Source organism: Cebidichthys violaceus, unplaced genomic scaffold, assembly GCF_023349555.1.
Source record: "Cebidichthys violaceus isolate CVI_PGR_0920_01 unplaced genomic scaffold, fCebVio1.0.p SCAF_9, whole genome shotgun sequence".
Taxonomy (NCBI): domain Eukaryota; kingdom Metazoa; phylum Chordata; class Actinopteri; order Perciformes; family Stichaeidae; genus Cebidichthys; species Cebidichthys violaceus.
The window spans coordinates 16,865,378-17,009,556 of NW_027176975.1; the positions used below are offsets into that span (position 1 = coordinate 16,865,378).

At 41.0% G+C, this 144,179-nt stretch overlaps 8 protein-coding genes and 1 long non-coding RNA gene across 14 annotated transcripts in view; 5 read left to right on the forward strand and 4 right to left on the reverse strand.

The window, feature by feature from the left end:
• Window positions 1-3,773: 3,773 nt before the first annotated feature.
• Window positions 3,774-6,669, forward strand: sdf2l1 (stromal cell-derived factor 2-like 1). Its single transcript, XM_068703950.1, has 3 exons — window positions 3,774-4,033; window positions 5,530-5,726; window positions 5,900-6,669. The coding sequence occupies exons 1-3, from the start codon at window positions 3,856-3,858 to the stop codon at window positions 6,176-6,178; spliced, it is 654 nt and encodes a 217-aa protein (XP_068560051.1). The 5' UTR covers window positions 3,774-3,855; the 3' UTR covers window positions 6,179-6,669.
• Window positions 6,670-13,559: 6,890 nt separating this feature from the next.
• On the reverse strand, window positions 13,560-22,605 carry LOC137867603 (uncharacterized). 2 transcript variants are annotated; one of them, XR_011102185.1, is made up of 2 exons: window positions 22,206-22,605; window positions 13,560-15,274 (listed from the first exon to the last, which is right to left on the reverse strand). It is a non-coding gene; the product is annotated as an uncharacterized lncRNA (long non-coding RNA). The 2 variants fall into 2 exon arrangements; XR_011102184.1 differs by having other exon boundaries at window positions 22,154-22,605.
• Window positions 22,606-43,822: 21,217 nt separating this feature from the next.
• Window positions 43,823-77,224, forward strand: top3b (DNA topoisomerase III beta). The gene is made up of 18 exons (XM_068703862.1): window positions 43,823-44,107; window positions 60,234-60,365; window positions 60,868-60,974; window positions 61,081-61,155; window positions 62,707-62,903; window positions 64,010-64,166; window positions 64,255-64,368; window positions 67,782-67,872; window positions 68,986-69,140; window positions 69,323-69,428; window positions 69,619-69,765; window positions 70,107-70,280; window positions 70,695-70,823; window positions 71,062-71,211; window positions 71,990-72,090; window positions 75,370-75,571; window positions 76,076-76,263; window positions 76,869-77,224. Exons 1-18 carry the CDS (start codon window positions 44,038-44,040, stop codon window positions 77,139-77,141), a joined length of 2,568 nt encoding a protein of 855 aa, XP_068559963.1. The 5' UTR covers window positions 43,823-44,037; the 3' UTR covers window positions 77,142-77,224.
• LOC137867199 (uncharacterized) lies at window positions 53,873-58,706 on the reverse strand. Its single transcript, XM_068703673.1, has 3 exons — window positions 58,654-58,706; window positions 57,267-57,442; window positions 53,873-56,813 (listed from the first exon to the last, which is right to left on the reverse strand). Exons 1-3 carry the CDS (start codon window positions 58,666-58,668, stop codon window positions 56,585-56,587), a joined length of 420 nt encoding a protein of 139 aa, XP_068559774.1. The 5' UTR covers window positions 58,669-58,706; the 3' UTR covers window positions 53,873-56,584.
• A 6,596-nt stretch (window positions 77,225-83,820) lies between the features above and the next one.
• ppm1f (protein phosphatase, Mg2+/Mn2+ dependent, 1F) lies at window positions 83,821-94,094 on the forward strand. Its single transcript, XM_068704018.1, has 8 exons — window positions 83,821-83,916; window positions 85,042-85,278; window positions 86,603-86,733; window positions 88,857-89,059; window positions 89,155-89,355; window positions 90,808-90,951; window positions 91,078-91,171; window positions 92,421-94,094. Exons 2-8 carry the CDS (start codon window positions 85,112-85,114, stop codon window positions 92,786-92,788), a joined length of 1,308 nt encoding a protein of 435 aa, XP_068560119.1. The 5' UTR covers window positions 83,821-83,916; window positions 85,042-85,111; the 3' UTR covers window positions 92,789-94,094.
• A 768-nt stretch (window positions 94,095-94,862) lies between these two features.
• Window positions 94,863-105,651, forward strand: LOC137867142 (phosphatidylinositol 4-phosphate 5-kinase-like protein 1). 2 transcript variants are annotated; one of them, XM_068703580.1, is made up of 10 exons: window positions 94,863-95,424; window positions 98,502-98,684; window positions 98,780-98,806; window positions 98,969-99,123; window positions 100,919-101,043; window positions 102,194-102,228; window positions 102,325-102,380; window positions 102,472-102,584; window positions 102,694-102,856; window positions 104,565-105,651. In XM_068703580.1, exons 2-10 carry the CDS (start codon window positions 98,502-98,504, stop codon window positions 104,995-104,997), a joined length of 1,290 nt encoding a protein of 429 aa, XP_068559681.1. In that variant the 5' UTR covers window positions 94,863-95,424; the 3' UTR covers window positions 104,998-105,651. The 2 variants fall into 2 exon arrangements, with proteins under 2 accessions (XP_068559681.1, XP_068559679.1); XM_068703578.1 differs by having other exon boundaries at window positions 94,864-95,424; window positions 98,780-98,824.
• Window positions 105,652-110,218: 4,567 nt separating this feature from the next.
• On the reverse strand, window positions 110,219-117,906 carry imp4 (IMP U3 small nucleolar ribonucleoprotein 4). The gene is made up of 9 exons (XM_068704129.1): window positions 117,752-117,906; window positions 116,988-117,096; window positions 116,815-116,898; window positions 116,593-116,702; window positions 115,645-115,777; window positions 112,972-113,126; window positions 112,782-112,876; window positions 112,602-112,675; window positions 110,219-110,575 (listed from the first exon to the last, which is right to left on the reverse strand). The coding sequence occupies exons 1-9, from the start codon at window positions 117,752-117,754 to the stop codon at window positions 110,463-110,465; spliced, it is 876 nt and encodes a 291-aa protein (XP_068560230.1). The 5' UTR covers window positions 117,755-117,906; the 3' UTR covers window positions 110,219-110,462.
• Window positions 117,907-122,947: 5,041 nt separating this feature from the next.
• On the reverse strand, window positions 122,948-138,538 carry rabl6b (RAB, member RAS oncogene family-like 6b). 3 transcript variants are annotated; one of them, XM_068703255.1, is made up of 17 exons: window positions 138,421-138,538; window positions 135,955-136,345; window positions 135,703-135,837; window positions 135,312-135,359; window positions 135,043-135,072; window positions 133,447-133,499; window positions 133,201-133,289; window positions 130,947-131,087; window positions 129,912-130,017; window positions 129,572-129,675; window positions 128,134-128,519; window positions 127,778-127,925; window positions 126,782-126,979; window positions 125,140-125,401; window positions 124,669-124,855; window positions 123,350-123,414; window positions 122,948-123,255 (listed from the first exon to the last, which is right to left on the reverse strand). In XM_068703255.1, the coding sequence occupies exons 2-17, from the start codon at window positions 136,082-136,084 to the stop codon at window positions 123,064-123,066; spliced, it is 2,274 nt and encodes a 757-aa protein (XP_068559356.1). In that variant the 5' UTR covers window positions 136,085-136,345; window positions 138,421-138,538; the 3' UTR covers window positions 122,948-123,063. The 3 variants fall into 3 exon arrangements, with proteins under 3 accessions (XP_068559356.1, XP_068559355.1, XP_068559357.1); XM_068703254.1 differs by having other exon boundaries at window positions 126,782-126,985; XM_068703256.1 differs by lacking the exon at window positions 135,043-135,072 and having other exon boundaries at window positions 126,782-126,985.
• Window positions 138,539-139,334: 796 nt separating this feature from the next.
• Window positions 139,335-144,179, forward strand: part of traf2a (Tnf receptor-associated factor 2a) — a 19,932-nt gene continuing 15,087 nt past the window's right edge. For both annotated transcript variants that reach the window (XM_068703641.1, XM_068703643.1), the window contains exons 1-2: window positions 139,335-139,742; window positions 143,019-143,097. In XM_068703641.1, coding sequence (XP_068559742.1) covers window positions 139,555-139,742; window positions 143,019-143,097 — 267 coding nt within the window. In that variant the 5' untranslated portion in view covers window positions 139,335-139,554. The remainder of the gene's footprint in view (window positions 139,743-143,018; window positions 143,098-144,179) is intronic.

Sequence of the window (144,179 nt, forward strand, 5' to 3'; positions counted from 1 at the left end):
GGGGCTGGCTGTTGAATGTATAATGCGTTTTACCTACATTGGCAGCGCAGTGGTCCGTACATTTAACAGTAACCAATTGTATTTTTTAAAAGTAATAAATGCAAAAATTATGATATAGATTTTTTTTCATATAGCGGTGTATTTCCGTTATCAGTACAATGTTCAGTACATTTAACAGTGACAGACTGAATTTTCTACGACTAATAAATGCAAAACATGCAAGGCTGGCTGTTAAATATATAATGCGTTATATTTCCATTGGTAGTACAGTGGTCCGTACATTTAACAGTAACCAAATGTATTTTTTAGAAGTAATGAATGCAAAAATCACGGTATCGATTTTTTTTCATATAACGGTGTATTTCCGTTATCAGTCCAATTTTTAATGCATTTAACAGTGACAAAATGTATTTTTTACAAGAAATACATGCACAAATTATTGTTTCGGCTGATATATATATTTACGGTGTTTCACTGTCAGATAAACTGAATATAACCTATTTACAATTTACGGTCTCTTACTGTTGTGATTTAACAGTTTTTCACTGTAAAATTCACTGACTTTTTTTACAGTGTGGTCTATTGTTGTTGTCACACCAGATTGATTTGGTGTGCCATTCCCCGACACCACTTTCCTCGTAGCCTGATTCACTGTTTACCATGCCCCTGTAAGAAACATGGGCCGAATCCCAATGTCCCCCCTAAAGCCTAAGCCCTGAACCCTCAAGGACTTAATTGACGTCACTTGGTAAGTGGTTGAGTGTGAGAGACTGTGAGTGCTTGAAATGGTGTAAATATGAATGGGACAGCACAGTGCTGCAACTTATCACGTTACCATGAAAACGACAATAAATAAGATGTATAATTGTGAGTATTTATTTTATACTTTGTACTCCCTGATTTGAACGTCTTCCAGGCTCTTTCCTCACAAGACGAGAGGTCATTTCAGATAATCTATTTACTCGTTTTTGTCAAAACATTTTCGATGACAAAATCAAATATTTGATGAATAAATAAATAAATATCCTCTGATTTCAAGTTCATTTTTTGTTCCATCTTTAACCCTTAATGTTTCTGAGTAAATATAATACGACAGGCGGAACACACGTGAGCCGTCCTCTTTGTTCACCTTTTTCTTTTAACGTCTCCATGCGTCCACTGGTTACCCCGTGTTTAACGTCACGTTGCTATGACTTGTGGGTAATTCCCTTAGGCCAAGTCAGCATCCTATGCTGACTTACGGAAAGGGTTCATAAAGGGCTCAAAATGTCTGCCAGAGAACCCTCAAACACTTGACGATTTGACAGTGGGACAGCCCTAAACCCTCACGGACTTCTTGGGAGCGCGCCTCAAAGTCCGTGAGTTCGTAAGGGGGGACATTGGGATTTGGCCCTAGACTGTAAAGAAGAAATGGACGTCACCCATCAGTTTGTAAAACGTGTTTTGAATCCTCGAGTTCTGCGTTATCTTAGCTTTTTGCAACCAGTGAGTGGAAGTGACCATATTTGTTTGTGGAGGAGTGACGTAGAGATGGCGTATATAGCTGTAGCGCCTGTCAATCACAAGGTGGCCCCCACTTTTTGCAACCAGAGGAGTTGCCCCCTGCTGGCCAGTAAAGAGAATGCAAGATTAAGGCACCTTTGCATTGGAAATGTGTGTGAGTGTAACTGGCTAATCATGACATGCCTACCCGTTTTACATGCAGACCCCACAGTATATAAGGCAGCCTGACTATGCTATGCACCCTCTGCAGGGCTCACCATAGGAGCAACAGGCCTGTGCTTATAAAACGGGGGTCACGGTATCTCTACTGGACTCTATGGGTACAGTGGGTGGAGCCCGAGGAATGCACACCCTGCCACGATAGAACATTGACCCAACAACACAGATCCTGACTTATTTAAGGTTAGTTGCCGCAGCCTACTTCTGTATAACCTAAGCCACCACAGCAGTGAAGTACGGGGCCCCTGCCGTAACTGAACTGGAAATGTAGAGCTGCATGTAGAGTATGCATGGGCCACAGTGGGAGGATGTCTTCCCGCCTGCACATAGGCTTGGGAGATGCACTCACAAAGTGTGTTTCTTGGATAGAGCTTTACCGGCCACACCATCCCCAAAGCACACAAACAGATGTTCAGTGTGTCTGATAGGGGCTGTGCCAGGGAGAGCCATTGCGGGCAATGGATGCCGATTGGCCTCTGCTGTCCCGAACCATCCCACCATTAAAGTGAAAAAGGCCGAGCCACCTAGGAGGTGCGTGATCGCATTATCGGCCCCTCACGGACAAATGTGTTATGTCACCATACTGAGTGAGGTGGGATTTCTGACAATATCACGCCGTGTATAGGGTTCATGAATGGACACAGCAATGTGCCACCCGCTCTTACCGCTCATAGTAGCGTTATCATCCCTGCCCACTTCCTCAAGAGGTGGGGTGAAAACAGCTGCTGTGTTTGAGTGCTTTGACACTGAGCAGAATTCAACGAGACGTCATGGGAAGTCGGGAAGAGGAATGTGCTCTTTGAGAAATGAGGAACAGTAATGAGGCAGCCATCTTGTCGTAGGGGGGCCCAGAGAACATGGCCGTCCTTGAGGAGGGTCTTAGACATTTCTGCGCCGTCGGTCCGCTAGCAGGACCCTTCTGGTGATGCAGAGCCCTCTTTGTGCATGCCGGGATAAGATTTCTCCCTGAAACCCTGCAACCTCAGAAAATTCACCAGACTTGCAAACCACCACAAACACACACACAGTTGGTTTAGAGACCTTAACGGTCTGTTATGTCACACTAACACTTATTCAATTTTTGTTGATCTTCACAGATTTATATTTAAAATTATGTTCGGGGCTACACTCAAAACATTATGGGCTTAAGCCCCAGCAAGTAACTGGGCGACGCCACCGGAAGGCACGACAGATTAATAAAACGCTGATTTAAATAATATCTTTTTAAATAAAAGCCTGGATTGTATCTACTTTTTACTCAAAACTTGCACAAAAGCTAATGCTTGTTTAAGCCAAAAATAAATTAATTTCTGGTTTACTTCTGAGACCTTTACTAAATCCTTTAAATTCCTGACTGTTTGCTATTAAATTCCATTGAAGAATAATCATGCAGTCCTTTTATGCATGGCCATGCTGGTGTCATCATCTTTACCAACCCGGTTGCTCACCTCTCAACCAGCTACACTGAACTGGTCTACCAGTTTATCACCAGTTAACCAGTTTGAGCAAGCTGGCCCACCAGGTAAATCCAGCAAGACCAGCTAGGATCTTGTTGGATTTTACAGTGGGGCGTGACGCTTCAGAGGAAAGAACATCTCATCTCTCTAAAAACATATTCCTCTCTCCTTGCATGGTTTCTGGTGTCTCTCAGGTCTCTCCATCATATATACATATGTATATACATACGTACGTATATATATACATATAAAAAGAGGATCCATCCCAGGTGGGAGAGACCTAGAGCAAAGAAAACATTACATTACAGTCATTTAGCAGACGCTTTTATCCAAAGCGACTTACAATAAGTGTATTCAACATGCAAGTAAGTATGTATATGTATATACATACATATACATATACATATACATAATTATAAAGAGTGGAAGGGACCTAGATGCAAAGAAAACACGCAAGTGACGGAAGCGGATGTAATTTAAGAGTTGGGATGCGCCCAATGAAAAGAGCCCCATGGCCGCATGTGCACGTACTACGGCCTATCACGTGTCGACATGTACTTCCGTGTTTTAGGACTTGTCAAACTGTGATTGGTCGCCATCAGCAGTAACGTTTAAAGTGACTGTCACTGCTGTTCCTGTAACCGTCTGTCGGTAAGGAGAAAGGAGAGGCACGAAGATGGAGGTCCTTCATACTGTCCACGTCCTGGTCCGGTCCCTACTGTTTCTGCTGCTGTGGTCCAGAGGGGACGGGAGAGAGTCGGAGCTCAGCCACGTGACCTGCGGCTCACTGGTCAAGCTGCTCAACACCAGACACAACGTCCGCCTGCACTCCCACGACGTCAAGTATGGCTCAGGTAACTTCACTCAAACAGACCACATATCAATAAGTACTTAAAACGAATAGTCTTTGTCGCGTGTGTCTTACGCCGAAATGAAGACGGGTGGTTTTCATCTGTGAAATGTGTTAAATTCATCTCTGAAGGTGTTTGATTTTGCCAGCAAAGAAAGAAAATATGAAATCGTCTTTGTAGTTCGTCTTTGTAGTTTGTCTTTGTAGTTTCCTGTTCGCGCTGTGGCAGCATGTAGAGCAGGTGCTATGGTGGATTAGGTCCAGAGAATCCAATCCATCAAGCAAATGTCGTCGGATCATTTGTATTTCTTGGAATATCAAGAATATTTCAGGAATGAAGAGTTGAAGTACAACTATTTGACTGTCTTCGTACAAATCACTACATATTCTTGGAAGAAATCTTCTGTTCACATGCAAGTCCCCCATGCCGTGATGATGATGATGATGATGATGATAAAATGATAGTCTATTCACATAATCATGTGTTGTATTATCCTCATTTGCTTCACTTGACCTCCCTCTTCTCCTTTCCCCATATACTGTCACAAGTCTCTCCACTGCTGGATGCTGGTGTATCTATCTCACTAGCACAGCTCTAACCAGCTGTGTACACACACACACACACACACACACACACACACACACACACGGCTCTGTAAAGAGTTTCCCCTCTTCAAACAGAGCCTGAAAGTGACACCTGACAATTCAACCGTTCAACACTGGCCTGTGAGAGTAATGCTGCAATAAGAACACACATAAGCTAAATGCATATTGACAAAACTGTCACATTACGTTCACGTAAATGTAATAATACATGAGGTATAACTAGAAGCTGATGTACAGTACTGTATCGTACTCATCTGCTACGTCTTCATTCTATCTCTTCTATCACATGTTGTGTGATAGTACCTTACATATGGGGCCTTTGGATGGGTGTGCTAGGCTAATGTTAGCATTTAGCAGAGACCTGGAACACTAGCAGGGGCATAGCCAACCAGAAGAAGAGTAGGGCCGGATGTCGGGCTCATACGCTGTGGCTCAGTGGGGAGAGTGGTCCTTTTTCATGCCTAGGATGGGTTTAATGCAGAGCTCAGACTTCATGTTTGTATATGAATGGACCATCTGTTGTAGCGTCAACCTTCAACCTTCCTGTAGTATCTGTGCTTCTTCTCTCCATTCATAGCAGATTGCAACCATTGCTCTTTAATGTTTCCCCTACTTTACAAGAGGTATTGTTGTGTCTAGTATAGTTGTTGTGTTTAATTTAGCAGTTATCCAAAATAAAAGTTCTCTGCTTTAATGTTTTTATTGGGTCTTTTTCTTCGTCCATGTTTTCATCACTTACAGAAGCTAAAGTTCCATTAAGAGTTCTACTGTGTGACGTGTTCAATAGAGTGTGTGTGTGTGTGTGTGTGTGTGTGTGTGTGTGTGTGTGTGTGTGTGTGTGTGTGTGTGTGTGTGTGTGTGTGTGTGTGTGTGTGTGTGTGTGTGTGTGTGTAGGCAGTGGACAGCAGTCTGTAACTGGAGTGGAGAACGCAGACGATGCCAACAGTTACTGGCAGATACGTGGGAAGCCCAACCGTCCGTGTCAGCGCGGAGCATCCATCAGGTGTGGTCAGGTCATCCGCATCACACACATGAAGACCAGTCGGAACCTCCACACACACCGCTTCAGCTCCCCCCTGTCTAACAACCAGGTCAGACACTGACACCCTCCAGGTTCTACTTGTATTTGTTGGTAACAGTTTTTGGTCAACAATGGAGCTCTGTGGCACAGAAGAATATTTATCGGGCTTTGGATACACACATGATTTTATTTTAGTAGAACACATTCATTGTGGGTCTGCTGTCCTGTCTGTGTGGCCTGCAGGAGGTCAGCGCCTTCGGAGAGAACGGCGAGGGTGACGACCTGGACACGTGGACGGTGCAGTGTGACGGCGATCACTGGGAGCGCGATGAGGCCGTGCGCTTCAAACACGTGGGCACCGACGTCTTCCTGAGCGTGACGGGAGAGCAGTACGGCCACCCCATCCGCGGCCAGCGAGAGGTGCACGGCATGAGCTCTCCGAACCAGCACAACTGGTGGCGCTCCATGGAGGGCGTCTTCCTCCAGCCCAGCCAGGTGCCGCTGCGCCACGATGAGCTCTGACATTATCACTGGGCGACACGAAGAGGGGAATCCCTGTTCATGGGGGGTTGGCTCTCTTGGACCAAACCACGTCAAGTGTGAATGATGTAGAATATTAGACGGAGTCACCTCTGTACATGTGAAACACTCAGGGGGGTCTGACACCAGAGGGATTTAGTTATTTTATATAAAGATCAACACCAGTGCTACTATATGAAGTTATGTCATGTGGTCCTTTCATAAGGAGAAAATATTTATTCTGAAAAAAACACAACACGTGAAATACCCAAATCGCTGTTGTAATTTCTAGTTTCACTTTTGAAATATTGATAATTTTTCAATTGACATGAAATTAATCTGCATCATTTTCCAACATCTAGTAAATGTCAGTCATCATAGTTCTAAACATTATGTTGCTTTTCTTTGTTTTTATGAAATCTGAAGTTTGGACTGTTCCTCTGATGATGTATAGTAAAAGGTTTTGGCTACTAAAACTCTACTTTCAAAAGTAATGCCATGAATATTTTTTTTTATCGATTAATGACATACAAAGTCGGGTCAATAGAAAGGCACTCATCTTTGCATCGCTCTCCAGCCTTTCAGAGGCAGACATGTAGACGTTGACTCCTCAGTCCAGAGCACCTGCTGCGGAGGTGAGTCGCTTGCCTTAGATTTCAGATGGATGTTCTTTTGGACTGTGAGTCTTCTGACCCGACGTCTTCGGGCTGTAGTTTGATGTACCACACTCCAACTGGTTTGTGCCAGTTCAACAGTTCCAATAGGATTTACCAAAGTCTCCGTAGCAGTTGGTCTGCTTCTCCTAAACACATGTCTGTGCTCCAAACAACAGTCACATGTCCCTAAAAGTCCTCTGAACTCTGTGTAACGTCCAACTGTGAAATAAAAGCTAATGAGTGAAAGTAGAACTAAGTGAAGTGGCCCAGACTGCGGAGAGCTTTGACCACCATCAGCAACTTAGAACTTACCTCCTCCTACAAAGTTCCCCCTGAGCTACGGGAGCAAAACAAGTTTTAAAGTTACAATAGTGCCATACTTTGATGTGGAGTGTGGAGCTCTGTCTGAATCCTCTCTGTGGAGTTTTCTTGTAAACAAACAAAAGTTTATCCTTGAGCTCTACTTAGGTCTTTGTACACTAGATCCACACATCAGCTGATCAAAATAAGGAGAACTTTTAGTGTGAGCCAGTCAGGTGTCACATCTATAATTGAGAACCAATCTTTCTGGGGTCAAGCGGTGTTGCCAGATTGGGTTAGTTTGGATTAAGTTGGGTTGGGATAAAGAGACACATTCTGGTGTCTTTTGTCAACATTTATGACCCAGAAGTGTTCAGCTGGAAAGCTGTCATCAGCCATAAATCAGACACGGCAACTTCAACCAGTTCATTGCTCAAAGTGTTGGCTGAGCTTCTTGTTTATTAGCTCATATTTTAGATTAATAAAAACAGTCAGGCACCAACTATGGCATGGGCTCAATGAAAACCATGACTCAACAGTTTCAAGGTTTATTAATATTACATATAAGATCATTTTGCTACATTCCAAATAGTGTACTGGAAGGAACTACATCATTACAGGAAATGGTCAGTGTTCATTTGGTACACTCCTAATAAATAAATGTTACTTAATGCGTGTGTTCTACAGAGACTATTTTAGTCAGGGCACAATAGGCCATGCAGACATGTTTTCTTACCAATTAAATAAAGTTGATAATTATGTGACAACATAATCAGATACATGTAGATGAACCTGACAGCAGGGAGACTTTGTTTTTTAGTTGAGATGATAAAGCATATTTGAGTGGTGTTAGTGGTCAGATATGATTGTTTTCTGAAGTTGTTACCAAGCAGTGAACAGCTGGATTCATGCTGATGTGACTTATTTAAAGTCATCACGTCAACAGCCTCCACTAACACTTCATGTTGACTGTGGTGACGTGTTCCCTCTTTAACACTCATTGTTCTGGACATGACCCCTCATGTGTTACTTTATGTCGCCCATGTGAAGGGAATAGAATCCAGACGGGTTTACAGTTTTTTTCCATAATGTATGTTGGGTGATTTTAAAAAGATGTGGCTGCTGAACTATTATCAGTTTGTTATTAGATGTGATCCCTTGCTAATATGACACACCTCTGATTTCATTCAGTTCAGAGGACACAGGACCGCTGGAGAAGAATTTGAAAATGCACATTACGTCTGTCTTGCATCTACACAAAATAGAAAATAGAAAATGTTGGGTGTCTGAATTCAATAATAAAATGAGTCTGAAGACAATGTGTCGTGTACTTGATGCTGTGGTTTACAAGCTGCCATTGTTTTTAGAAAGGTTTGAACTTGAGGTGTGCGCTTGATTAATCTGCTGCATGTTGTCTAAGACACACGTGACGCGTTAACATGACTGTCTTAGGTAACATGCAGCACAGATTCGTCTTCTCAAATCTTTCAAAAACAAGCAATAATATAATCTTCCACATCTGAAGTGACTCCTTCAGCATTCATACATATTTACAACAGAACAGCCCTGAAATACAATGTGTTTGTGAAGCTGCTCATTATCTCACAGTCGGTCCAGACATCTTGGAATGTGGCCTCACTGTTTTCATTATAGGACTATGATAGTTATGGTGAGATAATGATGATATAGGAACAGATATTAATGCTCACATGTCAGTTCTCTAGTTCCTTCTTATACAGTTTTTAATAACACCAGCACATTGCATTGTTTTCATCTATGTCTATATTTTCTTCAAAAGATATTTTCTCATGAAAACACCTAGTAGCTCCACATTTACATAACGTTTGTGCAGACACATCTTATTTAAATAGATTCCCCACTCTCTTTTTATAGTCTTGTGGATCTTTAATTATCAGTTAAACGAACGAACTAATTAAAAGCACCAAACAAAAACATTTGATGTCCCCAGCAGGTGGCGACAAATATCCAAAGAAACAAATGGATTTGTTCCAACAGCTTGGGTCAAACGTGTGTCTGTTTATCTGTAGTACTGAGAGGATTGTGCTGCTGAGAACGAGGGAACAAACCAACAGATCTCAGTAAAATACACGGAGATGATGGTGGAACATCTAGCCATGATAATTCAGTCTAGTGAACTCTACAAGGTAGGATTTGATCCTGAGAGGGGAAATTCACATGTTACACCCATACCACAGATAATTGGAATCCAATACAGATCTTATGAAATGACATAGCTCTAACAGAATAAGATATTAAATAGATTACATGAATACCATACCATCTGTGCAAATACATGTGCACAATGGGCAATATGGCCATCATCTTCTATTACGATATAGGTAATTTCATATCTCCATAACCACATATATCATGATAGAGCATGTATGTTCTCTATTTACAAGAACCTGAGTGGAAAATTAACATAATAGTTTAAAATGAAATTACGGAGAAAAAGAAGAAATAAATATAGGCCAAGTATAATTCGAGATAGAACGACAATAACAATGATATTAATAAAATGTTTCATACTAAGGTATTTTCTGCAGCACCAGGTCCAGCACAAGATATGGGGTTTTGTTTCGTTCATGTAAAACAATGCAAATACTACTGTGTGGACTACATTTCCCCAAAGCTTCCAAAGCTACTGTTACTAACATGAAACCGTCTTTTTCATCCAGCAGATGGCGACAAATTACCATAAAAGACAAACAGCGTGGCAAAGAGCAGGGAGGCCGTTAATTACAATAATCATCAGCATCATCCTATTCTTTATCATCAGCAGCATCATTTCCTCCAGCATCCCTGAACTCAGTGGATATAGAAGCCGTCAACAGAGTCTCCGTTGTGGACGGAAACACAGTGAGACTGTAGGAAACCTGTACGGATGTTTGACACCATCAGAATGTGAGGCTGCCTGCTGCTGCTTCATTCTGCGTCAAATAACGGCTCCTGTTCCTTACAACCATATTATCCATTTAATAACGACGTTATAAACATCAGCATTTTCAGATCAGGCGCTTACATTTTAACAGGCCAAATAAGGTTTTGTTCCTATTTTTTCTTTTATTTCAATGTTCAATTAAATGTTAAACGAATGAAAACACATTTCATCATGTTACATAAGGAGCTGAATATAATTTGTATTGCTTTATATAACCACGAAGCCTATTTTCTATTACTTACCCAGAAGCCTTTTACTTTAGCGTCGGTAAACCTTACAACTACTCTGTCATGTGGAAAGTCCATTTCATTTAGGAGATATCCGATGATCCAAACTTTGTATTCACTGTCCTAACAACCATTCATTTTAATCTCTTGAATGTACTCTGAAATCTAAGAGATCGAGGACGTTTAGGTCTTGAGTTCTTAATGGGCCAATTCTTGAATGTTGTTATGGATGATTAAAGCTTGACAGGTAACATAAAGGTAACATACAGGAAGCATACAGGTAACATAAAGGTAACATACAGGTAACATACAGGTAACATACAGGTAGCATACAGATAACAGGTAACATAAAGGTAACAGGTAACATACAGGTAACAGGTAACATACAGGTAACATACAGATAACAGGTAACATACATGTAACAGGTAACATATAGGCAGCATACAGATAACAGGTAACATACAGGTAACATACAGATAACAGGTAACATACATGTAACAGGTAACATACATGTAGCATACAGGTAACAGGTAACATACAGATAACAGATAACATACAGATAACAGGTAACATACATGTAACAGGTAACATACAGGTAGCATACAGATAACAGGTAACATACAGGTAATATACATGTAACAGGTAACATACATGTAACAGGTAACATACAGGTAGCATACCGGTAGTATACAGATAACAGGTAACATAAAGGTAACATACTCAGAGGTTAGTTCTTTGAGCTCAGTAAGAAAATGGGTGTAGATTGAAAACAACTCAATTTCAACTCAATGTTTTTTGACGGAATCTTAGCCACAAACACATGTAATCTAAAATAAATCAATTTAATTTTGAAGAATAAATTTGATATGATATTGTCTTATTTATGTGATTTTTCTTACAAGCAATGTCATTGAGTACATCATAAAACAGTATTGAACTAGTCCCCAGAGGAAATATATATATATATATATATATATATATATATATATATATATATATATATATATATATATATATATATAAAACATTATATGTTTTTATATAATTTAAAAACATATTATGATCTCAGAGAGACAGAAACAGACCATATATATGGTCTGTTTCTGTCTCTCTGAGATAATATGTTTTTAAATTAAAGCTGGGGTTTTGTTTTCCCTTCGTTTTACCCCGTGAAAGGTGCACTGGTGCTGACCTTTAGTACTTTAGGGTGGGGGTGGGGGTGGAGTTGTAGGGGGATGGGGGTGCAGAGGGAGGACCCAGGCTCTCCAGGCCTGTTCAGTCCCAGCAGGCAGAGCAGAGGAAATGTAAATGTGACCACCCACCTCTGAGGAGGAAATGTTGTGTTGGTCTATACGTGGCCTCTGTTCCTCTGTTTCTATGTTCCTATGCTTCTATGTTCCTATCCCTACACAGTCTCTATGTTCCTATGTTTCTCTATGTTCCTATCCCCACACAGTCTCTATGTTCCTATGTTTCTCTATGTTCCCATCCCCACACAGTCTCTATGTTCCTATGTTTCTCTATGTTCCTATCCCTACACAGTCTCTATGTTCCTATGTTTCTCTATGTTCCTATCCCCACACAGTCTCTATGTTCCTATGTTTCTCTATGTTCCCATCCCCACACAGTCTCTATGTTCCTATGTTTCTCTATGTTCCTATCCCTACACAGTCTCTATGTTCCTATGTTTCTCTATGTTCCTATCCCCACACAGTCTCTATGTTCCTATGTTTCTCTATGTTCCTATGTTTCTCTATGTTCCTATCCCCACACAGTCTCTATGTTCCTATGTTTCTCTATGTTCCTATGTTTCTCTATGTTCCTATCCCTACACAGTCTCTATGTTCCTGTTTCTCTATGTTCCTATCCCTACACAGTCTCTATGTTCCTATGTTTCTCTATGTTCCTATCCCTACACAGTCTCTATGTTCCTATGTTTCTCTATGTTCCTATCCCTACACAGTCTCTATGTTCCTATGTTTCTCTATGTTCCTATCCCTACACAGTCTCTATGTTCCTATGTTTCTCTATGTTCCTATCCCTACACAGTCTCTATGTTTCTATGTTCCTATCCCTACACAGTCTCTATGTTTCTCTATGTTCCTATCCCTACAGTCTCTATGTTTCTATGTTCCTAACCCCACAGTGTCTATGTTTCTATGTTCCTATCCCTACACAGTCTCTATGTTTCTATGTTCCTATCCCTACACAGTCTCTATGTTTCTATGTTCCTAACCCTACAGTGTCTATGTTTCTATGTTCCTATACCTACACAGTCTCTGCTTCAATGATACTTCTGCTACTGACTGAGGCTCACAGTCCTTACAGCCTCACACTGAACCTGCACAATGTGTTCTTTTTATTTCATGTCTGAGGATGAAACAGGGCAGTGAGAAATAGAAACCATAGAAAAGAAACAAAATTAATTATATTTAAATCCATTTTCTATTATTTCTACAGGTTAAAGATTTGGATGCATTTATGTAGAGTGCTAAACTAAGTGTCACTCTCTATTATTCATAAGTGAATCATGTTTTTCAGCATATTTAAGATCATGTTTAAGTCAGTCAGATATTAAAACGCCTTGTAGAACCAGTTTGGTGCACTTTGAAGCTACTTGGCAGAAAATATCAGTGTAAAAAAACGATTTAGATACAATATCTAAATGGTTTTTTTTACACTGATATCAAAATTTAGAGTATGTTTAAGTGTTTTAAATAGTATGGTTTGAGGGAAGACGTATGTGTTTGTGAAGTATTGAGAAGAGACTGAGAAGTGAGACTTATATTATATATATATATATATATATATATATATATATATATATATATATATATATATATATATATATACACACACACACACACAAATAGTCATTTTGTGATTTGAACTATTTCACTTAACCCAAATTACAAAAACATATTGTTCACTTAGTTGAAGATTTGTCCAGTTTGGGATATTTGTTAGTCAGCTACTGTACTAATGTCTGCCTCCACTCTAACACAATGGATGTGACTGGAAATGTGTTTGTGGTGATAGTTGTCACATTACTGTTGATAATCCACAGAACACACTGTGTTTTCATTAGAACTCCACAGAACCCTATGAGAACAGAAGGGAGAGAGAAGTTTAACATTTCTTCCTTTCTTTTCATCTATTCTGTGTTGTCTATATTGTCACTTTTAAACTGTAACTCCTTCTTTTCCTCTGTTTTTCCCCAGGGATCAAGAGAATGTTACTTTATGTTATCAGGAGTGTTTATTATTGTCTCGGACATACAGTATAGGAGGCGTTACATTCTTACTGGCAGCAGTCCCACATCACATCACATCAACACACAAACACCACTTCCTCATCGTCTTTATTGAAGTCATCTTCCTGATGAACGTGTGAGTTAGCGCAGGTTGCGGTGCCTTGCTCAGAGGCAGGTCGAAGGAGGAAGAGGCTTGGCCCAGCTGACCGATGCCCTTTCATTATTGCACTGCTTGCTGCAGCTCCCACAGTAGTGCAACAGGGAAAGAGTGTGGAGCAGAGAGCGTCCTGCAGACATGCAACCTGAAATCATCTTTACATTCAACACTGAATCACCACACATGTTCACTAGTATACAGTATACAGAATACTGCAACTGTCCAAACCTTTGCTCTACATGTGGAGTAAATACAGGTTTAAGAGGCAGGAAAACTACTAATGAGACTAAGCTGGTACATGAACAGAGTATAACAAGCTTTCATGGTTCTGTTCTGTGGCTAAATGTTAAATGAAAACATTCACAACGATCACACTATGAGCACACTGAGCTAAGAAAACAGGTCAAACATGTTCATATTGTATAAATCATTTTTAGTCAAATTAAACGTGTGATGATTAACAAACAAAACGTGAACGTTTCCAGCCTTTATAATCGCTTTATAAAAGTGCTGCAGACATTGTTTCATTTTTAGTCAGAAACAATGAAAAGTACTCTCAACTTCAATGAACAGTTAAATCACTTTAAATTTAAATAAACCTATAATACCTATAGAATTCCTTCATAACATTGGGAGTATTTAAAGGTCCAGTTCACCCAAATGTTAAAAAAAGCAAACATGTTTTCCTCCTTCCTTGTAATGCAAATACACGCCAACACAATGGAGGTCAATGGAATTTCATTTTTGCTGCTACTAGCATTGACAAATTACATTGAAAAAAATAAACTTCTATTCACTGGAGCTTATTTCTATTGAATGAATATTCATAAAGTGTGCTGTATGGATTATTATGATGTTACACAGACAGTGTTTTAACGTCTTCATTCCATTCACCGCTGCTCTATTGGGGCGACAGACAGAGATAAACACAGAGCCGTGAACATCTACACCATGGACAGAGAGAATGGTTCGTATAATGTCGCTGAACCAATTCTCAATTTAAGAGTTTTCACTGAAGGAATCTAGCAGCACTGTTCTCTTGTGTGAATCACAGCAGGTGGTTCCTAAAGTAGAGAATGACAGATTATTTCACTATTCATCTCTTCAGCTTAAGAGGGTTCAAACTAGCTAGCTACTACTTCGTGCCGATCCAGGGCATATCCCTCGTTGGGTTGTTTTGAGAAGATATCTCCCTTTTTCTTTCTTTTTCTGTGATCTTTTTCCTATTGTGCACTCAAGCGAATATCAATCAAACTGTTATAAACTCACAGCAAAGCTACATGGTTGAAAGTCGTCACACAGCTGGTATAACACGGCGTACGAGCGGCAGCGTGAGGCTGAACACGATGTAATGGAGTGAGCAGAAGGCCCGCGCGACGTCGGCTGCATAGCACGGCACAGGGCGGAGATCAGCCCTCAGAGTCAAGACCCTATAAGCAATATTGCACTACTCTGTTAGCTCTAGTGAAAGCAGAGGCAACATTGATAGGGTCTCGTCTGCAAGGCGACACTGACGAGGTGCTCAGAGAGGGGCCGTCTCAGACCTGAGGAGACACAAGAGGGAGGAGGTCAACGAGCAGAAACAGAGGGAGCTAGATATCTGTGAGGTGGTCAAAATCATTACAAACCACTCCTACTTTATCATATTAGCTAAAGAACTTGTCTAAATGTAAATTGTCATCTTGAATTCCCTCTAGTTGGTATTTTTAACTTCCAACAACCCACGTCACTGATGAGGAACCAGAAGAAGTGAACAGAGTGAGCGTGAGCACAGAGACGGAGGAGACGTGAGTACATACCACGGGAGGCCATCGTCCTTCTCATGCTGACATGGTAAGAATAAAGTCAAATAAAGCTCAGACCCACATGTAGAAATATCGAAAACCCTCTGAAACAGAAGACTAATGATTCATCACCTCCATCCAGCAGAAGGTTTACCTCTAACCTCTTCACAGGCTGGGCTGATGGTTGGCTCTGACTCCTACTCACAAGCACAGTGAAGCTCTCCACCACTCTTCTATTCATTGAACACATTCAGAGAGAGCTGAAGAATCCAGAGTAGTGGCTCCATGGTACCTGCAGTACCAATCATATATTTGTACCATTCAGTACTTTGAGCTACTACTTCATTTGAACATTTCAATACTATGATTGTATGTTTTCTTCTATAACAATAGAACTGATTAAATCCTCCTTGTTACATAATGTGTCATCTATCGGCAGCACCATTTATTGTCCTTATAAAACTATATGCTATTTAGATAAAGACACGTAAAATAAGATGTAAGGATTATTCTCTTTTCAATATGGCAGATGTATGGTACATCCTTGCTTCTGATTGGCTATCAATCATGTGATCGGATGAGTATGAGCGGGCCGTGGTCATTTTGACTGGATGTGCTGTGAGATCAGACACACATAGACAATAGTTTATACAATACAGGCAATTTAGAGGGCCATAGGCATGTCTTCAAAGTTCATAGAAATGTAAAATATTCATTTCTATTCTGACAAATACTTTCAGGGACCTTTCCTCACATTAGTAACAGTCAGACTTAACTCTCTCTCTATGATCTCCATTATCAGGATGGAGGAAACAGTGATACGTCATATTCAACAGAAAGAGCTTCTATTACTTCCAGTGGCAGGAACGCTGAACTCTGACCCTCATTAAAACCAAAGGCTTCAGAGACAACAGGCGTAATAAACCCCACTCTAATGTTAGAGACGCTCGGGTCTTTGATCTGCTCACCACACACACACACACACACACACACACACACACACACACACACACACACACACACACACACACACACACACACACACACACACACACACACACACACACACACACACACACAAGCTCACTTCAGGGAAAAGGGTTCTTTACAGCTTACGCTGCAAGTTAATAATAGTCAATAATACATTCATCTTTCATGCAATGTTATGTCAAATCCTAGCATGACACTAACTATGAAATAGAATTTGAGTTTTGATGAACCAACATAAAGATTTCCGCCATCAACGCTCTGAGCCTTCTGTCTTCTGACACTCGTCATGACTGACTCTCACTTGGTGGAATTTTAATGTTTAATACAGTCGAGACCTTAAATATACGCACCTCAGCGTCCGGTACCAACAGTGTGAATGTTCTTTGTTCCAGCTGTTGATTAGGGCTGCAATCATCCGCTATTTTCCTTATTGATTAATCCGCCAATTATGTTATTGATTCATTCGTTTAAAAGAATCAAAGAAAATAACAAAAAAAAGTCGAGCACAACTCAAGCAAAAATAATTCTTAAATAATGAATTGATTATAAAAATACTCATTCATTTAGCTCTAATTCAGATCAACGGCAGCCTCATATTTTACACTACATTTACAATATTCATTAGCAATAACAAACCACCGGAGTGTCTTTTTTCTCTGAAAATGCACCAAACTCGTCTTGCTATAATTGTTTATCATGGGACGTTCTTCATCATTTGTCATTTATATTTGCAGCTGATGCAGACGACACATGCACTGTGCACAGTAGTATTAACGTAAACAGGATGTTGTTATTGTGGCCTGTGGATCACTGTGGGCCTTAATGTGGGCCTGGAACTTCATGTTGCTGAGCAGGATGGGTTGCTGTAGCCGGTCCTTCAGGAGACATGTTATTGGCTGTAACTGCACTATAGTCCCGCCTCCATGGACCGTCCCCATCGACTACACTTCATATAGACCCGGTCTGCTCTGGTATTTGCCTGCCAGCACAATGACAAAGGCAAGCTTCCACATGCTGCCGATCCAAACGCTCCCATCCGCTCCATACTTCAGCATTTTTTAGTCCTTCTCATTTGATAACATGCCACAGTCAGCTGATGGAGGCTGTTTACATGTGGACTAACAGGGCCTGCTGCTCCAGCACAGCTATAAAGAAATCTGCTTTCAGAAACACATTCATTCACGTGGTGTTTGTACTTAAATGCCTTAATCTAGTGTCATGACTTATGATTTATCTACAGCGTTAGACTTTGTATTAACATAGAAAGGGAGTTGAATCTAATACTTCAAATAAGAAAAGTGAAGCTCCACTAACACGACACAAACCAGCAGTACAATAAAAACTAGATACATTTAAGAAACTATAAACTATATATTTACTATAATTGTTTTAATAGCACTATCTTCATATAACATGGTTAAATGTACGTGAGCATATGTTGGTAAATAAAACAGACCTTCTATCCCTCACTACACTTTCCCCCTGAAGACACACAACAAACAGCAAATTCCACGGTCGCTTGCTAAACAGTGGCTAAATATGACGCTCCAGACTCCAGTGCTCCAAGGCGTGCGCACACACACACACACACACACACACACACACACACACACACACACACACACACACACACACACACACACAGAGCAGAGGCAGTAACCCCCAGAGCGGCCCTGCCCTCCACATTCCTCACAAGGAGCCCCATCCCCCCTACGACCTGCCCCAAATAGGAAACTTACCCAATTTTTCCCACCCACACCGTGACTTCTTCAAGACTGCACACTCAAATTATGCTTTCAAAAGCCGACTGGAACAGAGAAAAAAAAAAGAGTCCTGTGCTCCACGCGCACGCGCACGCGCACACACACACACACACACACACACACACACGTCTGTAGTGTTAACCTATAGGCTCACACGTTCCTTTACAGGGAAGTCTCGTACACTTTTTATCCTGGAAAATAACGTACGGTCACCAATAAAATATTCATATGCAATAAAGCAGAGGGTTTTACACAGTTGTATTCTAAAGTGGAGCTTTAATAGACGCTTGTGTGTTTTTGATTGTAGTTTATATCTTTAACAGCCTGGTTCATATCTTCTGATAATTAATCAGCAGATCAAAAAGTGCTGCACATCATTTCAGTCATACATACAAAAATACTAAATTAGGAATAAATGATTTATTTTTACAGGTCACTTCTTTTATTCCTCTCTATTTCCATGTTACCTGAAGCTGTCTGGCTGCTTTCCACAAACTGATTTATACTCAAAATGTTCAGTACATTAAAATGTAAATTTAAAAAAATCACTTTCATAAACATTTTTTTATTACAGTTAAATTGTGGTTCCACTTAATCTCTGGTCGTGATGAAATCAGATGAGTTAAAAAGCCTTGTTGAGCTAAACCTGATCCAGCATTTAAAGAGCAGCGTGAACAACACATTACACTGGTCAACACAACGCGTGAAGAGTTAGGAAAGTTGACCTCAAAGCATGTTACTTCATCTGACGTGGTCCGCAACGCAAACCAAGACCGCCTCTGATCTGAACTTTGTCTGTGAACAAAATGTTCTTTTTTAGGAGGCGTGGTCTATGAGGCCTATATCTCCCAGCGTCAAACGCAGCCTAATAATGCAGCTTGTTTGAATAGAAAAGCCACAGACTCTTCCTGTCACAAGGACCTCCGGGCTTAGGCACCGGTGGTTCCCAAATTGCGGACTGGGGACCTCCAGCGGTCCTTGAGGGAGTTTCCAAAATAAACGATACTTTTTTTATTTCACACGATTAAAATGAACACTTTAAATCCATTCTTTGTGTCAGAACTTTTGCTAAGAAAAGAAAGAAAGATATATATATATATATATATATATATATATATATATATATATATATATATATATATATATATATATATATAAATATATGAGTAACCTGAACATCACTTTGGATCGCCTTCAAAATAAAGGTCTGTGATCTATGAAATGAAGAACATATTATATGTGAGTTTAATTATTTTTAGGACTTTCCTCATAATGATAAAGAGCAAATATCGGCTGAAATTGTTAGTGTGCCAATAATTGATTAGAGTGACTAAATAAAATGATACATATCTTCTGATAACACTATAAAATCACTGTACTCATGACATGTTAACCGAATATTTGAATGGGATAAAAAAAAGGATACTTTCCCAAGAATTACCATGAACTAACACTGAGCCAGCAAAGAGCTGCTGTGGTAATGGTTCCGCTCTAGTCTAAACCTATGGCCTGTGTCATATGATTGCTGCTGGGAATGTGTGTGTGAATGTGGAGGTAGTGTGTGGGGGTTGGGAGGGAGAACCTACAGAGGCTCCTTCATGCTTAGCATCGTCTACTTCTCTCCAGTTAACGGCCTCCGTCTTTCCGGCGCGCTGCTGCCGTAGTGTAGGCAAAGGCCGAATGCTATGACAATACTATTGCACTGCTTTAGTGGATGGTACAGTAGTGCAACATCGTCAAAGCAGCTGACCTCTGCAAGCTGGGACACACAGACACACTCACGGTGAAGAGCGCTTCTACGGCAGCCATACCACAGCCACGCACGCTAGAGACACACCACGACGACAAACTGACTTCAATCAAAGAGCTCTCCACACTGGGGCCAGGCGTCCCTTCAACTTAGGGCCATCACAGTAGCTATTCTATTTTCTTGTCACGTTTAAATAAGATTTGTAAGTAGAGGAAGTGGGAGGCGAGGAGGGGTGGGTGGATGTAGGGAGGGGAGGGGGGGGGGGGGGGGGGGGGGGGGGGGGGGGGGGGGGGGGGGGGGGGGGGGGGGGTGGGGGGGGGGGGGGGGGGGGGGGGGGGGGGGGGGGGCGGTGTTGTCAGCCAATGCCCTTTTAATATTGCACTGCTCATCTGATTTCACAGTAGTACAACAGAAAAAGGGCTTTGGACAACACGGCTGCTCTTCAAATCTGTTCGGTTTCTATTGAGAAGCCAGCAGGCACGCAGTCAGCTCCAGCGTTACCCAGTGATACAGACAGTATGGGGCCTATAGAAGGGAGTCGGCCACCACACGACGACCAGTGGCCGTGAAATGAGCCAATAGGCTTATTACGTTAACAACACAATGCAGCCTATGTGGTGTAAATTGCTTAAATAGAAAAGCATATCATTTATGCAAACTGGAAAGGAATTGTTCCGATGTGCAACCCTTGACTGGTGGAAATAAAACAATACTGTTGAAATCAAAGTGTAATGTTTGTTGACAGTGGTTTCATATGGTGGTAGTGTGACTCTGTAGGTCCATAGCCTGTCATGTGGTTTGTTCCGGTCAGCATTAGGTTCTAAGACCGGAGGAGAACATATTTACTGAAATCAGAACCAAAGCTGCTCACATGGGCTGCGCCTGGCCTCGCTGAAAACAGGCAGTGAGCAAGACTTCGCCTGGAGGAAATGAGGGTGGAGGAACATATATAGGGCAAAGAGCACATTCCGCGATACAATACCAGAAACCCTCATTTAATACCGTACTATTCCTGTCCCTTCAGCCAAAGTGGCAATTTGAAACCCTCCTTGTTTAAAAATCAGAGGGGTGGGGGGGCCCGTGAGGGGCTTTTGTTATTTCCAGTGTTCAGAGAAGTTTATGATCAACCAAAGTGCTCATTCTCCCTGTCAAAACGGATAAAACACACATGTAGGCCACGCGGATCAAAAGGAAAACCGCCGTAACTTATACCGAACAAATGCCACAAGACCACCAGCGAGCAGGACGACTTTTGGTTCGTTTAAAATGAAAACAGGCTGAATTAGTCCTAAAGAAACAGACTATGTGCTTTTCTCTCCATAACAGAAGAACACATAAGTTTAAACATCAACGCGTTAAATAAAGTAATTTTATCCATATGGTTCTGTTAAAGCACAGTGTCAAATAATATGCAGTACTTTGAAAACGCTGCAGCTACAGCACACATTCCTCCAGTGAGGTGAGCAGCTCCACCAGCAACTCTCAGCAACAACGCCGTGTGGATAGGAGGACAAAATGCTACACAGCTGCTTAATTCTACGTGAAGCCGTGAGTCAGTTGAAAGAAGGCTCCCCACCACATAAAAGCACAGGTTTCACACATTACCGCTGGGCCTGCTGCATTGCCCCTGTAGCTCACACACTACTTTTATGCTAAATGAAAACCACAGCTCAATAATGCACACACTCATTTGAAAAGATGTTCGGGCAATTGGTGATTAAAAGGTCTTGTGTAACAAAAAGAGGACAGGAATAAAAAGCCTATTGAAAAAGAAACCTGCGATTCCAGATCTAAAACATGAACCAAAAGGCGTATTAACGAGGTTATTATATTAGTGTGTTTATTAATGGCTCATTTGTCGTTTTGCAGGGACCAACTGAAAGCCCCGGTACACCCGTGGGTGTCCCTGGACCCCACTTAGGAGCATGTGGATTAGCTCATATGATAGGAGCCCAATGACTTTTGATATCTCAGTTTGCGGTCAGGAAAAATCACTTGCATGGACACTCAACTGTCAATCACTCTCTTAATCATGCGTGCCCTCGCGTGTACGCGCGCTCGCTCGTGCTCGTTCTCTCTCTCTCACACAAACACACACGCACACACACACACACACACACACACTAGCTGCAATACCGTTTTAAGCTACGAGAGCTCGCGGAACCTCTCCGCGGCCAATCAGACCCACCGACATCCATGTCCAGCCCGCGAGCTCCACGCCATCTCCGCCCCGTAGCAGTCGGCCCCTCTCCTCGCAGGTTTTGATGAACGGTACCTGGCGGAGGCAGGAGGGCCGGTCTGAACAGCTCCACACACAAGAAGAAGCACAACGGGCCAGTTGCCCACTTTTAGCCAGGAAAAACGTGCTGGCCTTTCCCATCTCTCTCCCACACGGTACGTCCGTTTCAACTGCAGTTGCGGTGCTCGAGGCGTAACGGCTCCTCGGTTACAAAACGGTGTTTCGTCCATTGGCAACCTCACGGCCTCCCAGCTCTGGACTCCATCTTTGACTAGTTGACATTCAGCTCTTGCCGAGACAAATTCCTTATTTGCATGCCAGCCTGCCATTGGTCCGTTCCCCCGCTTGTCTCTGCCCTCATTGGTGGAAAATGTATCTCATCACCTTCGGGATTGGTCACATACCGAGGGGACGTCATTGTACGGTTTAATTTTAACAATGAACACAAATGTTCTCTTCCATTCACAAATTCCTCATTATCCGCCTTTGAGGTGCTTTATCGTGTTGTTGTGCTTGAAAGAGAAAATAGAAGCAGCAACGTTCTCCGCTACAGGAGTCCATTCAGCACCTACTAACCTCCACACTGGAGACCACCCACACGTTCAACAGTAGGCTACACGTGGCTGCAATCCACTGCTACTTTCTGTAAAATCTCAAAAATAATCTCCAAAATGCAGGAACGTTTTCGAGGGCCACTCCTGATGCACGTGGAGGCGTTAGTTCCATTTGGAGGAGACGGGGCTCCGGGGCGGTGTGGTGGCCCGGGCCGGGGGTGGGAAAAAGGTTAAAGGCGACGGGGGGCTCTCTGGAGGTGCTGCGGTCGAAGGCTCGGAGGAGGGCAGCGGCCTGTGAAATCTGGCATTCCTGACCAATGGAGCTGAAATAATTGTATTGTCCGGGCGGAAAAGAGCCGCTTCCACAGCAGCAGCCCTTTCTTCGTCCTCTCTCTCCGCCGGTACGGGGACCGAGGACCGAGGGTGTGGCGCTGCTCGTTTGGTGTCACTTAGATAGAATGAGTTCTGAGGAGAGATACACAATAGATCTCGGCTAGTTGCAGTGATTTAATTTATTTCAGTTGAAGCCCCATAGCCCGTGTCTTAGGCTGCGGAGCACACGAAGATGCGTACGAAACACGGGCCTTCTTTTCATTCATGTCAACAAAGCCTGCTGGGTGTTAAGGGGGAGAAAGAGGGGGAGAAAGGCCTCCTCCCTCTTCTCCGCCACTTCAGTCCAGGGCAGCGGACTTACGTTGTATTGACCGCCGGTCACCGAGGCTGTAAACATATTGAAACGAACGAACCGGGAGGAGTCGTTAATGAACACGGATCATGTCGTTCTGTTTCGCGGGCTCTCGCGCTTCCCGCCACTCCGCTTCTCTCCACTCACTTTGAGAATAAACCTGTCTGCCATGACGTACGTTAGCAACTATGTAAGGAATGCGTGTTCACGCTCCCCACTGCTTATGTATGTAGTTGCGGGCGCACGCGCGCGCGCGCTCGTGCGTGAGGTAGCGCTGCCGAGTGAAGTATGTGGGGCCGAAAGGAAGCGCTCTGCCCATATTTAGCCTGACATGCTGTCCACATACAGAGCTCAGCGCTACACTGTTAAAACACACTGTTTGTAAAATACGACATGTTTACACACACTGAAAAACATATTCACACAACTCTATGGTGACGTGTTTTAAATATATGTCAAGAAGGGAAATATATAGCCTCAGAATCAAATGTCAAAATAATGTCTTTTCTTATTCAACATTTGTATAAAGGCCTCTATGTGCATTTAAGCAGCTTCACAAGCAGGAACCCATATAGATAGATTTAATTGATTGTTGATGGTGTGAAATAATCATTTTAACTAGGATACTTTCTACTGAATATCGAGTAAATCTTTCAGTGAAATTGAAACCCCACGTCAACCCCAACTGAATTCAATTTTAGATTATTATGCAGATCCCAAAGTTGACTAAACTTACAAATGTCAGGCTGAATTTTACAAAAATGTGAAATGATATACAGATATTATAATATGATATTTCAGATTTGATGGAATGCTGCAACAATTAAAAACATATTGTTTTGAACTTTGAATGTGCCACTTGATCTAGTTGCTTCAGTGAAGTGTTGTGGCAGGATATACAGAATACAATGAGAAGTTTACACAATAAATAAATTATACGAGTAGAAATGTTATAACTCTTAAGGTTTAAAAAGAGTTAAACCTCATCAAAGACACCTATAATGTGTTAAGCAGCTCTGCACAGGAACGGAGTCCGAAAATACATAACCATTAAGAGATAGCTCCTCCCACACCCTTTTTTCATTATGTTTATAATCTATTCATAATGTTGTCATGCTGATTATCCTTACTGTCATTTTATTGTACTTATACATGCCTGTCCATCCCAGGACGAGCAACAGAGGAGGGGTTTTGTAAGGAGGGCAGAGGGTGTTGTTTGCTCGACAGATTGTAAAGCCCCTTGAGGTAAACTTGTGATCTGTGAAGTTGGGATATGTTAAAATAACTGACTTGACTTAGAGGTGATATAGTAATTAAGATGGCCTGATGGCACCCTACTAATTGTTTACAAGAATATGTATCTTAAAAATGGCAGCATGCTTATGATAATTACTTTAAATTTAAAGTGTCAGTTGATCCTCAATGGAAATAAGTGAAACACATTTGGATGGTGGTGTGGTATGGTTTTAAAGACAGCTCAGAAAACAAAAACAAACTAATTATACATCGTTTTAAATATTTTGTAAGCATCTAGTGAGTTCACTTGTTCTTTGTGCATTGGACATTGGGTAGTGTAATTCCCTCTTAGTACAAAATATACTGCAGTAGGCCCACACAACATTCCTTGTATTGCACCAGCAGCACTGTCAACATGTTAGTCTATACAGTGATAGTTTTTGATGAGAGGTTTATAACTGTGGAGATGGCCGAGGACTGAAAGAGGAGCCCCCCTACACTGCCCCCCGTCACCATATTGAACAGCACTGTATCCGCTGTTGAAGCCTTCAGGTTTCTGGGATCCACCGTCTCCCGGGACGTCAAGTGGGCCTTCCAACATCGACACCATCAGGAAAAAAAGGCCCAGCAGAGGATGTAGTACTTGCTGTGCCGCCTCAGGAAGTTCAACCTGCCTCAGGAGCTGCTGATCCACTTTGGATCAGACACCAAACAGGACAGGAGCAGAATACTGCAGGCCAAATCCCTGGTGCGGCCAGCCTGCCCTACATTCAGGACTTAAACATCTCCAGAGTCAGAAAAGGGGCCCTCGCTGCAGACCCTTCACACCCTGGACCTTTTTGAACTTCTCCCCTTTGGGAGGCACCACTGAAAACTGTGACTGTGATAAACAGTTACCAGCAGTCATACACTGTCAATACCCCTCTGACACCAAGATATCCACTGCTGCCATGTAGATTATAATCCACCATCTCTAATGCATATTTTTTAAATATGTACATATCATCTGTCACTGTCAATACAAGTCCTACACACAGTATATACAGTAGACATCTTTACATATGCATACTGTACATAATCACCCAGTGAATATACTGTATACCCACTCAATGTATTTATTTACTCATATATAGAGGTTTTATTTGTATTCTATTGCTGGTCATTGGTGCCTTTTATATATGTGTATATAGTATTCATACAAACAGCTGATTCTTTCTTCACTATTTGTGTACATAACAGTCTTGTCTATCCGTTTACATTTATTTGTCCAGCTTTGTTGTCCTTGTTCTGGTAATTCTGATAATCTTCTAACATTTGATCAGGCTCCCCTGTCTGCTTCAACATCTAAGATATGTTTAAAAATGTCAGCAATCAGATATCATCACCGTGCTGTGAAAATCATTCATCTCCAAATGTGATGATTTTCATGTTTATGATTATCTAAATGATGTGTGTCTGCTATAGTTCATAAAACATAATGCTTTGTTGATATTTCCCTTAAATTGACCCGTAAATAGGAAGTTCTTAGACATTGTTCAGCATTGTGTAACACTATCACACATTGTTGCAACACTTAACCTTCATAACAAATATACAATTTTGGCTGCAGTATTACAATAAATGAAAATAGACAAAGCTCAGCAACATAATGCGTTAAGTATTGAAAGACACAAGACACACACGATGTCATGCATGGCCAGGGTCCAAACTTGTTTGTCAGTGCAGGCAGCTGCAGGTTAATCTTTACTGAACATTGTGCAACAGATAGCACAGAGCAGAAGTCAACATGGGTAGCAGCATTGTAAGCGCTCCCTCTTTACACATGTAGCTGCATCATTTGTTTGATTTATTTTAGACACATTTATTGACAATATCCATTTCCCAGACGTGTTGACCACAGAGAGTAAGATCTCAGCATTTTGCACATGAAATGAAAAGAGTTGGACAGTTTGCTGTGTGAGAGAGTGTTCAGGATTAGTTGAAATCTTTGTGAACAGCAGAGCTTCGCTCCAGGAGAGTGGGCCTTCATATCAGCAGACAGCCCTCTGTGGAGAGAAGGTGCTACAGCTTCTGGACGATGGAGCACATGCTTGAAATAACCACGATGATTTTCAAGGAGGCTTGTGTGTCTAAAAGATCTGTAGCACTATAACAGGTAATTTACAAAAATCATTAGCCAATCATAAAAGTATGTTTGAACTGTCGACTAATGAGAGTTAGCCACACAAATACAGACTGATCCGTTCACGGACAGTTTGTGTCCGCCCCTTGTTCCTGGTGCAGGTCATGTGACTCTGGTTCTCACAGGACGCCATGTTGCCTTTCATCCGCTGGAAAGTTGACCTGCTGCAGCTGGAGGTTCTACTTTACAACATCAGCATTGGAAGAGATTGTAAATCTACAGATGCTTGAAAAGAAGATCACAGTAGGTGTGACAGGATGGCCTGGATAAACCACACAGCATCTCTCTGCTACCAAAGTGTCTCTGAGCAATGCACTAGAGCCCAAGAGTTCACCTTCCAGGTTGGATAGGTTAGATAACAAAAGTACTGGGTTAGGCTTATAGGAAACAACTCTATGTACGCCTCTGTAATCTTTCTGACTGACTCCAGCTTCATGTGTTTTTCTTTATTAACATGTCAGGAATGGTATATGAAGGGATGAAAGCAGCTAAATGACTTGTGAATTATTTTAGATTTTTTAAAATCCAACTGAATGTATTCAAATATCACTCTACAGCCATAATCCGTTCATTTTTTTAGCTTACCAAATGGCTCTGTGGTCCACTACAGTGGACATGCTGTAAAATGAAAATATAAATTAATATTACATTTAAAAAGCATAAATTGTTAGATGTTTAAAACAGGTACAGGAAAACACAAAAAAGAAAAGAAATTGGATCAAATGGACCAAGTACAAGTATAAGTACTTTTTGGTACTTGCCAATACCGAGGAACGATATAAGTACATATAATACCATTACAGTTCTAACAATGACTTTAAAAAACACATTTTATCTTCATATCTATAAACTCGTGATAGAATGCAATCTTTTAATCTGTAAGTAAATATAGCTGTCAAATAAATGTAATGGAGTAAAAGATTACAGCATACTTCTGAAATGTAGTGAGGTAGAAGTAGCGTAAATTTAACTTCAATTAAATGCTTCCACAGGCGTCGCTATGCTGGGAATTATATGAGGTCATAATCAGAATAATACAGGTTTATGTTGTATCACCTCTACAGGTGGGAAACATGGTTGGATTATATTTAGTGGCAACATTATGATCTATTTCTTTGTGTAGCTCACACTCATCATAGGTGATATCTTGTCTCGTGCTAAAGAGTTAACTCTTCCCTTCTGTGTTAAAAAGGCTTTTCCTGGAGGCTGATCCCAAAACAGGTGGTCCACACCTGAGGACATCCTCAAGGAAACTCAACCTCAAAACTCTTGTTTCACTTTCAAACCTCTAATTAACTTGATTGTCATGGCTACAGTGTAACTAGCAATATATGGTAGTAGCTACAAATACATGTTGTATTGTATCAATACAACTGGCCACACAATAAGTTGTGTTTTGTAACATTTTCTGTGAAGGGCTGCATATATTTTAATTTGATTTATGCACAGTAGTAATACCAGTAGCATTAGCCTAACGTTAACATTAACAGTTACAGTAGCAGTAGCAGTAACACTGTAGAAACAGTAGTAGTAGTAGTAGTAGTAGTACCAGAAGTTGGAGTAGCAGTAGTAGGCCTATAGCAGTTGCAGTATTAACAGCAATGGTAGTTGTAGCAGTAGCAGAGGCAGTAGGAGTAGTAGTCGTGGTAACAGTAGCACTAGAGGTAGCAGCGACTGCAGTAGAATTACCAGTAGCAGTTGCAGTAGCATAGAGGTGGCAGTACTTATACATTCATTGATGGTAGTATTGATTTTATTAAATGCATATTATAAACATTGACGTTGGTGGTCAGGAAAAACAGAAGAGCGAACATTATAAAGAACAAATATATTTATAATCTGCTTACCACTTTAAGAAGCCTCTCACTGGCACTGAAAGAGAAACTGCCTGCTATACCCTCCCTCCCCCACCCACCTGACCTGTGACCTCCAGAGGTCAGCAGCCATAGAGAAGCCAGATGTCAGGATGAGGGAGAGGAGACTTGAGTAGGCGCTCGGCGGCTCAAGTTACTCTGGGCAGCATGGCGCCAGCCCCAGAGGGGGGGGGGGGGGGGGGGGGGCTTGATGAAAACACTGCAGGAGGAGTACCCAATATTTAGCCCCCTCCTTCCCTGTTCTAGGACCCAAGAGAGGACAATATAAACCATCTTGTAACAGGACATCTCAAGTCTACCAGAGAAGGGTTTAAAGGAAGAACTGGCATGATTTGCAATGAATCAAATGAGCGTTTACTGTAGATGGTGCCATTTGTCCATTAAATGTTGTTTGTGTGCAGAGCCAACATAACGGATGGGGTAAACCACAAGGCCTTCCATAAAATGTAAACAGATAATCCATTCAAACAGAAATGACCTGTGTATTATGTGTTATTATTACTGCTTCCCTTTTAAAATGCAACTGCCAGTGGAGCAGGTTTACGACCATGAACTCACACAATGATTTGAATGAATGTAGCCGGACTCTGCATGTAATATAATTATAATTCTCAGCCTTTCAGCACTAATTAGGTAACTAACTTTATCTTTGTCACTCAAACCACTAAACTCTGAACCAGTCCTGTCATCACTTCCTCTCAGCTGGCTGAGTCAAACTGATCTGTGACTCTTCTGACTCTGCTTTCTGAAACACACAACATGACAGCAGTTGTTGTTAATGAAAGCAGCAGCAGTGGTGAAAGAAATATTCACAACACTGTAAAGATAGTTAATGTACTTTAAGTATTTAAGTAAAATAACTCATTTGCTCCCTGTGAGATGGTTAGTTGGTATAAAAACAGTGTTACATTGATTTCTATGATTTCTTGGATTTCTCTCTAATATTTGACTTTTGAGAAATACTCAATGTGCTGGGATTTATCATTCAATTTAATTCAGTTTATTTGTATAGCCCAAAATCACAAATGTGACTCAGAGGGCATTAAAATCTGTATATCATCTGACATCGTCTTTCCTTGGACCCTCGTTTTGGAAAAGGAAAAACTCCCCCCAAAAAACCTTTTAAAAACATTAATCACATATTCATTAACATAACTTGTTCTCTGAATCTGAAATGTAACTTGTAACTAAGGCTATCAAATAAATATAGTGGAAAAACAATATTTCCCTCTGATATGTAGAGGTAAAGTATGACAAAATGTAAATGCTCACGTAATGTACAAATACTTCTTCTTAAGTAAAGTATTTCAGTTGCTCTCCAACACTGAGCAGCAGCAAGAGGGTTAGCAGTTAACCTGCTATCACGCTTCATTATGGAGATGAATGAAGAGTTTTCATCAGGACTGTTAGATCATCAAAACCCTCATCCGGTCTTGATCAACTATAGTCTGTGACTCTGCTATTTTTTACATTTTAGTCGTCTATTAATTAGTCATTTTGACTTCAAATAAATGTTAATTCTTTACGTTTAACTTACCATTACAATTACAATGACATTTTATCTTCAATGATTTTGATTTTGCAGTGTTCATGATGCAAAGCTGCCTAACCAACACAATATTTAAACGTAAACTAATGGAACATAAAGCATGTGAAAAAATATTTAGTGAGGGGAAACAACAAAATGAATTGTTAAAATACAATGTTATTGATTAAGACCACAGTTTTATAGAGATCATGGTAAACTGATTTTAATCTAACAATGAATTAAAGAAAACACTGTTGGACAAAAGGATTTGATCAAATATCTTCAACATTCTTCCTCTGGTTATGAGCTGTGTGATTCAGGACAAAGTCAGATATTTTTCTACCGTACATTCTGTAATAATTTGTCCATAATCATTTTTACAAAACCAATATTCACAATAGTCAGGTGTACAAATGATGTAAATTTAGAAGCGCTGTTTGTTGTTGATGTGTCTCACTTTGCTGACTGTCTCAAGATGCTGATGGAGCAGTTCATTCTCCTTCATGTTGTGTCAGTGATGTTTGTTGTTGATATGAGAAAATCTGATCAAATTTGGTTTTCTTTATGTTTGGACTAGGTTTAATCCTGAATGATATTGTTGTGTTAATGAAACTTCATTGATTCTTTCATCTTTAATGTATTTATTTGAAGACTCGTTTTATTGGGTTTTTGATCACCTTTTGATCACCTGCTGTAGATTATAATTTGACTTTTAATTTAACACTAAATCTGTGTGTAAAATAATACATGCAATCTGTGACAGGACTGTTTAAGAGCAATAACCTGCATCAGATATGTAATGCATGCTGTTGGCCTGCCTCCCTCTGTGCTCCCTCCTGCCGCATATCACTGTGTTTTTGAATGGCGCTCCTGCAGAAGGGGGTGGGGTTAGGCTTTCTGGCATTCCACAGGGCGGGGCCTAACGTTTGGAGTTCCGTGCTGCATTCATGTGATATCGGATAGGTAGGAAATCCAGAAGATTGGAGACAATAGCCGACTTCTCAGCTCAGTTTCAACATGCTACCATAAAGGAATACACTGCGCCTCTCAGCTTTCATCTGGTGATTCAGCAATAGGCTTCACTTGTATTCAGTAGAGGCAATAGAGAAATTATAACATTTATTATTAATAAATGGTATGTGTAAAAACGCTAATCAGCTTTCTAAGTCACACCTTTATTGTAAAACACATCCACTCTTATTCATTTCAGACGTTCATTTCAAATTGTCCACGATTAATCCAATGTTCGGTGAATGCAGCCCGTGAAGGCTTAAGTATAAGGCCGTGTTGTTTACATTTCAGCACAATTATAGACATAGAATAACTCGTAACCATAGCAACATGCCAAAATGGCCTATCTCCATACCTCCAAGGGACTGCATTCCTCGGCGGAGTGATAAACCAAAGCATAGCTCTTTGCGTCACAGTCTGTTGTAACCCTCAGCCAACATTGTGACGTGTCGTCATCTCTCGCGTGGTGCCCGTGTCTGTGACGATGGAACAAAACAAACGTCCGTTCGGAGCCGCGGTACCAGCCGCCAGTGAAAGGGTTAAAGCGAGGCGCTACCGGACCACACATGAGCACTGACTAAACCAGTTTAGATCAACCAGAGCTGCGTTTAAGCTCGAGACAGGCCAGACTAATGGACCTGACGGGATTAACACAGAGAATAAAACAATAAAAGGTCAGAAAATAATTCCTATACAGCCTTCACAGCAGGTGATTTTAGTGTCAATATGTCTAATTAAATTATTATTAACGAATTTCAAAAGGCCAAGTGCCTGGTTCAAATGATTTAGCCAAAATAATTGTCTAATATTAGGTCTGCTGTGTTTAACCTCTGTGGGTGAATAAAGCAAATACAATAAAATGTCTTTTGGGATTATTTTATAGTTTATTTATTAAAAAGGGTTAACATATTACAGATGTTTCTGTTATTGTTTTATCTATTTTTTGATAAGTCAAAGTAAAAGAATAATTGTTTTATGGAAATAATCTTTTTCTATAGGCCTGTATGCCTAACACAATTTATTAAAGGCCTAACAGGAGCAAATGGCATTTAAATGATGTCAGGAATTTTCCTTATACTTACTATATATACTCATATTTTAAAAAAGAAAAACTAAATGAGTAAATTCATGAAAAATGACTAATAGGCCCATCATCATCAATGCAGTCTGTATCAAAGAAATTAATTTAAAAAAGTGCAAATTCATCACAAGTTAAACAAACCATAGCATACATGGCTGTGAATTTAAACATGAAGAAAGAAGAGAGAAACATTGGAAATAAATGACTGATGCTCCTCTAATAGAGTTAGTGATTTAGTCACCCTGGGACTCATTCATTCTCCGTGACATTACAAATACGGGTTATTAAAGGTTATTATTTGCCTAAACTGTGTTGTGTTTTATCAGATTTCATCTGATGGATAATTCTGATATCTGATTACACACTCCTGAGCCTAAACATAATTTAGACTCAACTCGGTCCTTGTTTTCAATAAAAACAGTTACTTCTATTTACTCAAACACAAAATCTGAATTAAATATAAATGATAGGATATTACTGATGGCTGTAATGATGGATTTTTATTCTTAAAAAGACATAAACACACTGCCAGTAGAGCAAGAAAATAGTTTAAAGGATGAGATACAAGAAAAGGTTTGTCATTCATTTGGTCAGTTTTTCATTCCTGTAATCTCAATTTATATATTAATATTATATTTAGTTCACGGTCAGTATAAAAAGTTAACTGTACTAATTACATTTGAGAGAGTTCATTTTGTGAAAATGTATTGATGCATTAACACGTAAACAACAGCATTTTAATGAGGCTGACGACTGCGTTTACTGTTGAACACATTTATGTGCGAAAAGAAGTCAAAGTAGGAATACCTCCATTTACAAATATTCCATTACAAGTAAAACTCATGCAGTCAAATTTGTATTTTTTAAAAGTACTGATGTATTTTGAGCAGCATGTGCTTAAAATATTTAAAGTTAGAATGCTTATTTTGCTGGCAGGGGGGTCAGGGTTATCATTATTATTATTATTACTGACAAATTAACATGCAAGCATGTTTTAATTTTTCAAGTGGAGCTCATTTAAGTAGTTTTCACAGTGTCAGTTTCATTCATAACAATGGGTCATATTTCATAAACTGATATGTTTTCTATGTAAAATATGAATAATAATCAGCCATAGCTCCCAAATACATGTAGTGGAGTGAAATTACAACTATTCCCACTGAAATGTAATGCAGAAGAAGTGAAAAGCAGCATAAACATGTATGTGCTTCAGTAAAATACAGGTACCTGAAATAGCTCTGAAATAGTTTACATGCATTTCAAACCACTACATAGAACACCATAGCTTTACATATGATATCCTCCCTATATTCAGTCAAATAATGGAAAAGTTCAGTTACGTCATCTCCATAATATTCTCAGATTAGTAATGACCACGCTCCTGTTGTTTGTTTGTGATTGTAACGCTTTAAAGAAGAGAATGGTGAATGTGTAGAGACCTCCAGTACTCAGCCGTCACACTGCAGAGCAGACCTCACTCACCCTGGACCAAGAGGTCAGAGGTCCTCTGTTGCAAGAGGAAGGCCTCTGTTCAAACAACCCTGGACTTACAGGTTGGGAGGAGGAATGCAGGGAAGAAAGAGGAACTGGAACACAGCAATAAGAGGAGGAGGGCTGAGAGGGTTGATGGGTAATGAGGTGCAATCCCACCACATACACATACATACATACACAGACACACGCACACACACACACACACACACACACACACACACGCACACACACACACACACACACACACACACACACACACACACACACACACACACACACACACACACACACACACACACACACATGTCACAATCCCAAAGCTACATCAATACTCCAGTGAGTGAGAGGGATGGAACTGCTCTCTGATGCCTAATGTGACACTCCTCCCACTGATACAAATTTGATTTTATAAATATCATATAAGAAAACACGTACTCTCTGGAGAGGTAAAACACAGAAAAGTAAAAGTCTGATTGATCACTGCGGTTCTCAAGGGTTGGTGACTGATGGATGACAACATACAATCAACAGAATCCCGTTTATAAAGCCACTGAAGGTAAAGTTTTGGTCCTACATGCCTTTCTAATATTTATATCATTTTTGAAAATAAGAAAAAGTGCTGTGCAAAAGCCTGGTGTCAGCTCTTAATGAAGAGATCCAGAGGTCTTCTAAATCAGTCAGGAGGGACAACAACATTCCACAGAGCATGTTTCCTAACCTGCTTCCAACAACAAAATCCAGTTGCATCTTTGGACGAAATGGATGAAGAATATCTCAATGGTGACATGGTGGCATGAAGCTGTGATGCCTCATTTGAGCTCTGACACGTCACCTGTGGAGTCCCACTGTTGACTGATTCATTTTGGGTAGACATAGTTACTGTCTTTGTTGAAATAAAACTTTGATAAAGATGATCTTTTCCCTTTCACTTTCCCATTTCCTCCCTAAAATGTACACTTCCTCTTTACCACACTGTCAAAATCACTTTGATTCACAATTCTGACAGCCATATAATATTAATATTAATATTAATATTAATAATAATAATACATTTTATTTGTCTAGCACTTTAAAAGGTACTCAAAGGTGCTTTGATATCTGGAAAATTATCCTACTGACAATTTTTCTGGAGCCAATCAGTCCTCGGATGAAGTTCTTTAAATATAGTTGCAACCTACAACATACAACATGCAACACGCAACATACAACATACAACATGCAACATACCACCACCATGTCCCTCTGAAGGATCTGTGAGGTTATATTTTCCATCTGCTGGAATTACTCCACCAGTATCTCCTATCTACATGGGTCTATGCTTAATGAAGGTGAAGAAAAGACAGAGCCTGAATCTAGAACATATGGATATTTGCATCCCTGAGAAATTAAACTTGAATCTAGAAAATCTGCAGTAAATGAAGCGATAGAAGCCCGAGTCCAGAAGAAAAACTCTGCATGAGAAATGACAAGACAAATATGTCCTGATAAAGAGGGCGAACACCTTACTGACAACAGGATAAAAGATGGCAGCCATGGCTGTTTTCCCCTGTTGAAAATTGAAAATTGATGAGCTAATTATTTGAGAGAAAGTATTTCTTTGAGCTTACTTCACCTCATAGCTTAGAAAACATAGCAGTTCAACACAACTTTTAAAATGCTTTGCTCCAACAGAGTCAGAATCAAACCCTGAATAAGCAGACACATAAAGGTCCTTTTGAATGAGGAGAAGAGGGCCTTGAGAGACAGGTTAAGAGAGAACTTAAAGTGAAGATGCATCGTTGTATGAGGAGAGCTAAGTGGAAGCTGGAACCAAACTTCCAGCATAACAGGACGCATGGAGATGCACGAGTATCACTAGCAACAAGCAGACTGGTAGCCAGACAACAGGGGGACCTGGACAGTCCAAGATTGAATCATCAGCTCTTTGAACTCTGAGAGAGTAATGATCTTTGATTTTTCCAGTACGTTCAACACCGTCCGGCCTATCGTGCTGGGGCGCAAGCTGACAGCGATAAAGGTGGGCCTCGCCTGGTGTCCTGGATAGGGTTGGTTGAAGACTGCAATTGTTGGCTGCATCAACAAGGAGAAGGACGCTGAGCACAGCAGTGTACTGAAGTCTTTCTTTGTGTTGGGTAGGCTGAACCACACAGAAATAGACAGAACTGACCAAAGGTAAACATAAACATTTGACTACTGTGTACATACATATATAAAAAACGGTATTTAACATGTTAATATCATCTATATATATACATATATACTGTATAACCATTGACATACATACATAATGACTTTAACACGTTAAAGAACAGTGAGAATTTAAACTATGAAGTATATCATTTACAGGTGAAGTTCTTTGTGAATGATTGGTGTTAGAGTTCCTAGCAGTATAATGGACTGATGTTGACTGTGAATCAGAGTGATGGTCTTCAGCAGAAAATAGTTTTTGTGTCTGATCAGTTTTGAGTACAGTGTTGTGTAGCGCCTACAAAAGGGAAGAGTTTGGAATGGTTTGGGTCCAGGGTGTGAAGGTTCTGCGGTGATGTTTCCTGCTGGTTTTGTGTAGTGTAGACTTGTGTCAGCAGTTCCTGAGCTGGCCCAGGAAGTACATCCTTGGCTGGCCTTTTTCCTGATTTTTCTATGTTGGAAATTGGGACTTAAGGTCCTGGCAGATTTTGGATCCCAAAAATGGGTCTTGGGTGTATTCACACCTGCACTTAAAAGAGCTGTCCACTTATGATTCGACTGGTTTCGTGACATTGTGGCATCTTGCAGGATTGCGAAATCAATCATTGACCAAATCTGTCCTATAAACAGACATGTAAACACCTAGCAACACACACACACAGACTCACAAGAGAGAAACAATGCTGCTGTCGCAACTGGTAAAACATGAGAATCCTTAGTCACTTGACTGAGGTCAACTAAATGCTAAATGCTAAATGGACTTGCATTAGTACATTGCCTTTCTAGTCTTCCAACCACTCAAAGAGCTTTACGCTTCAACATGTCAACATTTTCCTATTCACTCACAAATTCATGCACTGAATTTGGCTGCCAACCTGCCCAGCAGGATCTAATCTAAATGCTCATTAACACCCACTCACACACCGATGATACAGCCTTCAGGAGAAATGTAGGGTTCAGTATCTTTTCCAAGAACACTTGCGACAGGTGGACTGGAGGAGCTGTGGATTGGACCGCCAATCTTACCATTAGTGGAGAACCTGCTCAGCCGCTCTGGCTGTCCTTGATCGGGCAGACAGCCAGTCCTCTGCTTCCATCTTCAGTCGGAACATGATGAGGAAAAGAGGGAAAGTACCTTTACCACCTCATCACCACATGGACAACCAAACTACACCCAACCGACTAAAATCAATACCGCAAAAATTATTCAGTGCAAAACTCTAATTAAAAACAAACTCAACACACTCCCACACTTAATGAACAGATTGTGTTATTGTGAACTCCCGTTGCAAGTTCTTATGTGCTTGTTTAACATGCATTTCCAGTAAAGCCAATTAGGTATTAGAGCTCGATCACATGGCGATTACAAAATACACACCTTGTATCACTGTATGAAACCAGTGTGTTTAAACATTTAGGAAAATGTCGGACAACACCAAGAAAGTGTTTTGGGCCAGCTGAGGGCAATAGAACAAGCTGAAGATGCAATAGCTATGCTTTGAATATCGTAGAGATTACCTTGGAGTAAAGGTAGCAATACCACAGTGAAGAAATGCTCTGTTACATGTAAAAGTGCTGCATTTCAAATCTTACTTGAGTTAAAGTACAAATGTATTAGAATCAATATATAGTTAAAGCACCAAAAGTAATTTTAACCCTGCAGAACCAAAACACTTCCTTGCTGGACCAACTGGAGGACCTAGAAAATAGATCAGGCAGGTCTGATTTATGCAAACTAAATACACCCGAAGGATGCCACCACCTGTATGGCCACTGAAAAACATTATGGGTCTGGACGTCTTCAATTCACTGCCCTTACTGGACAGAGCGCACTGTACTCTGGGATCTAAACCTGCAACTGGTAACCCGGCAAGGCCTTTTGTCTTGTGTTTGAACCAATTCTCTGACACTGAGCTGGTATTGAGATAGGCCAGACAACACCAGATGAAGAACCAAAGACTCAACCTGTGAGTCTACCCCCATCTGAGCGCCACGCTTGCCAGAAGACAGAATGCGTTCCACTCTGTTAAGGCAACCCTCAACATGAAAAGTGTGCAGTTCCGTCTGCAGTATCCAGCTTGTCTGAAGATTATGTTTAAAGGAGAGAACCACATGTGAAGACACTATGGCCTTCTGAGAGAAACAGGTTGCTGCCTAACATGACCCGCTGCTCTACAGGTTAGACGTATTAAAAACATCCATGATGCTGACCTACACATGATATGCATCCTATGAAATGTAAGAACATTCTCAGCTATCTGAAACAAAACAGATCTGATATTGCCATAGTACAGGAGACTCACTTGAGTAAGTAACATGTTTTAAGAAGGGATGGATTGGTTGAGTGTATTCAAGTTCCTATAACAGCAGATGTAGAGGTATACGCATTCTTGTATGAAATAATCCAGCCATGCTGACCAGGATGGTACAAGATGCACAACTGAATGATAAAAAGGTCACCTTCATCAGTATATATCCTCCTAATGTGTTATCTCCCGACTTCTCCAATGAAATTTGTATCTAGAGATGTATTCCCTCGTCCAGTATGGACCTACTGGAAATAGAAATTTCACTACGGGAGGTCCAAGATAATAAGAAGCCTTAGATCAGGTCAGGCCCCTGCAGACAATGGCTGCCCATTGGATGTTTATAAAAGATTCCATGATGTACTTGCCTCTAGACTATTCACTGTATTTCGTAGGCCACTGGAAAAGGGCCTACTCCTGCAAGTATGATAAAAGGCTTTATCACAATAATTCCCAACAAAGTGAGAAATCCCCAGCAGTGGGGTTGCGATAGATCCATTTCATTAGGAAAAGTAGATGGCAAAATACTCAAGATACTGTCTAACATGCCGAACAACACCCAAAAAAATACACCCAGACCAAGTAGGTTTTGTCAAGGATTGATCATCTCGACCAACTCATTTATACAGGGGCACAAAGCAGGGATGCCCACCCTCATCTTTCAACTGTCCTGGAACATCTACTGTAATACAAATTACGTTAAAAAAAACTAAAAACGTTAAAAGGAACTTCTGTTTGCTATTGAAAGAGAGCTGGAGACAACATATTGACTATATTTAGTAAAGTTAAGTCAATAGCAATACTGTATAAATCTAGAGATGTATTAACTTTTCAGGCTTTGCATATCATTTATTGCTCACTTATACTTCCTTGCATATCTTATTGTGTGGAGGTGTTGGGGTCAACCTATAAACCATTTATAAATTCATTGTTACAAAAACAAGCTATACGTATTATCAATAAGGTTGGTTACTGTGATCACACAAATCCATTGTTTTTAAAATCTCATGTTATGAAATGTAATGATTTGGTATACAGTGTTATAAAATAATGCAAGCAATGATCAGAGCTAAATCAAAGTCACTGCCAGACTGTGTACAAAGGTTTTTTCAATACACAAATGTAAATATATTTGCCGTACAAAAGGCTAAAAGAGGGATTAAAAGGAGATGTATTTCTATTGTTGGGGTTAAATTATGGAACAATGCTAACATAAATGTAAAAATGTGCAATTGTCTTTTGTTTTTCAAAAGGATTGTTTATAAAGTTATTTTTGAGAGTTTTGGTAATATTTTCTTTTCTTGAGGGTAGCTGAATTGATGATATATAAGAATATAGGAAAGGCACATATATACTGTATGCATTGTGCTTCTGCCTATGCCTTCTCAGTTGTATTTTGTACTAGGTTGTATGTAGGCTGTATCTATTCATTTATTGTATTGTGTGTGATAGCTGGATAAAAAAACACTACACTACTGTAATACGAAACAACTCACGTATTAAAGGTGTCGTAGCAGGTCACCAGGATCTAGTCTATTGGTCTCACGCAATCCGTGGACCAGTGGCCCAACAATGCAAGCTAATCTACAACCTATCATACCAAACATTGAGTCCCTTACATTTTGATTTCATTTATTCAAAACAACAAATAGCTGTGCATCACAAATACATTTGTGAACCTTATTTTCTTATATGTGGATTTATTTAACATTATTTACAACTTTTGTTTGCAATGAAACACATTTTCGGGGAGAGTCATTCATATATAAATCACAAAACACATTTATGAATCCCTCCGAGTGCATTCATTAATATTGAGAGAGATCTGACTCCATACTCCCTCACACACAGCTCTCCCCATCGCTTCCAGCTCTCAGCCTCTTGCCCTCAGTGACCTAGCCTGGGCCCAGACGGGTGCATGGAGTAGAGGGATGCCTCCACAGCTGCGATCTCAGTGACTGTAAATGGTGAATCCCAGAACTGATAGCATGGCATTACTGTTCAAGATCGAACAGGCACTCTGGTAATTTTTCTAGCTTATTGCAAACAGGTTCTAGTTGTTTAAAGATTAAATATGGGATAAATATCTTTATTACTGATGACAGCAAAATAGAGGTTGAAAATCGAAACCTGTGGTCTGCTGAAATGGTTTGTTGTCTGTTATTGGGGTAGATGAATGAAGGAAGGGGCCGTCACTGCATTATTCCATGTCCTGTATTGCCATCTAGTGGCAAAAACTAAGAACAGTCTTCAACCACCCCTCAGTCTGACCGGTACGTCAGACTGAACAGCCAACTACTATCCAACAGACACTCGGGGGCAGTTGTGGCACCAAGAACAAAACACACAATAATATCAGACTGTTGGATTGATAGTTGATAACTGGCTAGCTTCACATGTTTTAAGTCTGTCTGAAAACATTAGTCATTCTAGTCAGTGTGCTAAATTCTGTGTCTCATTAGTACAACTTAAGCTAATAGGAGGCTTCAGCAAACTTAGTCTGACAAATAAAATTAGCAACACTAATGGAAAGGAACAACTGAAAAAACAAAGTAGTAGAAGAAGAAAAGATGAACGGAAGCAATGTGTGCATCATCATATATGTATTATGTACACTATTTACATGTACAAATACATTCATGGTCAGAAAAACAGATGAATACATAAGTGAATGTATAAATAAAATGAACCATGTTTTTTTACAAACATGCATTGATAAAATGACTGCACATTTATTCATCAATCCATATCCATCCTACCATTCATCTCTCCCTCCATTGAACACATGACCTAATTGAAGGTAATGCATCCACTCAACATTTGACTCTGTATTTAATTGTTTCTAATAATCTGTTCAATGCAAGGCATGTACTGGAAAAAACATTTCCTGTGTCATATTTATTGGAATACATTACATATAAGGAGTTTGCATTGTTGAGAGCCAAGTATTAATACAGATATTATTAACATACTACTAACATGATGTTCAATATATATTTTCATGGAAATGTTTTCATAATAATAATAACCTGTATAATAACTTGTATGATAATATATATCGGCATGATTAAGTTTATAGTCTCATTTAGCCACTTGTTAGAAACCGTCCTTTTAGAGACATTTAAAAGCTTCAAAATCCACAAGAGCGGTATTTACTGGCATATTATATATTGCATAATATATAGCAAATAGCTCCAAATGAGGCCATGATTTAGTGGTCTCCGGATGTGTGTCCGATTAGCAGGGATCATTGAAATAATGACTAATCAATGTAAGTCATGTAACAATATATCATATATATATATATCTATATTATGTTCATGCTATAAGACTACACACAGCCTCTTTTCGTTAATATAGTGTCGGATGAACTTGTGTCCTTTGACGGCTTTGTTATGATTGTGTTTTGACGAGCTGTCGGGCACAATCATGACAGAGAAGTTCCCTCAGGTCTGAGTTTGACTATCACTCCCCCCAGGAAATACACAACACTGTGGTTCTTCTATTACTGATGGATTTATTCGTCTGAATTGCATCCCAGTCAACGTCATCAAATCAACATTCAAACTGTTGAAAATACAGACCTAACACTAGTCATGCGTTTCCTGGATGCGTCTAAAGCTTTTGAATTAATCACAGTAAACTGTTTGTCAAACTGCAAGAGAGAGGGATCCCTCCATGTTTGATAAGGATTTTGCACTTCTGGTATTTGCATCAACCATGCCAGCTAGATGGGCTAAGAGTGTATCCGGTCACCTGCTCTCTTCAATCTGTATTTCAATCAGGAGAGACAAGTCAGATAAAGAAAAGATAATTGTTTATTATTAACAGATGATAAAGTCTTGACAGAGTCTTTGGCGCTTGGACTCTACAGGGAGATTAGTAATGGAGGGGCGTCTGCCCTGAGCAGCAGCAACATAAATCCCTCAAAAGGAAAAAATAAATCACAGTCTAATATTTCGCCCAAAAGAATGTTTACTTACCAAGCGGGAATGAAACGGGTCACAAATGATCGATGATGGCATCAGCTGCTAAGAGATGAGGCATAACAAGGAGCATGACAGGAAACTTGAGGTTTAGTGATTAGAATCAATTATTTACCATGAATGAGTAAACAGGAACAAAAGTGCTGCAGTGACTAGGTCAGCACTGACTAGTGCATCTGCAAGATCAACTTTTTTTTTATCTTGGCCAACAATGGCTTGAGCACAGCAATGCCCCGCTTGCAATGTACAGGCTTTAGTCAGCAATGGCTAATGGTCAGCAGTGACTTGAATAGCAACAGTTTGAGCTAAGACGACGTGACTAGTGTACTTGAAGGACACACGTGACATTTTATAGATTTTGCCAAGCAGGAAGTCTCCATTACCCCTTTTAATGAATCATACATCACATAAGACCCTGAATGGATTTAACCAAGAGTGGTCAGCAGTGACCTGAGAATTAGAAATGTGATTTATCTGATACTACTTTGATATACGATGTACATGATGTCACTTATTAATGTCACTTATTAGAAAAGAGTAATTACAGAAGCAATGAAAATGAAGCAGATAGCCTATGACAAAATTATGAGAATACAAGACTATGAACCACTTTAAATAATAGAATGGATATGGCGCTAGCTACCAGATAAGCTGATATAACACTATGACTGATATCGCACCACATGTCAGAAGACAATTAATATGGGCAATTAGTAGATTACAATGAAAATGGAACAATTGCAAAATACACATAACTAGTTATTATCAAAAAAATCCGGGATCGGGTCGCGGGGGCAACAGCTCCAGCAGGGGACCCCAAACTTCCCTTTCCCGGGCCACATCAGCCAGCTCTGACTGGGGGATCCCGAGGCGCTCCCAGGCCAGTTTGGAGATATAGTCCCTCCACCTGGTCCTGGGCCTCCCTCGGGGTCTCCTCCCAGCTGGTCGTGCCTGGAACACCTCCCTAGGGAGGCGCCCAGGTGGCATCCTTACCAGATGCCCGAACCACCTCAACTGGCTCCTTTCCACGCAAAGGAGCAGCGACTCTACTCCGAGTCCCTCACGGATGACCGAACTTCTCACCCTATCTCTAAGGGAGATGCCCGCCACCCTCCTGAGGAAACCCATTTCGGCCGCTTGTACCCGCAATCTAATTCTTTCGGTCATGACCCAGTCCACATGACCATAGGTGAGGGTAGGAACGAAGATTGCCCCGTAGATAGAGAGCTTTGCCTTGCGGCTCAGCTATTTTAGTATTTAGGGTCAACAAGACGAATGAATAGAATTTGAAAATTGTTGTTTCTCCATTAATTTCCTTTTGTTGTTGTCGGATTAGAGAGAGGGTAGATCTGAGTCCACACTCCGGGTCAGTGGGTGGCGGTAATGCACTCTAAAGCTGTTAGCCAACCGTCAAAGCAAAAGAAGAAGAACCGTGTTTTTTTTGTGTGTGTGTGTGTGTGTGTGTAAACTGTCATGGCCCCTCTCGTGGTTCATAACCGGATCTGTTAGCAAGCAATTTAAAGCCAAGTTGTCGTTTGTTTCTTGATCTTGTGGTTCGGTCAGGTGAGAGGTCGTGGAGGTGACAGCGGGACGCTCTCAGTACAGGAACGTGCTGCTCGTGATCCGACGGACCGGAGTTTGAAGCTGTTCATTCACAATGAGAACTGTTCTGATGGTGGCGGAGAAACCGTCCTTGGCCCAGTCGATTGCCAAAATCCTCTCTAAAGGTGGGTACGAATGTATTGTTATGTAATTTAACAGCAGACAGTAACGTTATCATTATTTCACTGCTGTACGGTTAGCCGTAACTACGTAAAACAACTCTAGGTTTCACAAACACAAGCCGAGTAACGTCAGAAGAGAGACGGGAGACTCTTGTTAGTGACTCGAGCAGACTAATTCAAACATGGACGGTAAATGACTGCCTTGAGAGCGAGTACTGAGTTTAAACAAGCACCAAAGTGAGCTAGTGGTAGCTGCTACTACCTAGTCGTAGTAGTAGTAGTAGTAGTAGTAGAAGTAGTAGTACAGGTCGATGAGTAAGTAAACGAGTTATTGAAGATGAATAACGTTACTTGTGACTCCCGTGTCAGTAAACAGAGTTGTTCGTCGTGTACGATTCACACCTGACTTGCACATCTCTATGTTCCAGTTTGAGTGCTACTTATTTGATATGTCAGTTAACCCTGGTTGCCTAGTATATTCCCTGCATGTGAATGTACGCCAAACTTGATTGAAAAATGTGACAGTTCGGCCTAATGTTGGCTGGTATGAGTGTAAAGGAACACTCATCGCCAACGTTACTTTCTTTATCTGCAGCAAGTTCATTATAGTGGCATTGCAAAATGACAGTTTGAAGCAGGACTTCAACAATTTCAGTTACTGAACTACAGGAGTGAAAGTAATAATTGTATGCCTTATGATCTCTGCAGCTTGTCCACAGCTCTAGGGAAAAAGCTGTTTTGCAGTCTGTTTGTGCGTGTGCTTGGGGTTCTCAGTCTGCCTGAGGGGAGGATGGGGAAGAGGTGGTGTCCGGGGTGTGAGGGATCCTGCATTATGTTAGTGGCCCGTGTGAGAAGATAGCCTGAGTGGATGTCGCTCAGGTTTGGTAGGGGGGAGCCGATGATCCTCTCAGCCGTCTTGACAACCCACTGCAGGTCTTTTTTTTTCAGCTGCAGTGCTGCTGGAGTACCACACAGTGCAGCAGTATGTCAGTGACCATGAGTTTCTGAGGTAGCCTGTTGCGTTTCAGGCTCCTCAGAAAGAACAACCTCTGCTGGGCTTTTTTGATGATGCTGGCGGTGTTCAGGCTCCAGGGCAGGTCCTCAGCTATGTGCACCCCCAGGAACTTAAAACCTGCAACCCTCTCCACCTCCTCCCCGTTAATACACTATGGTGTGTTTTTTTGGTTTTCCTGAAGTCAATTATTATTTCTTTTGTTGTCTTTGTGTTGAGGATGAGGTTGTTGTCCTTGCACCAGGCGGACAGGGTCTGGGCCTCTTCCCTGTAGGTTGTTTTGTTATTGTTTGGTATGAGTCCCACTATGGTAGTGTCATCTGCAAATTGAATGAGTGTTGGAGTTGTGAGATGGAGTGCAGTCGTGTGTGAAAAGCGAGTAGAGGGCTGGACTGAGAGCGCAGCCCCGGGGACACCGGTGTGGAGGAGGTGTGGTGGCCGATCCTGACATGCTGGGCTCTGTTGGTGAGAAAGTCTTTAATCCACTAGCAGAGAAGGGCTCCCAGTCCCAATACTTGCAGTTTGTTGATGAGTTTGTTTGGAGTGATGGAGTTAAATGCAGAGCTGTAGTCAATGAACAGTATCCTGACATAACTGTTGGGGTTTTCCAGGTGTGTGAGAGCTGCGTGTAGTACCATGGAGATGGCGTCGCCTGTGGATCTATTGGACCTGTATGCAAACTGGTGTTGGTCGAGGTCAGGAGGAATGCAGGCTTTAATATGAGACAGTACCAGTCTCTCAATGCACTTCATGATCAATGGCGTGAGAGTAACCGGCCGGTAATCATTCAGGTTAATGATGGCTGAAGTTTTGGGTACAGGAATTATGGTGGCAGTTTTCAGACAGGTGGGGACTGTGGCTTGTTGTAGTGACAGGTTGAATATATATATATATATATATATATATATATATATATATATCTATCTATCTATCTCATACGCGCACTGCAAAACAACATGCTGGCTGGCTTGACAGTGTTTTTTGAAGTGGAGGCTGGCTTGATCCCCGTTGTTTATTATGGTAGCTTCATTTGACTTGTACTTAAAGGGTAACTAAACCCTGAAGTGCCTCTAACTTACCCTGTAAGTTAAAAAAAACTCTTGAATTATCAACATGGGTAACATGTCTGTGAATGAGTGGACTGGATTAAGTGTCTGAACCTACTGTAAGTCCACCGACTGCGTCATTTAGAAAGATGCAAAAAGGGGCTGAGATGAAACCAGGCCACCTCCATGTGAAGGACGCGTCGACAAATGCAGCCAGCTACAGCAGCTTGGAGAATAGCGATATGGCACGGGGCACTGAATAAGATGGATTTACTCATTATCAGTTCACAAATGATGTGATTTTAATGCTGCACATGGTTATTGGTTGACAATTCAAACACACACTGTGTGTGTGTCTGTCTGTCTGTCTGTCTGTCTGTCTGTCTGTCTGTCTGTGTGTGTGTGTGTGTGTGTGTGTGTGTGTGTGTGTGTGTGTGTGTGTGTGTGTGTGTGTGTGTGTGTGTGTGTGTATATGTATGTATGTATGTATGTATGTATATACAGTTGTGGTCAAAAGTTTACATACACTTGTAAAGAACATAATGTCATGGCTCTCTTGAGTTTCCAGTTATTTCTACAACTCAGATTTTTCTCTGATAGAGTGATTGGAACAGATACTTCTTTGTCACAAAAAACATTCATGAAGTTTGGTTCTTTCATGACTTTATTATGGGTTAACAGAAAAAGTGACAAAATCTGCTGGGTCAAAAATATACATACAGCAACATGAATTAGCAATTTTGGTGACTTAGAAAGTTGTGTCAATGAAATGAGCTTCATAGCATGGCCTCTTAACTTCTTGTGAGTGATTATGAGTGACTACAGCTGGTGACTTCTCTGAGGCCATTTAAATAGGGCTCATTGGATACAAACGCCCACAAACGCTACAATGGGAAAGTCAAAGGAGCTCAGCATGGATCTGAAAAAGCGAATCATTGACTTGAACAAGTCAGGAAAGTCACTTGGAGCCATTTGAAAGCAGCTGCAGGTCCCAAGAGCAACAGTGCAAACAATTGTTTGTAAGTATAAAGTGCATGGCACTGTTTTGTCACTGCCACGATCTGGAAGAAAACGCAAGCTATCACCTGCTGCTGAGAGAAAATTGGTCAGGAGGGTGAAGAGTCAACCGAGAACCACCAAAAAGCAGATCTGCCAAGAATTAGAAGCTGCTGGAACACAGGTGTCAGTGTCCACAGTCAAGCGTGTTTTGCATCTCCATGGACTGAGAGGCTGCCGCGCAAGAAGGAAGCCCTTGCTCCAAAAGCGCCACCTTAAGGCTCGACTGAAGTTTGCTGCTGATCACATGGACAAAGATAAGACCTTCTGGAGGAAAGTTCTGTGGTAAGACGAAACAAAAATCGAGCTGTTTGGCCACAATGCCCAGCAATATGTTTGGAGGAGAAAAGGTGAGGCCTTTAACCCCAAGAACACCATGCCTACCGTCAAGCACGGTGGTGGTAGTATTATGCTGTGGGGCTGTTTTGCTGCCAATGGAACTGGTGCTTTACAGAGAGTAAATGGGATAATGAAGAAAGAGAATTACCTTCAAATTCTTCAAGATAACCTAAAATCATCAGCCCGAAGGTTGGGTCTTGGGCGCAGTTGGGTGTTCCGACAGGACAATGACCCCAAACACACATCAAAAGTGGTAATGGAATGGCTAAATCAGGCTAGAATTAGGGTTTTAGAATGGCCTTCCCAAAGTCCTGACTTAAATCCCATTGAGAACATGTGGACAATGCTGAAGAAACAAGTCCATGTCAGAAAGCCTTCAAATTTAACTGAACTGCACCAATTCTGTCAAGAGGAGTGGTCAAAGATTCAACGAGAAGCTTGCCAGAAGCTTGTGGATGGCTACCAAAAGCGCCTAATTGAAGTGAAAATGGCCAAGGGACATGTAACCAAATATTAGCACTGCTGTATGTATATTTTTGACCCAGCAGATTTGATCACTTTTTCTGTTAACCCATAATAAAGTCATGAAAGAACCAAACTTCATGAATGTTTTTTGTGACAAAGAAGTATCTGTTCCAATCACTCTATCAGAGAAAAATCAGAGTTGTAGAAATAACTGGAAACTCAAGAGAGCCATGACATTATGTTCTTTACAAGTGTATGTAAACTTTTGACCACAACTGTATATATATATATATATATATATATATATATATATATATATATATATATAATTTTTTTTTTTTTTTTTTTTTTTCAGGCTTTGTATTTTCACAAACTACTCCTACAGTATTTATGCGTTTGGCTTCAAATTTGGTCAGCACGATCTTAAGACTTTTATAATGAAAGGTGATCAAAATCATGAGTTTTCATGCAACAACCATGGCTAGGCGTGGCGTCCATTTTGTGCAATTTTTCATGAAAATTGAAGTTGTTGTAACTCCAAGGTACATTGTCAAATCTTCCCAAAACTTCCTATGCAGGATGTTAGACCAGGCCTGAAAACAGATTTTTCTGTGACTTGGGATACTCAAAGACTCATGGAACTTGGTACATATGTCATAGGTGAGGAAATTCAAGATCTCATGTGGATTTTTGGCTTGGTCGTTATAAATTGTCTCGATAGCGCCCCCTGCAAATTTTCAACAAAGCAACCCCAGCGCCTCCTTTAACTTACATGTATGAAATTTAGTCGGCACATGAATCATATGGAGACTTAAAAAAAAGTCTCTTGGGACCATGCTCTAAAATCCACCAAAAGTCGGCCATTTAGATTTTTGTGTGATTTTTTTTTTTTTTTCCCTTGATTTCTAGTCACTATACTTTAATGAACTCCTCCTAGGGACTTTGTCTGATCCACTTCAAATTTGGTCAGTACAATCTAAAGACCTTAGCAACTAAAAGTTGTTCAAAGATTTACATTTGATTGAATGGTGTAGCCGTGGTGTGGCGGCCATTTTAAGTGACTCCCTATGAAACAGCAAGCTGATGTATCTCCACTGGACTTGTTCAAATCTGTCCCAAACTTGCCATGCTTGATAACAGTCATGGCCTGAGGATGTCTACAAGCCAATTTTTCATCTAAGTCAAAGTGCCACCTAATGGCGAAAGGAAATCAGCGTTATTTGACAAACAATATTCGATTCCCATGATAGTTACATGATGTTGTCTACACTTGATATAGAGCAACATAATGCATGTTGACACGCGTTGTTTAGCGCCACACAGCGGTTGCAGGAAGTGGAGGACTATTTGCAAAGCACAATTTCCAGGGTCAAATTCTCCAAGCAGGAAAAAAACGTATAACTCCTGGTTGCGTTGTCCGATGGTCGCAGACCTTCTTGGCCGCGTAAGCTGTGGTCTCGCAAGTACCCTTGACGTACGCAAAGATGCGAGTGCCCGTTCATCGCTGCTTGCAGCTTTAATTATTCTTATTATTCTGCCTCTTAAATCGCATTTTTCAGGGCTTTATCATACTCAAAAACTCCCCAAATTTGGCAGGCGTATCAGGGCTGTGTGAAAATTTGAGATTTTATGGGTCCCATTTTTGTGGTATGAAAAAATGGCTCACTAGCGCCTCCTACAGCTTAAGAGACCACGCCCTTCACCCGACATGTCCGATTGACTTGAAATTTGACACACATGTTCACTTGAATTTGCTCTACAATCAATACACTCTAATCATGAAGCTCCGCCCATTCAGATTTCCGCCATTTTTACTTTTGTGAAAAACACATTTTTGCAAACTGCTCCTAAATGCTATGTCAGATTGCTACCAAATTTGATATGGATCATTATTCATTCAATTTCATCAAAACCCCCCCAAAAAGTTGTTGATAACTTATCGCGTTATCAAGTTATGGACCAATGAACTTATCAGGGGCGTGGCTCTGTACATCAATCAACCTCACTTTAAAACCATTGTGCTTATCATCACAAAATTTGAGGCAAATGTCCACATAGCAATCTGTAACGTACCCTCACATTTTCATTTTCTTCAGCCACTAGGGGACGCTACAGTAGTTAGCTCTTTTTGGCCATTTTTCCCGTTTTCAGGCTTTGTATTTTCAAGGCTTCAAATTTGGTCAGCACGATGTTAAGACTTTTATAATGAAAAGTTATCAAAATGCGGCCAGGTTCAGTGTGTTGGAGAAATGGAGAAGCGAATTATCACCATCAAGTGAATAGTGACTATTGTGAGAGTGCAATAATGTTCATAACTTAATGGCTGACGACCAGTTATCCTATGGTTTGGACTGTTGTGATATACAAGAGGTAAATACGAGTTTGTGAATTGTTTTCTATACTGTGACTAAATGTTATAGTGTAAAACAAGTTGTGTTACTAATCGCGATTAGCCTTTGCTTTCATACTGTTAGCTGTGCTTTCATACTGTTAGCTGTGCATTTGAAACCAGTTGCCCCAGCCTATTTTTAGGCCTCAGCTCGAAAATAGCATACCCATACTACAATGAGTGTAGCGTTGCAACTGTAAAGGCTATTTTAATACTTGAGGTAATAAAATAACACTTGTGAGATGTGTTTATATGTGTAAATATCAGTATATATGTTACTGGTTAAGAGTAAATTAAGATGGCACACAGCACAAATTGAAACTTCTAACTTTCGCCTGAAAGAAAAAGCAATTTTAGGATATTTTCTGTTAGAAATCATGTAGATCCAAGCTTTCAAGCTGTCCCAGATCATAGAAATCTATGTTGAGGGTCTCTATTCACATTTTTACTTAGATAAAGTGAAGCATTCATAAGCTAGAGAGGATACAGTACAGAAAGTTCAGGCGAGGATTCCAATATTTACACATTTACACATGTTGCACAATGTGTGTTGGGTGATTCTCTGAATTCGGTGACCATTGGGTTCTCTGGTTACGGAAAAATATACCACAAAAAATTGTGTTTCTGAACATTGCATCTGATGGACTATTTCAACCTCTGAGAAAATACGTTTTCCCACTTTAGGCATGAAATCCCAAACATTATTAGGAATTTCTTTGTCACTTAGATTGTTTCAAATTCAACCCCGTAACGGGACAATTTGATTCCTGTATGATTATAATTCTAAAACATATTCAAACTAATTCTTCTAGTTCCTTGGTAATCACCTGTCCCTCTGTAACTTATTGTATTGTAAGTATATTTTATTTGATTCTAAATAATAATAATTTGACTGTCAAGTAGGATATGGCAACTTAATGTACAAGCGGTCTTCATAAATCATGAAAATATACTTTAACGTGAACATTAGATTAGGCTTTCGTATATTTTCTACTTGTCCTCTAAACTTTGCATACAGTTCAACAAACATTTATGTAATATTTGTTATTATTATCAAAAAATGTATGATAATGTATCAAGTAACAGGGTTGAACACACTGTAACAATACATACATGCAAAGGGGATCGTTAGTTTTACAGATTAGTAGTTACATTAGTAGTAACATAGCAATACACTAGGACACTAGGGTGCAATAATTGACCACCATGGCTCTGTGTGTGTGTGGAGGGGGCGTCTGAATTCACTACTAAAAACAGTAAACCATGGCTCCCTTCCTACAAATGTGCATTTCTTAGGAGCTACTAGAATAATCAAATTAATCATGTAAATAGCAGTGTTTTTTAAACAACCTATCATAATTAAAACCAAGCACCATTTCTAACCACATATTTCCCTCACCGTGAGGACCCTGGTCTGGCTTGCACTGCATCTTGACTCTCACTGTCAGGAGTATGTGGAGGGGTTAGAGAGGTAGGCCCACTGTTTTCAATCTCAGCTTTCCTTTTCTGTCTTTCTTTAGCCTTCCGCCACTCCTTCCGCCACTCCTTCTGCTTACTTCTTTGAGCTCTCTTACTCAGGTCATTGATTGATTTCTTTTTCCCTGCTTCTGTATCTCTTTTCCATTGCTCACACTCTTTCCTGAGATATTCTTCCCTTCTCTGTGGATCTGCATTTCTTCTCTACCTGTACTCTCTTTGACGCTCTGCATTTGATTTAGCCATCTGTTATGTGAAAATAATGAACATGAAATAACATTTGGCAAAAAGGTTGTTACAGGATTGAATGTTACAGGGTTGAAGATTTTAGCTGAAAGTAGCCATACGTCCACATTAGCTAGGGTATGGAGCACCATATGGCATGAGGAAAACAAGAAATTAATATTTATATAAGACAATTTCTTTTATTTAGGTGAAAGTAGACAGGCAAATGATTATATTAGCAGAAAAAAACTGTGGTTACTGGCTATTTTGTTTTATATTCAATGAAAAAGTAACTTTGGTCAGTGGGGACATGCTCATTTGGCTGACCTCTACACCTCAGCAGCCCATAACATTTTTCAAAACATAATTTTTAAAATATGTTTGTGTGTTATAATGCAAAGACACATGGATCTTTCCATTTCGTGTTTTAAAATGCATTTTGTGGTTTACTTTATATGAAAGTCTTTGAGGTAAACCTGTGGGACACAAAGTGCACCGATTTCAGAGAATCACCCTGTTATTTTAACTTTATCATGTACCAAACTATATATTTCACTTGTATATATCACTAATGGTGTTCAATACATCTAAATAGAGCAGTTTGGGCTTTATTTGAAGGCCCTAAGCCCTTTCTAAGTCCTTTCTAAGTCTCTGTGTTCATTCAACTTTTTTCAGATCCAGCCCTCTCTCTGTTCAGGGCTGTAACTCAGCCCCCCTTTCTCCGATTTTCGCCATTGAGTCCTCCTTCGAACCGTATAAGCCAATAGAATTGCAGGGAATTGAAAGTTAGATGATTAACAGCACTATTAGCCAATCAGAATAAAAAACATCCCATCTGATGTCAGATCTGAAATCCAATTTGCTGAGACTACATCCCTCCCCAGAAGCCTAGCAGTGTCGGAAAGACACAAATCGAACGGATTCACACGGAGCACATGCAGCTGGACATACAGAGATGTGGAAGTACGGAAATATTTAATTTTTTCGCTGTGATTTGACCAAAAGTGAGTACAATATTCGATAAAGCTGTGTGACTTTTTTGTGCTTGATGCTGAATATCTCTGCGATGGTTTACCGGGGAGAGAAATGGAGGATATCTCCGTAATCTGCGCCAAGCGGACATGCTTTTTCATGCAGCATTTTCGTAGCTAGCACGTAGCTAACGGTCAGTAGCAGCTGTTTTCTCTGGTCAGGTCCAGTCATATTGAGTTATGATTTATGATATTTTGTTATTTGTTTGCTTGGCTGATGGGAGTTGTGTCTGTCTCATGTAGAAGTGGCTTGGTTCATGTTGTTCCCAAGTTTCTGATGTTTTTCCAGAACTATAACATCATTATATACGTTCTTCGTGGGTTCTTTGGCAGTCACTTTGTACACTAAACTCTGTACGTTTTATGTACACTTGCATCCAAATGGGGGACCTCGGGGCTTAAGCTATTGCTAGATCACCATGAAGTAGTGTATGGACTTGTTGCTTAGATGATTTATTTGATTTAGGAGACGGACGTTGGACTGTGACTAAATGTTACAGTGTAAAACAAGTTGTGTTGCTAATCGCGATTAGCCGTTAGCATTAGCATAATAATCGTTAGCTTTGCTTTTATACTGTTAGCTGTGCTTTCATACTGTTAGCTGTGCATTTGAAACCAGTTGTTAAGACAAGCTATTGCTAGATCACTAGATAGTGTATGGACTTGTTGCTTAGATGATTTATTTGATTCAGGAGACTGACGTTTGACTGTAAGAGAGAATCGGGAAAGCTCATTTGGATAGATTTATTTGTAACTTGGGATACTCAAAAACTCATGGAACTTTGTACATATGTCATAGGTGATGCAAATACAGATTTCATGTGGATTTTTGGCTTGGCCGTTATAAATTGCCTCTTTCTCCTAAATATCCTCTTAAAAAAAAGGAGGGTGGGTGGAGGGAGGGGATCTCCATGTTTTTATCTTTGTTGTCCTGGTTGTCACAGGTAATCATGAAGTCTGTCATTGTTTGATTTGATGTTCCTCTACTCAGGAAGAGTAGAGGAACCCGCCTCCTCGTCTTCATCTCAGAAACCTGTCATCCAATCAAACACCTCCACATTTTCATCTCCGTCACCTGTCACACAGTCAAACACATGACTGATAAGGGGAGGGAGGGTGGAGGGAGGGACGGGTGAGGGAGATGGAGGAGAGAGGGAGGTGGAGGGGGCAGGAAGAGTAGAGGTGCCTGCCTCCTCGTCTTCATCCCAGAAACCTGTCACCCAATCAAACACCTCCACGTTTTCATCTCCGTCACCCGTCACACAGTCAAACACATGACTGATAAGGGGAGGGAGGGTGGAGGGAGGGACGGGTGAGGGAGATGGAGCTACACCAGCTGTTTCCTCGTTTACCTTTCTGTCACGCTGCTTCCTCCTAAATATCCTTTTATAAAAAGGAGGGTGGGTGGAGGGAGGGACGGGTGGAGAGGTGGAGGGGGCAGGAAGAGCTACGCCAGCTGTTTCCTCCTTTACCTCTCTGTCACGCCTCTTTCTCCTAAATATCCTCTTAAAAAAAGGAGGGCGGGTGGAGGGAGGGGTGGGTGAGGAACCCACCATCTCCACGTTTTTATCTTTGTTGTCCTGGTTGTCACAGGTAATCATGAAGTCTGTCATTGTTTGATTTGATGTTAATTGTGATATGAATTCTTAACACACCCAGTCAAATTTCTTTGTGAAGCCAATACTGATGACATCAAAGCCAATATTGCTTCTGATGACGTCACACGTTCCATCTCCATGGATACGACTACAGGCCAACATAAGTGTAGCAGAAGAGAGCTTCTATCACTCGCTGGGCCTCGGTTAATTACTGTCCCTTTAATTACAAGGCCACCACTAGCCAATCACAGTGGGCGGACATCATATAAATGCGACGGGGATTCCCTTTTGCTCACCCCTGACGTCAAACGCGTGTCCCGCTTCTGGTCTGCCGGACTTCCGCCGCTGTTGCAGGCGATCTCTGGGGCTCCCCTCGTCCTGCATAGGTGACTCGCCTGCGGATCTGTGTCGGTGAGTCTTGATTAGGTCCTGATTGTAATATATTATGGTGTCGTGTTAGTAGCCGCGTTTTGCTTATATAGCCGCTGGTAGCAGCGCTACGTGCCCTCCTCCCCGCTTCTGGACGAATATTGCCTGATCGGGGACATTACAGCTGGGTTCGAGCAGACCGCTGCCAGAGAGCGGCTACAGCTAACCTGGCTCACATTTAAGGAGCGCTGCTGTTTTGCCTACGGCTGTTTCGCCTACGGCCGTTGCTTACCGGTGTTTGGCCTACTGAGTTTTGTTAAATCCAGTTTAACAAACTCAGTTGAATGTTAAATATCTCAAAAGGTATTTCTTTAAATGTTTGATTATTAATTTAGTAGACACAGCGAGTCGTTATGACCAGTTTGGGCTACTTAGCATTAGCAGCTAACGTTAGCCCCCGTTAAAACAGTGGTCCTCGGACTTTGAGGACTCGGTGTGTCTCTGTGTTCAATAAATCAGACTCAGGGTCCATATAAGACAAATGCATAAACTTAATAAATAAACAATAAAAGTAGGGGTGTTAACATACATGAGCAAACGTGTTCTCAATTGTATATGTTATCTATTAGTATTATCATATGCAGACTTTATAGAGTTAATTCAGGTACTGTGTGATGGACAAAGAGAACAGCCAATGAGAGGTGTTGAAGTAGGCGCGTTGTCCGACTGTCGCAGACGATCTCGGCTGCATACTTTGGAGTCTCGCCGGCACCCCTGACGTGCGGGAGGAGGCGAGGGCCCGTTCATCGCTGCTCGCAGCTTTAATTAACATTGCTTTTGTTTGAGTAATATATTCTAGAACTTTTTTTACAACCCTTAAGTGTACTCTTTATCGTTTTAGTGGAGAATACTTTGAGTATTATACTAGTAACTATACTAGTAACCATAAACCATTTTATCCTGCTGAAAAACCAATGTATGTGTATTTAGCAGCTCAAATTGAAAGGATTGCATGTTAAAGTAATGTGAAGCCATCCAGCAGGCCATGTGGTGCTTTTTATGTTCTGTAACTGTAGCATGAAATCAGCAAGGAATTAGGAAGCTAGCTAGCTAACTAGCCAGCTCCTGAATACGTCAAATTGAACAATGTAATGCTTCATCCACACGCGCTGGCCAGAACTTTGGGTTTAGTTACTCTTTTTAAGACTTCCTCGTGGACAGGAACAAGGCCCCAATTTATTCAGGAATTTGAATTGTGACAACCAGGCTGCCAAAATGCTCCATGTAAACACAATAATGATATCAGTTAATGTAAAATTACTATGATAAACTGTCAACAGGCATTTTTATGTTTACTGGAAAACAGTAACAATGAGTGAAACGGGCTATTTTTTAGAAACCACCATCTTTACGTCATGCACTTTCTTAACAAACACATATTCTTCTAAATTGACATGAGCGCAGTCAGTCCTGTTCAGCTGTGTCTGGAGATGGCACATATACAAGCTATGGTGATGAGCTCAAACTCCAGAGAGTAGCTGGCCGTGGGGAAGCAGCTGGCGTTCTTCTTGAGCACAGGCATCCTCAGGGTCACGGGGATGGTCTCCAGGCTGAAAGCGTTGTCCAGTCCCCTGCACGAGTGGCTGGTGTGGCAGCTGGCCTCGTGGATGACCTGAGGCACCCGGTTCAAGTCGATGTTCTCCCTGGTGAGAGATGAAGAGCGGGGAGCAACATTGACTTCAGCACATGCATTTCTTTGGTGCTTAAACATGAAACATAAATAAAGGATAGAAGACATTAACAATGTAGCGTTATCTAAGCTAGTATCTATTTAAAAGGAAATAGATTGGCAGCTATGTGCAAATAGATATTCTTGTGGATGTGCAAAGGTTCACAATATTAAGAATAAAACCAATATGCAGAACAGAGGAACGTGATCAACACAAAACGCTGTTGCATGTGGGTTTCAGGTGGAGGGTTATATTACCCACTTCTTCTTGATAGTTGGCCCTCCACACAAACAGAGTGTTGGTGGGTAGGGAGAAGGTGTAGGGGCCCACTTTTTTTTAAAGTAATTTTTCAAAATGTTTCAGTGGGTGGAGTTGGGTTCAGACCCGGCAGTAAAGTTACACTTTTGTGACACACGTCATACTCACACGTAGGTCCAAGTTGCAATGCTGCGCTCGTTGATGCGGCTGGGCAGGTTGACCAGCTGGCTGTGGTAGTCCTGCAGGCTGTAGGTGCAGAAGGATTCGTCCACACACTGGTCGCCCAGTGGCATGGCCACACTCTGGTGATGGGCCATCAGACACAGCAGAAAGAAACGCAGCAGCTGTGTACAGACAATAACTAGCATTGTGTTAGTGTGGACGGACTTTCTGTCCATATTCAAATGTGGAAAACCTAAAGAGTGCCTGACCAATCTGTATCTGATCACATTGTTGTAGAATTGATTGTGATCTGTTGTTCCCCTTTTATCAAGTCATAGGCAGACAACTGACTGGAGCTATTTCATATGTTTTGACTCAGCTGGGATTTAAACGTCAGTATTTTTTTTGTTCTCACTAAAATGTTTCAAAACCTGTCCAGTAAGCCGATCACAGTTATGGTCAGATATGTGGTCTTTATTATTTATTCTTTCATTCGATATAACTTTGGACGTCAGTTTGAAGTAAATCAGGTCCAGCTGGGCATTATTCTACGTGTTCTGCATATTCTCTGCATACAGTCTGCCCATTTACTCACTGATGCCTTCTGGAAGATGGACATAACCTGAAACATATTCCTGCATGTCTGTAAAGTACGGGTCCCAAAGTCCTGAACTTCTATTTCATCTTGTGGACACAAATTATCTTTTTTATAAATCCACATCTTGTGCACAAGATGTAAAAAAACAGCATCATTCAGGACTTTGCTGGAGGACTTTACAGACCAGTGCAGGAATCTTGTTTGGTGATTTTTATACCCACTTTTACTGCAACTGCAATTCTTTAATCTTAGTATTGTGATTTTTAAACACACTAGCGGCATGGCATTAAGGACAGTTGGTCCAAACTGAAATACCTCAATAGGTACTGGATGGATTACCATGAACATCTGTTCAGACATTGTGATGATCCCCAAAGATGAATTCTTATCACTTTGCTGACAATTTGTCTTCCTTCTGCTCAAAATACAATTCTGTCCTACAGTTCAAAAACTAATCTCATTCCAATCAAACAGGTTCACTATCAAATTCCAGGTTTTGAAACCATATCCAGCGGATGTGTCTACCTCGGACTGCTGAACCCTTGTATTAGCTTCACCTGAACTACACGATGAACTGCTGAGATGAGGACGGCGGATTTTTTCCCACATCTCACAGCCAGTATGGACAGCAAGAATGATTACAGCGACCCATAACTATTTCAACATGCATGTTAGTGTGAGAGTATGAACTAAGGCAGACTTCGAGCCATAACTGGTCTACTCTAAATGTCAGCCTCAGTGGTTGCTCTCTCAAACAGTGGTCAGTCATCATCAACAGAAAGGCAGCTTTCTTACCTGGAGCTGTTCCATGGCAGAAGGTTCTGACTGGAGATTGGTGTTTTCTTCCTTTGGTAGTTCACTGGGTCCTGTATCTGGACCTGCCTCTATTTATGTGTCTAACATTGTGTGTGTGTGTGTGTGTGTGTGTGTGTGTGTGTGTGTGTGTGTGTGTGTGTGTGTATGTGTGGTGAAGGAAGACATATTGGTCACTCTGATTCCCATCATAATAGTTTGTGTCCATGTTCCGGTCATTAGCATTCAGCCTCGAGAGAATAATAGTATTCAGAGATGATGTCAGCGTGTAGCCTTGAGCCCAGGTAACTATCGAGGACCCTCACCACCCCCCTTACTGAAGAACGGGATACGGCCATTAGAGGTCACATGTTCCTGTCTCACTCATCAGCCAGTGGAGGCTCTAGTTGGAGAAGTCACCTCATGTTCATGTTTTTGGACACGTTTGACAACAATTCTATATATTTAAATATACTAAGACATCTTCTTTAATGTTGGCATATTATAGAAGATTAGGTTGGCATTATTCTATAATTATAGTTTTTGTTTCAGTGGCCAAACATTTGTTGCATCCTGCATCGGATTACAACACACCACTGTATGTTAAATATCAAAACACAACCGTTGTCACATTAAATGTACTTCTATATAGTTTCAAACAGCATATGTTTTTGTGCAAACTGTCAAACAGGTTGTGCATTGAATAGCAGAAGTAGGAAAATAAATGCTAAAAGGAAAGCGTTACATTTTTCCTGATCAGGTGGCAACCTCTGGCTCTGAAAAGTGAAGACAATGCAGAAGTGCCTTAAACTAGCATTCTGTCTAATAGAAGCCTCCATCTGTAGAGACGTCTATGAGAAACTGTCCCTACTCTCTCTTGGTTTTTGTGTGAAAACATAACATAAGTCTTGGTGAAATACTTTGACAGCAACATAGATTTATCTCAGTGTGACTGCAGAATGTCAAGTTTGAATGCTTCTCTTCCCCGCTAATAGCTGATGATGTGTATTTCTAGTCACGGTGCATTAGAGTTAGACATAATTTTTGGTTTTCATCAATATCATGCATGTATTTGTAGACTGATGAGAAAACGATCCCGGCTCTTTAGAACACAATTTGTTCCTGTATTTAATGAAGCTTATTGTTAAAGCACTGTAACATGGCTATATGGAAATACATATTTTTTTTAAATAAAACTCCCAGTGAACATGAAAACATTGTCAAAAGATGGAGAACACCTGCCTTTATCTTTAGAAGTTGAATCATAAATGTTATGTTTTTGTTTATTATAAAGCTGTTTACAGTCACAGTTGTTGTGAAGAGTAGACGGAAACACTAAGTTGCTTAATTGTCCATGGTATCGTGTTGTTATGCTTTGAAATCAAAATCATATACTTGGCGAGGATACAAATGTTTCTAATTCTTTACACCACTTGACAATTTCTCTTGCATTCAGTCTTACCTTTTGTAAACATTTAAAAATGCAAATTTCTGATTACATAAATACAAAATTAATTAACAAACCTGGTGCGTGCTTTTAAAACAATTTTTCTAAGATTCTTTGATTTCCTCATCTCTTCAAGGAAATTGTACAAGTCGCAAGGGGCTCAACGGAGCATGCTCAGTGCACGAATACCCCGGCAGCTTCCAGGGCCAAAGTGTACGCTATAAGATGACTTCTGTTTGTGGACATGTGATGAGTCTGGATTTCATTGGTGGGTATCATCCATAGTAGGTCCTGCTCACACACCCAACTTTCATTGATGACATTTCCTCGCTGTGCTTAAAAATGTAATCATATTTGTTTACCTCATTTACAGAGGAAGAGAGAATTGAAATGCATGTAACATTGCGATTCAATACCACACCTCAAGTTACAGCTGTTGGAACAAATGTAGGATCAAATATATCGTTGCCGTCTTTGCTTCAAAATGACATTGAGATATAAATGTTAGGCCACACCGCCCAGCCCCACATGGAGCACAGTGAAACTTTTCAGCCTTGAGTTAAGTTACTCTTGAAGATGGTGTGCATATACAGATCAGGACTTCCTCACATCCTAATCTTCCAACTTCTTAATTCAATGTTTTTTTTATGTCTTACTATATATAAATGATAGAACTTGGGTTTCAACCTCTTCAACATCCAAACTCTTTGGTTTACTCGTAAATGTGCTAAAAGCGTTCATGAACTTTGCTCTTTTTTTTTTTTTTCTAGGGAAGTACAACAACTGGGACAAGGTGGACCCTGCAGAACTCTTTAGCAAGGCTCCCACAGAAAAGAAGGAGGCCAACCCCAAACTCAACATGGTCAAGTTCCTCCAGGTAAGTGTGGTTGGTTTTCACAAGACATTCTGTGTGATCGGCTGGATGTCGGTGTGTCATGCCTCGTATCTTTGGTGCTGACCCCAAGTTTCTGTGTTCATGTCAGGTTGAAGCCAGAGGCTGTGACTACGTGGTGTTATGGTTGGACTGTGATAAAGAAGGCGAGAACATCTGCTTTGAGGTGATTCAGGCCCTATTTAGGCTACAGCTGGTATTAACATGTGAACTGTGTATTATGTTATATGGATAATGACATCCAATCCATGGTCTTTATACGTTGTGTTAAAATACCTTCTCTTGATTGTGGCAGCATTGTTCACATTGGAGGTGGAAGCACCACAAAGCAGTAGCCTGGCTGTTCACACCGTGTGTGTGTGTGTGTGTGTGTGTGTGTGTGTGTGTGTGTGTGTGTGTGTGTGTGTGTGTGTGTGTGTGTGTGTGTGTGTGTGTGTGTGTGTGTGTGTGTGTGTGTGTGTCACTCTGTGTTTGACACAGCTGATACGCGGACATGGGCAGCGCTCATCTCAAATGGTGGAGCTTCCTTGTCCAGTGTGAGCCGCTGTTAGTCAGCAAGAAGAGAAGGCATTAAGTGAACTGTCAACTTGTTGGAAGATGTTTTCTTTAGAATGAGGTCACACTGTGCAGGTTGCTTCGACACCTGCTGAGATCCAATCACAATGCCAGCCTGAACGCCTCCAAATGTTGCATTACAGCTTTTTGTTTTTTACTCAAGTACTTTACAGTTACAGGTTTTTGAGGTACTTGTAGCCTTCTTTTTTTGCTTCCTAATACTTCTAGTCCACTACACCTCAGGGAGAAGTATTGTACTTTAACTTTACTACATTTATTTGACTATATTAGTTATTAGTTAGGCTACTTTGCATATTCAAATTTAATACAACTATAAATTGACTACAATTATGTGTTATGAAGACATATATACCCTAGTTATTAAGTATGTTATGCTATATTAGCTCTACCTTTACCTGCTGTAACATTAAAGTAATGACCACATAACTTCGTCAATAATTATAAACCAATAATATAAGCCTACCATGAACATATTATTGATGTTAATACATGTAGTTGTGCCCTTTGTTCCTGATTGATGGACGTGACTGTTAATCAGGACTGACCGTCCTCAGCGATGACATCAGCCCACCACACATTGAAACACCAAGCCTGTCTCATTAACTATGCTTTGTGTGGTTAATTATTTAATTTTTTTTGCTGTAGTAAAGTAATGGCAACAAAGTCCAAAGAATACTCTATGCAAATATTGTGGAACATCTTCATGGATAAAAAAATCTCAGGAAGTCTCCATGTGGTGATTTGGAGGTCAAAAGACATGAACATATGGTTGTAATGTCTGTAATGAGTTTATCAGATGTCCAGATTACATAACTGATGTTTTTAATAGCATTCTAATAAGGATATTTCCTTTTTTAAATATATTGCTTTAATAATCCTGTTTGTCAGAGCTTTTAAATGACTCTATTAATATGTGAAACATCATGAAACTCAACACACTATCAAACACCTGACCACATCCAGCTGTATTGTTGGTCAGGTGTGAATTTTAAGAGACAATACCTTCCAACCCATTGAGGCCAAAATCAAGTATGAAGTTACTCTTTAAGTTGGTAAGGTCTTAGATCATATGTAAAGCGCTAACTGTGCCTGAATTTATATTGTCATCTTTCTACCAATCATTATTCCTCTTGCCTCACAGGTATTGGATGCCATCCAGCCGGTGATGAACCAGGGCAGTGTTGGGGAGCAAACTGTTTACCGCGCCAAATTCAGCTCCATCACTGACACCGACATCTGGAATGCCATGAACCGCCTTGGAGAGCCCAACCGCAATGAAGCCCTGTCCGTGGATGCGCGTCAGGAGCTGGATCTGCGTATCGGCTGTGCCTTCACCCGGTACCTTTCTACAGCTATACCTTTTTACTGTTTATTCTTTCATACATTTTATACAACCTCACACAATTATCAGGTAGCCAGTTGTATCAACTAATGTAACAATGGCATTGCAGTAACCGTTAAACCCATTACTTCTAATGGCTTGTCGCTGTCTGACAAAGCTTGGGCGTAGCACGCCATGCTGCTCAGTAAGCATGCGTGTATGTATATGTCTGCTATGTGAGAAACTGCCTGTGTGAAAGGCAGCAATGAAAACATGGTTCATGGAGATTCATGGATTTGGGCATTCTCTCACTAATCAAGCGGAATGGATTTGATAATAAAGCACTGACAAAGTGCTCTGAAAAGAAAGTGGATTGACCAATGAAATCATTTTTGACATAGTGAAAATGGTGGGATAAGCTAATCATTTAAAAAAGTCGTGAAATAGCTGCGACGTCCATGCATCCCATCATGGTGTCCGGACAGTCCCACTAGCTGTGTCCCACTACATATTGGACAATTATGACCATTAAGGTTTTTGACTATGTCTGGCTTTACTACATAGTTCAAAGTAGAAATATGACAAAGAAAATTCTGAGAGACGAGAGAGACGACATTCAGGAACCAGATTTCCATCCAGGACATTGTAATCACATGGTCCATAAGTTAACCACTGATCCAACCAGCACCAGTTCTTGATACAGAGGTTGGAGCACAATAACACTAACCTGTGTACAAATAGTAGGTCTACTTGAAACTTGATTAAGAATCATGTTTACTAATGGAATTCACAATCTCAAGGTAACCAATGAATCCCACAGCCATACATTTTGACTGAGATGAGCGTCCAATGACCAGAACTAAAAATACTACGAAGCAGCTTCACCCGATAAGAAACCAAATGAAGGCTTATGCCTCATCTGCATCTGATTGTTCTAACAACCACATGAAAGATAAAACAGGCTCTGCGTCTCTGTGTATTGTTGCTGCAGAGAGAGAGATTGCATACTCGGCTTTAGGTTATGTAATCTGTTAAATAGAAGAAATAATCAAAATTGCATCAGATTCTTTATTGCTCTGTGAGTTTGATTACAACTGTCCTTTGTTGATCAAATGTTTTTCAGGTTCCAGACCAAATATTTTCAGGGTAAGTACGGCAATCTAGACTCCTCCTTGATCTCATTTGGACCCTGCCAGACCCCAACACTAGGCTTCTGTGTGGAACGCCACGACAAGATCCAGTCCTTTAAACCAGAGACTTACTGGGTCATTCAGGCAAAGGTACGCCCCTGGTTTCATTCCCCTTGACACAGTGTCAATTACTTCTTCCTTCCGTGCTATATTGACAGGCATGCTTTGTTTTGGTCAGGTATTCAGAGGGAAGGACAGCCCACTGACTCTGGACTGGAACAGGGTGAGGGTCTTTGACAGGGACGTGGGTCAGATGTTCGTCAACCTGGCCAAGACATCCAGGGAAGCCCAAGTAAGGGCAAATTAATTATTTGTTATGATTTTATTTAATAACAATGTGTCTGCAGTGTGGGTGTTTTTATAGCCTGACTGATACTACTGTAATGACATCAATATTTTTGTACCTTTGCATGTTTCCTGTATTTCTGTTAAATTAATTTTATTTGGAAATTTGCCTCAGAGGGCTTTACAATCTGTACACATACGACATCCTCTGTCCGAGGACCCGCACATCGGAACAGGAAGAACTCTCCCAAAAACCCTTTAATGGGGAGAAAAGAGGAAGAAACCTTAGAGAGAGCAGCAGAGGAGGATCCTCTATCAGGATGAAGTGTGATAAATGTCAGGTTTACACAATGAACAACATGACAGAGTTACAACACATTCAATGCATATGACAGAAATGATTCATATAATAAGAGTAGTAAGCATAATAATGATGGAAAAATGACAGCTACTAATAATAGAAGTGTATATTGTAGAATAATAATGATTTGATCCTGCTGCAACAGGAAGTTGCAGGTCATCCAGGTTTTTACGTCCTTAAGACATGCTTGAAGTTTAGTGAGCTGGTTGGTTTCATCTGGTTTGATCGATAGATATAATTGAGTGTCATCTGTATAACAATGAAAGTTTATAGAGTGTTTTCTGATAATATTGCCTAAAGGAAGCATATTTAAGGTGAACAACATGGCCTGTTAGTGAAGACAGGTTGATCATATTTAGTAAAGACATGCTAACTAACGGTAAAACTTCTTTAAACAGCCTAGCCGGTGTAGGGTCTAAGAGACCGGTAGAAGGTTTAGAGGTAGACATTGTTGAAGTCAATTAGTGAAGGTCAATGGGAGTAAAGCCGTCTAAATATATATCAGGGTTTACAGCTGTTTCCAAGGTTACTCTATTTGAGGATAGATTGGTACTAGTTGAGGGCAGGAGAGTATTAATGTTCTCTCTAATAGTTATAATCTAATTAATGTTTTAAGACTGTCTCGCCAGACTAACCGAGATTCTTCCAAATTGGTAGAATGCCATGTTCTTTCAAGTTTCCGCGATGTTTGCTTTAATTTGCGGGTTTGAGGGTTATACCATGGAGCAAACCTCCTTTGTTTTTACTATCTTCTTATTTAGAGGAGCAATAGAGTCTAGAGTCATTCTCAGTGAGCCTGTAGCACTGTCAACAAGATCATCAATCTGGGACGGACTAAAGTTAGCACAGGTATTCAGTTAAATACAGACAGAATTGCTTCTTTAAATTGAGCTACAGCACCATCAGATAGACATCTAGTGTAAAAGCTTTTGTCTAATGGCGTACACTCCGTTAGTAGGAATTCAAAAGTTATTAGATAACGGTCCGATAAAAGAGGGTTCTGTGGAAAAACTAGTAAATGTTCTATTTTAATGCCATAAACCAGAACCAGGTCGAGAGTTAAAACAGTGAGTGGGTTTCTGTTCACTCTGACAGAAGCCAGTTGAATAATGATATAAACACAGAACTAATCATTATCGACATCCATATAGAGATAGATAGATAGATAGATAGATAGATAGATAGATAGATAGATAGATAGATAGATAGATAGAGTCCCTGACAAAAGTCTTGTCACTTATCCATTTTGTAGAAACAACAGCTTATAACCTGACTTTTAATTAATCCATTGGTTTTAGAAATGGCTCATATAAAAGCTAAAACCCTCCCAAATTATGTTTTAATATACTAAAATAAATTTGCTTCACTGAAGAAAGATTGATCATTTAATGAACACAGAAAGGTCAGACTTTGGCAAGACAAAAGTTTTGTCGCCTACAGCGAGTAATGTGAAAATTGAACAAATAATTTACTTCAAATACAAAAATATGTTGCATAACATCAGTGAATTAAGTAGTGGTGCTGTGAGATCCATATTTAATATCTTGTATGACTTCAATGAGCTTGAAGGACTGCATCCATGCGGTTCGACAATGATTCATACAATTTATTGATGAAGTCATCAGGAATAGCAAAGAAAGCAGTCTTACATGCCTCCCAGAGTTCATCAAGATTCTTTGGTTTCGTCTTCCATGCTTCCTCTTTCATTCTACCCCAGACATGCTCAATGATGTTCATGTCTGGTGACTGGGCTGGCCAGTTCTGGAGCACCTTGATCTTCTTCGCCTTGAGGAACTTTGATGTAGAGATGGAAGTATGCGATGGAGCACCATCCTGCTGCAGAATTTGACCCCTTTTATGGTTGGGAATGTAAGAGGTAGCTAATACTTCTTGATATTTTAGGCTATTGATATTGCCTTCCACCCTGCAAATTTCTCGCACACCCCCATACTGGATGTAACCCCAGACCATGATTTTTCCGCCACCAAACTTAACTGTTTTCTGGGTGAATCTCGGATCCATGCAGGCTCCAGTAGGTCTCCTGCAATATTTGCGGCGGCTGTGATGTAATTCAACCGAAGATTCATCTGAGAAATCCACCTTCTGCCACTTTCCCAGCGTCCATCCTTTTAGCAGGCTGTGGGCCTTGGCAAATGCCACATGTTTTTTTAATTGCCTTTTGTTTAGTGCTGGTTTCTGGGCACTGATTCGACCATGGAGGCCATTTCGAGACAGAATTCTACAAACTGTCCTGGTTGACACAGGGACTTGAGGTGACCGGGCCTGGTGGAGCTCTGCTGCAGTGGAAAAGGGGCTGGCCTTGGATTTTCGAGCCAACAAACGGTCCTCCCGAGCAGTTGTCTTGCGGGGTCTGCTGGACCTGGGCTTGTCAAAAACATCTCCAGTCTCTTCAAATCTTTTTCTTATTCTTTGTACTTGACGCTGAGACACATTGAAGGTGTCAGCCACCTCAGCAGTGGATCTGGTCTTCAGCCTCTTGATAATCAACGCTTTGGTCTCAGGGTGAATCTTAGGCATGTTGTCAGAGGTCAAGTTGCAGTTGATGTGAAGGTCTGGTGTGCTGGGGTTCTTTTTATACACACCCACTAATTGATTGATCAATTATTGATCACAGGTGAGGCTGTAATCTAGGATTGGGTGCATCATATGACAAGGCGACAAGACTTTTGTCCTTGCAAAAACTGACTCAGTGGGCTTTACCAAGCTGTGAACGTTAGAATGCTTTTCAGCAGTTTCGTTTGGCACCAAAACATTGTTTCAAAAGCTGTTGGGATTGAAATTAGCCATTTCTTGTAAAAAAAAATGTATTACAAATATATTTGAGGGGCACTTGAGGTCAACTTGTACCCAAGCGACAAGACTTTTGTCAGGGACTGTATATAGATATAGATGTCACCTACAAATCACCAAATATTAAAGAAACTTAAACTGGAAACAAAACTTCACAAGAGAATTTGTGGGAGTGCTACACAATTCATTTCCCACTGCCTGATTGATTCACCCAAGACATAAAGCTATATCATCCTCTCTTCATACAGGTGGAGTCAGTGAGCAAGAAAGAGAAGGCTAAGCAGAGGCCCCAGGCCTTGAATACTGTGGAGATGTTGAGAGTGGCCAGCTCCTCCTTAGGTATGTTCACATCAATATAAGCAGCATTTCATCAGCTGTTAATTCCTTTTAGCTATTAGTTCTGCTCTAGAAAATGAATTTAAGGAGAGTGAATATTATAATGTGTGAATGCATGTTATTGTGAGGTGATTTGCTGGTCACTGGTCAGTGCTGACGTTAAGCATGACTTTGTTTGGATTTGGGCTACAACTTGAGATTTATTTTATTGTCAATTAATGTTATTTTCCTCATCGTTTTAAGAAATAAAAGAAAATAATAAAATCTCTGCATCACAATTTGATTGATGTCATCAAATAGCTTGTTTTCCCCAAGCAACAATCCAACATTAGAAAATTAGCAAATCCTCACAATCGGGAAGCTAGGGAATGTTAAGCATTTTTGCTTTAGAAACGAGAGGTCTGTCCATTAAATGATTTTAGAGTCAAGTTGTAAAGGATATAACTGGTGTTGTATATGTTTCTTCCTGTGTACAATTCCCATGAAGAGAGCAAAACCAAGAATGTGATAGTCTGTCTCTAAATACTTTCTGACTTCCCTACACTAGTCTGTGTCACTCAGCCCCAAGCCTATTGGTTCCTCCTGAAGACATAGATCATAAATCTTTCAGTTTTAAAAATAATGGCTCAATAATTTCCTTAAACAGCTCATGATAATGAAGGAACATGTCACCCAGTTCCACATGTGTTTGGATAACATGGAGCTCTCTGGCACAATATAATAGCAAGATACATTCGGCTTTGGAAACAAACACTATACATGTGATTTGCTGACAATAAGAAACATGTAGAATATTCAGCCTTATTCTTCCAAATAATTAAAAGACTTTTTATCATTCTATACTATAAACAAAAATATAGAAGGTGCAGTTTCAGTAGTTTCCCAATGGAAACTAATGGTGAAATTGGACAGGAATTGATCTTATACTGTATATTCCAAACTGTGGTTCAAGGAAAATAATATTTACAGCTTTTAGTCTAGGATACAGTCTGGAAATGGACTTGACTGTTTAAAAACCCAGTAAGATCAACAGCAGCAAGCAATATGAACTCCAGCTCCAGTTTTGTGACGGTGCAAGAAGAAGAGAAAACAATGTGATACTTTGTGATGTCTTAGGCATGGGTCCCCAGCATACCATGCAGATTGCAGAGCGCCTGTACATTCAGGGCTACATCAGCTACCCACGTACTGAAACAACCAACTACCCAGAGAACTTTGACCTGAAGGGAACACTGAAGCAGCAGACCAACAATCCCATGTGGGCAGAAGAGGTGAGCACCACTGTGGGACCAAGTCTTAGTCTTTGTATTCCCTAAGGATCTTAGACCATCGCTAAAACTGTGGAAACAAGGATAAATAAAATTCATGCCATGATGCATTCAAGGCCAGTGGTGTATGTATACAGAAACCGATTGGTTGTGGATAAACAGAGATGTGATTACCTCTCCATCAGGTGAAGGCTCTGCTTTCAACTGGATTAAACCGACCCAGGAAAGGAGCTGATGCTGGAGACCATCCACCTATCACTCCCATGCGTGCTGCCTCAGAAGGGGAACTGGGTGAGTCATATAACTAATTCAATAATGGATAATAGATACATGTCCCATATGAGATTAAAAAGTAAGGGCAGGACATCAGCTGTCAAAATCGTCATTTGTACACTAGAAGACAGTCCAGGAGAGGTTTTACTCTTACCTTCCCTTCATGTTAAGCCTCTAACCCCAGTTCTTTCTCCTCTGCTATTCACAGGAAGTGATGGCTGGCGGCTATATGACTACATCACACGGCATTTCATTGCCACTGTCAGTCAGGACTGCAAATACCTACAGACCACCATTGACTTCAACATTGGCACAGAGGCCTTCTCGTGTAGTGGCAAAACCCTTATATCACCAGGTAAAGCCAGCTGCTCACACCATTCATGGATCTGAAATCCCTGAAGAAGTTGGTGCAGGTTACTGTGCTTTAACTCTTTTTAATCAACTTGGTCTAGACTCTGAAGTAAAGAGATGGAGAGGTTAAAGTTGTAATCTGAAGGATTTTAATTTCTAGAAATGTCTGTTAAGTCACTTTCTATCGCTGAATGAGGTAACACAGTGGTGATGAGCCTATTGCCCACTGGTTTGTTTGTGTCATTGTAATGATCCACCAGCCATAGGTTCAAATTCAGCCTAGTTACAACATGCCTCAGAAGCTGCTTCAACCCAATTCATGCTAAGTGCAAATTCTCTCCGCAGGTTACACTGAAGTGATGCCGTGGCAGGGCATTCCTTTGGAAGAGGCCATGCCTGTTTGTGAGCGTGGAGACACTTTCACAGTGGACGAGATCAAGCTGGTGGAAAAGCAGACCAGCCCCCCCGACTACCTGACTGAGGCCGAACTCATCACCCTCATGGAGAAACATGGCATTGGTATACCTCTGCAATGTCTGTTTAACATATATTCTGTTCCTGAAAGTTTGCGTAAGATGGGAAGCAGCCAGTGCAGAATGGTGGCCTCAATGTGTTGCTACAGTTTTGATCTGGGGAGAGTGGGAGAATAAACAAAATGCATCCATGTACATTACATGTACCCACAGTAATACAAAACTAGTCATAGATAGTCTCTGGTGACTAGATTTGTTTTCTAGCCTTTTTATGTGCAAATATAGTACAAGTTAATACTCACCACTTGATGCTGCTACGTCTTTAAGATGACCTGCATGACAGCATTCATCTGCAGAGTGGTGATGATGATGATGATGATGATGATGATGATGATGATGATGATGATGACGACGACAAGAACCAGGTTTACAGATGTTGCCGTCTGTCCTCCATCTTCAGGTACTGATGCCAGCATTCCTGTCCACATCAACAACATCTGCCAAAGGAACTATGTGACTGTTGAGAATGGACGCAAGTTGAAGCCAACCAACCTGGGCGTTGTCCTGGTCCATGGTTACTACAAGACAGGTCATTTGACTTCTACTAATGCACATTCTCTGACATGTATATGGGATTTATAGCTGTGCATTGATTGCAGGTTTCTAGAACATTGCAGAATCATCTTTGGACGCTGTGTTAACTGATTGTCCTATAGAAATAACCCTTTAAGACATAAGACCAGATAGGATGGTCCAGTTCATTCAAATTCACGAGCAACCTTATTAATGAGAATTTAAATTTGTGATTGGCTGTGTGTGCTTTGCAGATGCAGAGCTGGTGCTGCCCACCATACGTAGCGCTGTGGAGAAGCAGCTGACCCTTATCTCTCTGGGTAAGGCCAACTTCCAGCAGGTCCTGCAGCACACGCTGGATATCTTCAAGAGGAAGTTTCACTACTTTGTGGACTCCATCCCCAGTAAGTTCACTGCAGCCACAGCAACATTAGGTCAACAGCAGATCATGGCATCCTCACGCAAAGGTAGTCCTGATAACACGACTTGTTTTAGGTCTAGGGGATTTCATTACCACTGAGCCTTACGGCTGTGCCATTTATTAACAGGCCGTCACATAAGTTGAATATTTTGTATCTGAAACTTTGTCTTTCATCAAGAAAAAAAGACTGCATTGAAGGTTTCAACTTCTTAAATGGGAGAATTGTATTTGCTGTTTTTCTTTGTCTTCGATTGAGATATCTATAATGTTTTGGTTTGGTGTTAAGTAACAATTTGAATCATAAAAATAATCGTTAATTGGATTCTTAATCAGGGACACATTATACATTTTTTTCCAATAAATCTTTAAAGGGGGTGGGGGCAACTTTTTTGGACCATGAAGCCTTATGTTGCGCTACAATTCTCTGGTTTATGAGTGAAGTATATGAACCACACTGCAGACAAACGGTGACGTCTGACTCATGTGAACGGATCGTGCATGAGTTGAATGCGCATCGGTAGGTCAGCATTATATATGTCTGGTGTGTTGTCACTGCGCTACATTTTATACAATATAATGATAATCTGGTCTTGGGTCACATCTCTCGTCTCACTGTAATTGCAAGATAGATTACAACTAGTAAGTAGAATAGCGTTGTGCCTCACACACACAAACAAGCGCACACACCCTCACATCAAACATTCCTAGGTTCATTTCTATGCATCTCCATTCCAGTGTTTCTGTCTGTTGTGTGTTTACAGGCATGGATGAGTTGATGGAGGTCTCCTTTTCCCCCATTGCTGCCTCTGGGAAGCCCCTGTCCCGCTGTGGCAAGTGCCACCGCTTCATGAAGTACATCCAGGTTAGCAGAAGAGTCCAAAATAGTAATGTAAAGAAAGGATGATTGTAGATTTGAGTGTCTGACATTAATTCTCTTTGACGTTGCCCCTTTCAAAATGAACAAGGCACAAACCGGAGCATAGGGCACCTCTTTAAAGTGTGGGAACCCGCCCTTTGTAGATATGAAGATAGATGTTTGGTGGCTCAGGTCATTATTAGTTTATCACCAGTCCACTTTAAGGATTTGTGTTCTCTTTTGTCTTTGGGCTCTCTTGAGAAGGGTACCCTGTGTATCAATGACATTACCTTTTTAAATAAAGGTTGTATAAGACGTTTAAAAAGTGCAGTTAACATCACAGGACGAGACAATGGGGTACCACAGCCAATTTCTGCAATGTGCCCACTTTAACACAGTATTGCTACAATCCCCTTGTTGAGTCACTGTGCCCTCAATTATCAGTGCCAAGTATTCTGTTTCTTGCTTGAGAAATATGGCTCATTAGCCTGCAATAAGGATTGCCTGAAGTAAAATACCTCATCGGGTAAGTAGATCTAGTAACTCGCTTGTGTGGTAAAAATGTGCTGAAGCAAAACTGACCATTTTTACTTGGAAAAGGATTAGATGTGAGAATTAACTTTAGTCGTTGTTGTTATTTGATAACCGCTAACAAATAAAACAATTTGTACCGGGGCAAATTGACTTTGGAGAAGTAGATTTCTTACCCACCTTTTAACGTTAACCCTGCTGACGTATTGCATAGCCTGTCACTTCCTGTCTGGCTGCTGGGCTTTGGCCTTCTGAGTTCAACTTTAAAAAAGAACTTTAAAATGCTAAAGCAGACGTGTTCCCATTATTAGCATTTCAGCCTGACAGGACCACTTTTAAAGCCATGAATGAATCATGAGGCTGCAGATCTTTTTGTCATTGTTATTTTATCTGAATAAATGCGTAGTGGGTTGCATGTGACTGTTAAGTGGTCTGTTCTGGTGGAAAGCACAAGGTTACATGAATAAAGTACTCTGGGAGCAACGTAAGATGAAGAACTCACATGTTTAAATTGGTCCACGTGCACCTAGAATGTACATTTTTGCCTCATTACAAATTCAAGGAACTTTATCTCTGTCTGTCATGGAAGTTTATATTAGGAATCCAGCACATGTAGCGACTGGGAGTCACATGGAGGTGTCATGTGCTTTTGCAATACAATATTGTTGTCATACATACAGTGGCATCTTTTATTGTGTTATATATTTCATTTAGAATGGAATAAATTCACTTTTTTGGCCTGTTTGTCTTCCCACAATAACCCGTAATGCGTTTGAAAACACAGGTCTGCTGATGTCTTCAGTGATGATCTCTGACCTTTTCGTGTTTGCAGTCTTAAGTAGGGTTGTTGTTGTTCAAACCAGTTTGATATTAAGCCAAACAGTAGACTCGTTTACCACATTTGACTCGACAGCTGCTCCCAAGTGGAACAGAATGAGATGGAGAGAGCCCATGGCGGTAATGCACCTCTAAAGTTATCATTTCTGCGACTTCAATAGGTGGCAAACTAAAACTTTCTTTAACTTATTTCTTATAGTCTATAGTTCATGACTGAGGATTCGCCATGAGATGTAAAGTCCTAGAGATGTAAAGTCCTAGAGATGTCAAGTCCCAGAGATAGAAAGCCCTAGAGATGTAAAGTCCCAGAGATGTAAAGTCCCAGAGATGTAAAGTCCCAGAGATGTAAAGTCCCAGAGATGTAATGTCCCAGAGATGTAAAGTCCCAGAGATGTAAAGTCCCAGAGATGTATTGTCCCAGAGATGTAAAGTCCCAGAGATGTATTGTCCCAGAGATGTAAAGTCCCAGAGATGTAAAGTCCCAGAGATGTAAAGTCCCAGAGATGTAAAGTCCCAGAGATGTAAAGTCCTAGATGCACTGATTGTAATTTTCTTGGCCGATTCCATTTTTTTTTTTTTTTTTTTTTTTTTTTTTGCTCGGACCTGCTGATTCTGATTTTCCAATTTTCTTTTTGACTTTTGGGGAATTTTGTCCTCTTGTTTGTGATGCTGATTACCAGGAACTAAACGCTGATAACTTGCTCTATTGATGCAGACAGGGGGTGTGTCTTCACCTCTTTTTTTCTAAAATCAGCAGTCAGCTCCTTGGTTTTACTGACGTTGAGCAGCATGTTTTTCTCTGATCTCCACTCTCTCTATTCTATCCTCTCTATATGAAGTCTCTCTGTTGTTTGTAATCCGGCCGATGATGGTAGTGTCACGGTCGTGTCTGAAATCAAATATCAACATTTTCAAACTGGTGACCTTGCAGTCACAGGGCATCTGTGTCTTAAACCACTTGGTTATGGCGACACCTCACTCTTGTTTCTTTTTTGACTGTCAGTTTCAAGTGTTTATTGCTGAGTTCTATAGCCACTCACATTATTCACTTTCATTGACTGTGCTACTTTACGAATTACATGTAAAACTTTTTTTAATTCTGCGTCTCTGTGTTAGTGGTTTATTATGAACTATCATGCTGGTAATTAGTATGTCATAGTGACTTTGGAAAAGGGTAAACTTCTTCAGGAACATTTTATGCCTTTACTACCAATTTAACAGTAGAGAAATAATAGAAAGTCGGTGTCTGTGTTGAACCGGGGACCCAGCGGTTCATAGACAACACCTTAACCAGGGCTTCTCCTAAAATGGGTGTGTTCTGTTTCAGCAGGCTTAGTTATTAATACAACAGAGTTCTATGAGAATTAATGTAATCCAGTCATCAAGATTGTATTGTAAATGCACCCTGAAATACATGAAATGAATGTTATATGGTAAATGGAGAGCTTTTTCTAGTCTTTCCGACTACTCAAAGCGCTTTCACACTACTGGTCATCATTCACACCCATTCACCCATTGATGATCTCGATACTTTTTGTTGGCGTACATTCCCTCCTTTCAAACGTACGCAAACATTTAGTGTGGATCATACGCACTGTTTTATAAACTGGTCTGTACAGCACTTTGGTCATTAGCGGTTGTTTTGAAATGGTGCTTTATGAATACATTTCATTGATTTTGATTGATTGATTGGTTATCAGTATCACTACTGTTTCAATTTAGTGTGCATACTGTAGTAAACGGCAAATAACTTTAGCCACAAGACCGCCTTCTTCTTCCTTTGGTAAGTGGCCACAGTACGAGAGCCATGCCGGTCTACGGGTTGTTTAGGTGAGGATGTGACGTTTCAGCCGTTCAGACTGTAGGGTGCACTCTGAAGGGAATAATCCTTACATCACATACTATCCTAATGTACAGGCCAAGCCCAGCAGGCTCCACTGTTCCCACTGTGACGAGACCTACAGTCTTCCCCAGAACGGAGCCATCAAGCTATACAAGGAGCTCCGCTGTCCGCTGGACGACTTTGAGCTGGTGCTGTGGACCTCTGGACCCCGGGGCAAAAGCTACCCCCTGTGCCCGTACTGCTTCAGCAACCCACCTTTCAGGGACATGAAGAAAGGTAGGAGCAATCTCTTGACCCACGGAAGTCTTGGCAATTCTTGTTTGTTATAGTGTCTAATAAGCCTTAGCATCGTGTATCTAACACAGTATGTGTACTTTTTGAATCTTTTGTCTTATGTCCCTTCATTCTTTCCTTTTTATTTCCCATGAACCTGTTTCATGAATTATGAGTTATGTATGCTAAAGTTTATAACATAATTTGAGCAGTGATATTTTGGTGGAGTTGAATCTTGTGATATTTTTAGCAATAATGTAATGAGCTCTTAGAAATCCCAGTGTCAAAAGTGACCTGACAAAACATCCTTTGGGCCATAAATCAAGAATTGGTATGCTAATTATGACATTTCTACACAAACGTCTAATAGGGTAAAATGATGAAGTGGTGATATTTTTGACAGACAAGGATGTAAACTGCAACTTCAGTGGTTGCTGGAGACCTACAACCGCGAGGCAATAATTCTGTCAATAACGATCTTTATTCATATCTATCTGCTTTTTCCAGGTATGGGATGCAATGAATGTACCCATCCTTCCTGTCAGCACTCTCTCAACTCTTTGGGCATTGGACAGTGTGTGGAGTGTGATGGTGGGGTTTTGGTGCTGGATCCCACTTCTGGACCAAAATGGAAGATGGCATGTAATAAATGCAACGTGGTGGTGCACTTCTTTGAACATGCACACAGAGTGCAGGTAAGAAAATATTCCTACGTCTTGTCCTATTTATATGGCCCAATGTCACATACAATGTCTACATTTACAGGCCTAGAACAGAAAACGCACTCAGTGATCTAAAATGTGCAAACGTCTGTAGGCACCAAACATATGAGCAGCTGATTTCCTGATCAATGCACTTTCAACCAGAGATGATGTACCAGCTGAAGGGAAGCCAGGGCTACATTTTAATGTCAAGTCTTCTGTAACATAAAATGTGAAATGATGTTTCCTCTCACGTGCAGTAAGGTGCACACTGTTTTGCAGTTGAATTTAAGGGAAAAGTCTTGTCAACAGTACTGTTGTCGGTGCTCTTATTGGAGGCAGCAGCACAGTATCCGTGGGATTGAGTCAACATATATTCAAGTGTGTGTGTGTTATGAGTGTGGCTCACAAGTGTATTTTCAACATGTCTTCATAAATTGCATCTTGCTATAGGTACAGTAAGTCAGTATATGACACTCTGTAGGCTGTTAGTTGTGGAGTGATTTGAACTCATTAGCCCCCCATCCTTGAAGGTTTCATTACTTCAGCTCTTAACATCTCTTATATGCTGCCTCTATGCTTCTCCTCTGTTCATGAAGGTGGCTCAGGAGAGCTGCGACGCCTGCGACGCCTCTCAGGTCGCGGTGGACTTCAACAAGACTCGCACTCCACTTCCCGTTGGTGAGACCCAACACACTGGCTGTGTGTTCTGTGATCCGGTCTTCCAGGATCTGGTGGAGCTCAAACATGCCACCATGAGGTACCGGGGTGGGGGTGCGAGACGAGGAGGACGGGGACGTGGCAGAGGACGCCGTGGCAATCCTAAAAAACCTAAAGACAAAATGGCCGCCTTGGCAGCTTACTTTGTATAGTGTCTGTTTGTAGTGCATCCTGTTTTTTCATTTTTCCATTTGTTGTAACGTGTATTTAATTACACTGGAGTAAAATATGTATTGGAAAATGCTTGCCTCAAGTGTTTGTTTACCATAAAAAGAGCTTATTCATACAGTATGTTTTACTTTAAAATACTGTTTTCAAGGAAACGTAATAGAAAATAATGGGTAAAGAATTGCAGTAACACAATTGAAATTTCAACATATTCTGTTTTTGACCATAGACTCTACCTTTGTTTCAGTTTGTCGTATCCTTTTCTGGTCATTAACATGAAGATGTATTTTTGTGGGCAGAGCGTAGGTAGAGGCAGAATAATGAATTAATGTCCATTAATATGAGCTAGCACGTTCTGTTGGCTTGTTTTTTTTATAATGGCTGAAGAAATATTTGCCTCAATATCTTCACTCACTCACTCTCCATGGCCGCGAGTGTAACTTGAGGAAGTTAATATTAACCAACCGGACTGTATAGGCAGTCAGCTAGCTCCCACCTGCTCTCCTTGCCACGAGGATTTAGGCCATGTGTCAAACTCAAGACCCGCAGGCCGAATCCGCCACGTCATTTTATGTGGCCAGCGAATCCGCCAGCAAAAAAAAAAAATGCATGAAAATAGACATGAAAATAAAAATATCCCCATGGTCGAAATTAGGAGATAGAAAGTCAAAATCATGGGATACTTAAACACTACAGTCATAGAAGCATCTCTTCATAGGTTACCCTACATGTGACATAGAAATGGATTGTGAGTACACTGAAGACTTTAAGTCTATTAAGTCTATTAATTAAGTCTTTAAGTCTATTAAGTCTATCTGAGGCCTATTTGCAGGCCTCAGCTCGAATAAAGATAAGAAATACCAAATTAAGTGTATAATTAAAAAAAAAAAAAAAAAAATTATATATTTTTGAGATGAGAAAAATCATGGAACTATCAGTATACATTTTACAGGTTAACATAAGATAAGGATGGAACACAGCACAACTCGGAAAATTCAAAAGCTCGCTCTGGAAAAACAGCAATTTCAGGATATTGTTTTTTGGAAAGTATGGAAATCCAAGATTTTAAATATTCCCAGCTCTTATAACAACTGATAAAGGCTCTGTATACACAGTTATACATAGATACAGTGAAACATTTATAAAATATAGAGCATATAAAATTAAAAAACTGATTAAATATTCCAATATTTGAATAAAAAAATATTTTTTTAAATTCAAAAACACTATATCACTTCTATGTATCACTCCTGATGTTCAATGAATCAAAAGACAGAAGATTGGACCTTTTTTGCGTGTTTTAAGCTCTTTCTAAGCCCTTTTTAGTTGTTTAGTTTATGGTCACATACTGCTTCAGATTCAGCCCACTCTCTCTGCTTAGGGCTGTATCTCAGCCCCCCTTTCTCCGATTTTCACCATTGAGACATCCTTCGAACCGTAGGAGCCAATATAATTGCCTGGAATTGAAAGCTAGATGATTGACAGCACTATTAGCCAATAAAGCTCAAAAACGTCCCATCTGATGGCAGATCTGAAATCTAATTTGCTGAGCTTCCAACCCTCCCAAGAAGCCGAGGAGTGTCGGAGAGACACGAATCGAACGGATTCACACGGAGCACATGCAGCTGGACATGCCAAGCAGTGAAAGTACGGAGATATTTCATTTTTTCGCTGAGATTCGACCAAAAGTGAGTACAATATTCGATGAAAGCTGTGTGACTTTTTGTGTTCGAAGCTGAATATCTCTGCGATGGTTTACCGGAGAGAGAAATGGAAAATATGTCCGTAATCTCCGTCAGGCGGACATGCTTTTTCATGCTGCATGTTCGTAGGTAGCACGTTGCTAACGGAGTGTAGCAGCTGTTTTCTCCGGTCTTTTCCAGTCATATCGAGTATGATTTATGATATTTTGTTATTTGTTTGCTTGGCTGATGGGAGATGTGTTTGTCTCATGTAGAAGTGACCGAGTTCATGTTGTTCCCAGGACGCTGAGGTTTCTGCAGAACTATAACATCATTATATTCGTTCTTCGTGGGTTCTCTGCCAGTTACTTTTAACACAAAACTCTCTTAAGTTTTTATGTACTCTGCGTCCAAATGGGGGACCCTCGGGTTTATAAGGTTTTAAAGGTGCAACACATGAAATACTTTAATTGTTGCTGTTTCACGTGGATTGCACTCAGCAAATGCACCCTTGAAAGAATTTTAAGCAAGAAGCAGCTCTGGAGTAGTAGTAGACAGCAGTTTTTTTTACATTTAATGAAAGATAGGAAAGCGAATACATGTGTGCTTCACACATGTGCTTCAAGGAGAAACACCGGTCTGTCTTCTGTGCTAGGAGGCAGTGTCGGTGATGAAGGAATACAATTTACGTCAAACCAAACACGGAGCCAAGTATGCTAAATTTAGCCTCCAAGAAAAACATAAAATTGTTATAAGTTGTAACAGAAATGTGTTTACATATATTTTTACATTTATATAACTGCATGTACAATATTGTTAAACAATAATCAAATGCAGATAGTTATTTAACAATATGTTATGGAGTAGTTGCATTTATACAGTCTTACAGTTACAACCGGCCCTTTGAGGACCACCATGATGCTGATGTGGTCCAGAGTGAAGATGAGTTTGACACCCTTGATATAGGCACTTGACATGCTAATTTTTTAAACATGTAATGGGTTTTATTTTCCATTTCTAGTGCAGTGGAAAAGCTATCATATTATAATTGTGCATTTTATTCTAACAAAAGTATATACCATAAGGTTTATTTTCAGATAAGGAGGAAAGTCAGATCTAACATTGGCTGCCTGGTCCCTGGTCTAATGTTTAATCATGGTTCATTTTGAAACCAAGAACAACTTTAAAGGTGTGTGTGTGTGTGTGTGTGTGTGTGTGTGTGTGTGTGTGTGTGTGTGTGTGTGTGTGAGAGAGAGCGCGAGATCTACTACATGCTGTAGTAGATCTCTGAAGTTTTAACCCTGCCATAGCTCCAGTAACGACATACTCCTCCATGTGTCCGTTTTGTGGGTCCCAGTGATGCCCTGGCAGCCGTGACCATGTCCAACACCGTATTACACTACTCATCACAACAGAGTTGTCGCACACATCTGCTGCACTTGCCACAATATTTAAACCTGTCATCAAGTTTGTGTCCTCTCTTTGTAGAAGCTTGTTTGGTGGGACCAGCAGGGTGAGAACTGTGTGCACTAACTTAGCAATGAATGAGAAACTGGGCTCAGTCATGTCCCACAGCAGCCCCACAGCTTCCATTCGTATTTCTGCGCCACAGGCCAGCACAGAGTGGACCACCTCAGTCAAAAGATATGTTATGTCGTTAAAGGATTTCAGAATGACTGACACAGGGGCAAGATGTTCTGTCCATCTCTGTTCCAGAAGAACACACCCCAAGTGCAACTGAGGGCTTCTTGCAGAATTTGCAGAGGGCATAACATACATGAACAAAGTCCACTACAGCTGTCTCCGCTGACATTGCGTGTACTACCACTTGTGTAGCTGGTGGATAAGACAAAGTACATATGCTATCTCAAGACTTAGTTTCCCTTGCAGTAGCTTCTGGAGGCCACCATGGCTTCCAGACATCGGAGCAGCCCCATCAAGTACCTGGCTTTGAGTCTTTAATGTGTCCAGTCCAACTTCATTTACCCTCGCTTGGGGCAGTGATTCACTCCCAACCCTGAGGATGCAATCCAGCTACGGGTTATGTGTAAAAACCTCATATTCACATAACACTGGAACATTTGAGAAGTGAAATAAAATGTTACATGATGCTCAACACCTATGAGGGCTACAAATACACTAACTACAGAGTACAGATACATGAATACGCACAAAACTATAACGGATGCAGGTCTGTCACTATTACGCAGCATAACGGGATGCTTCATCATCAACGGGAAATGCATATAGTCAAAACCAATGTAAATAACACAATGACAAGAACAAACTCACAAGAAGTAGTCACATATATTTATATGACAACAAAGCAGGTAGAATAACATAAAACCCAAATAACACGATTCAACAGGCCTCTGCACATTCCAGCAAAACTGCGGCGATAAAACACGCATTCCACCACACACTGAAGAGCACCATTCAAATATTATTCATATCAGAGGGAACGATATTAACCATATCATAAAAACGACACCATAGACAAATGAACACAGTAGTAACGCTACTGCAGATGTAAAAAAAACAAAAGCAGTTCACTTACCAAAGCTGCTGTTCACTTAAAGACAAAGTCCATCCTCTTTTCTTTGATTACAAAGAGGTTGTACAGAACATTGTTTCAGTTCTAGTAAGAGGTTCTTCTCGATTCATGGACGCCAGTGATGACAGTTGATCAGTTGTATTTCTTGAATATGTTTTAATGCGTTTGAGGGCTGAAAATGTCCACTCCACAGAGGCAGTAGATACTGGGATTGTCACCGCCAAACATGCCAACACGTTAAAAATGTAATGTCACGTAAAAACTTCTTACATATCTTTAAACTTTAACTCTTACTACTACAAAGTACTGCTAGCTAGTTTCACAACAGTCAGACTAGTCCACTGACCAATCAAGCGCACGTTAATGATGACGTAGTTGTAGACCAGCTAGAAGCTCTGACACGTCAAAGAATACGCCCAACATGTCAAACTAAAGATCTGATTGGTTGAAGACTATGACAATCAACAATATCGTCCACATTTACTGAAACTGCAAAGGGATTCACTCTAAGTATGCAGGCCTCAGGCAGATTTCTTTACTTAGAGACAGCATAGAGGTGAAATCTGATTGGATAAAAGCTCTACTTTCTGGGACATTGCTCCTTAAAGCTGAAAAGTTGCCTGTCTGTCTGGTGTTGACTCCAGGCTCTCCTATAGTAGAGTAATAGTATAGACTACAAATAACACAGGAAAGCACTTTAAGTTTTAACACTATGGACAAAAACCACCCTAACCCTGAAAGGTTTTTGTTTGAATATTATAGAAGCATTATCATTTTCACTCTCCATTTTCAAATTGTCATAGAGCTCGAACAACATTACTTGACTAGTCAACCATTATTGATTAATCGTTTAAGTCATTTTTCATGCAAACATGCCATACATTTACTGGTTCCAGGTTCTCAAATGTGATGATGTGATGCTTTTCTTTAAATCAGAGGTCTTCAACAGGGGGTTCGCGGAGGTACTGCAGGGGGTCCGTGAAATTTTTAGTTGATTAGACAATTTTAATTTTTTCACAAATTTAAATGTCTTTAAATACACATTAACATGAATCCAACGAATGGATAAATGGAGGCAGAAGATGTTATCTTTCAGTCAGAAATGCACACATTCAGGTGACCATGGTTAAGTGGAGAGCAGGGCTGCCTTTCAATCAGAGGGTCGGTGGTTCGATCCCCGGCTCCTGCTCTACTAGTCTCATGTCAATGTGTCCTTGAGCAAGACACTTAACCCCGTAGCTGTGTCTACGGTGTACATAGATACTGAATTGTAAGTTGCTTTGGATGAAAGCGTCTGCTAACTAATGTAATTCAGCGACACACAGCTCTCTCAAGCTGGGCACTGGTTCACACCTGTCTCTGCAAGCCTCCTGCACACAAAGAAGAGGATTGTGCCAATCACGAGGCCGCATGTTACACACTGGCTCTGTCAGGTTCCCCGTGATTGACCGAGAGCCTATTCAGTCCCCAGCTGACTAAGATCCCAGACACAAGGACGCACGCTGCAATATTATTTGAAAAGAAGATACTGTTGTAAAAAAAAAAACGTTTTAATTAAAAAACGACATTTACGTCACCCACAATTCCTTGTGCAATCATTTTTGCAAGATATTCCTGGCTAAAACACTACAGCTCCTATCCAAGTGTATGGACATTGTTATGAGCGGAAATGGATCGTTTTGTAACTCCACCAAAAAACATGAATCTGTCCATCATTTTAATAGCTCAGTATTGTATGCAAGATAACAGGTATGTTTATGCATGGCAGTGGCACTAATAGGCCATCACTTATTTTTCGTTTCCACATTTATGTTTAAAATAAAAATGTCAATTTGAATAGCTTGTATGCATGATTATCATGCAATTGACAGACAATGTTGATATTGGCAGTGGTATCAGTTGACAAGGTGTGTTTCTAAATGGCAGTGGCACGGTCACCCTACTCACTGTACCTTGCACATGTTTAAAATAAAAACATGAATATATGAACCTGTGTATTATTTTAATAGCTTAGTATTGAATGCACAATAACAAGGTATGTTTATACATGGCACTAGGCCCAGTTTAATACAAAACACAATTTTATACAATATATATAGTAGGGGGTCCATCTCTCTATCAGTTTGGGGGTCCTTGGCCTGAAAAACGTTGAAGACCCCTGCTTTAAATTAATATTTTGGGGTTTTGGACTGATAGTCAAATCACCTTGATCTATGGAGTATTATACTAAGTAGTTTTCACATACTTTTCTGACATTTAATTGACAAATCAAGAAGAGAATGCAACTTAATCAATAATTAAAGCAAGTGAAGTATTTTCAATGAATGTCCTATTTCCATTTTGTATGTTTTGAAATCCTCCTCCGTCTAAATACTGGTATGGCCCTTTAAATCTCTAGTAGAAGGAGGCGGGGTGTGTGTACAGGAAGATGCTCCTGTCCGTGGTCCACTACCGTGTACTACACACTACCGTGTGCACCAGCATAACGTTACACAGTTACTACCAGCACGTCTTCCAGCGCAGGTTCGTGTTCGTGCTTTATCGATGAATCTCTGTTATGATGAAATTATATTATTACGTAAACGTTTCAGTCACGAGGACGCTTCCATCAACACTAGGGAAGAAATAAGTTCGTTTATAAAAACGGAAAAATCACGCCATTACGTCTTTTGGAAAGCATTGTACAAAATAACGTTAAACTATTACATTGAGTAGAGTAGGCTGAACGTATTTGTCTACTAGCTATAATGCTATGCCGACAGCGTTGGCACATGATGCGAAACAACGAGGCTCTAACGTTACATGTTAACGTTAGCGCTTCTTGTGACTAACGTTACTAACGTAGCCTGCTGTTAACGTTTCTTACGGATCACTTCACTGCCACCGAAACTAGTGCACCGTTAGCCTCACTGTAAGCCATTTCCGCCCACTAAAGAAACAATGAAGATACCAATCAGTCAAAAATGAAGAGATCGTAGAACGTTTGGACATGTACGGAAGCACTAAACGGACATGATTGAAATACATAAATAAATACCGTTATCTCAGATATTACGAGATAATTATCTCGAGAAAACAAGCTAGTTGTATCAATAAAACATTGATACAGTAGAAAAGCTTGGTTTTCAGTATGTATGTAGTCCAAGATGTGCTGAAGTGCTCTTCCTTCCACCTGGTCCATTTTAATGCATTTACCTTTGGCTGATATGATAATGATAAAAAGAGAAAACAACCTTTTGTTTTCTTGTGATAATGAGTTAATTTTCACGTTATCTCGAGACAACATAGCTTATTTTTTTGAGGTAAAGATTAACTCATGATCTCAAGATAAATGCTTTATAAAATGCCCGTTTAGAGATTCCTTAGACTTTGTCTCAAGAGTTTAACTTAATAAATCAAAGATTTGACTTCTAGGTAAATAGTCATTTTGTGAGTGTTTTTTAAGGATTGAACTGGCACCTCTCTAGCCCCCCACCACTGCTCAGTACTTGGTCTGTGTGGGACTGGGCGCCAAACCCCTTCCAACTGAGCTACTGCCGCCCTTTAACCAGGAATTAAAATGTTGGTCTGTGAAGTGTATACTGCTTTAATTTACCACCACACAGCGCTCAGAGTGTAACTTGAAGCCTACTTTCTTTTCCTTTTAAGTCTCCACTTGGGACCTGTGAGCCCTGACCCCCTGTTCACCTGAGAGCTTTCTGCAGCCAGAGTCCGCAGGATGGAGGAGGAGGAGGCCCGGTCCTTCCTGGGGAGTTTTGTGGAGGAGTTCCCGGCTGCTCTAGAGGACGGCAGTCCGCTACCTGTCAGCCCTCTGAGCCGCAAAGTCACCCTGGAGGAGCTGCATGGAGAGAGCCTGGAGCTGGGCCTGAGGCTGCTGGCTGCCAGGTACGACTGAGGGAGAAGTACACTAAACGGTTTTTACATGTTCTTATTTGGCATCCCATTACAGTCCAATATTGAAATCATTGCAAAACTATACTTATCAAAATAAGAAAAAAAGGTTTGTTTATTTTAGTATGATTGTATTATTATGTAATAGGTTATAAGGTTAAAGGTACATTTCATAGTCATTGTACAACAGGGCTGCACAACAAAATGCAGTTTGTAGTCCCATTTTGATACTTAAGATATATATACTGTGTGTATATATACTCTCTCTCTCTCTCTCTCTCTCTATATATATATATATAGAGAGAGAGAGAGAGAGAGAGAGATAATCATATATTATAGGTAATATATCACACACTAAGCTGTGGTGTCGGTGTAGTTAACTAATGAGTACTTGGTGATGTTTGCACTATCCGCCCATCGTGTGTGTGGGTGTATTTTTGTGTGTGTGTGTGTGTGTGTGTGTCTGCATTCCTCAGATTCCTGACAGCTCTGCTCTTGCCTGCTCATTCAGCGTGCATGGTTGTCTTTGCTGTTGGAGTCACGCTGGGTGGACAGAGAGATAGAACTAAGAGAGATAGTTGCTGACACACTGGATAAACAAGAGAGCTGTGACATAACAATATAACACAACACTCCCCCTCATATCGTCCTCCAATAACATTATTGTGATCATGTACGTTCTGTAAATGTTCTGTAAATGTTCCATGTGAATCCATGCAGACAGGACAGGACACATCACATGTGGGAGTGGTGAGTTGGAAAATGAGGACATCAAGGAAGAAAAGTGTCCTGTGACTTTTTTAGTCATGGAGTTTGTTCACACAAAAGTGGAAAGTCGTGAAAAGATGTCTCATCCTTTTTGCTCTGCAAATCGTCAGAGGCCATTGGTCTGCTCTCTGCGTTATTCTCTTGCAGTGATGAGCTCTAGATGAGCTCTGAGCAAATCTTCAAACTAAGCTGAAGAAAATGAAAACTATTTGTACGAGGCCACGGCCTCTCGGGAACACCTCATATCCTGTCTGTAGAAACACCATTGTTCTCCCCACTTCCTGTTTCCTGAACACAGGCTTTTCCATCAACAGAAATGTAATTCTGTAGAGGAGAAGGAGTGAAAAATTATAGAGTTGATCTCACAGTTCTACTTTCATGAACCAGTCCCTCTGTAAATGAGCACTGATTGTGGTCCAGTGACATTTGACCTATTTGTGTCTGCTTGTTTGTTTCTGTACTGAGGTGGATCAGTCCCCTCTGGCTCTACAGCTGTGTATCACTTGACGAAGTACACAACAGGCATTTCTGCTTGTCTTTGTTGGTTCAGGGGGGCTCCTGCAGGCCTCAGTGCCCTCCTGTGCCAGGCAGCGCTGTCCCAGCTGCTGCAGAACGATCTGTCACCTCTCCACTGTGGGCAGGAAGCTGGGGACAACCAGGAAGAGGAGCAGCAAGTAGTCTGTGAGTGTTTTACTTTAAGCTCATTTTGGAGGCTGTAGTTTGTGGTACTTTTAAATGATATTGTGTTGTACTGAGGGGTGTCTCTTTAGTCTAGCCTTATTGATATATGGGAGGCTTGTTGCCGGGACAAGACACCAGCTACAAATGTCCACTGACACTCAGGGACAGTGGACATTGTTGTGAAGACTGCATTGACATATTATCACCTTACAACAATGATAAAGCAAACCCAAAGTCTTTTACTTATTTACACATCCTGCAGATACAAAGTGCCGTTATCATTCCTATGGAGGAAATGTACTGTTTATGTACTGTGTGTATATACTGTGTATATGTACTGTTTGTATATACAGTCCCTGACAAAAGTCTTGTCACTTATCCATTTTGTTGAAACAACAGCTTATAACCTGACTTTTAATTAATCCATTGGTTTTAGAAATGGCTCATATGAAAGCTAAAACCCTCCCAAATTATGTTTAATATACGAAAATAAATTTGCTCCACTGAAGAAAGATTGATCATTTAATGAACACAGAAAGGTCAGATTTTGGCAAGACAAAAGTTTTGTCGCCTACAGAGAGTAATGTGAAAATTGAACAAATAATTTACTTCAAATACAAAAATATGTTGCATAACATCAGTGAATTAAGTAGTGGTGCTGTGAGATCCATATTTAATATATTGTATGACTTCCATGAGCTTGAAGGACTGCATCCATGTGGTTCGACAATGATTCATACAATTTATTGATGAAGTCATCAGGAATAGCAAAGAAAGCAGTCTTACATGCCTCCCAGAGTTCATCAAGATTCTTTGGTTTCGTCTTCCATGCTTCCTCTTTCATTCTACCCCAGACATGCTCAATGATGTTCATGTCTGGTGACTGGGCTGGCCAGTCCTGGAGCACCTTGATCTTCTTCGCCTTGAGGAACTTTGATGTAGAGATGGAAGTATGCGATGGAGCACCATCCTGCTGCAAAATTTGACCCCTTTTATGGTTGGGAATGTAAGAGGTAGCTAATACTTCTTGATATTTTAGGCTATTGATATTGCCTTCCACCCTGCAAATCTCTCGCACACCCCCATACTGGATGTAACCCCAGACCATGATTTTTCCGCCACCAAACTTAACTGTTTTCTGGGTGAATCTCGGATCCATGCAGGCTCCAGTAGGTCTCCTGCAATATTTGCGGCGGCTGTGATGTAATTCAACCGAAGATTCATCTGAGAAATCCACCTTCTGCCACTTTCCCAGCGTCCATCCTTTTAGCAGGCTGTTGGCCTTGGCAAATGCCACACGTTTTTTTAATTGCCTTTTGTTTAGTGCTGGTTTCTGGGCACTGATTTGACCATGGAGGCCATTTCGAGACAGAATTCTACAAACGGTCCTGGTTGACACGGGGACTTGAGGTGACCGGGCCTGGTGGAGCTCTGCTGCAGTGGAAAAGGGGCTGGCCTTGGATTTTCGAGCCAACAAACGGTCCTCCCGAGCAGTTGTCTTGCGGGGTCTGCTGGACCTGGGCTTGTCAAAAACATCTCCAGTCTCTTCAAATCTTTTTCTTATTCTTTGTACTTGACGCTGAGACACATTGAAGGTGTCAGCCACCTCAGCAGTGGATCTGGTCTTCAGCCTCTTGATAATCAACGCTTTGGTCTCAGGGTGAATCTTAGGCATGTTGTCAGAGGTCAAGTTGCAGTTGATGTGAAGGTCTGGTGTGCTGGGGTTCTTTTTATACACACCCACTAATTGATTGATCAATTATTGATCACAGGTGAGGCTGTAATCTAGGATTGGGTGCATCATATGACAAGGCGACAAGACTTTTGTCCTTGCAAAAACTGACTCAGTGGGCTTTACCAAGCTGTGAACGTTAGAATGCTTTTCAGCAGTTTCGTTTGGCACCAAAACATTATTTCAAAAGCTGTTGGGATTGAAATTAGCCATTTCTTGTAAAAAAAAAAATTGATTACAAATATATTTGACGGGCACTTAAGGTCAACTTGTACCCAAGCGACAAGACTTTTGTCAGGGACTGTACTGTGTATATGTACTGTGTGTATAGTGTATAAGAACCAAAAGGTTATTATGTATTTCTTTGTTGGTTTGATGTGACCACTACCAGTGCTTCAGTCAGATGCAGTCCAGCGTCTCTTCCTCAACAAGCTGATAGAAGTGACGCTGGCTTGGCATCAGGACTTCCCCAAGCATCCCCCCTCCCCCTCCCGGTTCCTTCACTGCTCCGTTCATGCCATCAAGAACACAAGGAGAAAGATGGAGGACAAACACGTGGCCCTGGCTGAGTTCAACCAGCTATTTGGAATCCAGGTACAATGCTTTCCACTGTAGCAACACTGCTTCTCACTGGCTTTCTTGCCAAAACACCTTGAAAATGAATAAAGGCCTTTCTTTTGTCTCTCTAGACCATGGTCCAGAGCGGAGTGGACTGTGCCTACTACGCTGTGTTCGATGGCCATGGAGGGGTGGACGCTGCCACCTACGCTGCCACTCACCTCCATGTTGCTCTGAGTAAACAGGAGACGCTGCAGAGTGACACAGCCACAGCCTTTAAAAGGGCCTTCAAGCACACAGATGACATGTTCAGGGGCAAAGCCAAGAGAGAGGTACTAAAGCAGCACCGGGCCAACGTCCTGAACACACATATGCATGCACCACTACATACGCACACACAAACTGGTGTTATTGTGCCACTGGTGTATTCTCTGTACAAGTTCTATTCTTATTCTAGTTGTATAAAAACCCTTTTACACCCGACGCCACGGTAAAAGGTAAAACAAAGGAAAGTCTAATCACCTCAGTAATGTCATCTAGCTGTGTTGTTGGGTGCCACAATCAATATTGCTTACATTTGAGATGATAAACTGTGATTATAAGCTCTAGCGAGCAAAAATATTGGCGAAGCGTTTCTGAGACGTAGAGAAAATGAATAAGAAAATGCTCCTCAGCCGTCACGGCAAAAGGAAACTATTAAGAGCAGAGATTAGACTAGAGACCCACCAAAATACTCCATGTTTTCAGAAGACAAAGAGTCTGTTCCTCTTATTATTTATTGTCTTACTTCCATTTTTAACTTTACTTATTTCTGCCTTAGCTGCTGCTGTACCTCAATTTCCCCTCTGGACATCAATAAAGGCTAATAATAAATAAATATCTTATCTTAAATTAAAACCAATTAAAAGAATACTGTAAATCAATTAATTCATATTGAATTTAAATTATGCATTATACAAGTACAATACAATTATATTATCAGTGAATTTAACAATTAATGAGTCTGTTCCTTATTTTTAAACAATGTATTACTAATTTAATTTTAAAATGGAATCCCAAAATACATTTTTGTTTTGTAACAGATGTGTGCAGGACATGGAAACTCAAGGGATTGTTTCCAGCATGTCTATAATAACCTGTTCGTCTGGTCTCTTTCTGCACCTTTGCTCCTTCAGCAATGCAAAACAGCTCTAGCTCTGTCTGATTTCATTTGTATTCTTAAAATATAAACAGGAACATGAATTTCACATTACAGTATGTATACTTTAGCAATTTACAGGAAAACATCTAATCTAAATCATAACAAAAAAACATAAAAACGGTATACAACAGTAAAAACACCTGGTGGGCAAAGTACAAAGGTGACTAAAGGGACATTATAAAGACATTATGACCCATTACCGTACTTGTCTTTGGGTCTCCTTCTGCAACACCAACGTCAGGAAACATTCATAAAAATGACGGTAAATGAAAACAGCTCATGAAGATATCAGGAACGTCAATAGACTTTTGTGTTTATGACCATATTAAGACCCGGCTACATGGTCCCGGTGTAGACCTCATCGTGTCCTGCGTCCTGCAAGCTCTAAACCGAGTATTATGTATTATATATATATATATATATATATATATATATATATATATATATATATACATATATATATATATAAGTGAGGACGTGTCTGAGACGGACAGTCTGCTGTTATGTGCTACATGTGTGAAAGGCCTCTTGAGGGTTTTCTGGTCGGGCTCATTGGTAATATGTGTGTTGTGTGTGTTGTCAGCGTCTGCGGAGTGGCACTACAGGAGTGGCGGTGCTGATCCAGGGACAACAGCTGTATGTGGCCTGGCTGGGAGACTCTCAAGCAATACTGGTCAGAGAAGGACAAGCTGTAACACTCATGGAGCCCCATAAACCAGACAGAGAGGTAGGGATCACACACGCACACACACACACACACACACACACACACACACACACACACACAGCTCTCTGACACCAGGAAGATGCACAGATTGCAATTTTCATCTCTCGTTTGTCCTCCACTGTCCAGGATGAGAAGCAGAGGATTGAGGAGCTCGGTGGCTGTATCACCTTCATGGGTTGCTGGCGTGTTAACGGCACCTATGCTGTATCCAGAGCTATAGGTGAGTCAGTCACAACCAACAACTACAGATGACAATGATTTTTGTTTTGGGCTGAAAGCTATGGTAGGTAATGTATTTTAGAAACCTTTGTGATTATAGTTGTTGAGATACTCATTTGATTCCGACAGCAATCAATAAAGCTAATGCTTTGCATAAAGATGTGTCTGTAATAAGCCCGCCCAATGACATGATTGGACAAGGTGAATGTGATACCTTTTCCAGAAAAAACATATGCACATTAGCGCTGAGCAATATCTTTTAATCAATTATGATACAAATATAGATTTTTTTCCAATATTGATGTTTCTCTATGTAAAAAACAGATGCAAATCACATATAAAAATCCTAATATGTTAACAAATGTGTAATGCAATGAACTGTTTTGTGTTACATGAAACAAACCCGTCACACATATTGCAATATTTTCCAATTGCTGAGACACTAAAAGTGAATGTTTACACAAAAGCATCAGAAGCTAACTTTTGTCACTGTGCCTAAAGTACAAACGCATTTCCTTTTCCCCACTTTGTTTGTTCTATTCTGCCACACACTTCTTGCAAAACACTACACACTGTTTCTTGTATTAGACACACAAGAATACAATCTTCTTACACTTAAATCTTATTTAGGGGCTTCGTGGCAAAGGGTTAATACATATTAGTTAAGTTTTTGAATGAGGCCCAATGTTGTTGAATTAACCCGGGGGCCATTCACATTTTACACCATGTCAATGCATATTAAGTGAGTGTTAGAATGAATGCTGAATGTGTAGCTTGTTCTGGCCTTTTTGTCACTTCCTCACTGTTTAAACCCAAGCTAGACCTCTAGTCAATGTGTGTGCATGTCACCATCTACTGGACAAATTGAGCTTTTTTAGGTGAACGTGAAATTGGCTAATAACTGAGAATAAAAGTGACACATTTCTAGTGTCACTTCTAGGTTATTTGTTACACTCAATACAACAATACAAATAGATTGAACTTTTCTTTCTGCTGTTGATACAAACTTGCATCCACACTGAACTCTATTGACTGCTCCGTCTTGTGGACAATTTCATTTAACTGATTCCTTGTTCAATTTAGGAAGTCTGTTCTTTAGCATTTTTGATATTTGTACTGTAATCAACAAACATACTGCCACTGATATATGTGTGAACAGCGTATTAGTCAATAGTCCAGCCTATCTCTTGGTCGCCTTCAAGCCTGATCTGAGTTAGTCTTCTGACCACACGTCCACATCCCTCCTCCAGGTGACTTTGACCAGAAGCCCTATGTGTCTGGAGATGCCGACTGCTCCACAACCCAGCTGTTGGGGGACGAGGACTACGTGCTGCTGGCATGCGATGGCTTCTTTGATGCAGTCAAACCTTCAGAGGTCCCACATCTGGTCCTGGATGCACTCCATCAGTCTGTCGACCCCGAGGGTGGGGGAGACGCTCCGCTGGAACAGTCGGAGGACGCTGTTGGACTGAGAGTCGCTCAACGGTTGGTAAGTCACGCTAAAGCAGCCGGATCTAGTGATAATATCACAGTGATGCTGGTGTTCCTGCGTCCACTTAAACAACTTCCAGCTCAGAACTCCAGCACGGGAACTGCACAAGATGCACCACAGCAGTGAAGAAGGAGGTCTGCTGCTCAGACACCACTGTGCCAAGCTGCTGCCGTACTGCCTACTTTTGTCAGACTGACGAAGCTCATTGATGCTAACAAAACACATGAACGCAGCGTACTCTGTCACTGTTTTGGTGGAAAGGTGTTATTTCAACTTGAAACGCTTTGATGAAGGGCCAGATCAAGCCAGACTCACAGGGAGATGGTGAGCTGTGGGTCCGAGTCTCCAGACAAGTTCCCCAAAGCCAAAAAATCAACCAGCATTCAGTCCGGTTGGCTGGGTATCAGTTTGTTTGTGATCATTCATTTGTTTAAGGATATGCACTATGCAAGCATCATATCTTTTTATGTATGTCAGGTGCATACAAAATATTATTTGATTTCAATGTTTTCACATCAGTACCTGATTGTCTCACGTGATACTGACTCTGTGTTTTTGTTCTCTTGTAAAGAAATAGAGCTAACATGAGTATTGCAAACATTTTGTTTCTGTTACAACCCATTTGGAAAAACATTACTTTTTACTGAAACAGATGTGTGATTATGAAAGGAATATCTCTTGGGGGAGGCAAAGACAGGCCATAATGATGAAAAATTCATAAGTAACTCAACACACTATGTGGTTTTAATTCTGCTCTTTGAGCTTCAAAAGTACATTTTCAATATTCAGTTGTAAAGTCCAGGAGTGAGTCCATGTGGATCATGGGGCTGACAGAACCTAACCTCATTGGACAGAGGGCTGTCAATTTTGTTGTCTGAATCCAATTTCAGCAAATTGCACCAATTAGTTAAAAAACGTAAAAAACTGTGGGTCATAGCCAGGCGTTCTTCCTGGAGGCTCAGCTGTCACTTGGCACACAGAGCCTCAGTGGCACATTTACCACCTCAGCTTGAAGCATGTTCTTAAGTGATGCCTCCTTGAGTTCAGTCAGACCTTCTCTAGCTGGCAACCTCAATGCTTTCTCCATTTAGTATATTTATTTAGTTTAGTAGCTCCTTTAAGATTAGCAAAGTAATGTAATAAGCTAAAAAATATGCTCACTGTTTGCCTTGGAACCACTGTTGCGTTAATACTTAAAGTAGCAAACAATTTAGCCCAAAATGCTAATCTGAGCAATCTCTGTTTGGGGGAGGGGCTTAGCGAAAGGTCAGTTCACGCCACGTAAATGCAAATGTTAATAGATATCTACGGCCTTGTTTGGTCTTTATGCTCTGTATTAGTACTTTTGTCAATTTTAAGTTCTCATCTATCTCATTCATATGTTCTCTATGCATCATCTGTATTACATTTCTAATAAAGATTTTGGATTGCATGTTTTCAAAAAAAGTGTTTCAGGTTCTGAAGTGAGAGTGGATTCCCACTGACGTTAATTTGAGTATTTTCTCTTGAAGTGTCTTCAGCTGCATATTTGATGCCTTCATTCTGTGCTGCAGTGGATACTTTAGTGTTTCATTAGCAGAGCTTAAACTTCAGTCTCAAAAACGCAATCAGCCTTTAACAACTGATAACATTATATGTCTAATGCCCAGCAGTCTGTCTATAAACGAGTTGTGCACTGTGCACTACACAGGAAAGGACGTGCAACTGGCCCTCAGCTGTAATTTGGAAGGATTGAGAAACTGGGGTTTGTTTTGATTCTCTGGAATACATTGCATGCTAATTCTAGGATATTCAACCTGTGTTTCTTTAAAATGTTTGTAACACTCGACTTCTTTCTTCACAGGGCTCTACAGTAGCCCATGAATAGGAGATATGAGTTTACAGATAATTACAAACTCTCCTTGGCATTGTGGAGGTTGTTTTAGAGCCATTATTATTATTTGCCAGTTAAACTCGTTGTCACTTTGATTCTTCACAGTACATTCTTTTACACGCCTTGGTACATGAGGTTTTGGAATTCAATGCAACAAACAGTGCATTCACCATTAACGCGTTTGGCTCAGAGCTTGCATGTAGTGTAAACTCAGTTTAACGAGTCATGTAACAAGCAACTCACCTGATTCACTTGGCTTATGATGCTATATGCTGTATGTTGCAACACTATTGATGGAAGTACCATTCTTGTTTAGTGAATTGTTGTATCCCTCTCCTTGTCTGTATTACAGCCTCCAGGTCTGAAAAGATGAGCGAAGGCAGAACTGCTAGGTCGCTACCGCAGCGTTGTCTTGTGTTTTCGTCTTCAAACTTTTTCAGTTCATGAAAGTTAATTGTAACATTTGGTCGCCTAAAAATGTCTTATTCAGTGTTTGGTTGTACTCAACTCCACCCTCTCGTATTACTTATGGTTACAAAAAACAAGATGGCGACGAAAAAAATGCCGAACTGTCGGCAAAAGTCCTACAATTGCAATGATGTTCATGATTTCAACAATGAACTATATTCAGTGCTTCGATATGTGTCTATCATCATGTCACGTTCATGTAGTAGCTGTTAAGTCACTACTTGAAAGAAGAAAAGGAATACCTTTGCCACACACCTTTTGTTGTAGATGTGACACACCCTGCAGAGCTGGCCTAACCTGCCTGGAATGCAGTTAGAATGGGAGGGGACACAAAGACGAGGCTCGTCTCAGACGCACTGTATGAGAAGACATTCTGAACCATTTGCTGTGTTTTACGGTATTGTCCAAGCAAGAACTCCAGGTAAGAGCTACCTCAGCATATCGCTTTGTGTGATTTAGCTTTTCAGCATAATCTAGAAACAAGACTTATCATGTGTTCAGCTTAATGAGCTCATGAGCCTGCTCTTTTAGACGGTACCATGTATTGTTTGTCACAGGTGTTTTCTGTAATAGTGCTGATTAATATGCCCTCAGAGAATGGGTACTTATCTTTATTAACATCTGAAATATCCCCGTTGGTTCAAGTTGTTTGTTTGTTCTAACACATATGGAATTCTAACTCATAGTGACAATGCTGCATGGACTTGCTATAAATGTTATATAATCAGCTAATGAAATTATCATTGTCTCCTTATGTCTATATACTTTAAACATTTATGGGATAATATTGTCCAAAATATTAATGTGACAAAAGTAGAGCAGTACATCGTCTTTACAAACAATGTTTAATCAATAGGGATCCCATTGTTTCCAGAGATACCATATATGGTCATTTTGTAAAACACACATAATATTTACATTAAACAAAACATATTTGGGAGCCCCAGAGCTGACCAAATGTTGGGTGAGTCATAAATTCAACTAAATACATAATTAGACAATAGTGGTTAATGATGCCTTGACTCATTTACAGTAATATGTTGTTGGACATACACCTTAAATATTGTGGAAAAACTGAGGTGAACGTGAAGAAAATGAGCTTAGCTTCCACAAGAGATGACATGCCCATGAAGTTGATGTAATACGTGAACCCTGTTGTTGCTGTGGAGGACGGAATGCGACATTAGACGGCTTGAGTATTAAAGTCTGTTTTTTAGAGAGAAAACAGAACATTTGTTGTAGGCCTACACAAAGTAACCATATGTTACAGTTTATCAGACTGACCTGGTGAAGTGCTCTAGTGTTGCAGACCCCCCTCACAGTATGAGAGACCATCCGAGACAGAAGTTGCTGTTGCTTCAGTCAAGCGTCGGGGTGACAGAGCCACTAGGGGCTGCGTTGACGTGCTGGTAGGCTAACTGTTGATGTGACAGCGTTGGGAGTGTCTAGTGAAATGAACAACGCCTGGGTCTCTTTAGGATTGGTGAAGAAAAATGCTTCACTGTTAAGGTAGAGAGACACCAAATCTGTTGGCATATGTGAAGATGACAGATCCTAGTCATTTTCTAAGGAGAGCAGAGGTCTTTCTTATTTACAAGATTGTACGTCCTCAATTCCTTTCCTCGCCTCCTCTCTTTGCGTCTTACTCCCACCCACAGGACAATCAAGCATAGAAAAAGGGGAGGAGACACGAGGAGAGAAAATTCTCAATTAATGAAATGTTAACGGTACCTTTTAATCTACCTTTAAGTAAACCCACCAGTTACTAAATGAACTGTACTTCTTCCACTGCTCCAACATCAACCTTCATTGAATGTTGTTTAAACCTGGTTTTAACTGGAGGACAAGGTGGAGGAGCCTTAGGGACACTTTTGAAAAAGAAAAGAAGGAGAGGGAAAGACACAGGAGTGGAGCAGGGGCCTCAGCTCAAAGGCCTTGGAAATACATGGCTGTTATGAAGTTCTTGACTATTTTTCTTAAAAATTGTGGCGTTACCTCAAATCTCAGAATTCCAGACAAACAGCTATCTATCCAACACTTGAATATATCCTGTGTTACAGGATAAGATTAGAAATGTAACATATAACATATCCACACACGATAAACACTAGCCTGCTTCATTTATGGTTTACGTAAAACACCGCCACAAATCTGTGGTCTGTGGCTAAATGATGTACCTTTGTTATTCATCTGTTACGGTTACAAGATTATACACGGTCAAATCTATTGTGATGTACATGAGAGATACATTTATTAAGAGACATTTAAAAGATAAGTATCATACAAACTACAAGGACCAAATACTTTTGATGGATGACCAGATTTGACCAGCTATTTGTTGCGTGGATGAAATTGTAAGGCTATTAAAGTTAGTTGATATACACAGAAATGCCAACAATCTCCAATATACAAATTAGTTTTCTGAATAAATGTCCTTTGTCAAAAGGGTGTATTGGTATTGAAAGTACACAGTCAGATATAGAACAATGAACATAACATGTATTACTCTTCCTCTGTGAAAAATAAAAAGGCCTGCTGGGAATAAGCCTATTATGGAAAAGAGGACACTCCTCGCGCTCAAAGCATGGTTTTCTCGCCACAGGCTTCTATTTTGCTTGCGCGAGCAGAGATATTGTGTATAGGGTGAAGAAGACAGATGGCCTTTACATACATTTCAGCAGTGTCAGGGATGACTCCATCAACACACCTGTCACTGGAAGGAAAGATGCCAAATGCGTCTTTAACAACCAACCAGCATGGCTGAGTCGTTAGTTGATGATCTATTGCTCTCTGGTGATGTTGGAGCCTGGAAAGCATCAGATCTCGGCAGAAGAGAAAGGCCTCACCTCCCACAAAGACGGACAGGGGTCCACCGCGCTCTGCTCCTGGAATCCCTGCCTATAATGGGAGGTTCAGGGTTGTGTTCCTTAGGGTTTCACCAAAGACAGAATTGTAGACTGTCACTGGTTCTGCCATATTGGCCAGCATCAATTACCCTAAAGACATATTGGGCAATGCTGCGGGAACAATACTTCATCAGTGAAGAACGGTGATTATTGCATGATCTTCTTCCTAGAATCCATAATGGCAAAGAGAGTTCATACCACACCAAAAAGTACTTATAATATCAGGAAGACATGTAGGATTGGAGACCAAAGCGTGATGTTTTTGTAGAAAGACGATTTCATGTTGTTGAATTCAGCATGCTGTCGAGCTGTCCGAGACCTCCCGCTTCTCAATAGTGGCAAGGCTGCCAAAAGATTTCATTGCTGAGTGTCTCGGTGAGCTATAAGTCATGTCTCCACTGGTTAATATTAATAAGTCCTAAAAGAGTTCTTTGAGAGCTACGAATCTCTGTCTACTGCAACCGCATGCACCCTGAAGTTAATGCTTCTTTAAATTTTAAACATTTTCCTTTTGAAAAGTCTATGTATGAAACACACTACAGCTGAATGTCATTCTTTAACTTGTTAAACCGATGTCCGCCCGGTGTCACAGATGGCACAAGCTGCTGGACCCTCCAGAGCTGCCAGCCGAAGACGCTGGTGGCATTTGAGACAGCAATGGAGGATGGTCGGGGTGTTTGAGGTCAACCAAGAGCACGAGTTCTACCATCTGACATCCATGATTAAAGAAGGCATGCATGCTTCCATCCAGGCCACTATGGACACATCAGGCCAGGTGAAGACTCCCCGAGTTAAAGGTCGCTGGTTGTTTTATAAACATGAAACATTGTAGACACAAATTCACTCATAAACACTTCACCTTTTGCACAGGATACAGCTGCAGCTGAAGAATTCAAGGTAGAGCAAACTCAAGAGGCAAGTAGTGTCCAGCTGTTTTTTAATAACACAAGCGTTGTTTTTTTTCATACTTTCATTTTGTTGTTCTAAGAATTCCTGTCAAGCTATTTAAAGCAAACAGCATGTCATTTTCAAGGCTTCTATTCAATCCTTGCCTTCCAGGGGTTTGAGATGCAGACATTTGCAGGATCAGTGTTTGCTGAACTGAGGCGTTCACTGGACATCACAGAGGAGGAATATATGAAATCCCTCTGCTCAGATGACTGCTACCTCCAGTTTGTCAGTAACTCCAAGAGCAAGGCAGATTTCTTCATCACGTAAGCTCTTCACATAATCTACACACAGACCTTCCATTGACTTCTGCCTCACTTTATCTCATCCTCATCAAACCAAACCAACACCCAAAATGTCCTCACCCTAACAGTCAAAAACTTGATCTTCAAGAACATGAACACTCACACAAAACATCTTACATAACAGTACGTTTCAATTGTTGCACAGTATGTCCAGTAACTTCTGCACTAGATAATAATAATAATGATAATCTTTATTTATACAGACTATGTAGCTTTAAGTGCTGTACGTACAAAATAAATATATCTTTTACAGATACAATAAATAAAAAGTGCCTCAACTGTGTATCATCAGCGTATCTATGGAGGCTAACATCATGTTCCCCGATGAAATCACAGAGAGGAAGCATGTAAATTGAGAGCAAGACAATTCCCTCCTGCAACACCGGAAGTTATATTATGTTTCAATGACACATGTTCCACAAGACCAACATAGAATTGTCTTCCTGTGATGTTCAGAGCCAGTATAGTACACACTCAGTGAGGCGAACACAGTTCTCAAGCTAATTTAGGAAAATGTCATGGTCTTTCGTGTCAAATGCTGCACTTAAGTCAAGAGAAACCAGAACTAAGACTTTACCTGCATCAGTAGTGAGTCTCAGATCACTGACTGTCTTTGGGAGTGCAGTCTCTGTGCTATGGTTAACTCTAAAACCTGATTGAACGTTTTCTAGGATGTTGTTTTCATTTGAAAAGTTATTTATCTGGTAGAAAAGCATCTTGCTTCAAAAGGACAGATTTAGTATGGGCCTATTACTTCAGGTTGCACAGTCTAAATTAGACTTCTTCAGTAGAATGAATGCCTTAGGGTAGACTGCAGATTCAAGAGATGTGTTAATCATTTTCTGGACTGGGTTTGAGATGCTATTAAAAACTTTCTGAAAGAATGGAGACGGGATGGGGTCAAGACAACAGGAGGATGGTTTGCTCACATTAACAATCATTCAGATGCTGGTGAATTTTCTCACCTCGATGTGTATGGCCAATTGTAACTTTCAGTGCCAATTTGGAAATTAGTGTGGTGTTTTTTGTGTTGAGGTGGACAGAGTGTGGAGGTTGGTTTGGTGAATGCAAAATATCATCTGACAATCAGGTCCTGTGCATCTAGTGGTACCTCAAAGACAGAGGGGACTATTCCCCTGGGAAATCAAATAATAGTTCAATAAGATTGTGGAGGCAAGAAGCACCCTCCTTGTCTTCCAATCTTCCAACATGGCATGTATGAGGCAGAGGTTCATAGTCAGTGCATTACTACTGTTGACTGCGGTTGGCACGACCCCAGAGAAACGGGCAGGAGTACTAACACCAGAGCAAAGCAATATACTGCTGTGGATACAGGCAGCAGCAACATGTATGTAAAGTACACCCAAAAAAAATCCATAATTGTGTAAGTGTTTGATTAACCATCTGGATTAATCTGTGTATGTTTGACAGAACAGTGGCATGCTGATGTATTATTTAGCCTAGTTACTGTGTACTTTCCAGAACTTTAACTGGTGCCACAGCTATGGCATCATGTAGGAGACCAGAGTTTACATCCTATCACAGACCATTAATTACGGTTACATTTTTTACTTACAGTTACCATGGTCTTTCTATAAACGTAGCTATACTGCAGTTGCCAATTAAGTGTAGAAAGTGAAAATGTAAAATGTTTTGCCATTGGACATTAAGAAAGCTTTGAACATAGTCTGGGGATTTGTCATTATTCAATATTGATGTCTGTTTCTTGTTCTTTACTGGCTGTTCTTGGTTTTAGGAATGACAAGAGATTCTTCCTAAAAACTCAGAGCAGACGTGAGGTGAAATTTCTGCTGTCCAATCTGCAGGCGTACATGGACCACTTGGAGAAATACCCTCATTCACTGATGGTGAGGTTTCTAGGTAAGAGTAGCTTCGGTTAATGCTGCAGTAGCTGTTTCAACTTTAAGAGTAGTCAACTCCACTAGTGACACTTTGCTATCACTTTTGAGCACAAAACACTTTGTAATAACAAAGACCTGTTGTACTCGACCAAACTTCGGCTGTTACAACCCCATTGCTAATGAAAATATGTTATATTAATAATGTGAATAACTGGTAAATGGTCAATGGACTGTACTTGTATTTCTCTTTTCTAGTCCTCCAACCACTCAAAGCTCTTCAACACTACATGTCATCATTCACCCATTCACACCCATTCATACACTGATGACAGGAGCTACCATGCAAGGAGAACCTTTATCAGTTACAGTACAGCAGAGGACAAAGGGCTGCTTATCATTTAAATTCAATACTTGTGATGATGTCTGAGTTGTGAGTTGTAGCTACTGATGCCAGAAAAAATATATCAGTCCCTACCTTGATACTTGAGAAACAGAAATGTTCAAACATTTTAGTGGACACCAAAAATGATTGACTTTCAATACGTACAAAGAGTTATGGATGGACAAGCTGTTACATACCATTTAAAGCAGAAATGATAATTAATGCCACAGTCTATCATAACAAGACTATGAATCAGATATACATACTGTATATATGCAAGTATTCATTCAAAGATCATTTAATCATTTATTGTCATTATACAACACAGGGATGCACAACAAAATGCAGTTGTAGCTCAATTGCAACTCAAGAAAAACTTTTTAGATGTAAACAGGAGAAATATAATCAGCAGCAATACAAATATTTCTCTGGACAGATATCATTGCTGTCATTTTAAGATTAAATATTTGACATCAGGAAATCCTCTTTCAAAAGCTGAGCTTGTGTTTGTGTTTGTTCCTCAGCTTTTAGACTCTAGTAAGACCAACAAGTGCTTTGTCATTCATCCTGAGATAATTGAACACCACATCCTGTTGACCTGTTGCTGTGAAGCTTTTGTTGATCATGGCCTAAAGACAGAGAACTAGCATAAGACAATAAATATGATCTAATAATATGCATTATTCTTCTCTCAAGACAGACAAGGGTGGACACTTCTCATCAATGGCCTATGTTCTGTAAGGGTATACAAAGGCCTAACCTAACCATTGCTCTTTTGACTTCCCAGGTGTCCACAGGATTGTTATTCCTAATCAAATACAGGTATTCTATTAACATGATAACTAGCAGGTGAATATAACTAAGTATATCCTCACAGTACCAGTACTTACAATGCAGTGTTGTCTGTCTTCTTTCCAGAAGTACTTCATTGTGATGCAGAGTGTGTTTTACCCTGATGAGAGGATCAATATCAGGTACAGTGTCAATGTTTCTGCTTTGTTTTGTTGTGTTGATTTCTGATAAACTTTATGGTTGTATGACAGCTGTGACCTTTTTGTTGCATAGATACGACATTAAAGGCTGTGAGCTGGGTAGATGGACAAACCCTGACAAAGGAGGGAAACAAATAATAAAAGTGCTGAAGGACAATAACTTTGAAGGGCAGTCCATTGCGTTAGGTGAGTGTCTGCTCCCTTACACTTACCTACTCTACTTATTTCTGTAGTCACACGAATGATGCTCTTGACCAATGCACACTAAATGGAAAATCGTGTGTTGTTGCTTTAGGTCAAGAAAAATCCTGGTTTGCCAATCAAGTGAAAGTGGATGCTGCCTTCCTTCAAGGACTCAATGTGCTGGATTATAGTCTCCTGCTGGCCCATCAACCTCTGCACAGAGATGAGCTGGAAGGGAAACACTCTTTGGCAAACCTTGTTATGCGCACCACAAAGTAGGTTTTATATGTCCTTTGAGCAGCTGCAAAACCAATTCTTTTGCATTACATTATGTCTCATTTTTCATCTTTTTGTCAGGTCAGTGAACTCTAGAAGAAGTTCGACATACTCATGAAAAGCTTTCTTAAAGTGAATGTGCTGTTAAAGGAAATACGCCCCTCCTTTCTTTAGAGCTGGATGGGAAGATTGCCACCACTCCCATGTCCCATGAGCGCTAATGCAAATCCTAGCATAAAGACTGGAAACAGGGACAATAACTTGCTTGTCTCTTTCTAAACTTCATAAAAAGCCTACTAACACCATGAAAGCTCACTAATCGACCATGACCAAAGGTTCATCGGAGGGAGCTGAGGCTGGCCAATACTCACTGCTGGGAGCATGGTTTAACATCAGCATACTCACGCTAAGCTGGTGTATTATGCTGACCCTCCCTTTCCCACAGTGTAAATGCTTTTTTTCCCAGTCCCATATGCCACCTTAACTCCATCCTCACTCAGCATGATTTGACGACGTGTTCCATGCCCCAAGGCGTTCTTGTTCAGCCTTAAAAACACATCCTCGATGCAGGGGAAAAGAGTCATGTGCTATCGTGGTCAACTCTCATCCAATCACAAGCACACATTACCCACTTTGAAAGATTCCAGAAGCGTAGCCGGCCAATCAGGACGTGCCCACCCAAATACGTGTGGTACCCACCGTATATAAGGCAGCACACCCCGCTGCTAAACTATTCTACACCCTCTTCAGCGAGGGGCGTAGCAGCTGCAGGCCCCCCTTGGTAGAGGGCTCCACCTGTGCTCACAGAATTAGGGTTACAATATCGTAACCTTGTTCTAACACACACAGGCTCTGCCTTCTACTAGGTTTTATGGGTGCAATGGGTAGGCCCAGTGAATGCACGCCCTGCTGCAACATAAGATAGACCCAGCCACATTGATCCTGACGGTTTGTTATACCTTTTATAAACTAGTGGGAAACACTGTACAAACAGTATACACTACAGTACAATATCTGCTTACATATAGCAGTCAAGCAGACAAAAAAACAGGATTTTCCTGTCAATATTATCCCACAAAAGCAAGCAGACATATCTGAGGGACAGGTGAAATAGAATACTTCACTGATCTGGGAGGTACAGTGTGGTAGGACTGACATTAAAAGCTATTGTATGAGGTAAACCATTATTGTTCATTTTTTATTGGTAGGAGACGAAACAAGCATTAGCTCGGCTAGGCCTTCATTTTGTTATTCAGCACAAAAAAGACAACTAATCTACTCAACATAGATGAGTGTGAATGTTTTGTCCTGATGGACAGGTGGCATCTTGCATGGTACACTTTTAGGGTTAAGTGTCCTGCCCAAAGCCGTCACCCACAGTCATCAGTGTATGAATGGGTGAATGAACATGTAGTGTTAAAGCGCTTGGAGTGGTCAGAAGACTAGAAAGTTGCTATACAAAAACAAGACAATTCACCCATCCATTTACCGTACTTTGATGTCAAATGCGTGCCTGCTACGCACAATGCTTGCAGGTTGAAATGTGTGCAGACTTGAATTGATATGATCTCTTTAGCCCAGAGTTGGTTTTATGAAACAGATTATTCCTGGTTTAGTTTGTTCAGTGAGTAATTCGTTTAACCCTTGCTTTACTCTGAAAACCCTTCTAAATGTGTTCTGTGGATTCTATTTTTTTCTTTCCCAAAGGTCTGTGGACTTTGATGACAGTCCCACAGGGTCAGACCCCCCCACCATTCCATTACTGAAAGAGGCCATGGCCGAGGTGGCGTCAGATACTACAGACAAGCCACAGGCAGCAGCTGAGAACACCGGTGAAGGGATTCCCCTCCAGGAGATGAACTGCCCTGTGAAAGAAACCAGCACAGACTCAGAACTGCAGGAATTTCTCGAGCATCATCGTAGGCTACTGCCCAACTGCAAAAATGCAATGCATGTGATAGATGGGCCAGATCGTCGCTACTTTGTGGGCATTATAGACATTTTTACCGTCTACGGCTGGAAGAAAAGACTGGAGAATCTGTGGAAACGTCTCCGCTACCCAGGCAGGGCCTTTTCCACAGTCCGCCCCACCAAATATTCACACAGATTCTGCCAGTGGATTCAGAACCACTCTCAGTGACCACATGAAGAAACCATTCAGCACTGACATACAGTACATAGCACCTGATGTGTAAACCCCAGTGCTTCTTTCTCTTTAATGTATACTTGTGTTTTGTGCATCGGGAAATGTACATAAAAATACAACTTTAAATACCTTGAATGGGTTATTCCTACTAGCAATGCAATTCACCTGCAGTCATTATGCAGCAGCAGGTTCACGCTGTCTACACAGGATGTTTCAGTCATCACTTATCCCATTCATGCATGTCTGACTGAACAGATACTCACTGGATGGGACTCATCCATTTACCAACTGCCTTGTTTTAAGTGAGTTAGAACCTTTGAAGCCGGATACTAATGTGCTGTGACTGTGACCCTGTCTCTCCGGGTCCACAGTGAAGATTGCCAGAGCTGAGTCCTCTTTTACCTTTCCTCAAGCCCGACGGAAAGTCCTACTTCATTGCTTCCACAAACTCCTCCCACACCCGGGTTTCTGCTTTGACCACCGGCCCAGCTGACGCCCTGCTGTCCAACTGGTGCTGCTATCTCTAGAGACCCCTGGGACAACCATGCAAAAAAAAGATTGTTCCTGTCTGGTGGTTTTAGTGCACATTGCTTTGTAACGACAATCAGAATTGTATAGAAATATTTATGTAATTGCTCCCTATGTACCATGGCACTAGTGAAGATTTATTAAATGTATGTTTGCAAAGCAACTTCTGTTTTTAGATTATTCTTTGAGCCACTGTGGAAGCTTCATTTCTTGTTCCGTTGAATGTAAAATGTTTACATAGGCATTTTACTCAGGACAAAATAATTCACAACGTTCAGTGTAATAGTAGTCATGAAAAAGTTAAATCAAAATTAAAATGACTCTTACCTTCATGCAAAATATATCATAAAAAAATTACAGGATAATTTCATATATATTTCATCTTCAATATATGCAGTGAACAGAGCATTACACAGCACTTCTATGTACAGTCCATCAAAGCTAATAAGTTCTCATCCAAGAAATATGTGACTTGAAAGGAAGAGGAAACTTCAGACTGGTTGATCAGAGTTGACACATCCTCAACTTTTAAGTACACTTACAAATACACTTACTATACAATTGTAGCTACATAAAATGTAAACGAATAGCAATAAGTGCATGTAAAGCACACTTTTATGAATGCAGCATTCTGAAGGTTCCCTAGGAGCTCTGAATCCAAAGATTGGTGTATCCATATTTTTTGTCAGCATGTCACATAAATCACACCAAAATATTGTGACTTTAGCACACTGCCATGTGCAGCATAACATCGATCCTTCAGTAATACCACAACTGAAAAAGATATTTGAAATCAAAGGATTGTACGAGTGTAATTTTTGAGTGTTGAGGTAAAGCTGAGGAAACATAAATCTGTCATTTACTGTGGTGAATATGCTGTTCTGACATAAATCAGACCAGACTCCCACCTCTCTCTTGATCGGTTGTTATGTTTTGGACCTTGATCCATCATTGTTGAATATACTCGGCTAATGCATTTCCTTTAACCTTTGCTATCGTGATGCACCTCCTCCATCTTTGTCAGGCCATTTGACACCGTTAGTAGTTCACACAGACTTCTTTTTATCAGTTGCAAAAAACAAAAGATATGTTTGTTGACCAGATCATATTTCTCTTTTAGCTGTTGGAGGGACATGAAGATGTCATCACTGTAACTGTGCTCAAGGCATCTTATCCTTCCATCAGGCCATAACTTTATTAAATTATGAGAGATGTTACGTCTTAAGTGACAAATCATCTTCACTCCAAGGATTTGAGTGAAGATGATTTATCCAGCTGGACTTCAGTGTTTTTTTGTAACTAATAATATTATCATAAATCAAATCACTTCCTACCTCTTAACAAGGGGGCAGCGTCATGTTTAAATAAAAAGATCACAGAAATCTCATTTGTGCTGCCTGATAGTAACATTTTAAATTAGGGAGTTGGAGGCCACCCATCTTTTAATTCAATGATCATTTCTCTAAACTCACCCTAGGTGGTTCCAGATGAATTCACGTATGTTTTTATTAAGAGTTTTATAGATAATATCTGGGATGGGGAGTGATTGAAATAAATGCATTATCTTCTGCAAACTGCTCCTCTTAATACAGCTGACTGACAAAAATGGTTCGAGGTAGTTCTGTCCACCTCTTTAGGTCACCCTCTATTTTTTGGAAATCAGCACAGGGTAGTGTCCTGGAGAAGAGATATGTTCAACCTCCATCTATTTGTCTTTACTCTGTCTGGCTCTATTAGTAACCAACTGCACCGCTGCATGATCGGTCAATGCTATGGTTCCTATTGAGCAGCATGAGGCACTCTCCACCAGATCCTTGCTTATAATCTATGGTGGCGTGAGATTTTTGACTGTAAGAACAGAATGTATATTCCCTCTCTCTTAGGTTGACAAGCCTCCATATATCTGTCAATCAAAAGTCCTTCAACAATAGTTTAATTGCCATATATCTTTGATTTGTCTAGAGCCCCATCCAAAACTGGGTAAAATTTTCCAGCCTGTCAACTATTGTGGTGGAAAATATTCCTATACCCGCTTTGCTTGAGTCTTTTAATGCTGAAATACATAATACCAAAAACCAGGTTGTCTTGTATTTATTCTCTGCGCAGAGAAGGTTAAATCATCACAACAGAATGCGTACAGTCTCAGTGAGGAAGAACCTCGAAAAAAGTGAACAAGCTTTCTTTATACAGAATGAGCAAAGGTGGGGGCCGATGGCCGATGTTACAGACATTTTGATCTCAGACTGATAGGAACAACAACGAACAGCAACCAAAACCAGCGGCCCAAAGGCCTTGGCGCTGGAACATTCTCATACAACACAGTTAGTTATCTATGTGAACAGAGAGGGAGAATCCTTCTTCTGCACAACAGAGACACGGTGAAGTTCAACAAAGTTCAGAGCAAAATTACTTCTGCATGAATACAATATACTGAGTAGAAATATATATACTATGTAAAAAATTACCATTACAGGGTAGACACCACTCCCAAGGCTCCAGGACCTTCACAGAAAAAGTTGCTCCACTTTGAGCCTTTTTCTCATTTGCCAAATTAACACAGGTGTGAACGACACTATAGTTTCAAAGACTTTCTTCAAAAAAGTGGCTCAGGACAGCTGATTTCAGTTTCATGATGTTTTCATGAATATCTGCTGTTTTCAGCACTTTACGGCCTCAAGATGCATTTTCCATCTTCCAGCAGTACACCTCCCATTCCACTGCTAAGATCAAGGCAGCAGTCCAGGAGCTGGAGGCCACCATCAGGGATATTGAGGAGGGGCTACAACGAGACCAAGATCCTGCTACGAGTTGAGCTCCTTCCTGCAGGAGAGGGTGAAGCTCTTGTCAGGTCTCACTTCCTTCAGCTGAAGGACATGGACGCCCCGAGCTCTTTCTTCTTCAACCTGGAGAGATCGGTGGCACAGAGGAAGCAGATGACCTGCCTTAGGCTTCCAGGAGGCAGGGTGACCACCAGTCAGGTGAGGAACCATGCCATGGAGTTCTACGTTGACCTCTTTGGGGTGGAGCAGTGTAGCATGGAGTGTCTCTGGATTGTGAGCTGACTCTGGAGGATTTGACGGTTACTGGACCAACAATTCCCTCACAGGCTTACGCTGCATACCAGGTTAGACTAGCGCCACAAGCCTAGACCCCGGGGGAAGGTCTCGATCACCCGGGATTAGAAGTCATTTTAATATGTCTCAATATGTGGTTTACGTGAAGACTTTTAATAGATCGTAATACAGCAGTAATGTATCAATAGAACCGGGGGATCGCTGGGGTATAAGAGGATACCTGTCTAGCTCAGTTTAAACAGCGCGCTCTATTAGTGTGAAGCAATTGTGCCTATTTGGGGTGAAATCTGATGTGCCTTTTACTGAAGGCACATCAGGGTGTTTGATTGCCACTTTGCAGCGCACTGAGTGCGCATCAGAGGTGTTACTGGTTGGCGGGGGATGGACTTGTCGGAGGGGGTATACAGTGGATATAAAAAGTCTACACACCCCTGTTAAAAGGTCAGGTTTTTATGATGTAAAAAAAATGAGACCAAGATAAATCCTGTCAGAACTTTTTCCACCTTTAATGTGACCTATAACGTGAACACTATAGCGGCTGTGCACAGGAGATGCCCTCGCAATCTGACAGATTTGGAGCTCTTTTGCAAAGAAGAGTGGGCAAATATTGCCAAGTCAAGATGTGCCATGCTAATAGACTCCTACCCAAAAAGACTGAGTGCTGTAATAAAATCAAAAGGTGCTTCAACAAAGTATTAGTGTCAGGGTGTGCATATTTATGCAACCAGGCTATGCACGTTTTTTACTTTTCCCCCTAAATGATTTCAGTTTGTTTTTCAATTGAATTGTTCACGTTATAGGTCACATTAAAGGTGGAAAAAGTTCTGACAGGATTTATCTTGGTCTCATTTTTTTACATCACAAAAACCTGGCCTTTTAACAGGGGTGTGTAGACTTTTTATATCCACTGTATGTTAGTGTGGCCAGTCTGCTGGGTTCACGAGGAGCCTGCTGCTGTCTGATGAAACAATCGGAGTGAAATAAAGAGCCTCCATTGGTTTTGTCTTACATGGTTGTGAAGTGTATTGTTCTTAAATCTCTGACACTGGACCATACTGGCCAAAAAAGGCAGTGGCAGCACTGTCCAGTTACTTATTCTCACCTAAACCAAGGTTTATTCCACTACAAATACACGTCGTATTTTTTACTAAAACATCCTCATATGCATCACAAACTTCACACATTTTTGCATGTATTTGCAAATCGTCAACTTAGCGGTTTGCAACCGTTTGTGTTTATTTACAAATAACGACATGCAAGTTGTGAATTAGAGGGACGTATGTTTTTTCAGTACTACGAGGCACAGATTTAAAGATAACTATGTATTTGTGCAGTGTTTTGGGAATTACATAACTCGATATTTGCTTGTGAATTATTATTACCAAACAACCATACAGTTCCCTAGGTGAGAAAGAACAAGTACCTGTGTCACCTGAATCCTGATGAAATCACAGGGGGATGCTCAATCCCCTGCAGTTGTTCATACACTTAGTCAATATTTGCACATATGGATAGGTATAAACTTAGTATGAACACCATAGAGCCAACATGGATCATTACACATTTTATAAAAAAAAAAAAAAAAGTTTTAATACAGAACAGTATGCATTAGATCTTTGTTAATCAATGGTTTTATTAAAAAAGGCTTAATTTTGTTGAAATCTACTTTCACTTGTGATGGATTTGATGCAGTTTGACCATGGTAAACCCTTTATTTTAAAAATTATAGTTCTATCATATTTGGTATGCAACAAACAAACGTGCATGTCATTTTATAAACTCCACATTTGAAGATATTTTAAAAAATACAGTCCAAAAAGCATTTTTTGACAACAGTCTGTTCTGCTTTATTAGTTCCTATTGCACACTGAGGAACCTCCTCTTCTTGGCTGTGTGTGTGTATGCATGGTGACGCCACTCCACATCTGCGGTGCTCTCGTTCTCCAGGGTGCCGAGTTTGATCATATACACTGAGCAAAAGGACAGATGTTAATATTCTACACATCCCAGAAGAAAAGTGGAACAGAACAGAGGAATACTATTTCCTGAGAACGGGAGCCTTCAGTACGAAGCGGGATCAACATACCCAGGACTTCTTTTGGTTATCTGGTTCAACAATCCCTAACAACTATACTAGCATGTGTATTGCTTTAAATGTGTTGCTTTAATGTATTCTTATGGCGTATGACAATAGTTTAGCCTTATTCTTTCAGCTGTAACCCCAGCGGTGAGAAAAACACTTGAGGGCAAATACAAAATAAATGTAAAAACATAATTCAAAGAGGTAAAAATGTTTCCCTCCATGATTTATAATCTAACACAGCGTACATGAAAGTGACTGAAGAAAAAGTAACACAAGGCAATACATCCAGTCTGTGACTAAGACATGACTCCGACACACGGCTCAAGAAGCTGACACACATAAGTGAACATATGATATGAAAGTATGACATGGAATATGTATTGCACATTGCATCCTGTAACATACCCTGACATTTTCATTTCATTCAACCACTAGGGGGCGCTACAGTACACCCGCTATTTTGTGCTTTTTTGTCACTTTTCGCAGTTTTCAGCCTTTGTAATTTAACAAACTCCTCCTACAGAATTAATGGGATCAACCTCAAATTTGGTCAGGATGCTCTTCAGACCTTTGTGATGAAAAATTATCAAATTCGTGAGTTTTCATGGAAGAACCTTGACGTGGTGTGGCAGCCATTTTGCCTCATTCGGCATGAACAATAAAGTTGTTATAACTCCACGGTACTTTATTCAATCTGCAAAAAATCACATATGATGCTATTTCAAGTCTGAGCATATATCAATGCCAATATGTTCAATAACTCATAGCGTAGCGGGTGGCTACTTTACGTGACTCCCCATGAAAAAAAGCTGATGTAACTCAGCTGGACTTGTTCCAAACGGTCCCAAACTTCCCATGGCCTGAGGATGTCTACAAGCTAATTTTCACTAATACTCACAGCGCCACCTGCTGGCGAAAGGAAATCTGCATTTTCTGACAAACAGATTCCGATTTACATGACTTTTACACAATGACTTTCTCGCTAAATCTGGCAACTTTCCAAATCCTCTTGGCAACTTTTTTATGCAAATTAGGCAATGATGTCATTTAGCAACTTTTAGAACAGCCAATAGCTACTTTCCTTACTGAGGAGTTAGCAACACTGGTTCTGTAGCGCCACGCAGCGGATACAGGAAGCAGTGGACTATTTGCAAAGCATCATTTCCAGCATCACGCAGTCCACGTGGGAAAAAAACGTCGGACTCGCCGGCGCGTTGTCCGGCGGTCGCGGACGCTCAGGCCGGAGTCCCGCCAGCACCCCCGACATGCGGGAGGATGCGAGGGCCCATTCATCGCTGCTTGCACCTTTAATTATAACTGTTAATTTACACATTAATGAAGCTGTCATTTCAACTGTGCTGCTTTTAGTTTGGATTATGATTTTAACTTTTTTGTATTTGTGTAATTTGATTTAAAGATCCACGGGCCGAGCTTTGATTGGTCAGTGGAAGGTGCTTTTGAGTGGATCACTTATTTCAAACACAATATACTCCTTCATACAAAGCTAGGCGAGCCATCCAGTTCAGACTCAAGGCTGTGTTGAGACCAACATCAGCACTGCGAGAAAAAAAGCTTTTCTTTTTTAGAGTTTTGTTACATGAGAACAAAACAAAGACTTTGTTAAAGGGATCCCATATATTTAGTCATTTAAATATCTGGTCCAAGTTATGAACCCAGTGGGACGTTTCACAAGTAGTAAATACACGTAGCAGCGCTCTCTGGTGGACAGACCACACGATGAAATGCCATCAGGGTTTCTATGCTCCTTTTAACCACGCAAAGCTGGGGAACGTACATGTTGTATCTGGATAAGTTACCACTCAGTTTACCCCCGGCTTCAGGTCTTAGTGCTAAGCTAGGCTAATATATAAACATAGAAGTTGAAAAATCTCTTAACATCTATTCATACTTACGTTTCATCTCAAACCTGGGTCCCACTTCTGTCAGCTCAATGTTCTTGTGGTCTGTTTTCTTGTAGGTGTGATGCCTGTAATAAAGAAAAATAAAGAATACCCGTTACTCACATCGCTGTTCACCTCAAACACCGCAAAGTCTTTATGGCATTTACAGCGAGGCAGTCCTTTCACACTGACCTGAAAGAGATGAAGTCCTCCTGGTTGGCGAATGTAACGACACGCCTACTGTCCTCCTTCGGCACTGGAAACAGATACTTGAGGATATTTGAAACCTGCGTGAGCAAAATGATCAATTAGTTGTATCCAAAAACGAAAAAGGTGACAAAGAATATCAACGTGCACAAAGCACGGTCCGGCACTCACTCACCCTACTGCCAAGTCGTGAGGAGAAGTTGTGAAAGACGAGGTGGGGGTAGGCCTCCGACATGGTGCCTATGTCCGGGACATCGTGCCTCATCACCACGTTGTACAGCGTGAAGTAAGCCGTGGGTCCGAACGGCAAGTGGCACACCACCAGGCCGTCTGAAAATACACAGCCACTAAAATAAATAAATCAGACGCTCCATGCTCACTCTTTATACTCTGATTGGCGGGGGGGCTCTGGAACTGCCAGTCGGCAGTGCCGAAAGCTGAGTTCATTTCGGGTTACGCTTCCTTGCTCTCCCTTAACTTTCTTGCTCTAACTGAGACCTGGATCACACCAGAAAACACCACCACACCCGCAGCTCTGTCAGATGTGTACTCTTTCTCTCACACTCCCAGAGCTGCGAGGCGGGGTGGTGGTACTGGCCTGCTAATTTCCCCAAAATGGAAATACTCTGTTGTCTCTGTTCCTCAGTTCTCCCCGTCCTCTTTCGAATTTCATGCTGTTACTGTCACTTATCCAGTCAAGCTCACCATTGCTGTTGTGTATCGCCCACCAGGGCCTCTTGGTGAGTTCCTGGAGGAGCTCGACACATTAGTCTCGCACCTCCATGACGATGGCTCGGCGCTCATCCTGCTCGGTGACTTCAACATCCAGACCGACAAGCTTGAACCTCTTCTTTCATTCCTCTCCTCCTTTGACCTTTACCACTCTTCTTCTCCTCCTACCCACAAGGCCGGCAACCAGCTGGATCTTATCTTCACTAGGCACTGTTCTACTGCTAACCTCTCTGTCACTCCCCTCCAGCTCTCTGACCACTATTTCATGTCCTACTCCTTCTCCCTATCCTCTGCTCCATCACTTCCTCCACCTACCCACATGGTTTCTACCCGGAGTCATCTCCGCTCCCTCTCCCCTGCTGATCTTTCCTCTTCTGTCACCTCTGCTCTCCCTGACCCTGAATCCTTCTCTCTCCTGTCCCCTGGTACGGCTACTGATCTTCTCCTCTCCACCCTTACTTCTTCTTTGGACAAACTCTGTCCCTTCACCTCCAGGCCTGCATGCCCAACTCCACCTGTCCCGTGGCTGTCGGACTCAGTGCGTACTGATAGACGGAGCCTAAGAGAGGCTGAGCGTAAATGGAGAAAAGGCAAACTCCCGGAGGACCTTCTTGACTTCCAAGCTCTTCTTTCCACTTTTTCCTCCTCTCTATCTACTGCTAAAGCTGCGTTCTTCCGCTCTAAAATCCTAACCTCTGCTTCCAATCCTAAAAAACTCTTTGAAACTTTCACTTCACTCCTCCAACCCCCACCCCCTCCTCCTACTTCCTCCCTTCTCCCTGATGATTTTGCCAACTTCTTTGACAAGAAGGTAAACGATATCAGATCCTCCTTCTCTCAGCCCCTCTCTCCCTGTCCAATCCTGCCCCCACAGCTCTCCCTCCCATCTCCACGCCCCATCTTACCCTTTCTGGCTCCTCTCTCCCCTAACGAGGTCCTCAACCTTGTTACGTCTAACCGCCCCACCATGTGCTCCCTTGACCCGATCCCTTCCCCTCTTCTTCAGTCTATTGCGACTGAACTCCTTCCTTTCCTCACCCACCTCATCAACACATCTCTTGTTTCAGGATGCTTTCCCACGGCCTTCAAGGCCGCCAGAGTCATCCCCCTTCTGAAGAAACCATCACTTGACCCCTCTGATGTCAAGAACTTCAGACCGGTTTCTCTTCTACCCTTTCTATCCAAAACACTTGAACGTGCTGTTTTCTGTCCTGGCCCCACAGTGGTGGAATGAACTTCCCACTGACGTCAGGACAGCGGAGTCGCTGCCCATCTTTCGGCGCAGGCTGAAAACCCATCTCTTCAGGAAGTGCTACCCTGAGCCTTCCACTTAGCACTTATTGTATTCGTATTACTTTTTTTGCACTAACTGTTTTTCTTGTTTCTGCACTGTACTTTGGCTCTGAGTTATGCTCTGCTTCATGCTCTTAGATGCTTGTTTGGAAAAGGAAATGTACTTATGACTTCTGGTGACTAGTAGTTCTTTTGATTACCAATGTTGAATGCACTTATTGTAAGTCGCTTTGGATAAAAGCGTCTGCTAAATGACTGTAATGTAATGTAATGTAATGATTACAGCGGCACTCGGTTTAAAATCCCATGCAACCTTGTTTTCCTTTTACTACTAGTCAAACTTCATAATAAAGAAAACATTTCAAATGACTTCAAACTACAGGTCACCACCTCAGAGAGTAGCAGGATATTCTGATGTGGAATTTAAAAATTAAAGCACCTCTAACATGTGATATAAGAGCTGTGCTCCCTCGAAATTCAGATTAGCTTTACTAGAATGATCACGCTGGTACGATCATAAGCATCGGAGGGTTCAATTAAACAGTGAAACTATTTTAAAATGATTAAACTGCTTCTTTCACTTGTGCAATGGGACTTTTTCAGTATACCTGAACACACTACATATCCAAAACCTGCTTAGAATGAGTGTGTAGAAGAAAACTGGGAGAGAACTTTAGTTTTGTTAGTGGCTGCTTCCTGTAGTTTCAGTAGGACGTATAGTCGCTGCTACGCAAACGGAGCTCGGCGCCACAGGGACCAATTTAATGTGAGAAATATGAAAAAACAAACAATAATAAAAGACTGAGGGAAAACACGGGCGTACCTGGCTGTCCTCTGGTTTCATGCACGATGACGAGGTCTGTGACGTTGTTGGCTTTGCAGGCTCTCACCAGCGCTTTGATCTCGTGGTTTCCTCTGTTCATGCGCTGGGCTCCAGGGAACATCAGCTTTACCTCCTGTAAAAACATGTGCATAGTTTGTGCTTTTTTCCCTTCTTTTTTAAATAAGAAGCAGTAACTTGTCTGTTGGAGTCCCACGTGTTCTAGTTTTTTTCTATACTAGTTTGGTGTTGTTAAACTACAATTCATCAAGACCTTTTGATTCGTCCTACACCGAGACACAAGACAAAAAACTAATTTTCCTTCAAGAATTCCAGATAAGAGGAGGGGAGTGATTGTTGAAGTATTCTGTTGCTGATTGTAAGCAGCCTTAAACTGGCCAAACGTGTTAATGAAGGACCTTCCTCCCAATGCATGCTGAGATGGGCTCCAAACAAGAATATGATTGTTAGCCTTGTTGTTGGATTGAAATTATTTTATCATTGATTATCCATTTCATTACCATTTTTGGTCTGTCAATAAATAAATTAAATATTTAAACAATCTGGAGTAGATGGAGCAACACTGTATTTTAAGGTTTGTCATTTACAGATAATAAAGTAAGTTGTAATTTGGTAATTTTGTTTTTAAAAACGGCTCAATTTAACCACAACAGACATTCATTTGTTATCTTTTTACTACTTGATACTTTATTTTCCATTAGTGCGTGTTTGCAGTAGACAGTGTTCAGATGGCATATTGTGCTCTATTTTTTACAGACATGCTAGCAATTAATTGGTACTGTTCTAATTGAACACAGTCTCCATTTTATTTATAATTAGTTAAAAAAGAAACAGATCTTTTAAAAAGAATGTACGGTAATGTAGTAGTGTATCCTCTAGGTCCGTCTGCTGTCCTGACCGAGCCATTCATTGCAGACGAACCGGTCTTACCTTGGAGAACATTTTGAGTCTGGAGCTGGGGTCTCTGGACGTGGTGACCATGACTTTAGGATCTTCAACTCCGGCCCATTTATACTCATCGTCCATGTGGGAGCTGACACCTGCGCGGACAAGACCCAAATATCAATATGAACGAACAGATTGTTGCAAAAAAACAGAAACGGGACGATATCAGACAGGACGCTGTTCATAATAAAACATAAAAACACCCGCCTTCGGCCCCTTCGTCATCGTACTCCAGTAGCTGCTGCAGCTGCAGAGCATCTTTGCGTACCTCGGTCGGAAGGAGACGGTTTTCTGCAGAGGGGGAAAAAGAAAAACAAGCTTGTGTTGACCAGCTGTCGTACCAAAACACAGCGGGGTGAAAAATGATAACGCCGTCCAACCTTCAAGCGCGCCCTTCAGCTTCTGCTTCTTCTCCTCAATAGTTCGGAGCCGGTCCTCTTGTGCCTTTCTGTACAGGTACTCTCGTCTCAGCCTCACCTCCCGACGAAGCTGCAATGACACCATCACACCAGATCGACTGAGCAGAGCGATGTGGCCTCTTAACACGCTGATGTCATTCGGACAGGGAAAGGTGAGCTTGGTTCAGAAACTAATGGCGTTTGTGTGACAGAGCTGAAATCTAATCAGTCTTTTCACTATGACACTGTGGTTAGAGGTTATAAACACCTTGTAAAAAAAGGTTTTTAAAACATCATAAGAGCATTTCCTTAATGATAAGTGAGCACTTTTCAAGTTTTAACCGATTTTAACCAGCTGCTGCTTGGTGAAGTGGACTTAAGTTAATGTCGAAAGCAAGTGGAGCTCTGGATAACCAGGACCAATCTGTATTAGTCGTGTTTTACGAGGTATAAGTTTTCATAACAATTAGCTCGTGTAATTAATCGGGTCTTCTTTGTACAAGACTCAAAAATGAGCTATTTTCGAACTAACTATAAATACACGATACAGAATCACATCTTTATCAAGATGTGGACCAGATGTTTACATTCAATAGCGACATCACGCGCACATGAGTGACCAGTGACTTCACATTAATACACAGCTACGCTGCTAAAAAAACATTTCATACCAAGCTTTTAAAACTCCTCATGCTAATATATATATATGTATATATATATTTTCTTTTAGTCATTTTTAAACTCACCATGGTGTTTCTTTGAAGAGGAACCGGGCAGCAGGCGAACAGTACTCACATGGAGGTAAGAGGGCATGCGTACAAGAGTGTCCTTCATTGGCTGACAGGAGGAGCCAACCAAATCGCTCGATACTGACTTCTTCTTCTTCTTCTTCTTCTTCTTCTTCTTCTTCTTCTTCTTCTTCTTCTTCTTCTTCTTCTTCTTCTTCTTCTTCTTCTTCTTCTTCTTCTTCTTCTTTTATGTTTCCTGGCGGTTGGCAAACAGCTTTCGGGCGCATTACCGCCGCCCACTAATCTGGTGTGGAGTGTGGACTAAGGACCTATACCCTCTCTCTCATCCGACAACAACAACAAAACAAGAAAGAAAACTGAATAATGAAACAAACAAACACACAAATATTAGTAATACTATTCTTGTTGACCCTAAATATTATTGTAGAGGTTTCCTCGCTTTTAGTCCATTATTTAAAACTTCTCTCGCTGAATCATACTTCTGACAAAACAATGAACCTTCTTCACAAAATTCACTTTCCATTATTATGCTTTCCAATAACTATGGAAGCCATATAAAAAATGCAGATCCTGTAAGTCATTATAATGAGATACATATCTCACTAAATGACTTATCTCATAATAATGAGATAGTAAGTCATAATTATGAGATAGTATCTCCAACAGGTTGTATTTAAGAGGATAACAAAATCATCAAACCAGTTTCTTACTTGATACTGTATTCATATTCATTCATTTATTCATTCTTGTATTTATTTATTTACTGATGCTTCTTGTTATTGCACTATCCTTTTCGCTGTTATTTAAAACTGCAAATTCCCCCAATGTGGGACAAAGACAGGAATCGCTTCTCTTCCTCTTCACTCTATATCCAATTTGAGCATAACCACTTTCTGTGGTCAGATTATGCTTATATATATCGTTACTTTTTTCAGGGATATCGCTTTTGGCAAGTAGGTAAGTGTAAAACCTTCACCTAGAACTTCAATCTGGATGTTCCCTTACAGAGTTAAAGAAACTTGATGCGTACTGTAACTGCTTTATTCAGTATCAATAGCTGAAATAGATGTTAGAGGCGGTACGACTGCCTGGAATTCGTAATAAAATGTACTGACATTGCAACAAAGTCATTGGGCGTATCAGGGGTACAACTGAAGTATCCACATCATTTTAAATCATACATTTGTTTGATTTAAATCTAAAGCATTATCCATGTCTGTGTCGAAGACGTCATTACGCAGTGAAACAAATCAGTATAGGGAATAAATTGAGACAATTGTGAAGGTGGTGAAACTTCTTCTACTGGGTTGGCTTCTTTTGTATTGTATTGGTAGGAGGTTACACAGTTTACCAGCTCTTTTATTTACCACTAGATGGTACTGCTTGCAGGTGCCTGTGAGCTAATGTATTGGCAGAAAGTGACATGTCCCTGAGCTAAATCACGAGAGCCTGCTGAGGGTTTGGTGTAGGCAGAGCTCCACCGGCTTTAGCCTAGCAGTGGAGAGGGATAACCCCATCATAAAGCTGGCTGAGGGCTACTTTCACAGCTGTACGTAGAGCTAGCAGATCAGTCTTCAATTCCAAAATTAACAAACGCTAATGCTGCTCTGTGTCTGGTGGATGAGTGAACAGATTCGCTAACACGACCACCAGAACATCGAAGGTGATTCACATGAGAGCAATTCATCAATTAGGGGGACATTTACAAAAACCCCCAGTATAATAGGAAAGTACATAAATATGCTGGTTCAAACATTTAGCATGCAATGATTGTAAACAAACTGTTTACTACATTTTGATCGATGTGACAGAAGCAGTTGATAATGTGGAAAAACAGCAGACAATTGTTCACAATCATTTGCATGAACGTGCCAAAGCATTTGCAATGAGATATAGTTTGTATGATGTGCACGAGTGACTGGGTGATGTGGAAGTTGAACAAGTAGTTTTGATCAATTCTACTATTGTTCATTTTTACCCAAAATAGCTTCCTGTTGAAAATGATTTGGGCTTAGATAACTAGAGAATGAGGTAGAGATGTACGGGATTCTCTGGTGTGGCTATCTGGAGGATAATAAAGATAATAAATAATAAACACTTTAAAGTGCTAAACTCACATGATCTATCTATAATTCAGATTATAGTAAATATGACCAATTCAAATAAGGGGAACATAAAATAAAGTCTCAAATCTGTATTTCGCAGGATTAACAAAACGCATTTCTAAAAAGGTAAAACACCGTCAGGAGGAGTTTACAGGAGAATTCTAACATCACGGATTGCTTGAGTGCAACCGGCCCAACATCTTTGGCCCGATTCCCAACGTCCACACTCAAGGACTCTATTTATTAAGGCATGTCCCTGTGATGTCAGCGAGTGTTTGGGGCCGTCCCTCCGTCTCTCGTCAGGTGCTCGAGGGCTTTCTCGCACACATTTTGAGTACTTTACTTTAATCTGTAGACTTTGCCTGAGGGAATTACCCACAATCCATAGCGTTGTAATGTTACAGACAGGATAAAAAAAAAAAGGTAAACCAAGAGGACGGCTAATTTACACAGAAAAATTAACATTAAGAGATTTCAGATGGAACTTAAAAACATGAAATCAGAGACCAAACCAACACCTGGTTTATTCATAGACTACTTTATGTCTTTGGATTATTGAAGAAGTTTTGAAAAATGCTAATAGTTTTCTTGATTATCCCCTCATCGGTCATATCAGGCAGTAAAATAATTAGTATTTCCACCATTTCAAGCCCCTCAAACTCAAACTCAACCACTAACCTGCTGACGTCAGTGACGTCCCACGAGGGTTCAGGGTTCAAGGCCTTAGGAGGGGACTTTGGGGATTGGGCTTTAGAGCAGCCTGATGACATCACCTGAGCAGAGCTCTGGCTGATCCACAGTATGAGGAGGAGGAAGATGATGAGGAGGAAGATGTCCTGGCTTCACTTCAGCTAGACTTCTCTTTTTGCAGAAATGCTCTGAATCATCCAAACCACGGCGGCTTTTCTAATAGTTTTTCTTTTTTAAAGACAATAAATGATCTTTATGAAGAAATAAGTTTGCATTTATTGGACAAACCAAACATAGGCAAACTCACACAGTGTAAAGATGGAACATGTCATGGGGTGAAACATAAATGAAGGTTTCATTCCAAAATGCCACACATCCATTTGGAAAACAAAATACATGTCCATTCACATCCTCAGTACTCCGGAGAGCAGATTCTTCCACCCCGTGTTGGATCTTTCGTGGTTCCGTCATCTTAAAGCATTTCAATGACATTTATGGACATTTTTCCACATTTCCACATTCCGTATGTATCATTTTGGAACAAAGCTCTTCAGATATAAGGATATTATTTATATACTTTATACATTCTTTTCTTGCTGTACATTTAAGTCTCATGCTTTGCTTGAAACTGCTCTTTCAGCATTTATCCTCAATCACTTGACAAAAAGAAAAAAACAAAAGGAAGAGCACACAGTATTCAGGGTCAATGCTGCGTAGTTTCAACTTTGGAATATCAAACATAATTTCTTTGTACACCACGTATGAATGGAAGATGGAGACCGTATGAAATCTGTCTAAAAATACACGTCGTTATTTTCTATTAGATGCAACAATGCTTCACTTGTTTGAAAAAAAAAGGGTGGTGGTTTATGGAAGATACCGTTTGTTGTTCATATCACCACGTACACGTCTTTAAAAGCAGTGGAAGTGAACCATTAGTGTTTATAGGAGATATGTACAGCTGTGATCCGTAGAAAGCTGCATTTGATCGTCGATGACAGTTTCAGCACAAACTCAAACTAAAGCCTGACGTTTCACAACAAAACAAACCAATGGAAGCAATAAATAACACAAGGATAAAACAACAGGGACATCTTGGAAATTTCACTTGCAGAGAAATATTAGCAGGACTCCATAACACTCCCTCAGCAGGATGGTGTTGTTGCTGTCAGAGGAGAATCAAAGGAAAACAAAAGACAAACAGATGTCCTGATTCACTCCAATCTGATAACAGGCTTCAGACTCTGCTTTCACCGATAAAAGGCGAGTGAACGCTTTACCGTAGGAACACTTCAAAAATGGTTCACGAGGACGGCGGAACGTCATTCCCTCGGAGCTGAACCTCCGTTAAGGCAGTTGCAGAAAACATTTGGGTGTTGCCGTCAGGGTGAAGCAGAGAAAAGGGGCGCTAGGTTCGCTTGTCAACTGTTGATTTGTGCCAACGAGGCAGGAGAGTAACTTGTACAAGTTATATTAACCATTCATGAAATCACCGGCGAGGACATGTGGCTTTAAATGAGGAGGCCTGTCACGATGATCACATGACCTCAACTATTTTAAAGTTAACTTATTGAATGCGATATGGACATGACCTCAATATTGCTCGCCAGTTTCACACTACGTCCACAATAAGCCGACTAACAGAAAACACCATTGCACTTTTTTAGTGGAAACTGTCTAATGCATACATTACATCCTTGCTGTGACTTGGCCAAGAGACACGGCAGACTATCGTACACAGACAACAGCCAGCATCATGGATCACCACTGAGTTTTCAAACCAGGCAAAAATAAATATTTCTTCAGAACACGGTAAGGCGTCCCAGATGGTGAATCATTCGTCTTCCACTTTGACACACTACAAGGGAAGAGGAGTGCAACTGTCACATCTAATGCTTTCACACGTAACCGGCTTAGTGTGGACGTACTCCAAGAGCGAAGAAGGGAAAGTCGGTTCCTTTGTTGTCGATGGCCAAAATTCTTCAAACAACTCGATCTAAATTGTTCCTCAGAGACATGAGACCAAATCTGCCGTTGAGCACTTGAGCCAACATGTAGGAAAGAAAGAAAAGACAGAACACGACGGAGTCTCTCAGGAGTCACTCGTCACTTTAAGCATGCTCTCCAATATTACACCAAACAAACCAATTCAGAACAAAACAGTGACCCTATTTACAGTAGCGGAGTGGGAGTGGATCACTTGCAGAGTGTTTCAAATCAAAGACAAAACGTTCAGCCAACATATTCAATCGCGTCAAAGTACAAAGAGCCAATCTGTGGCTATACCGACCATCAACATTTTAAATTTACGTACGCGTGGGTCTCCCCGCCGCTTGCTGTCGGCTGGAGTGGAAGTGACCGCGGTAGTGCAGATGGGGAAATCAATCAGAAGGAACGTACAGGTACCAGAGTCCTTAGTGATTTACCTGGGTGTTGTTGGTAGCCTTGCGTATTGCGTATGGCTTGGAGATGCTTTATGCTCTTACAAGTCAAAGAACCAGTAGTTTGTTTTTTTTATAGTTCTTCATAATCCCCGTCATCTCGTTTGATCGACGCCGCTCCTCCGCCCAGAAAGTCCTCCAACTCGTCCACTTCTGTTTTCTTGGTCCGGGACTTCTTCTTCTTCTTCTCTTTCTCGTCTCCCGCTGCAGCTTCGTCTTTTTCCTTTTTCTTGAGTTTGTGTTTCTTCTTGTTCTTTTCGTCTTCCTAAAGACCGAAGAACACAAGTTATTGTGTTGACACTGCTGTCTTTTAGACACGTTACAACTTACAGTGTGTAACATAACAACAATAACTTTACCTCTTTGCTTTTCTTCTTCTTTTTCTTCTCTTTCTTGTCTTTGAAGGAGTGTTTGCTTTCCTTGTCTGAAAGAGGAACAGATACACCCATTGGTTTGTGGACTGTGGTTCTGAAGACTTGAGTTTGGTGTTTTAGCTGTTGCTAAAAGTGTCTACAATCTATGTTTGAAGGGTACATTCAGGATGTCAAACTGATTCAGCAGAGAAAACATAATGATGAGCTGACATCCCAATGTCCTCCCTAAAGCCTAAGCCCTGAACCCTCAAGGACTTACTGACATCACCTGGTAAGTGGTTGAGTGTGAGAGGCTGTGAGGGCACCAAATGGTGTAAATATGAATGGAACTTATCACGTTATCATGCAAAACACAAAAAATAAGATGTATAATTGTGTGTATTTATTTTATACTTTGTACTCCCTGATTTGAACGTCTTCAGACTCTTTCCTCACAAGATGAGAGGTAATCTCATATAATCTATTTACTTGTTTTTCTCAAAACGGATTCAATGACAAAATCAAATAATTGATGAATAAATAAATATCCTCTGATTTCAAGTTCATTTTTTGTTCCATCTTTAACCCTTAATGTTTCTGAGTAAATATAATAAGACAGGCTGAACACACGTGAGCCTTCCTCTTTGTTTACCTTTTTTTTTATGTCTCCATGCGTTCACTGGTTACCCCGTGTTTAATGTCACGTTGCTATGACTTGTGGGTAATTCCCTTAGGCTGACTTACGGAAAGTGTTCATAAAGGGCTTAGAATGTCTGCCAGAGAGCCTGAAACACTCGATGATTTAACAGTGGGACGGCCCTAGACCCTCATGGATATTGGGATTTGGCCACACTCTGCTGATGTTAGCTCCGCAGGTCTTTACGTAGAAACGGAACGTTTTAGAAACCTCTATCTCCTTCAACCTCTCCGCGTAGCGAGTATCACTATTACACAACGTTTAATCATGACTAGCTCCACTGAACAAGAGTTTTGGATTTTTGCATTTTGGATTTAACAAAATAATAATTAGCTTTGCAAAACCGAGAAGATGGAGCAGCTAGTGCCAACTTTTATTTTTGTTGAATGAAGAATCAATTTTAAATTGAGAAGACATTTCTGAAGCGAGAATCTTGACACCGCGACACAGCACCAGAGAAATAAAATCGTGCGATTCCCAAAGACTGCCATGTGATATACTGACTCAACAGCAGATATAATGTTAAGTCACTCATCAGAACAGCTTATTTGTGGATAACATTGTGGATTCTAATCAAAACGTCACTTAAGAGTTAGAAAGGCACGTGGACAGATACTTCATGACTTGCCTTCCTGCTCCTCGCTGCTGTCCTTGGCGGCGGGAGCCTCTTCTTGGATGCCGAGGCCAAACAGGTCGGTGATGTCCTTGTGTTTGAAGGAGATCACGGTGGGCTTCAGGGGTTCTGGCACCTTGGCTAACTGCACGTCCTCGTCAGAGAGATCGGACAGAAGCTCGTCTCTGACCGGAAATATGTCCTGGGAAGAAAAAGGGTCAGTTGAAAAATGGCCGATCGCATGAGGAAATGTTTCGATTTTTCCAAAAAGAGGTGAAGAAAAATAAGGCCTCTGATTTGACATAATTATAATCTCTTTACTGTGTTAGCCAAAAAAGTAAAAATTCTGTCTGATTTGTATCTTGCTGTGGAAATCACTGAATGACAAAAAGATACCCAAGTCCAACCCTTGCATTAAAGGCTCAGGTTTTCTGCAGTAAAAAACAGAGCCGCGAACCGAGTCAACTTCAATCTGCTCGACTTTACCTTCGTTATCTTCGGTGTGTCCGACGCTTCGGACTCAAAGTCGGGGTCATCCATGACGTACGACAGCATCTGCTGGGCCGCAGGGGCCTCGGGGTCTGTATCGGAGTCCTCGGCTCTTGGTGGGCTTCCCTTCTTCTTGCCCTGGTGTCGGGGCAGCTGCTCTGCCGCTGGGGTTAGAGTGAGGGAGATGGGTGCTGCGCTCTGGCCTCTGAGCTCTGGAGCTTTAGATGCCACCTTTGGTTTTGTGATGTGGATCACAGGCCTGAAACAGGGCGACATGGAACACGCACTGTAATACATTTAAACTAGTGCTGGGCAACGATTACAATTTTTAATCACGATTAATCTCATTGTTATGCGCAAAGTTCAATAATGAATTAAAAAGTAGTGTATTGCGCACTTTTATTTTAAAAGTATTGCTATATGAACAAACGAGAAATAACATTTGGTTTGCAAACACTTTAAACAAATCAGGTTATTTTTAACAGCAGTATTCCTTTACACAGTAGCAGTTATAGTTCTTCACTATCTGTGCTCAGTGTGCTGACTTTATTTGAAATGTTCCACTGCTGTGCAACATGAATAAAATGTTCCACGCACGTTTCATCAAAATGTCTGTCTTCTGTTTTCATGACAGTCAGATCATGTGAATGCAGCTCCCACTGTTCATCAATATAATGCACTGTAACTCCGAGGCGATGGCGGTTACCCTGCGATGTCCGGTAGTCTCCGGTGAGAGCAACAGCTGGTGCACGGTTTAACGCCGTCGCTTTTCGTACAACTCGTGTATTCTTCTTGTGATGGTGCGTCTTGAGGGAGGCTCATACGTGCCGTCAATCGTTGCGATCCTATGAACATTCCTCAGACCGACATCTTCCACAATACTAATCGTCCTGCAGTTTGTATCTATCCACTTCTCTGTGGCATTTGTTAGCTTGTCTTGCTTTTGTTTATCTATACTCCCACACGCTGCATCAACGTAGTCTGATGAAGCCTCCCTCCACTGTTTGTTTGGGTGATTTGCTGGCATCAACGGTGTGTATTGCATTTAACCTTCTGAGCCTGAGAGCCAAGACTTGAAGTACTCCGGTGATGAGAAAAACAAAAAACTGCGTTAATGTCCGATAAAATAATTGTTGCCGTTAATTAATTAATGGTTTAACTTATTTCTTCACAGTTTCAAAACATAAACAATGTTTCCATTTGGTGAGAGGCTTTAAAAAAAAAAAAAAAAACACAAGCAAATGATCAAATCTTGCAGCACCCTTTGCCCGTTCTCAAGGCACGGCAACTTTGGGAAAATATGCCATAAGCTAAAATAAGTTTAATTCCTTCATTGATCTAGGTGAAATTCCATCAACACAACTTTGGATTCATTGCATTTACATTTTGAATGTTCCCTTTAAACGCAGAGCCAATATATTGCTGACATCATCTTATTTGGACTCCTCTTTGGTGATGGTACTCATGGCATCAACTGCTGCAACACGATCGGTGGCTTTGTGGTTATTTATACAAGATGTGGCTCGTAAACATTGTTCTCCTGGTTGGTTAACTTTTACTATGACGGCTCTGCTCTTACTCAGCCACATTTGCTCTACATCATCCCTTAATAACCACGTCATTGTGAGAGGGGACTTACGCTTTCAGCTCAGGTTCACTGTCCAGGTCTTGGATCTGTGCGACGGTGGGGGCCGCCGGACCCCCCTCGTCCTCGTCACTGGTCAGAGTGATATCTTTGCTGGGGGGCAGGGTCTTCGGTTGGGGAAGGCTGGGCTCTGTGTCCTCGGGATCCAGCTCATCCAGGAAACCAGACACCATGGGGTTTCCTCTGTCCTCGCTGTCACTGGGACAGACATGGGACAGGAAAAAGGTCTTTTTTTTTTTAACTGTTACTCATTGAGAGAGGAGCGTCTTCTATTGTGAGCTACAAACAAACAGCCTGGTGTTTTATACCAGGGGCCGGTTGCACAGAGACACTTAGGCTTCAAGGTATTTTGTGCATTGAGAGAGACTTTACCACAACACTGGTTGTTTTATTTTCATGGTTGCAGACTAGCTGGATGTTGATTTTTGTTTTCTATTAACAAACTTATTAGGTTCTTTTTTAAACTATACACAGCTGACAAGTGGACATGAAATACATTGTCTATTACTGACTGGAAAGATCTAAACCGTAGTGCAATCATCAATTGCAAAGGGACGTCTCTTCACTCGTCCTCCTACACAAATTACAGGTCCTCTCCCGTTAAATGGCGGCGTTTTGTCACCTCCCTGGCTGCAAGCCCGTGCCTAATGCAGCCATCGTTCAAATTTAGTGTAAAATCAATTGCTCATCGTTAAACGTATCCAATGGGTTCACCCGGTCTCGGAACAGTCTTCCGGATGCGTTCATTGCTTTCATTTATTGGCATAAACTCAGCCATGTTGTAGTTAAGATTTTTTGTGCAACAGTTTGACTAACTTTATGGGATTTCTTAAGTATAAGACCAAGATAAGGAGACAATCTTTAAATATTCAAGTGAAAACTTTAAGGAAAGCTTAAGATGACTTAAGGGTGTTTTGTGCCACTGATTATATTTTAAGGGAATGTAAATTTAAACTGAAAATGACACAAAAGCCTTGGAGGACATCTCACCTGTCGCTGTCCACAGCCGGTGCAGGCTGAGGCACCTTGGTCTTTGGGGGAAGGCTGTCCTCCAGGAAGCTTCTATCCAGCCTCTCATCTGGCACAAAGTCATCCACACTCTGAACCTTAGCAGGACACACTGGTGCGGCTGGGTCGTCTGAGGAAAACAGAGAGACCAATAACTGTAAAATAAATTCATTTTGTTTCGCTAATAACACAATGAAACGGTGACATTCCAACACCAGCCGATGCTTTGCTGGGATCATTTTGAACTTGGTAAGTTTCAGACTAGAGGATGAGGGTATCAACAATGGTTGCAGACAGAGGAGACGGTGTGTGAGTCTTTTACTTCAGAGAAGACTCACCTGACGCAGAAGCAGGAGCCTCAGCGGCAGGAGACGAACCAAACCAGCGGGACATGAAGCCGCGTTTCTGGAGGGCGGACGCTCCTGATGCGGCCGAGGCCTGAACGTGTTCGGGCGACTGGGCCGACGGCTTCAACTCAACAGCGGGGGGACTCGGCGCGCTGACAGCCGTCGACGGAGGCGGAGGGGAGGAGGCGGACACGGACGGCGACTGCGGGAGCACTTGGGAGGGAACCGGGGGCTGAGGGGTGCTGGGGCTGGAGCTGCCCGTGGAGGCCCCGCTGGGAGGGACGACGGGGGACTGGGAGCCCGAGTCGGGACTCTGACCGTTAGCGGGACCAGGAGAGCCGAAGCCCTTACTGCGAGACTCCAAGTTCTCCAGGAAACTGCAGGAATCACAACGGGGCTGGTTAATAAAGTATAATTCACCTGCAACAATATCTGAGGCTATGAAGACAGCGCAGAGACTGTAGAGTGTAAATGCTGCTCTTGTGAAGTCATCAGGAATATTTCAATTGTCTTGACGACGTTCTGTTCTTTAAGCTGGTTAATCACTCAATAAAACCCATATTAGTTAGAAGCTTGGATATGAACACAACATTGAAAAACAGATTACTGATTATTCCCTTTACGAGAAATTAGCAATAAACTGAGATGGAAGTCGTCTTCGTTAAAACGTTTTCACGAATTCAGCAACAGCTGCCCAGACAAATGTGGATATGTCCTTTTAAAAATGTAACTTAAGAGTTTTGTGTCTTCTGACAACATATAATTAAAATTAGTGGACATGTACAAACAAACTTTTTTTCAAATTTCTGGTGCACACAAGAAAGCATCAGGTGCACATAGTATACCACTTGTGAGCTGGGGGACAAAAAAAAGTGCAAAACCGTGGTAATGCCAGAAGTCTGAATTTTGTTGCTCCAAAAGTGTTAGTAAGTAAAGTTATTATGGTACGGTCCTGAAAGATACATATACATGTTCTTTCTGGTATTCATGAACAGATTTAAACACTAATGTTGTAGAAGTTACAGGAAAGGAGAGATGAACAAATTTGATCTTTGACTACACATAAGCGTGTCGCATTTCAGCACAGCGGACACTAAAACCCAAACATTGACCACACTGCCCAACCATAGCCACACACTTGACACTTTTAAGGGACCTTGCCCAACGGTCACTGTGACAAAACAACACAGAGAAGACACAATTTCTTTACCTCAGTTTTGCATTTTCTCTGATAAATTAATGACTTTTTAACAGACTTTAATAGCGTCATCTCTCTGAATATTACCCCCTCCCCCGGCTTCGTCATTTATTTATTTTTGTACCCATAATTGCCCCAACTGCCATTGCAGCTGTGCTCGACAAAAAGCTTTTGCTCATGTCCCGCTGTACAACAGTGCACGGGTAGAGAGAGAAACGAAGCAGACAGTACATCTCATAGTTCTGATCCTCAGTCTCCTGCTGGACACAGAGCTCCTCCAGGGTGGCATCCATGTCCAGCTGATTTGTCTCCAGCTGCCTCAGGAGGGTCTCTCTCTGCAAGCGTACACACACACACACACACACACACACACACACACACACACACACACACACACACACACACACACACAGAGAGAGAGAGAATATTACACAACAAAAACAATAGCAATCTTAGTTTCCTATTATAGTTAAAGCAGATTTATTAAAATCCTTATCAACCAGTACAGGATGGAAAACTAAACAAAAAACATTAAATCATTTTGATAGTAATGATGACAAATTAGTTTTACCTGTAGCTGCAGGAAGGGGATGTTGAAAAACCTGTGCAGATATTTCAAACCAAACCCATTCTTCATGGAGGACTCGGCATAGTGGATGTAAGACGCTCCCATTGGTCTGTAAAACACAGGTATTACTTTCATGACAATTTCCTACAAATGCAGTATAATCCTCCTCACTGTATCAAAATCAAGATATAAACATGTTAAAGCTGCATTCATTACTTTTTGGCAGCAGAACAAGCTTTGAAGCACCTGACATATTATCACTTTGTTGTTTGTTGGTTAATGTGTTAGCAAACCGCTCTCTTTACACACACCCAGCATTCATTAAGAGTCACGTGTCCACCTGACACACGTTCAATAATCTCTCTCCTTTTAGCTCTGGTTTGGTCTCTTTAGCTGCTAATTGCTCCACTATGTTCACCAGCTGGTCTCTAACTGGGTTCGTCTGCTGTTTGAGTACTGCTGATGCTGCTGCTGCTGCTGGGAATGAAGTCGAGGAGAGCTGAGTTTGTGGGCAGTAAAACCAAAACAATTGGATAAACAGCTCTGTAGAGCTGAGGGAAACCATTATTGGCTGACAGATCTATGTGGGTTTCGTCACTATGAGCAACCTCTTTAAACAATTCACACAGGGACTTCATCGCATTGAATGTTTTAAGTTCCCATCCCCAACACTGGACCATTTTATAGAGATTTCGTAGATTTCCTCTGTTTTAACCCACTGTGTCAAATGAGGACTCCTTATGAGGACATTTCCACCTATTTTAAAACTTGTTTTTTTGGACAATATATTAGTTATTATTAATGTACCATATTGCACATTTATGTCTACATTTAAGTATTAAATGTTGAATGCTAACATGCTGGCTTGTTGAACTCTTTTCTTTGCACACACTATTCGGTCAGAGAGGCGTTGGGCTGCTATACACTTCACAAACCAGCAGTCAGTGTCGTGGCCGCGTTTAAAGCCCAGAAGCTTCCCATCTTTTTTCGGCACAAACAGAAAAAAGAGCTACCATTTAGCCCGGCGCCGATCTCTACCTGTTCAGTCCAGCGATCAGGTCTCTTATATCGTCGGGGAGGATGACGCGGTGCTCGCCCATGTCCCTGTGGTTGCCCAACATGCACACCGGCACGTGGGTGGGTACTTTGGGCAGCTCCCTCAGGATGTAGTTAAAAGTCCTGCAAGTGACAAAAACATGCATGTGTAGGTGGGCGAAGGAAACCTAAAAGACGCTCAGACTGATAGAAATGTATTTGTGAAGTCAGGCCGATATGGAATAAATCAAATGTCACAATATTTTTGACAAAATACCTCAATATCAATATTGCTACGATATCTTTGTGTTGCTTTCACAAACTATTCACACAAGATTTTTGATAAATAATCATCAGTAATCTGGATATTATGACGAAGCGGGTAAAGTCAAAAAATCAAGCTGGAACCTTAACCAGGAGAAGACAACACTTATTACGATATCCAAAATCTAAGACGATATCTAGTCTCAAATCACAATATCAATACAATATCGATACATTGTCCAGCCTTAAGTGAACTTCAGAGAAGGTCTAAAGAAGTGTGCTAAATGGTCACGGTGGATACTAATATTCATCAACATGTTCTTTTTACAGAGGCACATTAGTTTTCCAAATAGGTACAAAGACACATTAAATGTGCTGCTTCACACTTAAAGTTTTTCCAGACACTGCTCTGGAGAAAATGTATATTAAAAAGCCTGTCAGGGCAGACACGATAAAAACACATTGATGAACACCTGGATCCTCCAGAAGTAAACATCATTCTATCCCAACGTGAAATGACCAACAGAAACAAAGAAAACTACCATCTCGATGAGATCCGAATAATGATAAAATAATAACTTTACAAATGATCATTCAGTACGATGCAATCCCATCAACAGGTTTCCCTCTAGTGTTTGTTTGAATCTGCACATATCAAAATGTAGCTGCTGAAAAATATGTTTTTGATCAAACTGCACAGTTTCAAGTTCTTAAAATATAAAATACCTTAAAATATACAGTGAACTTCATGGGACTTAGGACAAAAGTGGGGACTATTTTCAGGGGTGGATCAATCCACATTTAGTGCTCTAGTTTTCCAAACTTGTTTTTCTGGGGGCCCCCTCTTTCAAAATGACAAACCAGTGCGTCCCAATTCACAATAGGCCTCATCAAGCGCAACAAAAAGTACAACAAACTGTATGCTAACCTCATATTCATTATACTAGATTCAATGTTATAAGCAGGCTACAATTATCAGAACAATAACAACACCTTGTGTGGCTCAAAGGTCTACTGCACATATACATGTTAAAGAAAAGACTGTAGGTGCGTTCATGGCAATGAAAGGACATGATGACGTGGTGGTTTTAATAGTTTTTGGACATAAATGGACCTTAATAGCACAAAGATATATCAGTATTTCATATACACACAATACTTGTTGGTGTATACACGCACTGTTGGTTTTGGTGTATTTATTAAAAGAAAAATATACAAAGTATTTCCTGTCTGTGATCAACTAGAAAAAATGTCATGTACACCTGAGAGTTGGGCACTAACAGCGATATCAATACTGTTACTACACTGACAGTAACAGGTCAGTACGCCATGGCCACAACAACAACAAACATCTAAACACCTATTGGTGCATCGTGTCCCTCATGGCTAGACATGATAGTATTTGAAAAAAAATATCTCCATCTATTTCCTCAGACGTAATCCCTAAAATAGTCGTGTTGAAACGTCTTTGAAGCAGAACATAATCTACCAGTGGAAGCTCTCAGCTGAAACCTAATCTGCTCATGCATATTGTAGCATTAGAGCTCACTGACGAGACGGTGTGAGGACAACAACTCAGACCATAAGGCCCGTCACAATAATAATATTTTTTGGATGATATATTGTCCCATCAATTACGATAAGTCATTTTAAGACGATTTTATGCCACTGATATAGTGATAATATCATAGCACAGTATTGCAAGTACATCATTGGAAAGAGCAATGAACTTAATTCTTAAAGATATTCAGAAATTGGAATTGGAATGTGAAAAAATAAGTAAATGAAACAAATTTAAAAAAAACACACAACCAAAACAAAAGGTCAAATGAATATTGGGAACACCTGACGTTTATTCTGCATGTTGACTCAAATGTTGGTGACAGTCTTATATGAACAAACACTCGGCAATATAACAACACAGCGGGATAGCGGTCACGTCCATATATCAAACAATAACTAGATATTCTATTATTGGGACAGACCCACTTACCACTGCTTGGTGATGTCAAACATCATGATGACTCCATTACAGTTCTTGTAGACATCCAGGAACTCTGCATCCAGGGCCACCTCATCCGACTACAACACACACATTAAACCAATGCATGAATCACATGATATAGGAAGGAAATCTAATGCTTCTTACTGCACCTCTTACTCTGTCAAACTCCTTCACTGACCCACATACTATAAAGGAGTCTCTTTCCTAAACACATGACAGCCATGTGATAATCACCTCTTGAGGCTCATTCTCCAGTTTTAAATTCTCTCCGCGCCTTTTGCCTTTGCCTGAAAGAGCAAGAGATGACAAGTTTAGACGAGCTGAAATGACAGAAAACATCACAACCTACAGCTTAGCTAGTGGCAATATGTTAGATTACGGTGAGTAAAAGAAGCAGAGCAGCACAGCCGCTTTTCTAATGGAAAAGCATCTTGCAGCCGTATTTTAACGCACAGTATCCTTTAAACACACACTGCTGGTATTAATACCTCTTTCACACCAATGACCAGGGTCGGACCGAGGTTATCTGACCCGTGTTCATACCTTCTTTTGTCAATTCAAAACCAACCGAGCCACATTGAAAATGTGCAAACATGCTTTAAAAATAGATGCGCTCACAGTCGGCTGTCTGCGAGAGCAGTGTGTCCAAAACCACTATTGTACGGATCGTAGTACTGCTAGCTCCCGCACCTTGAAGTCTTGCCACATATCCATGTTGTTACGATCTCCAGCCTTTCACTTCCAATGTAGCTGAAAACATTCTTGTTTGTTTATGGATCAAGGGGCCATGTCACGTTTTTTTTGCTCATTCAAATGTATTGTTGTCAGTGTAGACGCTCGGAGGGCTCGCCCAAAAGCGAAAGCGACGCTGCGGTCCCAAGCGCCTATTTTTCAGGGCTCAGCGGCTTCGCCCTGAGATAAAAATAGTTCAACGCTGGAAAGCTGTCATGTGACGAGGAACAACCAATTACAGCTGGAAGATATCTTTTTTTGTTATTTGTAAACATCAGTTTACGGTAAATTAATGGAGGAGAAGTTAATCAATTTAGTGCAGGACTACCCGTAGCTTTACTATCTGTTCCTGGTTCAACGCACTATTTCACCGACAAAAGGACGTCACAACATCCAGTTGAAATGTCAGCCAAACTGAAGAAGAAGAATAAAGTAGTAAAGCTAAAGTGAGGAATTTGCGGTGCTGGAAATCCATTTATCTTTGTTTAGTTTTGTCAGTGAGGCTGTCATCATCATCATCATCATCATCATCATCGTCATCGTAGCATGCAGGTTTTGGTTGCTTAGTAACAGCAGGCGCGACAGTAGCGCCCCCCCCCCCCCCCCAGGCACCTTAGATAAAAACATGAAAGCGACATGACTGGCGTTTCTCACACGTTTTTCTACGCAACATGACAACGACACCTAAGAAGACCTGCGTCATGACTGTGCGCCCCCCATTTCCAACCAATGACATAATTTGTCCCGCCCCCAGCTGTTAGCGACATTGACAGCGTGCCATTCACATTAAAATCAACCCTGGTCCGACCCAACTCTCGACCCGTGTCGTTGAACATGGGTTAACCCTTTCAAACACACAAACAACTCTGGTCCAACCCCGGTTGAGCCCTTGGTGTGAAAGGGGTACACGTCACGGCTCACACGGTGCCACACTCTTAGGCTCAAGCTACACACAGCAGAAAAAAAGTCAGCCAAACTCAGAAAAGTAGCCGGAGCAAACCGTGGGAATATTGACATTCAGATAAGAGTAAGACGAGGTGGGGCCAAACCCACAGCACACAAGCCAGTTCAATCTCTACACACTACAGTGGCGCTCACCTACACCTTCGGGAAGAGGATATTTTTGGCCTTAGATGAGTGCAAGAGAAGTGCAAAAAAAAAAAAAAAAAAAAAAAGACAAAGTCAATGTCAACACTGAGGACAGAAACCCAAACAAAGCAGAAAACTGATGTGTCTGTTTGGTGTCATGAAATACTGCGGCAGGTACTCTGACAGCAGTAGAGAGAGACAAAGGCGTGGCTCCTTAGAGCGAGGCGAGCCTCTGTGGAAAGTCTGGTTCTTTAACGGGCACGTGTGTCAACACTTACCTTTGTCTACCACGTCCCACACCTCTACCTTGACCACATCATCAGTAGCTGAAGGGAAACAGAAAGGGCGTTTGCATTATTCATTGCTCTTAGGCCACGGATTTGAATACTTCAAATGTGCAGGCTTTTAAGTGACTCTACTATGGATCCAACAACTGCAAACACTAAAAAAAGGTTTGCTTGGTATGGAGTGACTAACACAAATACAGGACACCTACTCTAAAACTGGGCTAGCTGCGGCTAAGTCTAAATTTTACCTTGATATGGAGCCACTGAAACAAATCACCGAGGCACAGAACAGCAGATGTCAAATATTCACCAAAATAGAAACACGGCAAAAGCAGTGGTGATCAAACATGGTTCAGAGATCACATGAGTTGCAACGACTTACTTTTGTAATTCCAATGGATACTTGTGGCTTGGATCTCCTGAGTGGGAAGATACTCCTCCACAAACTTCTTGCCCTGCAGTCGATGCCATAAAGTACTCTTTCCGGTGTTTCTATCTCCCCGGATGACTATTTTCACTGGATACGGAAAGAGAGTTCATCAGAAAACAGTTCATCAACTTCACTAAAAAAACCCTAAAAACTAAATATATTTGACAGCAGATGCCTGTTCGCCTGATTGGCTGCACCACTTACTATTGTACTGGACCCCCTTGGCGAAGCGTCTCTGCAAACTTTGGTTCATGGACTGCAGGCCAGCCGGAATGTTCTTGTCCCTGAGCTGCCCTGGCTCGGACCCCACCAACTTCTTGAGCGCTGAAAACATTTTGCCGGTGCGTCGCGGGCTTCTACAGTAACGGTACGGTGGTGGAACTCCCCTGACGGTCCGTCACACAACAACCGAAGGGATGGTGTAACAGCGTGTCCTGGTGGATGAGGAAGCTAAGGGCCCATGCTTAGAAGCACATATGAAGCCAAGCGATTCAATATCGTCTCTGAATTCAGCAGCGGTTCTCTTAGATCTGACTGGATGTTCTTGGTCGCCAGTCAGAGGTGGAAGAAATTACTATGTTATTTTGAGCATCATCTGTGAAAAAAAAAAAAAAAAAGGAATACAAAAGTTATGGTTGGGAATTAACTCCCATTCACTTTCAAGGTGTAGGCATGATAAGAAAAAAGCAAACTCGTCAAACACAAAAGTTAAAAGGAGGCACACTCGTACATATAATATTCTGGTTATTGCAGTCGATAAATATCAAGAAACACAGAACCACTGTTTCCCTAAGACGTGGTCCAACACTTTTTTAAAAGTGTTGCCTAAACTGAAAACATGGTTGCCATTTTTAGTCAGCTTACATTTTGAGTAATGAAGACAGTGCAGATATATGTCAGCTTAATAATGGAAATGTGACATGCATACGTGTCAGGGGTATGTTGTGCAGGCTTTGCGGTCTCATTTTTCCGTACAGCTTAAAGATGGAGGGACACTTCGCCTCACAAGACTGTTTTTCGTTCAGGTTCATCTGGTTCTTCGTCAGTTCTATCAATTTGCACATTTCGTTTGTGATGTTGTTTACTTCATTCTTAAACAGATTCATCTGTGCACGCGAGTAAACACACTAATGCACATTGTATGGTTCCGACTTGACCAGCCATATTTAAATATCACTAATGCAACAAAACTTATATATCAATGGATTTTGGGGCGCACATCTTGCTTTTTGCTGTACTTTTTTCCTATATGTTACAAAGTGGTTTGCCATTGATAGGAACCAAAGGCCAAGCATTGGATGCTAATTTCTCAAAATGACTGACAATGGCAACCCTCACCGTGGAGCCCTGGAAGATGGAAATAACACCATTAGGACCTGATTTGATGTTGCCCCAGCTTGTGCCTCTCGTGAGTCACAAAGCTAAGCATCCAATTTTTCTGCACAACAATTATTCTAAATTAATAATGACACTGTGATCACTGGAAAAACCCAGAAGGTCGTTTATCCTGCTGTTCTCAATTCTGAATGTATTTCCACAAACACTCTTCCAACCATCTGGATGAAACAACATTCCATCTCCCTTATTACTGCAGTTATGAAATCTTCACACTAGGCTTCCAGTTAGTTACAGAATATATGTTTAAAGTGCTGCTGCATACTGTAAATCACTGAGTGGTTTAGGACCAGAATAAATGTCTCATCTCAGCTGGAAAAGCAGAGTTTGGTCTGAAGCAGCATTTATCTGTTATGCTGCATGAAACTGGAACAAACTGCCCGAAGATCTTAGAAACTATGTTTGTTTTGACAGTGTTTTTATTCCTGTACTTAGTATTTTTTTCCACATTACTTATCTTTGTATTTTACTCCCCGTTTAATTAGTATTGTATGTACTTTGTACTGTCTTTTAATCATATTTTATCTATGGATGCTTGTTTTTATTTTTTAACAGAAATAATGCTACAGTGCGATATTAAAAAATGTTCTCACCGGTCCCTAATCCACAAAAAAAGTGTTTAGCCTGAAATTACATGTCTGTGCTAAATTTGTACGATGTGAAAAACGTTGGAATTATAAGATTCGTCTACATGAATGTGTTATTGCATTAGAGCCAAAATGACGAGTCGATTATAGGAGAACTACTAGTGCTGAATAAGGCCTTATGGCTGCTCCGTGTCCCTATTAAATCCTAATGGGTCCTAGCTGTCACAGGAGCCGTTACATTATTCACCACCAGACCAGCCTCGGGACGGGTCTCTGGTTCACACCCGTGCAGTGGATGACTTTGGTCAGCTTAAAGAGAGAACAGCTCACATGTAAAGTCGAGCGGTGCAACACCGTGACTCAATTCTTCTGGGGGTGAATTTTCCCTTTAACGTTATCCACCTCACGTTAGCATTAGCTGTCCAGGCTGTTTAGCGCTCCCGAGAGGGTTAATTATCAGAGTTTTGATACAATTATACCTAATTGATTAAAGCCAAATACTCCGAAGGGCATGTCAATAGTGAAACAGTGATATGTAACATACACTGGCTGAGAGTAACGTTATCCCTCGGCTCTATTGTAGCTAGCGCTCCAGACGATGTTAGCTAACTTAGCTCCCCCCCTGTACGCTCATCTGCTGCTACACTGGATGCTTTTTTCTCAGGTAGTATGAGCTACAAATACTCACGGTTATTTATTAATATGAGCAATTGCAGTCCCGACATCCTTTTCTCTAAACATCTGTCAGTCCTTCATCCCAACAGAGGTACAGCAGCAGCGACATTCCGTTGCAAAAGAGTGCAGCCACATAGACACAGCGACAAGCGCGAGACACAAACGTACAACTTCCGTTACATCTTTCAAAATAAAGCATACGTATTTGCTCATGAGCGCATTCAAACACACATTTGACAGCCAAGACGTTAATTGAGAATTCCTAAAAGCCCTCAATAGGAAATCGAAATTTGAGCATCTAAAATTCCATAACTGGACACTGAACTCCATCTGATGCACTACATTGTGGTGGAAAGTCAACAACAATAACAACAACGTATTTTTCCAGTTTTGCTGTTATTTAGGATAATCCAAAGACATAAGTCACTGAACAAATTTTGAAGGATCATCTGCTCACTATAAAGGAGGCCCTATACTTCTTAAGTAGATTTTAAGGGGCAGCAAAAATGTCAGAGGCAGATATCTGAAAATCTGGGCAAATACTAGCAAAACTATCTGCAGTTATAAATACTATAGCAATAATGTATGTATGTAATTTGGATTAACCTTTGACCTTTCATATATTTTCCAAATGATTTCAGTGGGAACTCCTCAATTCTACCATTGTCTACTGCTCTCTACAATATGATTCTGCACATCCTAAAGCAGATGACTACGAATACCATGCTTTTATTTTGAAGACACGATGACAACACTTCCGAGATTATACCGGTTTAAATATCGCTGCTTTGCCGCAGCTCTCGCGGTCCAATCCAGCGCTGAGCAGCAGCCTGCTTCCTGGTGGTCCTCGCGACTGGTCGCTGTTTTCTTCTCACGGGCTCACGGCGCCTAGCGGCAGACGTAGTAGTTTACAACAGAACGTAGCATTCTCAGCTGTCACATCTGTCACATGAAAACGCCCGGTGTTATTTGTCAATGCAATAGGAAGATCCAGTATGCGTTTTTAGCATAAGCAGGGATGCATATTTCAATAAACTGTCAAAGAGCAATGGGTCGCTGCCGGCGATTGTTTCAAAAACTGCGTTCAGCTGCGTTCGCTCTCTTGAACGCACCCCGCTGAGCACCTCGATATTGTTCAAGGGGAATAATGGCTGCACAGGAGCAGTCTCCACCATCTTCCCTGGAAGGCAACAAACCCGGCTTCCCAAAGAAAATTTTGGCCAACAGCCTCGAGGACAAGCATTTGTGCAACTCGTGCCAGAAAGTGTTGAGAAGGCCCTTGCAAGCCCAATGCGGTCACCGCTTTTGTTCGTTCTGTTTCAACAAAATTGTGAGGTGAGTATAGTGTCGTTGCTAGGGAGCTAGCTAGATGGGTAGCCCGTGTGAGCGACCGGAGCTCGTCACCAGCCCTCCTTTAAATATCCTTAAATTTAATGCCGCCCTGCTTATTGTTGCCGGTAACGCCTATGTAACCACACGGACAATATGATGAACACAGTGCGAAGACCCACTAAACAATTCGGCGTGCAGGTAATTCACCAATCATCACTTGATCCCAATAAAACATGAATCTGTGTGACGGGTTGTCCCAGGTGCCCTCGTAGTCTAGTCTAGTCTAGTCTGGCCCGAGCGAGCAGTGGAGTTGAACTTGACAGTGTTTTGTATTCACTACATTCAGGTTGATGTGTACGCCGAAGGTCCGGCAAATTATAGAATATTTAAAATGTATTCCAGTCAGTTAGTATTTTTGTCGATAAGAGAGCCAACATTAAATAATCTGAGTTTATGATGACCTTTATCCATATGGTAGATGAGGTGACCTATCCAATACGTGTACTATGTGTACTTTTCAGTAGTTTTTCTATGTTAGAATGACAGCAGTAGGAACGAGAGTACGTCTGACTTTTTGTCATTAAACAGAACCAGGAATAGGCTTGGTTGTGAGTTTCAGATATAGTTGTGTTTTCGGATCAGTCATTTTTGGTGCAAGCATCGCCAAGAGTAACATTTGCTGCCACAGCCAGACTATCCTGTCTGCATCTCTGTGAAGCACCTTTATTAAAAATAAACCCTGTTAGAAACTGGTGTCACACATAAATCTGTGACCCATCAGATTCTGTGACTATGTAGATTGGGGATGACTACCTGTGTAGAACAGTACGTGAAATGACTCTCCCTAGAGAGAGGGTCCCCCTGGTTGAAAATCCAGACGTTATATTAGTTAATATTATGCTTATATAGTCCATATTCCTAAATATTTGTTTAGTTAACGGTGCTAAATTCGATAGCGGCAAACAACTATGTGCTATATAAAGGTATAGTGGGTATTGTCTACCTGAGGAGAGACACACTCCCTCCATGTGTGTTAAAATCCAATTGTTTACAAAGCCTGGCCGGCTGTGCGTGCACGTGAGTGTATGTGAAACTTTTGTGTACGTGAAACTTTTGTGTACATGGTTATATGTGTGTATGTATGCATGCATGTGTAGGTATAGATATATCTAGATATCAGTGACGTGCGGTGAGGTTCTTGGCTGGTGAGGCACTGACACTACATAAATCAGATTTACAAATATATGAACCCAATAGAGAAGCTTACATCACCATTCAATTGGCAGCTTGCACATTGACTACTGGTTGTTTTTCATATCAGCATTATTTACACACACATAGGTAAGGAACATAATTGATTCCACCGGGAGCGTTTCAGAAGCGGAGCGCTCGCGGGCACCACCCGCGAAAATCGTGAAATTCCGCGATAATCTGCGTAACAACCCCGGATGTATAAAGAGAACAACAAACACATAAAAGGTCACTTGAATTGCTGTTGATTTGTTCATATTTCCTTGTTTTTTGAGACATTTTTAAGCTTGGATATAGAATACATTTTTGTGGTCAAAGCAAAATAAAAGAAGAAGAAGAGAAGTGTAGAAGAAGAGCAACGACAGAACAAACATAAACCCGACCCGTGGGCTCTCTCACGCCCTCTTCAGTGAGGCAGAGGTAGTGTTTGCTCTTCTGTGCTTTTTCACTGCGGTTTCTGTTAGATCAGCAACACTAAATAGGTTCTACACATACGTGAAATACATTACATATTCTATGTAAAGAAAGGATATATAATAAAAGTGTCTACAAATATTACAGTGGTGACAAACAATGAGAAAGCAAAAGGCACGCGCTCAACCCAGTTAGTGAGGGATTCACAATCGTGAGGTGAGGAACAGCTCGTCGCCGCCTCACCTCATGTGTCTCCTCTGTTTGAACAGGACATGCGCTAATTCAGCAATTTTGATTATAAAAATGCTTGAAATGATTGGAATCATACAGAAATTACATTTGTAGCACAGATCAGTAGAAACATATTAATATTTATTTTATTTTAGCATTATTTGTTTTTTACTTTTTATGATGACATGCCTGCCTCACCTGCCTCCCCTGACCGCATGTCCCTGGTAGATATGTATTCGCTACTTGATAAATTATTGTTACTATTATTATTGCTATTATTTTTTGTCATATGCCTTATCTTATGTCAGGGACTGTAATATATATAAAAAAAAAAAATAGACTTCCCACAACTAAATGACAAAAAACGTATTTTCGCTTTGTGCACTGCACCTGCTGGGAACTTGTTAAGGTACATATTGTATACACAGTTACACAGAGGGTGTAATAGTTGGATATATGCATAACCAAATCTGGTTATCTGCTGCAGGATGGTAACTGATTACTTACCAAATGCATGCCATCGGGGGTTTCCCTGCAGTGAGACTATTGCAATACAAACATTCGTTATTCTCTCTGGTTACTTCTGATATCATTTGCCACAGTTGTCTGGTTTCTTGTGCGGGTATAAATTAAACTTGTGACTTTACCATTTTTTTAATGAACTTAAGCAATACCTTCAATAAAATGACACAATAGACTATAGTGTGCTTAGGACTGCAGCTAATGATTATTTCCATTATCTGCCAATGTTTTCCTCAATTAATCGGTTAATCATGCGGTTAAAAAAGTAATAATTTTTTCAATAAAATCTCAAATCACATTTTTCTACTGTCAAAATTTAAGTTTTCAAATGACTAGTTCTGTTGTACCGACTGTCCAAAAACCCAGAGATATATTCAGAATGATACCAAACTACTAGAACCAGTAGATATTTGTCAACTATGTTTGAAGAATGACTAAGCCAATTAATTAAAAAAAGTGAATCAAAATGGTGGTTGATTATTTATGTTTGTCGATCGACCCAATCACATACTCAAGTAAACATTTCAGCTCTATGTGTTCTCTCAACTCAAGGTCTACTTACTAGCTTTAGTGAAGTCTTCATCTCAAGGGTCTTCGTCAGCAAATGGACCGGTTTTGGTCTGGCGTTCACTTGAGGACCATGAGATGTGGTCAAAAGCTCTGATGAAACCTTTAGTTGAGATTCTACCTCTTTCTAATCACTGATCCCTGGGTCTTGGGTGAACTCAATGGACCTAAACAGCATTTGGAGAGCGGCGATGGTAACATCACGCATCTATATTGTCCGACACACGGTAGATGGTAGTTTAATTTTGGCACAGTATCTATACTAATCTAATATTTGCCTTTCCTCCCTTCAAGTTCTGGACCACAGAAGTGCAGTGCTTGCATCAAAGAAGACTTGTTTGAGGAACCCACCTCCATTCTCAAGCAAGGCGGTGTACGTACATTTTTTCACCCTACATTGCATCTTGTATTTCTCCTTAGTTAGATTAAATAGTGTATTACTATGATTTTAAGTTACTACAATTAACTTTTAATTGGTTGTGAAAGAGTCTCAATTTAATCCGAATGCCTCTATCTGACCTACATAAGCAAACGAGACCACCAGTGAGAAGATTGGCTATTTCTATATAGTTATTCTTGATGCTTCTCATCTGTGCCACTGGGTCCGATTCCGGCGTCATCAGACGGAATCGTGTAGGTTCACCAGACACTCCTTCAGCGGGGCCTCTGGCAGCGACCAGCCCGCCACGGAAATACTTAGTGCTAATCTGGTGGTCGGAAACACTACCGTTAACACAACCAATCAACACAAAATGAAAGTTCCTCGCAGGAACTTAGATGCTCCATTCAGATGGAATAAGTCGTTAGATGCACTCAGCTGCGTTTACACTAGCGGCCCCTAGCAGCCGGTTAAGAGTAGTGAGTGAGGAGTCAGCAGGGTCAATAGCGGTATAAAACGGCGACCAAGAGAGATCCTTGACAATGCAGCCATAACTGGCCACCAAAAATATAATGCAGTCTGCGGCAGCAGAATGTGAGATTAGCCGTAGACAGACACAGAGGTGCACACTCACTCACTAATGGATGCACACACGCTACCAATCGCATGATCCTCCTGGCAGAGATACAGTTATTTCACTTAATGTATTTTGTTTGCCGTTTGTTTTTCCCATGCCGTCTACCGTCTGCCTGATTCCATGTGAATGCAGCATAAGTTCCCTAGTTTGTTGACATAATCACCAGTCTGTCATTGGTAGTAGAGTTCGGCCTGCTTTGGTATCTTTGGGTAGCTGGTGTGGAGAAATAACATTTGTGAGGGTGTTAAAACTCTGTACTCGGCACTGTAACGTCTCAGTCATGGTTTGTTTTCCGGAGTGTAGAGCCAGCACGATAAAAACTTTGATTGGACTTTATTTCTTGGCAAGCGTAGAAAATAGAAGAAGCCACGATAGTCCCGCTTCCCTAGAATGACCACATGTGCCGGGGAAATTAGAGCCAGGAGATAAAACATTTGAT

Coding starts and splice junctions, on each gene's coding strand:
- LOC137867142 (XM_068703578.1), top strand. CDS start 98,502: ATGGCACAAGCTGCTGGACCCTCCAGAGCTGCCAGCCGAAGACGCTGG. Junction 98,685..98,779: donor CTATGGACACATCAGGCCAG/GTGAAGACTCCC, acceptor CCTTTTGCACAG/GATACAGCTGCAGCTGAAGA. Junction 102,857..104,564: donor CTTGTTATGCGCACCACAAA/GTAGGTTTTATA, acceptor TCTTTCCCAAAG/GTCTGTGGACTTTGATGACA.
- sdf2l1 (XM_068703950.1), top strand. CDS start 3,856: ATGGAGGTCCTTCATACTGTCCACGTCCTGGTCCGGTCCCTACTGTTT. Junction 4,034..5,529: donor CGACGTCAAGTATGGCTCAG/GTAACTTCACTC, acceptor GTGTGTGTGTAG/GCAGTGGACAGCAGTCTGTA. Junction 5,727..5,899: donor CCCCCCTGTCTAACAACCAG/GTCAGACACTGA, acceptor TGTGGCCTGCAG/GAGGTCAGCGCCTTCGGAGA.
- top3b (XM_068703862.1), top strand. CDS start 44,038: ATGAGAACTGTTCTGATGGTGGCGGAGAAACCGTCCTTGGCCCAGTCG. Junction 44,108..60,233: donor TGCCAAAATCCTCTCTAAAG/GTGGGTACGAAT, acceptor CATCTCTTCAAG/GAAATTGTACAAGTCGCAAG. Junction 70,281..70,694: donor CATGGAGAAACATGGCATTG/GTATACCTCTGC, acceptor CTCCATCTTCAG/GTACTGATGCCAGCATTCCT.
- ppm1f (XM_068704018.1), top strand. CDS start 85,112: ATGGAGGAGGAGGAGGCCCGGTCCTTCCTGGGGAGTTTTGTGGAGGAG. Junction 86,734..88,856: donor AGAGGAGCAGCAAGTAGTCT/GTGAGTGTTTTA, acceptor GACCACTACCAG/TGCTTCAGTCAGATGCAGTC. Junction 89,060..89,154: donor ACCAGCTATTTGGAATCCAG/GTACAATGCTTT, acceptor TTGTCTCTCTAG/ACCATGGTCCAGAGCGGAGT.
- imp4 (XM_068704129.1), bottom strand. Junction 116,703..116,814: donor CGATGACGAAGGGGCCGAAG/GCGGGTGTTTTT, acceptor TTGTCCGCGCAG/GTGTCAGCTCCCACATGGAC. Junction 112,676..112,781: donor GAGGACTTCATCTCTTTCAG/GTCAGTGTGAAA, acceptor TCTTTATTACAG/GCATCACACCTACAAGAAAA.
- LOC137867199 (XM_068703673.1), bottom strand. Junction 56,814..57,266: donor ATTGCAACTTGGACCTACGT/GTGAGTATGACG, acceptor ATCTCTCACCAG/GGAGAACATCGACTTGAACC.
- rabl6b (XM_068703254.1), bottom strand. CDS start 136,084: ATGTTTTCAGCGCTCAAGAAGTTGGTGGGGTCCGAGCCAGGGCAGCTC. Junction 126,986..127,777: donor CCGGCTGTGGACAGCGACAG/GTGAGATGTCCT, acceptor TGTCTGTCCCAG/TGACAGCGAGGACAGAGGAA. Junction 125,402..126,781: donor AGTGAACCTGAGCTGAAAGC/GTAAGTCCCCTC, acceptor GCCCTGTTTCAG/GCCTGTGATCCACATCACAA.